Source organism: Nelumbo nucifera, chromosome 4 (genome assembly GCF_055504915.1).
Source record: "Nelumbo nucifera cultivar China Antique chromosome 4, China Antique-T2T, whole genome shotgun sequence".
Lineage (NCBI taxonomy): Eukaryota > Viridiplantae > Streptophyta > Magnoliopsida > Proteales > Nelumbonaceae > Nelumbo > Nelumbo nucifera.
In genome coordinates this window covers 37,975,753-38,114,617 of record NC_142652.1, presented here as the reverse complement: position 1 = coordinate 38,114,617, position 138,865 = coordinate 37,975,753, and the positions used below count along the sequence as shown (strand labels likewise).

Below are 138,865 nucleotides of genomic sequence, written 5' to 3'. Positions count from 1 at the left end.
AAATTTTGCAAATCACATAATTAATAACAATATTTATTTTCTGATAATTTGAGAAACTATTATAAGTAATATTCGGTAATAATAATTATAACTTATTTCTTAAAATTGTTAAATAGTAATATTTTATAATAATTATTCAGATAATTACTAACAAAGTAATAAACAGTAATATTCAGATAAACTAACAACAACAAGAATAATAATAATAATAATAATAATAATAATAATAATAATAATAATAATAATAATAATAATAATAATAATAATAATAATAATAATAATAATAATAGTGAAAAGAATAAAGCAAAGAGTAAAAATCCTTCCATGTCTCAACATTCCTCACATGAAAATCCCTAAAATAGTAGAAACCATGCCAGTGAATTAGGATATGGAGGGATCCTAAAATAGAAAAGATATGGGAAAGATGAAATTGCTTGATTTACTTCTGGAACCTGGAATGACACCCAAAGAAAATATTATACTGTTAAAAAAGAAATGCTCAGCATAGTTCTTTGCATCACTAAATTTCAAAGAGATTTGACAAATCAACGTTTTACTCTATAAATCGATTGAAAATCCGCCAAGGAAATTTTGGAAAAGGATAACAACAACAACAACAATTGTTATTATTATTATTATTTGATTATTTTGAGAAATTATTACCAATAATTGGTCAATAATTAAATTATTATGACAATTAAAGTAATATTAAATAATTGTTAATTGTTAACTTATTTCTAAATATTACTTAATAATTATTCAGATAATTGTCAAGAAATTAATAAACAATAATATTCATATAATTTAATAATTATTGAATGATTAATTAAAAATAAATAATTTAATAGTAATAACATTTTATTTGTTAAATTATTAAATAATTATTATTTGTTTAATGTTGTAACAGTAATAACAATAATTTGTTAATTGAGTGAATAATTATTCCAATTATTACTAAGATTCAAATTATCAATGTTGTTTCAGTAACTACTGAAAACAAAAATTTAAATAACGAAAGAAAATAACAATTGCTGGTAAATAAGTTTCTCTTGGATAAATCAAGTGGACTTTTTTGTTAATATTCTAATTTAACATCCCAAGCTTATTGTTTCTATCACTTCTTTTCTTAATGGATTTATTTTTCTTTTTATTGATTTTTTTGCCTAGCTTTTTTTATTGAAACATAAAATGTAAAATGCTTATAATTGTTTGATGATTAATTATTAATTTATTTAATGCTTAAAAGTAAATTATTGCTTATAAATTGCTATTTTATGGATATTTGTACCTTCCATCATTCTAACTTGGTATATTACATGTTATTTTTATTTTTTATAAATTTTAATTATTTTTTCTTAATTTTTTGAGGCTTACGCCTCACAACGCCTTGATGCTTATGCCTTTGGGCTACTACGGCTCGACTACTCCTTTAGTCCTTTAAAATCTTGGTTGCAGCAAGGTGCCAACCAGCTGGTAAGGTCTCCTATCGGTCGTAATGGAGACTTGGGATCGAATCCTACCTGGGTTAGGGGATGGACTACTTGGGGTCGAATCCCCATTGTGAATGACATTGGATTCCTATTATGCAATGATTCAGAATCGTGAAAGATTTTGTTGCCCAAAGAGGAGAGTTGGCAAGCTGACATGGCAATCTTGAAGGCTTTGAAAGGGAATAAGTTACCCCTCTAGAATTGCTCGGTTGAGGAAATCAAGGAGAGGGCTGCTTAACATAGACATGTGGACATGTGGCCCAAATTAGCATGAACATAGACATTCTATGGATGATGCTAATTTGGGCTTTGCAAATGTGAAATTTGTTCATCTTTATAAATGGGGCCAAAATAAATCAAATTTACTGGGCTGAACTGGATCCAAACATGGCCCGAACCCATTGTACATAAATTGGTATTGCCTTGGGCCTTGAACAAGTCCAATCTGATGTCGATCCTCGATCCACATCTCTCTTCCACTTACAGCACCTAGTTGAAGAATGGATTAACATATATAATTTGTTAATTTTAGTGAAGAAAAACCTATGTTGGTCTCTTTAACTTGAAAGCACTAGCCACATGTCCAAAACTAAGGAGGGTAGGGTTGACATTTGACAACTTGACATGGACTGGAGAAAGTGGCCAATCCAAGGATCCCCCAATTCAATAGATGGTTTGTTTTGGCGACATAGCCTACATCATCTCTCCACGTGGCAAAAATGGTGTATCCCTAATTAAGGAGGCCTTTTCCCCTTTTCATTTGTATAATCATAATCCAGAGAATAAAAGTTCAGCTAGCTAGAATGACTTTTCAAAATTTCCCTATAAAACCCTTGTTTCTACTTTCTATGCGTCTTTACCCTGTGCTTTTCTGACAAATACTTGAACCTCCCCTGCGTTTTGACCATTACAAAAATTTCCTTTCATGTAATATGCAAATGATGATAAAAAAAAAGTAATATGCAAACACACCCCTTTCATTATTTAATTTGCATTGAAGATGTTGAAATTATGAGTATACTCTTGTTATGAATGTACACAGTGAATTATTTCTTCATTGCCTAAATCATGGTATTTTTTGCTAATAGGGGAGGTTTAAATTGAATCCCAACTTCGCCTTTGTTGTTCAATCAATGAATCGAACAATGAAAATGCAAGTGAATCACCTTCCCTTTTGGGATAATTTGATCAATTTTCATTCCAATCTAGTTTTTCATGGGCAAGAATTAAAATTTTAAAACTTTAAAAGTTTAAAGCATTACATCAACGTTATCCATAGAAATAATTAAAAGAAGGGGTGTATTTGCATATTTATTTGAAATGTGAAGGGAGGTTTTTGCAGAGGTAAAAGACAGGAGAGGTTTGCTTCTACAGATGCCAAGGTTGTGGTGTTTATGTGGACCAAGAGAAAAATAACATGTCTGATCCAAAAGATGTATCTGATTAGACAGCCATGGACAGAGATTGGTGGGTTCATCTTGGGAGCTTCTCTACCTGAAAATTAGAAACCCAAGAGCAAGAGTATTGGCCATTCTTCCTAATCACTAGAAAGGGAATCGAGGGTGGTTGTGAAAAGAGCAGCACAACTAACTTAAAACTTTATCTTTGATTTGTTCAAGGGTCAATCAGATCTTACTCTTACCCACTAAATTTGAACAAATCCCATGCTAGTAACATAGATCATCATCGTCATCTAAGCCTTTGGGGTCAGCTACATGAATCCTATCTTATGCTATTGTTTAACTCTAGGTACTTTGACCCATACCCTTTTTAGTCTACCCCTAACTAGGGGTGTCAATTGGACTGGATTTGGTCTCATCCGATCCAGTCCAATGTGAGTCCATTACAAATGGACCCGGTTCAATCCAGTCCAATGAATATTTTGGGTTATTTTGGACCAATCCAGTACAATGTCTGGACCGTCCAATCTGTTCAAATTCATGTTACTTTAAATTGGTTCCACTCAAACCTGATCCATTCACACCTGTATTATTATCTTTTATTAATGGACCAGATATTGGTCCAATCCAATATAAATTCATTACAAACAGACCAGGTCCAATCCAATATGTCTTATTAGTCCATCCAATCCGTCCAAATTCAATATGTCTTATTGGTCCGTTTAATCTATCCAAATTGATTTCATCTTGACTGGAGTCCAACCCAAAACCGGTCCATTCATACCCCTACCCCTAACCTTTCTAGCCCTTTCAATTTGCAATAGTCACTTCTTCTTAGTGGTTAGGCCAAACCAAAACCATTGTCCGTAAGCCTTGGTTGAAAACTTGACATTACAAATAAGCAGCCTGAGCTCAATTTTGCCTCAGCAGCTAACGCAGAGCCCATTTTCATCTAGCCATTGAAACTTCACCCAACCAGATCGAAACTTGGGTTAAGCCTGAATTTCAATGGGCTGGACACTTAGGTCAATGCTGGTAGGACTTGGCCCAGCCAACCACTAGTAACCGGGTAACTTATAATCCAAAATCTAATACATGAGAAAGCCATTGACTAGTTATGTACAAAGAGATGTCAAAATAAAATGATGTTGCCTTTCTAGAAAAACCATGTACTTTAAAATGAGGCCCATTTAGAACCAGGCCCTGTAGAACCATATCCATAAGAAACTCAGGCTAAGGCCCCATTTGGGATGGTTTCTGCAATGGGGGCGAGATGTGTTAACTGAGCTGCTTTGGTTAAGCATCTATCCTCTAGATAAGTTACTCAAAGTAGCTTCATGTTACAGTCACGATTCTAGCATTCAGAACGTTCCATATTAACTTTCAAATGGGGCCGAAGCCATGTCCCGGAAGCTTTCTCAAATGGGCACTAAAACCAGTCACTTTCGAGACTATGAGTAGTACGTAGGCCTAAAAGAATGAGTCCGGATTTGCTCCTCACACAGCGTGCCTCACACCGACCTCACAGCGTGTTTTGGCCACACATCGGAAACATTTCTCATACTCGTATTTATTATTTATGGGGAGATCTCTCAATATATGATGGGATGTGGTTGTGAAGAACAGATCCTAATTCTGCAAGAATAATATATGGCCGGGTTATCCATTGGATGGGATAATATTGGATTTATTATCTATCCATTTCTATACCATCAAAAGAGTTCAGACCCTCTGCCCTTACCTACTAACCCCACCCCCTCACTCCAGGCCACTCCAAAATGAGCCTGGCCTTTTTATCAGATGGTCTTTAAGATGGGCCTGCACCAAATGTAGCTTTCCAATTGTTGGGCCAGTCGGCAGGCATCCGCTTTTGAAGTCCAGAAAGGGCACAAATAATTCAGCTAGGGTCTGAGAGAAGTTAAACTTAAGGAAGATAGAGGCAGTATTATCCACTGATGTGTGGCCACAAAGTAAAAAAGAGAGAAAAATAAAAGGAAGATCCATAGAATCGTTGGATGTACAATCCCTTAATCCATCTGATTCATGAATTCATGTTTATTGCTCTCAACTCTCAAATAAGACCAAATACCCACTTGACCACAACCACCGAATGTCGGTTCTTTAGCTAATTCTAGTACAAATTGCCTTTATCAAAGGGCTGCATATCCTTGGCCCAACTGTCAATCTGCCGGAATAGTTCTTTCTGTGTAGTTGTGTACGACTGCCAAAGAATAATTCAGTCAGTTGAGGGAAGACATTCCAACCTCCCTTCCTCTACCACTTAATTTCATCAAACACTTTCAATTATTAGTTGTTGATATCCTTAGAATGAGGTCCATTGAGAATGATGCCAACCCTTGCTGTACAGTGGGTGTCATTAATTGGCCAATTTAATAGTTGTTTGATATTTAAACAATTTGCAATTTAGTAGGTAAGGACCAGAATAATGTAGGCCGTTTTTGGTTTTTGGTAGAAAATAACTTGAATAAGAGAGAAACAGAAAGTTGAGGAAAAAACCACACAACCTAAATCACAATCATATACATTGGCGAACATCCTCTTAATTATTTAGGCTCAGTTTGAAAGGAGTACAAATACAAATATATAGAGTGCAAATTATGTATTTATATTTGTACTCTTTCCAAACTGAGCCTTAGGATTGGAATTACACTCACTAGATTTGAATCAATTTTCATTTAACCTACCTAAGTTCAGGTTGGGAAGGGGAATAATGTGTGTGGTCTACCTTAGGAAAATAAAATTCTGTATATCTCTAAGGCTATAGTCTCTGTCCCCCCCATATGTAGATGTAAGCTTTTACCCTCTATTAGTGAAAATTTAGGTTTTCCCTTTTAGATATAACCTTCTTTTACTTTATACTAATACAAATTTACAGTGGTTACCCCTCCACTGAAGAGTTCATTTTGGGGAGTTTGCATAAAGTATAAACCATGAAGATGCTGTGGCTATGGTTGCAGCATTTTCTTGTGACTAGGGGTGCAACTCGGGTTGGCTTGACTTAGCATTTGGCATTACTTTTGAATTGGGCTTTGGGTCAGGTCCATTTAAATTTTGACAAAATCCCATTAAAAAATGCAGAGAAATTAGCAACCCAACCAAAAAGCAGACCACCTGGTGTTTTGAATTTAAAACAAATGGCGTTGTGCCTATATTATTATTGGTGGTTACAAGAAAATGCTATGGTCGTGGTCGCATCAAATGCATGCTCTATTATGTGATGTAGAAAATTGGAGGTGTTTGTGTTTATCAATCTGACCATTTGCATCCACATATCAAGATTATGGAGAGAAAAAAAGAGAGTTTATTATTTGGTGATAAAGGCTCCGGGTCCCATAGCCAGCCAAAAGACTATCACTTGAATAAAGTCACGGATGAAGTTAAAAGCCTAAGCCACAGTTCTATACTTTCAATTGAGAGCCCACATTAGAGATATAAATTTTCCTTTTGGGTCTTTGAACACAGTTTTGAACCCCCACAGGGTACGCCCTATCGACCTAGGGTGGATGTGGAACCTACTTGCAATGACGCCGGGAGCCTGCAATCTGCTGCTCCCTTGGCTGTGTATCACTTGCTTTATAACCAACCATTAACAAGTAAACATGCTAGTGTTCCATACACATTAGACCGATATAAAACACTGTCATATTCACTTGTGATTTGATTATATAGCAAGTGATACACAGCAATAGATGTTTCCATCTAAAGTAATCATCTCTTAACAAATCAAGGTACATTCACAAACTTGACTGCAGTGAAAGAACCATGTTTTTTTATACACAGAATAAGAGGAGTCAAGTTCCTATTCTAAAATCATGATACACCAGATCTCAAAAGGGTTTTCAGTCCAGGATTCAATCTCTCTTTCAATGAGATGAACTTTTCTGAATAGTCATCCAAAGGTCAGTAGTCTAGAGTAAGCTCAAAACAAGTTATCCACAGATGACATATTATTATAAGCATTGACCTGTCTTGATCAGGTGCTGATTCTAGCAGCTGGATCACTGGCTAACCCATTGTCTACTCAAATCATCCAAAGATTCTAATCTGTGTTGAGGGGTTTAATAGTTGTTAACGGTCGTTATTATGGAGTTCTGATTGCTTGTTATTTTATATAATAGTTGTAAATATTTAAATCAAGATCTTTCTGTGGGTATTGCTTAGATTTATAGAAAGTCGAGGCCTTCAATGGCCAACATCACTTAGGAAAAGGCCCAACAGATGCTGCATTATGGAGTTTAATTGGACCAAAAAAGAGATTAAAGATATGACCAGTCCAGATTCCATAGGGCCCACCAATCAGATTGATTGCCTAGATTGACCACATCACTCTCTACTTAACTAATAATATTAGAAAAAAAGGCCCCAAGTCATCAAATCAAATTGTCAAATGCCAAAAAAATTTCATATACATCTATATGCTATGATACCCAGATTGTCTCAATGTGCTCTGCCCTTGAAGTTGATCCAATGATCCAATCAAGCTTGGGCTGGTCCATCTTCTGATTAAGACATCACATTAGAGGGAATAGGGATGTTGTTCTTTCTCTGAGTTGGCCCGAGTTGCACTCTAACCCGATTGAACATGCAAAAAATTATTCTGCTCAGAATTTAGGCAAAAACGGGCTTGTTATTTTATTGCAAAAAGTGGTTCCTTCATGTGGAAGGCTAGGCAGCTTATCCAATCCATAAATCTGATAGGGGAGCATCTTCTCTTGGCAATATCTTAGCTGTGGGGCCACATCATGGTCTTGAGTTGGAAATGGGGCCCATAATAGAGATTAACCATGGCAAGCCAGCTTTAGGCCTTTAGCTATCTATCACAGCTACCCCATTTTGTTGTTGTCCTGACATAAAATATGAAAAATAATCAAAATAATGCATAAAAAAATTTCTTGATCTTGGGGTTTCTTTACTAGTACTAGAGAAAAGTAAAAAAAAAAAAAATCTTGGGTTGGATTGAACAATTGGTGGGTCCCAATGACAAGGGCCTAGATTGCAAGCAACCCAAACCCAAATGATGACAGTAGCTATGGTTTGGAAAGGTTAATAGATATCTCCAATCAACTTTCTTCTTGTAACAGGTACTGGAAGTCCAACTCCAATCGTTTGAATTTGAAAGGAAAGAAAGGTTTCCAAGATGGGACATCAGGATCTCTTTCTATATAGAAAGAATGACTTTAACCAATCCAGGCCATCAATCTGGTGCTGCTACCAGCTAAATGACCCAATCACCTTCACCTCTGGGAAAGGAAGGAAGTTGAATGCTGACACAAGGGTCCTACTCAATAATAACAAGGTTGAAATCAAAGCCTCTATTGCAAGCTTAGTGGGGGTAGGTGGGTGGGTTCTTTTGGTGAATGATATCTGATGAGAAGGCCTTATGTGTTATCTCCCCATGACTCAAAGACAAGCCCCCTCCATTGAATCCAGAAGGGGGTTTCAATGACCTAAATCCTTCTACAATCTACACCACTGAATGTGGTTTTTTTAATTGTTGGATGATTAGAAGACTAGGGCAATACAGAGCCCTCCACTGGAGGGTCATTTGCAACTCATAGATAGCGCCAAAAAAAAGGGTCAGTTTCTTAAGATTTTAAATGCAGTTGGTGGATTGATCCAGTAATGTTTCAGCTTCAATTCATGCTTTCCCCTTTTGGGTGCTTTTGCTAATTTATTCGTTCAACACGGCTTGTTTATGACTTGACCATCTACTAACAAGCTTTGGTTCTTTACTAATACATATAGATAGATATTGTTTCTCAGACTGACAAGCATGAAAACGGGGATTTGAGTAAAAGAATAAAAGCCAAAGTTTTATTTCTTTTTTTGGTGAATTGCCAAAGGTTAAGCCCATGTCCAATGAATCCATCTCAAGATCCCAGATAGACAGGAGACTAACATTGGGTGATGGCTATTTTTCAGTTGATGGGTTTTTATGCCTGTCTTGATCTATAATTATATATCTCTTAGATAATAAGTTAAAATTGTTGCTTAATTTGTTGGGGGGAGGGGGGGGGGGGGCGTTTGTCAATGTGAATGATTTTATTTTGTAAAACAAAAACAACTGTCATGTCAATAAAAACAATACATTTTTTATGCTGATGTAGTATTTGTTTGCCATTATGATATAGAAAAGATATAACATCTAAAAAACAACTGACCAATAAAATGGAATTATAAACGTGGTAGCACGTACAAGTTTTTTTTTTCTTTTTTTATCAAAATTTATGAATAGGTTTTAATTGGTCAAAACTCTTTCCATACCATATCTTTCCCGCATCATGGATTTACCCTTGTTTTTGTTTTAATTAGAAAACAAAACCATTCACAATGACAGACACCCCATTAATGAACATTAAGTAACCCATAGTTCCATACATCCAATTAACTATATTCAAACTTTAAGAGAGGCATTCCATCACATTATCTGTACCATTTAATTAATACCATGAAATTATTAGAATGAAGCACGTGAAATCAATTATGAATCATAAGTGTTTAAATCATGTAAGCAGTTTTGTAATAAATAATGTTCAATAAAACCAATTAATTAAACACAAATGAGTGTTATAAACAGCAATCGTTTTATTGTTTTCTATATTTTTCTTATTATCAACCAATAACTAATTACTTTGTAATTCATTACCCAATCAAACACAACAGAATACATATTTTAAAGAGAGATGAATCCTAACCAGATTCAATTCATTCTGATTACTTATGGCACTGGACCCATTGATCTCATATTTACTAGAGAATGCTTTCATTTGAGCCATGGATTGTTGGGTTTAGAGAGTTTTTTCCCTGTTTGGTCCCTCCATGTGCCAAGGCTCTCTGTACTTATTCCATGTTTCAACTGGCCTGATTTATTTGTTCTTACAAAATTACCCATGTTGCTTATTAATTATTTAAATAAAGGTTCAAAATATCCATATTGGTGGATCCCAAAATGCATAGAAACACTGTTATAGAAAAGTTTATGGGGTTTTAAAACTTTGGGGGGCTTTACTAGCACCCCTCTAATACCTGTAAAATAAAAAAATATCAAAAATAAAATAAGAAATAGCGCCACATTAGTATACACTTAAAGATATCGGATGTATTGATATTTTAATCCTGATTTAAATTAAAATAAATACAATATAACATGAAAAAATAAGCTAACAAACTCTTGTACATATCCATACACTAATTCTAGGGTTTTAATATTAAACATAAAATAATACATATTATCCAAGGGAAGATGAAGAGTCATATCCATTTAACTTTTGTTAATGGTCAAACCAAAATTGTAAGAGATTAGGTGCAGGAACAAAACTTTAAAAATTCAGAAAGCTCAAGTAGAATATCTTGTGGCCATGATTCAATTGCAATATCTTTCATGGGTTCCACCACCATGTCTGTGAGGCGAAGCTTATAGGAATTGCATAAACTCGTTGCACCAGAAATTAGGGTATGGATAGAAACAAATGTGTCATGCATTGACCGACCCATTTTTGATTTGAATGCACTAACCAATGAAACATTGACTAGCCAGCTGTTCTCATGGCGTTTCAAAAGATTCTTGATAGTGTTAATGCCTTAATGGGGCTGTTCTTTTCTTGACATGACACCAGAAATATGAACAGAGATCAACACCCCCACTTGGTCTCTATTGCTTGTGGTTTTCTTTAGGTCATTCATGTCTTCCTAGTGGTTTTCTTTTAACTAAAAAAAGTTGAAGCTTTCATTGGCTAGCCTCACCTGATCACTCCATCTCTCTATTCGGCTGAAACCAGACATTGGATGTGAAACCCTAATTTGTTCAACACTTACCGAATCAGATATTGGACAGTACACAAAAGTTGCTTTAACTTTAATTTGGAGCCAATGGGTGTTGAACAAGTTATAGCTTGTGTGTACTGTGTTCAATCAAAAGTTCTATAAAGCTTGAGCACTACCCATATAGTAAAAAGGCTCTAAGGTGGCTGAGTGGTTTATTTTTGATAAATGCTAGCTCCACTCACAAGAGGACTAAAGATCCACTCTCTCACTTTCTGGGATTGTTTGGTTGAGGTTGACCTTCAGCTATGTGAGTTGCAATTCTGTTCACGTTTTGTTAAGGTTGGTATTATTAATTCAAATCCATTGAGCAATTTTACCTTTAAGTTTAGAGGACAGTGATCGTATTTCTGCGACCATCGTCTGGCAGGACAATTGGAGACCCCTCGATAAAATGCAAATACGTCAATATTTACAATAAATTCAAGGTATCATATCAACTGTTTTTTAATTTCAAGTAATGCTGGTGTATTTGCATTTCATTGAGGGTCGCATGTGACATGATTGCAGAAAATGTTTTCTCTAGAGGACATAGCCTGTGGGCCGATAATCTGCCATGCATGTCTCTGATCCTTATCAAGACCCACTTGAGTGAGTCCCACTCTAAAAAAAATAATAATAATGGAGTTTTTACCGTTTAGTCTACCTCAGAAATCCTAACTCACCGTACAGTTCAGGATAGATGCCAATTCATTGGTGAGTATGGGTGTTATAGATAGAGCTGCTTATAAAATTAAATTGTTGTAAATTTGCAGTTTAAATCAGAATTCTGAGGGAGAGTGTAGTCTAAAAATCTCAAAAATAATTTGGTTAAAAGTTAAATGGAAGCCATGATTATAGATTTAATCACCTTCCCTATTGGTTAAAATTAAATTGTTGTAAACCGCTTCCCTATGGGTTAATGGGTTAATGGTTCACCTGTTTGGTTCAATCAGTAATGTCATATTATAAAAATTTAGAAAAAAAAATCAGAAATCCATAGAATGAAGGCTAAGAAGCAAATGGATCAACAGTTCAACCGTTTGATTCAATGGATTATTGACCAGTCAATATTTTAAATTTTTTTGTAATAAGTGGGATAGAGGTTGACTCATACCGGTACTGTACTGACTGAGTCACCAGGTCACTGATCTGAACGGCCAGGTCAACAACATATGTGATAGCACCAAATCACAAAATAAACAACTCTTCTCTAAGTCAAGCATGCATCTTACGTTTCGTCTTCTACCAGTCAAATTACTTTAAAAGGGAATTAATTAAATTCTGTACTCCTTTGAGTAAAACGTGGAAAATTCACAAGGAGTTAGAGAGTTGGTAACTCAGATTTATATCTATAATATATACAAAAAGCGTGAATATAGTGTAAAAGTTTTTTTAGATTAAAATTATCTTTTATTTTTTTATCCTATAAAGCATATAAAAATCATTTTATTCTATCTTTAATGTCTACTAAAATATCCACATTTGTATATTTAATCCACTTATAATTGTGAGGGTTAAAAATATAACTTCAATTACTATATTCCACTTCATTTGATGTCTTCTAATTAATTCTTATACTTAAGGTATTAAATCCAATTTTCTCTTATTAAATCCTGTAGTTTTAAGTTGTTTTTCACTAATAAATGTTACTAGTGAAATCTATGTTAATATTTTTAACATTATAAATTCATATATTTTAAAATAGACTTGAAAACAAAACATTATTTATCCAAGTGGTGGTTAAGCAATTCAACCATCCAAATCAAATTGATCAATCTACAAAGTCATAGTTAGGTAATAAAATTTTTAAAATAGAAATAAGTATAGAAAATTATAAAAAATGTAAAAAAGTTAGACACATTTATGTAATCAAATTAAAAAAAATTAAGTGTAACAGACAACAATTATTTTTATTGATAATGAAAATGGAATACATAATTTAAAACATGCCAAAAATGAAATATAAAAATTAATAACAAATAGTTTAAATTTTGTGTTAAATGTATTAAATTTTAATGTCATAAATAAATAATACAAATTAATAAAATATAAAAATAAAAAAAATAATACATACATTTTATAAAAAAAAAGCATTAAGACACTTGTATAATATCATATATTTATCATATTAAACAAAAAGTAAGTGTACAATATCAAAATTAGTTTTACAAACAAAAATACAAGAAATTATAGTAAAAATTGAACACATTTATAATTCTATATTTACACTACTATTAAAAATATGAATAAGATTGTGGAATTTTCCTTTAGCTAAAATACTCATTTTTAATTTAGTCCCTATTTAACTGTGAAGTTTAAATTGTATGAATTACTACTTTTCACCGCATTCAATTCACTCTATTTAAATCTTACATTTTTTTTTTTATAAATGAACCAAAAAATGATACACCAAAAAAATAAAACATTACAAAATGAAGAATCTAGTCAAGTCGTAGGGGTGTAAATGGATCGGATCATGATCCAATCTAATCCTTTTGTCGAATTCGGATATCCCCAGTTGAGATCTTCTGACTGGGTCGGGTTAGATAATAAGGTTCGATCAGAAACTGGATCAAATTCAGATCACTCCCTACCCGATCCTATATATATATATATTATTTATATTACATTTTTGTAAATTTGTTTTATTATTTATTTTTTATAAAAATGTATATATATGATGAAAATGGTTGAAGAGATACTTGTATTTTTTTGTTTTTCTTTATTTAAATTATTATATTTTAATTTTCTTTTAATATTTTAATAAATTTTAAATTAAATTAGAACAAATCAGATCCAAATATTTGACTTCCTAACCGGATTCATATTCAAATCCATGTTTATTAGATGTGATCGGATTTGCTATTAATAGTATTGGATAAGATTTGGATATACCTTGATTCGAATTCGATCCAATCCGTTTGCACCCCTACCAAGCAGGTAGGCTTGTTAATGATAGTTGAAACTTTATAACTCAATCCGATTATCACATATTTGGATGGGGTGTTTATGTAATTAGATTTGGATTTTGCAATTTACATTAGATTAATAGTAAAAAATATATATACATAAAAGTTTATAGAAAATTTTGGATGTATTATTACTATTATTTAACTTCATCTAGAATTGCCACATGCAAAGCATGTGCATGGTTACTACTAAGTATAAATAACCTAATATTCTATGACTGTGTAAAATGATTTGAGGCTCAAATAGGCCCAACATGTTTGTGTGGAGTTTGGGAGTGATTAATTGAAAAATAAGTTGTTTATTTTAATATAATATAAAAAAGTTTTTATTCTAATAAACACTCATGAGAGTTTGGCGAAAAAAGCAATTATTTAAAATGGGGATAATATAGGTATTTTTAAAATAAATTGGCGGGCCAAGTACAGGTAAGAAAGGAAATAAACACTTATTTGAGAATCTAAAGTAAACACTTATTCAGGTTTATTTCCCAAATACAAATAAATAATTATTGGTGCGGTTTCAGTATAAGCAGTTATTTTTAAGAACTCCCAAACGTAGCCTTACTATTTTCTATTGGTGGGGTAAATTTAGCCCATAATTCCTGTCATGTGTCTAGGATAAATTTATTTTATGATTAAGCTAAAAAGTAGAAGGGTTGGAAAGCTAATGATACTTGAGTAAACTCCAATCTTGATGAAAATTTTGAAGTTTAAAAAATTTCATCCATTTTGAACCCAAAATCTGAAATGGAAATTTTAAAATTTTGAACATTTATTTTATTTTATTAATATTTTTATATTTTACAATATATTCTTTATTTATCTAAATTTATGTTTGCAGGACTTATAGATAAATCCAAAATCTAGGAGGAATATGATGGAATCTCAAAATATCAGGAGTGATTTTGAAATCGATCCAGTCCAAAACGAAATCCCCATATATATTTTGGAAAATTCTGGAACTGAAAATGAAATTTCTCAAAATTTTGTCAAATTTTAAAATCATGATATGAGTTGGGGTTACGATAGTGGGGAGCAAAGACTCAACAATCTAAGGTCTCTTTTCCAATTTAAGGAATGGGATCTGCTCCTCACACATGGGCGCCTCACAGGTACATCCACCGTGTATGAGAAACATCTCCAGTGAATAATAATTTATAAGTATGGGAGATGTTCCCAATACATGATAGGATGTGCGTATGGGATCGGTGTGAGGCACCCTGTATGAGGAGCAGATCTGGTCTCCCATTTTAGTGATTTATGATTTCTCCACAATGCAAAAGTGGCTGGGTTTGCTAGAAAGAAGCTTTATTGACATAATTATGCTACTGTTTTTTTCTTTGTCATATATGGGGAAATGTTTTGTCTATATTGTTACTTTTAATTTATTTTAATTTTATTATTATTATTATTATTTTTAATTTTCTAAAAAATTCGTGCCGCCCATCATCCGGCCCGTAACCTAACCTGCCATGGACCTGCTTGGGCTCGTGTTGTGGGCCGTACTGGACTTGCAAGCGACCTGCAAAGGTGGGCTGGATGACCCAGCATGACTCACATCAAGGTTCAAAGTATCGTTACTTATTGACCAGTATTGGCCGATACATATTATATCGAGAGCACCCCGATATGCCCCTACAGAGGGGGTATCAGAGTTTTAACCGGTTCAAGGGGTGGAGGAACTTTAAACTGCCCCCCTGAACCGAATTTGAAAAAAAAAAGTACTGATACTACCTGATACGTCCATACCAGCATATCGGTATTTAGAACCGTGGCCCACATTGCACTTCTTTGTTAATTATATATCATTGAGCAGAATTACAAATTACAGTGAGAGTGCTCCCATCAGAAGGTTACAGAGTTACAGATCTACCAATACCTTGATCAAACAAATTTTACAGATGTTTGTTGTTAAGTTGTTCTGGAACCTTATTAATGTCTTCTTCACACACGACTGTTTGATTGAATCTTATTTATAAATTAAGTGGGGCATATACACTTAACACCTGCAGTAGGAGCAGAGATTCAGATGCTCTAGACCATTGGCATAGTAGTGAATTAAGCATTTTTCTGATTTACTCTTGTATAAATGCTTATGAATCCTTGTGGCAGTATTTATACAAAAACATCCCCAACAAAACCCTAGGTGTTGCTACTTTGGTCAATGGTCCAAAGAGTCCAAATTGAGGAGAATAAGGACAGATAAAAAAATAAAGGAAAGGTTAAAGAGTGTAGTAAAAACAAAACTGGAGAGTGGAGAGTCCATAGCAAGAGTAAAGGATGCCACTGCAAGTACAAATTTGTGCAACTCTTGCATTATTCCTTGCCTTAAAAAGACATTGGGAGGGGACCTATGAGAAGACACATGCCTCTTTCATGGATCCCTTATTTGTAGGACAGATAAGGAGTTGCACAAACTCATCTTTTACTAAAGGACAGTTTATGCAACTCTTCTATCTCTTGCACTGTATGTGGGACCCATATAAAGACAGTACTGCTAATACAAAGTTGAACATGCCTTTTCATGGATCCCCATATTGCTTTTATCATGAAGACAGAGGTGCATAAGCTCATCCTTTACTAAGCTTTCTTCAACACAAACATGATTGGGATCATCCAACCATGTTGACATTTGGTTTTACCACTTGTTCATGCAATTTGCCCTCAGATGCTTTGTACACGTGGCTACTTATGTGGGGACTTTTTGGCACTCATGATGAGGGCACCCTCATAGGCTTTTATTTGACTCAAAACTCAAAAGGTTCCTCTTCAAGTAGGAACTAGAAGACTTATTTTGACAGGTGGCACATGCAACTGGCGAAAACCGAACCCTACCCATTCAATGCGCAATGAAGCAACGACACTTGGTGGCTGCATAAGCTGCCACGTGGAAGATTCCTTGTACTGGCCTAGAAAAACATGTCTCCTTAGGGATGGAGAAATCTCCAAAAGGGGACCAACAGAATGGTAATGGTGATTCCCTATCATCTCCAATGTACCCACACGAACCACCACCACAAATAAGGTGGATTTTGTCCACCTACAAGGATTTGTGGGGCTTTACCTCTGCAGGCCCACCACACGTTCAAATTGCAATAATATTGGCACAAGAAAACGTTGACACAAGAACAGTACAAATCATTAATGTGGTGGGTGCATCTGCAACCATTGGATCACTAACACAGCCCCTGAGATGTGAGAATATATAGCTACTGGTTGAAGATGATGAATGCAGAGAAGAGAAGAGAGTACTAGGACACTGCCATGAGCCGTGACCTCATGTGCAAATGGCAGATGATGCGATCATTTATTGAACATAACACCACATGACTTTCTTTGGAAAGTGATGGAGGCCTTGACAAGCAAACACATGGCCGACACATATTTGTTTTTTGAAAGAGCTTTGGAAGGGGGTACATGCACTTAGTGACAAAAGAGGGTACCTAAGCTAATGGTCCCCAAATGTAACATCTCTCTTATTCTTCCAATGGAAACTAGGAAGTAGCCCTTTATGGTCATTTCATTTCTCTATCTCCACATCTTTTTTTATTTTTCTTCCAAGTAAAAGTAATTTTATGGAATTAATTAGGCTCTTGATCTAGATCATCCTGCCCCATTTCTGCATAAAAACCAAACCATCTAGGCAATTGATTCCGTTTCACCTTTAACCTGGTATTTGGTAAAAAATTATTGATTTAGTTGGTGATTGTTGACTCAGATGGTCGAACTGTTGGCCCCTTTCAACCGTTCAACAGTTTTTGGCCATTTTTTATTTTTTTTTATTTTTATTTTTAAATTAAAATGAACCATCCATTTGGTCGGACGATTAAACTGCTGACCCGAAAACCGGTGGCCAAAATAATTCCAATTTTAGTTTGGTTTTTAAAACCTTGCTTTTTATTGCTCATGCTTTCACTTGTCCAATCCATTCTTGTCCTAGTCTCTACCCCTTAACAGATTTCCCCTAAATGGTGAACCCCTCCCAATGGAAAATTTTCCATTACTTCTAATTTTGTATTTATTTTATCAATTTAAGAATGGGAAATAAACCCATACCCACTTACACGTCATTCTCCCAACAAAGGAAAAAAATGGAAAAGAAAGATCTGCATCAATTGTTCTATTTGAGGCACCTCCATTCCAATCTCAAAGGAAAGAGAGTAAAAAAACCTGAGAATCATGGTAAAGACGACATAGTACTTTTAACGTTTGGTTTATTTTTTACTCTAAGGTTCAGCCTGTTTGCAGTTTGAATTTTATCTGCATTGGTGTAGGAGTAAATGCATGGGACTGCAAATTGATTGAGTGTAAATTCTGGTTTAATTTTATTTCAGATTTGACCTTGCCTTTTTATTTATGAGAATAAAAAATGATGTGCCCCCACCTCTTATGAAAGAGAATGGAGGTAGGAAGGTTATTTTTTTGGGATGATGTGGTCCCGGCCTGTTTTATATGAGAGAGGATTGACGTAAGAGGGAGGTGGAGAAAATTTTACATCAGTTTTTGATGTGCAAAAGTTGCACTGTCAATGAGTGCAAATGAAACAAAAGTATAAATTTTGCATCAGTTAGGACTTCAAATTATAATTACAAACAAGCACATGTAAAACTGAATTGGATGCAAAATTTGTATTTGTTTCAGATTTGCACCACAAACTAACAGAGTCTAAGCAGCAAATTATACCATTCAGGAAGGTATAATTCTTCTTCTGAAATAGATTCTTTCAATTGCAACTTGCAAACAAGTTCATATAGTAATTCAAATAGATTACACAAAAGTTGATGTGGAAAAGAGAAAAATGTCCAAACTCACCAACTGATGCAAGCAAAAGAATTCCAAAATATTGATAATTATTGAAGATAGTTCAACAAAAAGCTTAACATACACAAGTAGAAGCTAGAGAAAACGTAAAAAAAAAAAAAAAATTGTAATGTTCCAAGGCAAAGTGGTGTGGCTCTATTTTGTGTTGGCTAATGTAATTTACTCCTCTTTTAATAGACTTCAAAGAGCACCCCACCTACTAGGAATAGTCCAAATCTTTAAAGAACAATTTGGATTTTCCAATTTTCTTCTAGGGCTTCTTTTCTCCCTCTTTGTCCACTTTTCATCTTGTTTGTGTTCTACTGAAAAGAGGATACTTTTTCTTTCCTTTTAATATTTAATTTACCTTTCTTCTTCTTTTCCTCTTCTATTTTTTTTTTCTTATTAAAAGATAAAATTTGACAAATATCTTTATTATTTTCTTTTTCTTTTTGCTCAATGAAAGGCAACAATTAACAAAGATCTTTATTAATTGTTTTGTAGCCAAACACGAAATATGTGTCTAACATATTTAAAACAAAGAGTTCTTTCTTTTTTTTTTCTTGGGTAAGAAACAAAGGGTACTAAGGGGCCGTTTGATAATGGCTGAAGTTGCTGAATTGAAAAACTTATGGCTTTGTCATTTAATCATTAAAATAATTAAATAATAAATTTTTCATGGGTATAGTGATCTATGCAACTCCAATTTCAGCTATTAAGAACTCACAACCTACTTAAAAACTTATTCACTAAAAGACAAAGCAATAAGTTTTTCAATTCAGCATTTTCAACTGTTATCAATCGGCCCCTAAGTAGTCATATTTTGTTATTGGACCATTTACTAAAACATCCCTATAGTTTATTGGATTTACTAAAACGTACCCTATGGTTTGTGTTTTACTAAAACATCCTCTAAAGTTTTCAATCGATTTACTTAATTGACCTTATATTAGATGAAAGTGGAAAATGATGACCCTAACATCCATTCAAATAAATTTAATCAAAAGAAAATAAAAATAAAATACTATTTTTGCCCCTAATAAGACATGGGCAACCAATCTATTTTGTTCTATTTGGTCAATTTTGTTTTCTATATGATAAAGTGTTCAGGATATTTTTGGAATAAACAACCATGCGTCCATGCCCTTAAACATTTTCTACTCAGTTTAGCTGATCATGTACTATTTTTAGATGGAAAAACAAACAGTTCTTAATGAAAGATCTATTAAATAAATAGGTTGCAAACTATAAGGAGTGTTATAATAAAATGAAAATTATAGGATATATTTAAATAAATCTATGAAACTTTAGGGGGTGTTCTATTGGATGATCCTTTGTTGTTTTTACTTTATTTAATAAATTTAGCCTCTCCTCTGCTTTAAAGAATAATCTATTATCCACATTTTTCACCCCTTCAACAATCAACCAAACACCTTCCAAGGTATGGCCAGTGTTGTATAGACATAGACATAGGAGTTGGAATCTGACATAGTGTTCAAGAGTCAAACTCGACAAGGTGAGAAAACAAAGACTCGTCAAGACATCTATGGGATGGCATATATTATTAAAATAGTTGTTTTTTTTTTTAAATTCTAACATTATATATCTTCAAAAAATGTTGCCTCCATTACTAAGCAATTTTTGATACGAAAGTAACATTCATTTTGTACTTTAGTTGCTCTTTTATGTCAAATAAACTAAGAGACAAAAAGTAAATGTTAGGTAGAAGTGTCTTCAATAAATGTCTAGGTGACGAGAATCTCTCTCTCTTTCTCTATACCTTGTATTTTTCCCTTTGTATGGTTCTCAGTTTGTGCAAGGGATTTATAGGCTTCTTTCTTTTTTGTTGCCTAAGATTTTTTTTTTTATGAAATTTCAATTAAAATCCTTTAATGTTGTAAACTAATTCATGTGAGATAATTGTTTCCTATTGGTGAAATAGTTGGTAATTTAGATGATTTTGAGGTTCGATAGACAACTTAAATTATTTCCTTCGGTACTTGTTTGATCCTTTGATGGGAAGGTGATGACTTCTCTCTTCATTATAGAAGATTGGCAGATTCCCATCTCCTGTCACTGTTGGGAGATTAAGAAGGTTTTAATATTGATCCTAAAATAGACATCAGAGGTTGAAATTAGATCAAAAATTGCAAGGCCTAACTAAAGGATGTTAGGATAATAAGATTGAAGAAGAGGCATGACAAAAGCACAAATAATAGCTAATATGGATTTATGACATACTGGGCGGAAGATAAGTTACCGACTAGTATTCTGATACATTTGTTTATTTATGTATGTTTATTATTTTTGTTTAATACCCATTTTTTATTATTTAATTTAAGAAATTAAATTAATTTTTAAAAGATAAGAGATTGTTATTTAGTTGTTTTTTGTTTAACTACCCTCACTTTTGAAAGAGTGGTTTCACACGTTGCAAAGCTTGAAGCCTTCTAATTGAAAGGGAGTTAACCACTCTTAACTTTTTTAGAGTGATTTGAATTCTATTTAAAAATGGGAATAAACCATTTCAGTCTGAAATGCTATTTCTTGAATTAATAGGAAGTATGTGTTTGAAGAGGGGGCTCTAGTCTGACCACATGTAGGTACACAAAGAGATTGTTTCTAAGATTTGAACCTTGGTCACCCAAATCGTAATGGAGCAATCCAACTATTGTAACATAAAAGTAAATGTATATTTTAAATATTATGAAAAGGGATGGCAACTATTTCGTAAAACTGGGGCCTCACTTTGAATTAGGTGGGTTTTTCCTGATCTTAAATAGGGATGGGGAAAATATTTTTGCCACGAACTAAGGACCAGGGGGACGGAGTTTGCATATAAACCCAGTGGTTAATTACTAAAATATGCCTAGGTTTAATATTAATTTTTAAAATATCGTTAAATTTCCCTAAAATTCCTAAAACCTTTAAGATCCCATACTCAAATGTTTAAAATACCTCTAAATTCCCATAATTTAGTTTCTAAAATACTCCCATGCAAATATGATAATGTTTTTAGGTGGTTGACTTAAGGCAGAAAAAATCAGTGCAACCAAAGGGTAACCAACCCCAGTTGGAGGACACTGGTAACATGCATCATACAAGTATAAGCGGTTTCTCCCATCCAAACATGTTCCAAGTATTGTGAAGCAGTATGAGGTATAAACCCAAGGCAGCTATGCAATCAAGCATCTCTGTACAGAGGAAATCTATTGATGATCCGATGGTTAGAAAATTTAAATAGGTGGGCATTAACCATGAAGAAAATTAGGCGTCGCAGGTGCAAACCATCGACGTTGAGCAATTTCGATCTAATCTCTCATTAAGTGAAGAGACACCTACATTAAGGTGGCTTTCTCAGCCACCACCGGAGGATACGAGGAATAAACAAGGTGCTGAAGGTGTCAATAATTCTCTGCAAGAATATCAATCCGATGTGGCTCAATCTACACATGCAAAGGTGCTTACAGACACGTCAGCTATAATCTCTAATGATCAAGATATGGAGCAGAACGGTAGGCATAGAGCTTTTATTTAAATTTTGGCCCTCAAGAACAATGAAAACATATGGGTTCAAGATGTTATTCAACTAATTAAAAATAATTTCAGGAATCTTTATTTTGAACCTGACTTGGACTATGCCCAAAATGTTGAGACGTGTATCCAACCTATAGGGGATGAATATCACTAGTGCTTTAGACCAATCACTTGTGATGAAATAAAACAAACCATTTGGAACATGTCAAAAAATAAATGCCCTAGACCAGATGGTTTAACCATTGAGTTTTTTATTCAATACTGGGATATTGTGGGGAACACAGTTATTTCGGCTGTGATGGAGACATTTGAACATTGGGAGTTTCCTCAACAAATCAATATAATTCTTATTGTCCTAATCCCTACAAAGAAAAAGAAAAATCCTGAAAGCATAACTCAATTTCGCCCCATTAGTTTATTTATGTGATACGATTTATAAAGTAGTAACTAGGATAATGGTCAACCGATTTGAGTTGTTCCTACCCACTATAATAATCTCCTACTCTGATGGCTTTTATTTTTATTCCAAGGCGTAACATACATAATAGCATTAATCTAATGCATGAAACAAACCATTCTTTTAAGAAGAAACGAGGGAAAATGGGTTTCTTAGGCATCAAAATTGACCTTGAAAAATAGATGGGATTTCATCCGGGAAACCCTTGATAAAGTAGGAATTCCTCCTAAAACTGGTGTAGGTCGATTATGTCATGTGTTACTACTGCTACCTTTTAGATCATTGTTAATGGAGAGATGTTGGATGGATCCTTTTTCAATCCGAAAGAGGTATTTGTTTGCCCTTTGTCTTGAGTCTCTCTCAGGTTGGTTAAATGAAGCTATCTATCTCCCAAAAGCGATTGGTTCCTTGTAAACTGTCCAGATTTGGTCCTCCTATTTCACACTTGTTCTATGCAGATGATGTTTTCATCTTGTGCAAGGCTACACCTAGGTTTCTTACAAGAACCTTATCCATTATACAACATTTTTGCAAATAAGCAGGTGAAACCATAAGCCTAGAAAAATCATTAATGGTAAGCTCCTCTAATGTTTCCAGAGATATGAGACAACATTTGTCAAACATTAGTGGACTTACCATTTTCAGGCTTTTCAGCAAGAATTGACAAAGTACCTTGGCTTACCTGTCGTAAATGATTGAGTTGGCCATCAGACTTTTTTCCTTATTGATGGAAAAAATTAAATCTTAATTGAATGGTTGAACAAGTGCAACATCATCTATTGCAATTTGCAGGTAGACAAATATTAATAACTAGTGTCATGGATACCCTTCCTAATTCTTTGAAATTCCTCTATCGCTTAAGAGGAATTTCTTATGGGGATGTAACTCAAATGCCCTCCTTACAAAAAGTGCCTAGAGGCTAATGAAAAATCAAAATTCTCTGTGGGCCACCAATACTCTTATGGGGAAATATGGGAGAGGAAGGTCATTTCTGGATGGAAGAGGTACAAACCTTTGGGAAAATAGATAGGTCAATACCACACCTCTTTCTCAGTTGTGCCTGTTAGGCCCTTTAATACCAAAGGCACCTTGAAGAACAATACTAGACATCTTAAACCATCTAAAATATTTATAAAAAGATTTGAATAGTATGATAAAATCAATTGCAAATGGTAGAAGTTTAAGGATTTTTTTGGCTAGCTTGAAGCTTCATGTCTGTTCAATGCCTTAACAACCATTATAAAGAAGAATGGAGAAAGCAGATTAATTTTGTGTCTCCTCTCAAAGCTTCCAAAGTGTAGACTTCGGAGGATAATTAACTAGGACTGAAAATAACTATGAAGAAGTAGTGCAAACCCATGTCTGATTCTACCATTTAAGTTCAAACCCATTCTTTACATCAAGTATGGGCATATGCCTGCTCCATGCAATATACCCACTGATTTGGTTACAACATTTATAGGGAAAAGTGCAGGTCTGGTTTCCAACTCAAAAAAAGAAAAAAAAAAAAGGTGCAGATTTGGTTGAATAAAAAACCATTCAAACCATACTCAACCCTCTGATCAGTTTCTTTTTTGCCCGTTTTAAACCCACCTACCCCAAAAAGAAAAAAAAAAAAAGAGTTATTATAATCAGGTTGAAAATAATCACACCTGAATTTGCCAATCAGAATAGATTTTCAGATGGGCTAACCAAATTCACAATCTATAGATGGCCAGACTGAGCCCATCTTGATAATCAACGGGCTGGATCAAGCTAACTGACAAGGGAAAGTGGGGTGAATTTTCTTTTCCTTTTTTCCCTTTTTTTAGGGGGTGGGGGAGATCCTGTTCCTGCCCTTTAAAAATGAAACACGTGGCAACTCATTAAGGCCTAGACCAATTCCTCAATTCACGGACTGGTCCAAAGCTCAAACAAGTGAATACAAGCTTCTATGTATAAGAAATGTTTCACACCGTCTAGGGTCACCTCTTTCAACACCATGAAGGCGTACCCCACTAGACAGCTAGCTATCTGGCATGCGCTTGTCCAACAGTTTGGCTGCCTATAAAGAATTATTTTTTTTAGGTGGGTGTACTGTTATTCCTTTGAGACCAGGGGAGTACAATCTTTTAGTATTCAATAGAAAAATGATCTCTCACAAATCAGAGGGAAGAAAATAATGGTTAGGTAGACTATCTTCCAAACCCCAAACTATGTTGTGAAAACACATGATGCATACTTGGGGCAATAAATTAATAAAGAGACCCTAAACTAGCTTGTTTTGACCACATTCTAGCTATCTGCATGCATTCCCCTTGCTCAGCTATATGCCCAAACCCTCAATTTTTTAATGCCCCATCTACCTAAATAAAAGACTCTCTTGTCTTCGTGTTTGATAAGGAAGGAGAGAGAGAGAGAGTCTTGCATTTCATATTTTCAACTTGTGCCAAGAAGAGAAAGATGGACCCTTTTGAGTCCTGGCTCATAGAGAGAGAAAGGCCCCCCTTGTGTTTGATATTTTCATCTTGATCCAAGAAGAGAGAGAAAGACCCTCTTGGGTAGATCTTGGCTCAGAGAGAGAGAGACTCTTGTGTTTGCATATGATATTTTCTACTTGACCCAAGAAGAGAGAGAAAGACCCCTTGTGTTTGATATTTTCATCTTGATCCAAGAAGAGAGAGAAAAACCCTCTTGAGTCTTGGCCCTAAGAGAGAGAAAGAGAGAGAGAGAGAGAGAGCGCTTTGTATCATGAATGTGGACCTGATGCTTTTGCTCCTTTACTCAAAACTAGCTCAAACGGATTGATTACACCTTGGATGAGTCTTAAGTGTCAATGGGCCAGAATGCATGATGTGGGATTAGACCGATACATGTCAATTTTGCAATCCTAGATTCCTAGGCAGAGATAAGAGACAATGAAGACTGGATTAAAAAAGGGAGAGAGGAATTAACGGGCTCTTCTTCTGAGCTCCACGAGTAATTTATATATTGCCCGGATGGTAAGTTGGCAGTGGGGTTGTCAATGACTTCATTTAGCAGACAATCATGCCATGGAAACCTCCTATTGGACCAGATAAGTGCTATATGCAATTGGTGATTTTGATGGTGTTTCAAGTATGGTTTTCGAACCGCTGTTGATCCGGATGGTTGGATTGTTCGGCCTGGGAATCGTTTAGATAGTTGGTTTTGTTTTATCTCAAATTCGGTTTTTGGTCAAAAATCATTAAATTGATCAACGATTTGTTGATTTGGGCGGTTGAACTGTTGATTCATTCAATAATTTTTGACCGTTTTTATAAATTATTTTTTAATTTTTATTGCTAGAACGGACTATCCATTCAAACCGGATGATTAAACCATCATCCCAGAAACCAATGACTAGAACAGATTAATAGTTTCGTTTTCGGATCATCTTTTAAAACCATGATTTCAAGCCGAAAAGTTTCAATTTGAATCATCATATTTCAAGTGAACGAAAATAGAGAGACATTTCGGCACGAAATACAAAGTAAAATTTGTAAATCCGATGCAAAATGTGGCTTGTGGAAGTGTTTTAACTTGAAGGGGAACACTACCAAACAATCCCTTCCATCTCCAGTGACAAAACCAACTTTACGGGCTAATATATTTGATGGAATATTGGAATCTCAATCAAATCAAATTGTGATGAATTTAGGTTTGACTGGAGGACAGATGAATCTAATATTTGATCAGATTCACATCACTTGAACCAATTCCTCTTGCCCTTTCGTTTTCATTTTTCTATTGGAGTTGATTATTGGCTGGTCCTGGCATCCCCATCAAAGCATGGTTAGGGATGCTTTCAATGGTTTTTGGGACTAGAACAAAATGATGATTCACTAGAACAAGCATTATTACAAACACATGGCCTAGGGTTTTGTGGGGAATTGATTCGGGTGCTTAATTCACTATACCAGTTGCTTGGTTGTAAGTATTTCCAATATCATAGTCTAACCCTTTCTTTTATCTCACCGGATAATAGACCATCCGGTTGAACCATTCAATATTTTAACCCATAACCTTGACAATATTTGCTATAAAGGTTCAGAGACTTCGGATCAAATCCCGCTGCCATTAGGGTTGGGGGGTTAAGAGGATGAGCTATCCCGTTGGCCCGTTGTTGTATAGTAACATGAAACCAAAAAAAAATAAAAGAAAAAAAAATCAAAACCACCCCTTCATTTCCATACTTATCAAAAAGAAAAAAAAAACACATTTACCACAAAATGGTGTCAAAACACTATACTAAAACAATTAAATCAAAACCTTTGATGTATTGCCATGACCCCACCTTGAATTAGATGAAATGACTTTTTTATGTGATTAATGCAATATAACTAGCGTCATGATTTCCAGTTTGAGAGTGTCATAGCAAAAACAAATTAAAAATTTACCTTTTATTTCCAAATTTTCAAACACCCGAATCTCCTAAAGAGGCCGATGAGTCGTTAAGCATTATATTAATAACCCTCTTTCCAAAGTCGGTGATAGCGAGAATCAGATTTATGTCTCTATTAGAAGAAATCAACTAATGTATCAACCGAACCACCCCTCAATTGGCTTCATGTCCAAATTTTCATTTCATGAAATTATCGCAAAAAAAAAAAAATCAAGTTTCAAATTGAGTCCCCAATGAAACCCTAATCTCATTATTGTGGAGGGTGATTTTGTTTTTTTGTTAATTAGGGCTAGAGGATTAGAATATGAAAACATTAGAGTCTCATTCAACTTCCCAACGATGTAAACCGCAGACCAACCAGGTATCATCATTAGTAACAGACCCTTTTCAGGTTTTCTTGTCGCCTAATACGTTTTATTTTATCATTAACTTAAGAAAAAGACCTTCAGGGTACATACACAAGAATTTCTCCCAGACAGACAGTGAAGGGGAGAAGTATTTTCCTTTCCCACTTCCCATCCCCACCTTCTCCCAAAAAGACGAACCAGTCCCAACCCTCCCTAAACAACATGACAAGGACATCCCATCATACATGGACATATTTCTGCACACAAATGACGTCAAGGATCAAGTATTCAAGTGAGGAGCAGCAGCCCATCACCCCATCATCTTCCTATATGTAATTGTAAAAGGGGTCGGGGTATATCTGTCCTTGTAAAGCAGTCTGAGAAAAGCAACCCTAAAAAAGCCTACCTGACCCCTATAGGGTATTGTATGTACGTTAAAAGGAACAAGATCTTCAAGCACTAAATATATACCTCCTCTCAAGTTGCACATAAAATTTTGAGAGAAAAGGGTATTCTTGGAATATACCCAGGGTCTACCACCGTGGCTGTGGACCCATGTAAAAAGGCCACTGATTTTTTAACAATTTTAATTTTCTTGAGAATTTTATAGAATTGGTGAAACTGTTATGTTAGTCTTAGATGCATGCACACCACCCCCACTCAAAGATCAGCATTCAATTCAAACAGTTCCTACACTCATATTATGGATTCATATGTAGATGAGTATCACCAAAGCAAAGGTCATGGTATGCTTGATGACACTGTGCAGAGTGGAGCCATGTAAGAAAAGATGAATTGATGAGCTCACATTGGCTGTGCCTGTTTCCATGTAAAAAGGAGTGGAAAATGGAATTAGGGTTTTGAATTTTGAAGACAAAAAGTAAAAAAAAAGGGTCATTTACATAGACATCCCTATATTTTCACATATTTTACTAAACCTGTTATACAGCTTGTAATCGCTTTTCTTTTATCACTGTTCTTAGTTTGTAGTAGGAAATGACATTTTTGACCCTAACATCCGGAGTAGAAAATGCCAATTCTGCCCCTGAATCTGTTTCTAAAATGCTGATATGAGAGCTTTTACTTTTAGGGGTACTTTTGAAATTAAAACCTTAAGGCCATGTTCTTTCGCATTTGTTTACTCGTTTTAAGGAATCATGTGACCTTTGTCAAATGAAAATACAAACAGTTACTAATAAAAAGTCAATTAACTAAATTGTGACGTTTTAGAAATACACAAACTATACGGTAAGTTTTAGGGAAAATTCCACTCTAATACCCTGAACTTTTGGGATAGTATCAAGTTAGTATCCAAACTTTCAAATGTGTCATTGTAGCACCCAAACTTTCAAAAAGTGTCAGGTTGGTCCCTATCGTTAACTGATCATCAATTATTTGTTAAAAATATCAAAATTACCTTTCAAAAGAATACACTGTTCATTGTCTTCTACCTTGAAACTGAATTGATTATCTTCAAAGAAAAAGAGAAAAAAAAAACATGAAATATGATAGAGGGAAACAATAACTGAAAGCAAAGGAATAACTAGACAATAATGTGTTTCAAATCTAAAGGTAGAAAACAATGACTTTATTAGTCTAGAATCTCACACACCTCAACCGGTTCAGTCTCAATTTTCAATGTAAAAGACAATGAACAATGTCTTATTTTGAAGGATAATTTTTACATTTTAACAGATAACTGCAGTTGGTTAATGGTAGAAACCAACTTAACATTTTTTTGAAAGTTTAGGTACTGCAATGACACGTTTAAAAATTTGGGTACAAACATGACACTATCCCCCAAAGTTTAGGGTACTAAAGTGTAATTTTCTTAAATTTTAATAAATGCATGAAAATATGGGAGGTGTTTAAGTAAATGACCCTATAAAAATAAGGGCAAACATATACTAAAAAAAAGTTGAAAATTTTATAATTGAAAAGGTAGCTTTTTCTTTTTCTTTTTGTTTTTTAAGGAGCTCATTTTAACTCTTTTCTTTTAAGACCTCAACAGCGCCTTAGAACTAAGATGGTATTATCGGTTCAACTGTCATGAGGAACTAAAATGAAGTGACTTTATTTCGCATGGTAGTTGTGTAGGGTTGTTTAACTTGTAGAAAAACCATTCGATTTGGACTTTTTTGAACACTTGAATATTTTGTTTAATTTTGTAAAAATGTTACTTCAATCCATGTCCTTTGTTTTGTTTGCTTCTAAGTGTTTTACACCTTCAATTCATTTTTTTTTTAATTTTCCATATTCATTAATTATTTTTAATAAATCAATTATTGTTTTATTTAAATGTATGTATGCATGTATCATTAGGTTCCTTTTGGAATTGTACATATCGAACTGGGGCCCTCTGCATTGCCCATATGACCAACTCCCCAATCCACATAAGCAATACTCCACTTTCTAATTTCTATTGATCTTTTCCATAAGCAATTACATTTAGTAAAAAAAAAAAATCTAAAAAGCTATGAACAAAAAGATGGGCTTAAGGGAACAAGGGTTTCAAGCTGAAAATTCAATTAGCTAGGGTTGACAAGTGCAGAAGTGGGGCCCATATGTTGCCATGTGGAATATTCTTTGGGCCATTTACACTTCTTTTATACGACTTGATTATTAAGCTGATGCCTATTTTGGACTCAAAGAATTTACACCTCAGACCCTTGTGAGTACTCTCATTTCAACCCCAACTTTCTGCAGCTTCCACTCAGGATGCCCCGTTGATATATAATTCTTTCAGCTCCAAGACAAAAGCAAAAAAGTAAAAATTCAAATCCAGTAAATAAGCCAAGTGCCAAGAGAGAAGAAAGAAAACACTTAACCAACAAGCAAGAAAACAAAACGGGCGTGCTCATCAAGACAAGAAAAGAGTAGTGCTGGGGTTGCGGGCCAGCTGAAAACGAGAACTGATTTGTTCTTTGTTCCATAAGTTCACTTTCTCTCATAAGGCTTGCTTCTATTCTAAGGCCGTTGCTGGGGCTTTTTCCTACACAGATGGATACATAAAGCATGTCAGGCCTAAAGCTTGTTACCGAAAAATACAGATCTCCAATGAGGAGATAACTAAACGACTGCAATGAGACCCTCTTTTGGCATTTTTCCAAGGGTGAAGAGTGTTGTGGGTGGAGCTTTCCATAAAGAAAACCCAGATGGTTTTTTAGTTGTTTTTGCTTTTTTAGGGTGTGGGGGGGGGGGCTGTTTGATAATGGTTACCTGAACTGGCTGAAAGCAATAAGTCGTTCAATTCAGCCACCCTCTTTTTTGGCACTTTTTCATTCTAAGGGTGAAGAGTGTTGTGAGTGGAGCTAGATTTGTTGGAAAATGAGATCACTGTAGCTTTGGAGAAGAAGCTCTGAGGTGCGTCTGAAGATATTGTCTTTAGAACGTTATTTGCCCCCACTCAGTTTCACTGAGTTTGCTGTTATGTTATAAGCAAATCCGTTCTCAGGATGTAAGTACTGGCTCAGAGAAGTGCAAGCAAAGTGCGCATCTAAAGCACCTCATTGCATAGCACACACGCGTGCACGCACGTTGCGCGGTATCAAACCCCCATACTCTCCTCTACTATTTCTAAGGAGTGTAAATCAGTTCCTATTAAAATACTGAAAACAAAGCTTATAATTTTCCAATGTAGGACAAATTTAAAACTGGGTTTTGTAAGAGGAAAGTTAATTTTTCAATCAATTGTGCAGGTGCAATTTTTCATGTAATTGATCAATCAAACCCATTAGATTTAATCTCTTATGAGATTAAAATCCAACAAGCTTTCCAACAGCAAATTAAAGACATCTAGATGGATTTTTGAGTTGCTTTTGGTTTTACAAGTTAGAGGTTAATTGTTTTGATAATGCTTACCAGAAGTGGCCTGAAAGCAACAAGTCATTCAGTTCAGCCACCCTCTTTTTGGCATTTTTCATTCCAAGGGTGAAGAGTGTTGTGAGTGGAGCTAGCTTTCCAGCAGCAAATTAAAGACATCTAGCTGATTTTTGAATTGTTTTTGGCTTTACAACTTAGGGGCTGTTTGATAATGGTTACCTGACTAAAGCAATAAGTCATTCAGTTCAAATGGTTTTTGGCATTTTTCCAAGGATGAAGAGTGTTGTGGGTGGAGCTTTCCAGCAAAGAGACCCAGATGGTTTAGGGGATATTTGATAATGGCTACCTGAAGTGGCTGAACTGAATGACTTATTAAAGCAATAACTCATTCAGTTCAGCCACTTGAGCCATTTTCAAGCAGCCCCCTAGAAGGAAAAGCTCTGCTTCTTCCATCATCAATGGCTGTCCATACTAATTTCACAGTCACAGTGCAATGAACCCTTCTCATGTCCTACCTCCACTAGATAATTGGGAGCTTGAGTAGCTCTCTATCTAGTACACTACTAGCAGAATTCAGACCTCATGCCACTACTTATGGATGTCCTTTGTCATCTGGGTGGTGTTCCATGGGGCTTGGCCTCATGGCCTGTACCTATACAATAGTGGTATTTCTCGCTGGATCTCCAATAACCTAATAAGCTAATTAGCTGATTCAGAGTGCAAATTGCTCTAATTTCCTTTCACCTGCAACAGTGCCTACTAAGAGTTGACATGAGCTTTATTGACTTAACAATGGCTACTCAAAGGTGCTTGTTCCTTTCTTTTTCTTTTCCTTTTCTATTTTTAAGACCGTGATACAAATTTATTTATGTACCCTTTAACAATCTTACTATGTTCTTGAGTTCATATACAATTGGCCCAAGTTTTTAAGTAATTAGTACTTGAATAGAAAAAATAAAGAGTTATGGACATGATTTGCTTTATTTTTGCTATGTGGATGGCAGATGTGGCAAATCTAAACCACCCACTGAAAAGGGGAATCTTATGACTAGTCAAATGTTTTAAAAAAAGGCTCATAAATAAAACCACTTTTCTCTCAAGGTGGCAAGTGTGTGATTCAATCATCTGGGTCAAATGGGTAAAGTTGTGATATCATAAATTGTATAATAAAATATAAATTAAAAATAATTTGCAGAAAAAGTTGAACATGTCCCTAATATTATATTTTCACTATATTAAGGAAAAATAAATTCAATAAACAAGGTTCAAAATATGGCAAATGTATATCATCTGATTTGTAATTGGCTTTTAGCTAGGTTAATTTATAGATTGATTATGCACTAGTTTAAAGGAAAGTAATCATGATGAAGTTCAAGTCTGTCAAACCAAAAATTACTTAAAACAATACTCACTTTTTTTTTTACTATCTAGCATGCTGACCTTGGCAATAAATGGAAATTATTGCTGTTAAGTCATATATTTAAGTTTGACCTATGACCTGCCAATCATATTCAAAAAGTTTGATGGTTTGAACTTTGAACAACTGGTTACTAGGTCACTAAGGTGGTGTTTGGCATCAATGCCATTTTTGAGGAAACAGTGCCATGTAGGCATCACATTAGAAAACAGTCTCTTATTGATATCGTTTTTTTATAAAAAGTGTTACTTCAAACCATGCCTTAGAAGTCGGAAAAGTGTGGTCTGAAGTAATATCAAATTCGAGGTCTTCTCAGAAAACAGTTCATTACTGTCAACGGTGCAATGATGTAGCATCATCTTGGATGTTGGATAATATGGCCAATGCTGAAAACGATTCTACATAACCGATACCAAATAGAACCAGTGCTGTTTTCCAGAAAATAGCCTAAGTGGCAGCACTACTTTCAAACAAAATATAAGCCCCATTTTTTGAAAAAACGATGCTTACAACCCAAACATGCCCAACACTGTTTTTATGAGAAAACGATGCTGTATTCCCAGCACCGATGCCAAACACCTACTAACTAAACATTTTTTCTCTGATTGAATTAAAGGGTTGAAGGACTAAATGAACCCAAAATCCTGATTCAATTGGTCTCATTGGCTGGATCAACGAATAACATAACAAAGAAACAAGAAAACAGAAAAGGGGAGACCAAAGAAAATGCAGGATGTGTTTTTTTTATTTTGTAAAACAAAATCATACATATTTTCCCTGATTAGGATTAAATGAACCCAAAATCCTAAAAAGGTAATGAATCAACTGGTCTGACTGGCCAGTCAACGATGAACCACATCACCCCTAATTAATGTGGACGGCTAAATAGAAGGGGAGATTAAGTGGATGTTTGGTATGAATTTTGTTTATTTGAAAAACACTTGTACTTGATTTATTTTCAAGATCAAGAAAAAGGGGCTAATAAATGTTTTCTTAGTTTTGGTTGACAGTTAAGTGCCATTAGACACCATTATCCCATGTATGACTTCCTTTTATTTGATAAACGATGCCATGTCATTGCCAAATCAGCATTTATCCCATTATGTTAATTCATATGTATAGGTATTTACAAAAGTAGATATTGATTTATGTGCGCACCAATCGTTAGGGGAAGAAGGTTCACTTAATACTCCTCCCAATGGTTAAGCATTTATTCACAGTTCCACTGATGTTGCACTTAATGGTGACTAATTGCCAATAAATGGTTTATCAAGTATTTTTTTCTAGGTTTTGAAGACAAATCGAGTGTCAAATACACAAAGATCTTGGTTTTGGGGAAATGTTAAAATGAAACTTCCCCCAAAAGATGGTTTACACATAAACCGAGACAAATAATTATTAAATAAGCAGTCTTACCAAATAGCATTTTGGAAGGAATGCCTACATGAAGTGGCACCATTTTTTGAATAAATGGAAATCATACCAAACACCATCCAAAGAAAATGTTAGATGAAACAGTAATAAGAATGATTTGAGGTCTCACAATTTGATCTAACATAAAATCATAAATAATTGCCCCCAAACTATTCAATAAATTACTTTAACAATAAAAAATAGTACTTTATTCTATAAAACAAGAAAATAGAAACGAAAAAAGACTTCTTCCCACATATTCACTTTGAGAGAACCAGACTTCATCTTCAGGATTCTTTTTTAGATCATCCCAGCAATGATATGGTGTACAACTTCTATGATAACTAATGTTCTAAAAATCAGGCCTGCAACTGTAAGGGATAGATGTGGAAGTGTGAGTGTTTCAAACCCATTTGACAATGATTTTACTTTGCACCAAACAGTGGAAATGACCCACAAAATTAATCAAAAAAAGATTCAAACTAAATAGTGTTCTGAAGATTAGTGGGCATTGAGCAAAAAGGTAAAAACTCCGGTTTAGTGGGTCCACTCGGTTTTTACAGCCTTTTGATTAAAAAATCAACCAATCAAACCGGTAAACTGAGCCTGGTTCAAATATGGGTCTCCACTAGGTATTCTTCTGTTTCACTACCAAAAATAAAAAAAAAGGGTATCCTTCCTTTGAGGGATGCCAGGGATGGGTTAAATGATAAATTCGCATTGGCCCAACCCTATGGGTTTAAATCGGGTCAGCTTTGATCAGGTGTTAGGTTGGACTGATTTGAAGGCCAGTGTTAAATCTGATCTTTTGACATTGCAACATTAAAATATTTGTAACTATGTACAAGCTTGGTTGAGTATTAGTGTACTTGGAGTTGCTTTGGATCAGATTCCGGTCAAACCAAACCTGCACTGAATACAACCGGCCCATTGACATACCAACTTCTATTCTTTTTAACTGTGGAATTAAAACAGTATTGTTTGATTCAACTGGACCAGATAATTGAACCGATGCCACAGTAAAATGCCATATTGCATGGTCCAAAGAACCAAAACTCTTCTCTTCTTTTATATATAATTTTTTGGCCAGAGGTCAGATGGACATCTTAGGACGGGTCTAATGTTTAAAGTTTAAACATAAGGAAACCCCCCTAATTGATACATTGCAAAATTTTGAACTTGGATATAATTGGTTAGGTTCTAAGAATATCCGAAGAAAAAAGTTCTAATTGGTCTGGTTTGCAGTCGAAATTAGAATCAAAATTGGTTAGAATTGGAATGATTTATTCTATAGTTTACTTGGTTCAAACAGGTATTGGAATGGGAATTGAAATCAGCTTATGGAAAGAACGAATGGGGAGGAAATAAACATTCCCTCAAACAGAGAAATGTCATTCTCCCAGGAATGAGAATGAAATTCCAATTTTATCCAATCAAACAATTAGAATCAGAATGGTTTATTTTGACTCCCATTCTAAACCCCTATTGCTGCAGACCAAACGAGTTCCTTTTCCATGGAGAGAACAACAAACCAATCCACCCTTGCCACCTGGAAAATATGATGTAAAAAAACATTTGGAATAAAAATAAATTTTTCTGTGTTATCCCATCCCATCTCATCCCATTTCTCCGCATCCAAATGCACTATTAAAAAACTCATCTTAACAGGGGCTGTTCCCACGTCTCTACCCACAACATATTACAGTTGTGCAATGAAAATATCTCCCTCGTTATGGGAAGATATTCCAACACACGGTGATGATGCTCTATAGGTAGGGATGTGGGAACAATGGATAGCAGATCCCTGAGGCATCCGACCTGCCTCCCTCACGTTCTCTCATTGTATTATGTACCCTTTATATTGTCCAAGTATTTAATAGTTAATACAACGGAAAAAAATACAAAATCCATGTCTAGAGGTGACATCCGGAGGTCGGAGCCCGTCTCCTGAGTCCTGACCGTTAAAAGACGGCCGTTACGACAGTTATCACGACGGTTACAAAAGCCATTCCACAAATAAGGGACCGTTTGGCAATACCATCCAGCCAACAAGACAAGCCATAAGGCAACAACTAAAAAAACAATTTTATCTGATACAATCTCGATTCTCATCGTTTATTTTATATTACTCAATAAGCTTACTTAAAAAAGGCTAAAACAGGGTTAGCTCTTAGTTAATTATAGCAAGTATGGCCCACGAGACACGAGTTATTATCGTACGTTATGATGCACTATATCGAAACCACATAATTGAGGTGGCAGTTTCGTGATTTTGTCCAAAAGTAAGGGGCTTTTAGTAAAATTGGATGAGAAGATCCGCTCCTTGTCGGGAGTCATTATCCAGGAGATCTTTGAAAACGATATTTTATTTTTAGATTTTATTTTTAATTTTTATTTTATGCGAGCTTGCAAAGCGAATCCTCTGCTCTATCCCCACTCTACGACTCTACTCTGCAATTAAAGCAGACTTGGAGCGACAACGAGAGAGAGAGAGAGAGGGGGAAAGCTCAGTTTCTGCTCTCTCTTACTTCATTGGCTCCTTCCTGATTCAACCCATTTTTTTTTTCTCCTGATATTTTTTGGCCATCTGGGTTCACAGAAAAAGTCATCTGGAGTGGTGATTTAAGTTCTGGTTGATCAGAGGAAACAGGCAGTTTCATGGTCTTCAAATTAATGAAGACCCAGTTGGGTTCTTGATTCAGAGGTCTCTGTTCTGGGTGCCACTTGGGGAGGTTGAAGAATCAGTTGTGCTGTGGAGATCTGAGCTTGCTTTTTCAGCTTGGGTTTGAAGATTCAACCAAGTTGCCCGATTCGAAGAAGGGTTGGAAATAAAAAAGGGAAGGAAATGAACAGTTTGAGTAGTTGGGTACCACGAGCCCACGACTTGATCTGATTGACACCCACTAATAAATGCAAGTTGGGAGTTCCGATTCTCGTCCGAGAGCGAATTTTCAGCTCCGATGTTTATTTTTTTTTTCCTTTCCGTTTTTGAGAATTTAGACGGGAGGTTTTGAGCTTGGTTGACTAGAGCTGGATAAGGTGTGGAGTATGGAAAGATGGAAAAGAGAGGAGATGGTGAGAAATAGAAAATTGTGAGAGAGAAGAAGAGAAATTTGAGAGAGAGAGAGAGAACAGAGGAGGATGACAAGAATAAGTAAATTATAGAAAGGAGATTAGATTAGAATATTAGAAATAGAAAATTTTAAAAAAGAAAAGCGTAGAAGGCGAGGCAAACTTGTTTATAGTTTCTGGGGGACAATCGCGTATCTACAAATATCCAGAAATTCGATTCAGTTGCTTTGGAAAAGGGTGATAAAGCGAATACCACATTAGAATAGAGGGTCCGATCAAGATTTTGCGTGATACAGACGAACCACCCCATACAATGCACCTCACAACAGGTAGATTTCTGCATACTCTAATGTTTCACTCTCTCTCTAACACACACACAAGCTTAAGTTTCTCTCTCTAACTCTCGCTACTGTGCTTCGCTGGTTTTCGAGCTTAAAGAAATCAATTTAGGTCAATCTCTATTTTGATTTGCTTTAAAAAAAAGAAAAACAGAGAACGTGCTCTTTCTTTGTCCGGATGCCTCAACTAAAACCCCACGCTTGAAGAGGACATGATAGGGGGTTCTGGGGCTTTTTTAATTCATTGGAACCCAGAAACCAGAGGCACACCAGGGGGAGGGGGGAGACCCATTTGCTACTTCTTTGGGATTTGAAATTTTTTCTTCTTTTCAGAAGAGCAGTCGGCCATGCTTGTTCTGTAAAGCTCTCTTTCCTTCTCTCTCCAATTCTGTGATTAAAATAGAGGGAGAGAAAGAAAGAGAGAGAAGTCTTTAGCTCAGTTTTCTTGGGTTTATCAGCTGGGATTCTCGTTTTGAGTTTTAATTTCCATGCTTCAACTTGAAGCACGCAGAACGATGCTAGTGTAGACTATATTTAGAATATCCTTTTCCTTCAATTGCAGAAAAAAATGTCTTTTTGAAACTTCTGGTCTCCTGAGGGAAGTTAGTTTTTGAGTATTGTTTAGATGAGAGATGAACTGGGGAGAAGGAGAGAAAGAGGAGGAAGGAAAAACCAGAGGACTTGAGTTTTTCTGGTGATGGGTCTGAAGGCGCAGAGCCACCACACGGTGGCCGTGAGGCTGAACGAGCAATTGGCGGCGACACATGCGATCTCATTCTATCGGGAGAAAAGAGCTTGGTTCCCGAGGGTGCTCTTTTGCTGGATCATTTTCATGGCCGGCGTTAGCAGTCTTATCTTCAGGAACATGGATGCAGATAACATGGTGAGAAGGAAGGAGGTTCTGGAAAGCTCTTGCGAGCAGCGGGCGAGGATGCTGCAGGACCAATTCAGTGTCAGCGTCAACCACGTTCACGCCCTTGCAATCCTTGTGTCTACGTTCCATTACTACAAGAACCCGTCAGCCATCGACCAGGTATTCTACTCCGTTTTTTTGTTACTTTTCTTCTTTTTCTCTGTTGTTATCGTTTAGTCCTTCAATGTTGAGTTTGGTGTGTGTTTTACCTGATTTGGGCGATTCTCTTGTTCTGGGTTATGGTGGTAAATGCAGGAGACCTTTGCTGAGTATACTGCCAGGACTGCTTTTGAGCGGCCATTGCTGAGTGGAGTGGCGTATGCACAGAGGGTGGTTCATTCCGAGAGGGAGAAGTTTGAGAAGCAGCAGGGTTGGACGATTAAAACAATGGAAAAAGAACCATCACCTGTTCGGGATGAATATGCGCCAGTGATATTCTCGCAGGAGACTGTGTCCCACATCGAATCACTTGATATGATGTCTGGAGAGGTAGATTTTGATGTTCTGTTTTCAAATAACTCATCTTGATTCAGTTTATTTCTCAAGATGTCATGTGTTTCATTTTAACGGGATTCTTCTGCGGTTCTACCCTGATTGTTACAGGAGGACCGGGAAAACATTTTGAGGGCTAGGGCTACTGGAAAAGCTGTTCTCACAAGGCCATTTAGCCTGCTGAAGTCTCACCATCTGGGTGTTGTTTTGACCTTTCCTGTTTATCGCACCAATCTCCCTCCTCATGCAACTGCAGAGGAGCGTATTGAAGCAACTACAGGGTGAGTCCTCGTGTTTATTTTTCTTATTGGATGTTCTGTTGCAGTCATGCTTCTCTTAAGCATTCTATTTCTGGCTTAAAAATTACCATAGTGAGTTCTGTAGAAATCAAATTTTAAGCCACAGGGATTTGTAGATCTTTTTTTTTTTAAATAAAGATTTGTTGGTCAGGCATATGGCAAGCCTAATCCAAAACAAGAAATATCAGGGATTGAAACAACATTGCATTCAGCATTCTGTCACCTATTCCCATTTGTAATTCCCTCTTGGTTCCTTCTTTCCCTTATGTAGTTCCTTCTCACTGAATTTTGCTTTTCTAGAACATGGATATGGTCTTTTGGTGTTTGGTTTTGGTGAACTTATTTTCTGATATTTTGATTCTCTTATATATATATATATTTGCTCACCAATTCCACGGGGACATACAATTTGGGCTTTTACTATTGCTTCTAATATCAAAGATTATGCCTTGGGCATTGAAAAATCATTTCCATTAAATAACTTTTAAGTTTTCAGTTTTATCAAGGGAAATCTACTTGCTTATTTTCACCATTGCCTCTCTGCATCTATAGGTTTCTGTGGCATTGTGAGGTTATTGCTTGGAGTGGAGATAAAAATGTTTCCCCATCCTATCTCATCTGTTAGGCTCATTTCGAGATTAGGTTGTTTTTCCTATTAATTGGCACAACTATTGTTGGGCCCCAAATAGGTATTAGATTTCAACCAGGTCAATTCTCATAGATATACCTGTTTGGAAGATCTTGACTTTACCATAATGAGTAATTGGAATGTTTACTAAAGTGGCAGAGGCTTGACAATGCCTTTTATGGATAGTGCCAGATGAATAAAAATCAGCATTTTCCCCCTTGAGAAAGTACTTTTCCCTTTAAAGGCATGGCTAGGTTCTTCACTTAGAATGAAGCTCTAGCTTGAATAAGAAAATAATAGAAGTATAGAATGAAAAGAAAATTTGAAATGTCCTTAGAAACTTCTCTCTCTCTTTCTCTCTCTCTCTTCCTTTGACCGATAAGAAACTTGTGTCTCATGCTTGCTATTCATGTCTACAGTCAGTTACTCTCTCCAAAAATTGGGCATGCTGAAATATGCCTTATTCATGGGACCTTGAAGCAATAAGAAGACTCTTTGGGCCCAAGCTTAGAAGCACCTGGGTGAGCCCAAACAGGTTGCATCAGGTGGGCTCTGGATTTCCTCTAAAGCAATCATCAAAATTTAGCTTTATAACATTAAGGTCTGTATGGTGCTAATTAGACCATATTGATTGATTAATGGAGTAAAATGAGCAACGTAATAATAGCCTACAATGGCCAACATGTGCTGACACAACCTCCAAGTCATCATCCATGATACAAAATCATGAATGTGCTTCCAAAGTTATTTTCCTTGCACAGGTGTACTATTGTAGTTTAGTTGAGACTTGATGGACCTTTAGGGAACACAACTAGTACAGTTTATGGTTGTGGAATTTATCAGGCAGGTCCAGTCGTCCAGATTCTGCTTCCCCACATTTACCAGCCAACTATGTTACCCAGGTGTGGCAAGGACACGGCTGAACATGATATCAGATATGGAATTTAAACTAAAAATTGAATTTATATGGCACTGTTGTACAGTTTTCTGGATATCTTAGCTAGCCAATTATTGAGCTTTGTTCAGCATGTCAACCTGGACACGAGTAAATTGTAAGAGTTACGATCAGTAATCAGGAATAGGTGAATTTAAAAATCAAAGCAAGGTGAAATGCTCTAGACAACAATGTCTTCTTGGTAGAATGGATTGTTTTGGAGATCCCAATGTTCTTTGCAAAATTCTCCAGTATTGGCAGATTATTGCTGAGGGAGAGAGCCCTTGTTTTCACAACATGAGCTTGTTGAAATGAGGTTGGAGTTATATCTTAATTTTCCCCAAAGATATCAAATAGAATTCTCCTCTGATGCCATATATTGAACCAAAATTAAGTTTCCCTACCATCTCCAAGTAAATGAAGTATGATATTCTTTGCAACTATTTTTGCTTTTGGGGCTCTCAAGGATCACTGAAACTTTGAAGAGGCAGGGAAGTGTCAATAGACCATATTCTTGATTGTGTTAACAGAATCTATGCTGGGCTTAATGGTCCCATGCAAGAAGGGGACTTTCTATGCAATAGGCCTGAGCATACAGTGGAAGACATTACTATCCCTAGAAAATTTTCAGGAAGGATTTATATGGAGCAAAAGTTAATGGTTTGGGATTCTCTATTTAGGGATGTTCTAATAAATACCTCTCTTCCATACTACTTTTAGTAATTGATGACACTATTACATCTTTTGGGATTCTCAGAGATTTTTTATCGTGTCTTTTTTCTTGGGCAGTCTTAATGGTTTAAAGCTGCTAACATGGGGTTCCTAAATTACATAATTTGACAGTTTACTCTGGCAATATTTTATTTTTGATACTCGGGAAAATGTCATAAAAATTGAGAATGTATTGTAAAGTTACCGAGTTGGGATGAATGGGAAATATGTTGACCAAAATCATGACTATAGAATTTTTTTCAATGTCAATGCGCCATAATCCATAATACCATTAATTTGTACTTTGCTTCCTTAAGCTTGTCATATTATTTATATATATTGTTATTTTTCAAGTTTTATGGTTTTAAAATATTATTAATATCTATAAGTATCTTTTTTGAAGTTCTACAGAATGATGCCACTTTTTAATGCTTTCCTTGAACTAGCAATTTTAATGCAATTTCAAAAATTTTCATGAAATGTCTCATTCTTTTTATTTTTTGAGTACCAATGTTTCCCTTGAAAATAGAATTGAATAATAGTTATGAGGTGGATTCTTATTTTGGAATGGCTTGCCAGTTATGAGATGGAGTTTTATTTTGGAATTACTCCTCTGCCTGTCCTGGTTATGTAGATGCTATATGATTTTGAGATGAATATAAGAAGAAAAATAGTTTAAATTAACAAAGCATTTTGAGGTGGGCTTTCCCATCTCTTTTTTCTATTTTATTTTATTTTTATAATTAATTATATGGTGAAATTGAATATGTTTCAAGTCTTTTTTGTTAGCTACTCTAGTTTCTTTGAACCTGAATATTTCTATGAAAATCTGGTCCTGGAATTGTTTATTGTGAGTGTTGCTTTTGATAAAAAATCTTCTAAAAATCATCAACATCCTTTGCTTGATTCTTTTGCTTTCCTTATAGTTCAACGGTTCCATTAGATTCCTAATTATATTGTGCATGCAATATATGAAGCTAGTAATTTGTTATTCCATGGTGTTGGTTTTTTAGGAGTATTTGTAATTGGCCCTGATCTGTAATATTTTTGTTCTTCCATATCTCATTAATGTTCAGGGACACCTGAGCATGCTAATCTTGTAACCAGCCTTAGTTTTGTGATTATCATTTGACTTTGGACAGCTCTAAAGTTGTCAACATTTTGAATTTTGTTTTCTTTATTTTGGTTTCAACAGGGAGCCACGTTGATCTTCTAAGTTAAAACTGAATCCTAAGTCGTTCTGGCTAGGTCTATATATGGTTCATATAAAAAAAAAGAAAGAGCGCAATAAAAGCATTAACCACTTCCAGCTTTTTGCTCCCCCTACTTTTATTCATATGCAAGTTACTTCTTTATCCATGAGAGGGCTAATTAACTGATGAAAAACAGATATCTTGGTGGAGCTTTTGATGTTGAATCACTGGTAGAGAACCTGCTAGGGCAACTCGCGGGGAAGCAGGCAATTTTGGTAAATGTATATGATGTTACCAACTCATCTGATCATCTGATCATGTATGGACCTCGATACCCTGATGGTGACATGTCCCTTGCACATGAGAGCAAGCTTGATTTTGGAGATCCATTTAGGAAGCACTTAATGATATGTAGGTAAGTGCCTCCAGTACTTATTTTTTATTAGAAAGGGTTTATCTGGCAACTGCAGAGGATTATATGCTCTTTTGGATACTAATTCATTCTGTCTTAAGCAGATATCATCAGAAGGCCCCTACTTCATGGACAGCTCTAACTACTGCGTTCCTATGGTTTGTGATCGGTGTGTTAGTAGGATACATTTTCTATGGTGCAGTGATGCACATTCTTAAAGTTGAGGATGATTTCCATGAAATGCAGGAACTGAAAGTCCGAGCCGAAGCAGCTGATGTTGCCAAATCTCAGGTCCCATCCGAAACCCATCCCAGAACATATTTAAGTCATGCTTTTATCTCTTTTGATGCTGCTAAGTTTCATGCTTCATGACCTAAATTTTATTTGTTTTGTTGATAACAGTTTCTAGCTACTGTTTCCCATGAGATAAGAACACCCATGAATGGTGTCCTTGGTAAGTTGAAGGCTTTTATTGCTTAGTTGTTTGCATATGTATATAGGGAAAACTGAAAGGAAATATTGTTATTATTTTTCATTATTTAACCAGGAAATTTGATAATTGTAGTACTTTGCAATTGCAGGAATGCTAGGTCTGCTTCTGGATACAGATCTGGACTCAACTCAAAGGGATTATGCTCAAACCGCTCAAGCCTGTGGGAATGCACTGATAGCTTTAATAAATGAAGTACTTGACCGTGCAAAAATTGAGGCTGGCAAGTTAGAGCTAGAGGCAGTCCCCTTTGACCTACGATCCATACTAGATGATGTTCTCTCATTATTTTCTGGGAAGTCTAGGCAAAAGGGTACTGAGGTAAGTCTATCTACAGTAAAGATGTTTATCTTCTGGTCATTGACCATTTTTTTACTTCATAGGGCCCCATAATTGCTTCTCTTCAGTTTTTGTTGTTGACATTTCTCATTTTTTTATCTCGTCTTTCATTGTCTTACTAAATTTCTTCTTCATTTTGGGGCTAACATCTATGTCTGTGCTGATTTCCATGGTTCACTATCATGATGCTACATGATGAATTGTCTAAGTGAAGCTTGCTGCATTTGTCTCTGATAAAGTTCCCAAAGTCCTTATTGGTGATCCTGGGAGATTCCGGCAGATTATTACAAATCTTGTTGGCAATGCTGTTAAAGTGAGTATTCATTAAAGCTTGGGGTGCCAGTTGAAGCTTTTGTGTGTGTGTGTGTGTGTGTGCATGCGTGTGTTCCCCCCATGCAAACGTGATTTCAGCCCAAGTTAGCAACAGTAAGTTAATATCACCATCAAATATTCATCCATATAACATATTTATTTCTTTTGCATTTTGGCAGTTTACTGAACAGGGCCATATATTTGTCCAAGTCCATCTAGCTGAACATACCAAGTCTGTGATGGCTGCAAAAGCTAATGCGTGCTTGAAGAGAGGATCAGATGAAGTGGAAGTTATAGCAAGTCAAACCCAGTTTAATACTTTAAGTGGTTTTCAAGCAGCTGATGACCAGAATAGTTGGGAAAATTTTAAGCTTCTAATTGCAGATGAGGAATTTTGCTCTGATGCCTCAGATAACTGGATTCCAACTGGTGAAGATTCTGAAAGTGTGACTTTGATGGTATCTGTGGAGGATACGGGAATTGGGATTCCTTTCCAAGCCCAAGATCGGGTTTTCATGCCATTTATGCAGGCAGACAGTTCAACATCCAGGAACTATGGTGGAACTGGTATTGGCTTGAGCATCAGTAAGTGTTTGGTTGAACTGATGGGTGGCAAGATCAACTTCATAAGTCGGCCTAAACTTGGAAGCACATTTACATTTACTGCTGTTTTGAGATGTCAAAAAAATGCATCTAGTGATCTAAAGAAATCTCCTTTGGAGGCCATTCCTACTGGTTTCAATGGGATGAAAGCAATTCTAGTTGATGGAAAACCAGTTAGAGCTGCTGTAACAAAATACCACCTAAAGCGACTTGGTATTATTGTAGAAGATGCCAGTAGTATCAAGATGGCAATTGGTGCACTATGTGGACAAAATGGTCACTTGAGATCCGGGTGAGTCTCTCCCCTTCAAGTTGACTCGAATGGGAGTCTTTTGGTTGATGAAATTTCAAAAGTTACTGCCTGCTGATGTGTGAACAGTTACTGAAGTTTTTATTTCCATTAAAATCTTCCACATAAATGAACCAAATGGACTATTTGCATATTTCTTTTTTCTGTCTTCATGTATTGTGTCTTCTAAACAGGGAGAGGAGGCTGGGTTCTATGTGTAGAACCATAACTTACATGCAATTCGTCTAATAAAAATATCTTACATGCAATTCTTATAATTAAGATTTTATGCCATGTTATTGAAACATATAATTATTTTGCTAATTTTGTACAACTTGGACTAACTCTGTTTTTGCAAAGACTTGAGTTGCTCATAAACAGTTAACTGATTCCCCCAACCCCACCCAAATTGTATGATGTACCAAGTTTTTTTCTTTCTACCCCATTTCATTTGAAGATAATTTTGATGTTACTGAAACTAAACTACATTGTCTTTTTTTGTCAGAAATGGAAAAAGGCCAGATATGATTCTGGTTGAGAAGGATTCCTGGATTTCCAGTGAGGATGGGGTTTTGCCTATACGGTTCATTGACTGGAAGCAGAATGGTTGCATGTTATTGCCAAAGGTGATCCTTCTTGCAACCTCTATCAGTACTACAGAATCTGATAAAGCAAAGGCTGCAGGTTTTGCCAATACTGTGATCATGAAACCTCTGAGAGTAAGTATGCTTGCAGCATGCCTTCAAGAGGTGCTGGGAATGGGGAAGAGGAGGCCACAAGGGAAAGAAATGATGAAGGGATCTGCTTTGCATCATAGCCTGCTACATGGGAAGAATATATTAGTCGTTGATGACAATATGGTAAACCGTAAAGTTGCTGCTCGTGTGCTGGAGAAATTTGGGGCTAACGTGGAGTGTGCTGATAGCGGGAAAGCTGCACTCATGTTGCTTAGTTTGCCACATAAGTTTGATGCTTGCTTCATGGACATTCAGATGCCAGAAATGGATGGGTATGTCTTAGAAGTTCTTCATATTGACTTATTAAATGCAATTTAAGGTTTCCCCTTAAGAACATGGAAATTTTCCTCATTGTGTGGAGCTGCTGAGTATGCATTAACTTTGCTGCTTAGACCAAGTTCTTTTCTGCTTTGTTGTATGTAAAACTTAGAGGCTTTATGAAATTTAAGCAATTAAATTTAGGCCTTTAGGGACATTTTGCAATACAAGGTCTGTTATGATAATCATTAGGACTATCTATTTGTGCAAGAGAGTGAAACACAATATTAAAGACACTGTAATTTCCATGTTTAGTATGGTTTGGATAAAAGAAAGAGGCATAGGCATGTATAATCTATCTATCTTGACTATTTTCCCCCAAACCTTTCAGTGTTCTCTAGGTTCTGCACTCCCCTTTGCTTTTCTTCTCAGTAACGAATCTAAGAAGCCAATTTGGTACAAAGGCAGACTAGATAAGATCACTGACAGTTGCACAGCAACATTACTCATGTGATTATGATGTCTGGGTGAAATCAGCACCTGTACGGATATGAGCTGTTGGATCTGATGGATCCTATTGATAGAAGATTGATTGTAGATTCATGGAAACATTTTTTTTTCTAGATTTTATAAGGTATTTATATGATTTTTTGGTGTTTTTTTGAAGTAAATAATGAAAAATCAGGAATTAGAATTTTTGTTTGTGTGATTTATTTTGATAGTTGTGGGAACTTGGGTCTGGAATTGCTTGATTCTTATCAAAATTCTGGACCTGTGGAAACTTTTTTCACCTCATCTGGAGAAATATTGAGGGTGCAGCAGTATATTTCTGCCCCCTTCATTCTTCTCTCTTGGTTCTGCATTTTCCTTTGCTTCTCTTCATCTGTAATCAACTAAGAAGCTAACTTGGTATGGAGCAGATGAGAGAAGATCATGAATATTTGCATGGAAACATCGATCAAATCATTATGATATAGGTAACATCAGAACCTGTACAGACACGAAATGTTGGACCATACTGGTTGATGGAAGATCACTTGTGGATTGACTGGATTCAAGAAAAAATTTCCAAGATTTTAGAAATTGTGCATATCAAAGTGTCTTTATCAGTCTGTGCAGATACATCCTTGATCTCTCAAAGAAACTTGGTCCAAGACTCCAAACTAGAAGATGTGCCAATGAACCAAATTTGATTTTAGATGATCAAGAAGAGGAGCCAATACAAGTTGCTGGTATGTTTCAAAGATTGGTAGGGAAGCTAATATTTCATTCACTAGACCTGTTATCTCATATGTTGTTAGGGTTGTCCGTCAGTTTATGTATTCTCCTAGGCTTACTCACCTCAATGTCGTGAACAAATTGCTGTGTTATCTCAAGGATTCACCAAGTAAGGGGGGTTGTTTAGAAAGAATGGCATATGAAGGTCAAAACTGCAATTTGGGCAACCTCAATTACTGATAGAGGATCAACTTCTTGCATACTACATTGGTAGGTTGAAATATGGTCATATGGAGAAGTAAGAAGCAATTAGTGGTAGTGTGAGATCTAGTTCTGAGGTAAGAGTACCGTGCCATGGCACATGGAGCTTGTCAGTTGCTATGGTTGAAGAAACTTCTTCATAAACTTGCTTGTGTAGTATGGAGACATTAATCTTTACTTTGAGAACAAAGCTGTAATAAGTACGGTTCAAAGTATTTATGCACCTCTGTGTATTGTTACTTTGAACAATATTCCTGTTTTTTTTTTAATTTTTTCTTCAAGTTCAGTTTTAAGTATATAAATATTATTTAAAAAATGGGTTCCCGAAAACACCTGTAAACAGGTGTATCGGGGATCAAAAGATACGATACGATATGCCCGGGGCTATACTTGGTAATAAGTATAGCCCACAATCTAGTTCAACACAATAGAATGAAGTATATTGAAGTTGATAGACATTTCATATGTGAGAAAGTTGTTAGAGAAACTTGTTTGTCTAATGCCAAGACAGAAGACCAATTAACGGATATTCTCTTACTGAGGCTGTTACAAAGTCCCAATTGTTTGGTAGACTTGGCAATCTGGGTATGTGTGACACATGTGCACCAGCTTGAGGTTGTGATGGTTAGGAAGGTTGGGATGGGTTTAAGGGTGATGTAGGAGATGAAAACAAAGATTTGTTGGAATAGAAAAGGTCTAGGGAGTTGAATGCAAAAAATTGTAGATATTCCCCAGGATGGTGGGGAATTTAAAAATATAAAACACAGGTCTAGGATAGGAAATAGGGTTAGAATGGATGGTGGTAGTGTAGAAGGCAATTGGGAGTATGGTGGCACAAAAGGATGGAAACTTCTAGTATTGGGAGAAAACTTGGAAGCTAAGGGGGAATTAGAGATGGTTTGGCACAAAAGATAAAAATGGACAGAATGGGGAACTTTTGATGAAAATTAAAGGGAAACTCATCTAGATTATTCCAGTCATTTGAGCCTGTTGAATGTATGCCTTTTGATGAAGAACTAATGGCTGTTGATGGCTGTAGTGGCTTCTTATTCTTAAAGGATTAATGAGAAAATAAAAAGATAAAACCCATAATTACTAAACCAAGCGCCTGGATTCATTTTAGCATTTAATAGATGCATTCAGGGGCTAAAACATTGTGGGGAATGGTCTCAAAACAAGCTTCAGAAAGATTGCTGGTGTCGGGACAGATCACTTAAAGACCTGTTTCCATTCCCTATATGAGCTGGCTGTGGATTTCAGGTGGCAGACTATTATCAGGTGCAGAAAAAGAAATCTGAATGGTTAGGAGGTGCCCCAACTAGTGGATTTACTGCAAAAGCTATACAGTACTCGGCTGTGCTTTTCAAGAGAAGACAAGAGATTGTGGGCGTGGGAGAACTCAGGTCAATTCTTGGTTAGATCCTTCTATAAAAGGTTGGCTGGGCAGCTGGAGTGGGATTTCCTAAGTAGGTATGGTGCAAAGTTGTTCCCTCAAAGGTGTTTTTTTTTTATTTTTTTTTATTCTGGTCTGCTACTATAGATAAAATATTAACTCAGAAAACATGGTGAAGACTGAAGAGAGGAATGCAGCCGGTGGATATAAGTTGCCCCTTATGCAGAGAAACATCTGAGGCCATCAGTTGGCTGAAACAGTCTGAAAAAGCCCCATGGTACTTATAATGAGATAAAAAAGGTTAGAAGATTGTCAAGTAACATGCAGGTGGAATTCCAATGGGTGCCAAGGTCAACTTATAGTCATTCATCAAAAAAGGTCAACTTATAGTCTGGCAGATCAACTAGCAAAGCAAGAGGTTAACAGGAAACAATGTTTTTGGGCTCAGTTGTAATGCTTAAGATCATACTTACTGGTTTGCTTTTCTTGTAATGCCTATCTTGTAATGGGGTAGTCGAGGCTGCGAATAGAAGTGAGACGGGCTATTGGGGCAAAAGTCTCCTCATAATCAATGCCATACTCCTGTGTGAACCCTTTAGCTACCAATCTAGCTTTATACCTTTCAACTGAACCATCTGCCCGAGTCTTGATTTTGTAGACCCATTTGCAACCAATCACGGATTTATCTGGAGGCAGGTCAACTAAATCCCAAGTATGAGTGCTTGTAAGAGCTTGAATTTCTTCTGCCATTGCTTTCTGCCATAAGGGTCAGTACTAGCCTCGTGATAGGTACAAGGCTCATATAAAGATACAATGGTAGAATAACAATGAAAATCACGAAGAAGAATGGAAGGTTTAGTGACCCTACCAGAGCAACGGAGTGAAACATCAGAATGAGTAGGGTCGAATTCATCAGGAGGAATCAAGGGCTTAGAAGAAGGCAGAGCTGGAGGATCCATAGCCAAGGTAGATGCATCAGGAGAGGTTAGAGCTATCAGATGAAGTAGTCGGACCTGCAGGTAAATCACCAGGAAAAAACGAGATAGTAGGATCAGTAAAAAAATGTGAAGATGTCGTGGTAACTCGAAATGGGGAGAGACTGGAGAACATTTTGTGTTCCCAAAAGGTAACATGACGAGATATGCGAAGTCGTTGGGAAAGAGGATCCCAACACCGATATCCTTTATGTTCAATACTATACCCGAGAAAACAACATAGACGTGCTTTTGGTTCCAATTTGGTATGTTCATGAGGTTGTAATAGAACAAAACAAATACACAAAGAGACTGGTAATCAGGGCAATGGCCATACAATCGTTCATAAGGAGAAATGTTACCAATAACAGGAGAAGGAATGCGATTGATGGTATAAACAACAGTGAGGGCTGCTTCCCCCAAAAAACGTTCAAGACAAGAGGAAGAGATTAAAAGAGCTCGAACAGTATCAAGAATATGCCTATGTTTTCGTTCTGCATGCCCATTTTGTTGAGAGGTACCGGGACAAGATCTATGAATGATAGTTCCATTTTGTGAAAGAAATTAGGTAAGGATAGAATCTCTGTATTCCATGGCATTATCAGTGCGAAAAATCTTGATGATGAGGAAAACTGAGTTTTGATCATGGTGGCAAATTGAATATAAATTGCAAGTAATTCAGATCTATTACGCATGAGATAAATCCATGTATATCGAAAGAAATCATCAACGAAGATCACAAAATAATGCGAACCACCCATGGTATTATGAGGCGAAGGGCTCCAAATATCAGAATGAATAAGATCAAAAGGTGCAGAAGAAACATAATCACTTATATTAAAAGGCAAAGCATGATGTTTTGAAAGAGGACATGAAACACAATCAAAGTATGTTGTTTTAACAGGACCCAAACATCCATTAGAAATTAAAGATCCTAATTTAGAGGTAGTAATGTGACCAAGGCGAGAATGCCAGACACTAGAGGTGATAGCAGCAGCAAGAGATGGTAATTGAAGAGATGATAGCTCAAACAGTCTCCCAACCTTACGGCCTGTCCCAATGATCTTCTCTGTCCGTGGATCCTGCACAGTATAACCACGACTTGAGAAAGGTATTTCAAAACCAAGTTCACATAATTGTCCAACAGATATAAGATTTAGAGATAATTGAGGTACCAAAAAAGTGTTAGGAAGTGACAAACGAGATGTTGAAACAGTGCCTACACTTTTGACAGTTAAGGTGGAACTATCGACAGTATGAACAATTGGTACAATAGAAGGATGTGACTTGGAAGTGAACAGTGATGAATTTGGATGTCATATGATTGCAACAGGCAGAATCAAAATATCATGATGAGGTAGTACCTGGAGTGGCGGACAAGACTGAATTAGAAGGCATACTAGAATCAGGTTGGAGCTGGTGAAGAAGAGCTTGGAGTTCTCTAAGAGAAAATTTTGGAGAGGTGTTATCAGAAGAATTCTCTGTGGCAGCAGCTGCAGTAGAACTCGAAGCCTGAGAACCCATGGATGAGGACTTCTGTTCAGACGCCTTTTTGGCTTGCAAGCGGCGGCACTCAGAAATAGTGTGACCAGTCTTCTTGCAGTAATTGCAGAAAGTCCATTTTGAAGATTTAGTTGAAGAAGTAGCAGACGTACCCGGAGTAGCAAGAACAACATCAGTAGATAATAAAGATCGCTTATCTCGAAGTATTTTTAGACGAGTTTCTTCAGAAAGCAAATCTTTGATCACAACTTCAAGAGAAGGCAATGGGCTACGATGAAGTAGAGTACCACTAATAGGTTCATACTCATCCCTAAGAGTCATCAGAAGATGCCAAACACATTGGTGATCGCAAAACTTGGAATAAGTATGCAAAGGTACTATCCCATTCAGGTTCACACTGTACTAATTGATCCCAAAGAACTTGTAATTCAGAGACATAACTGTGAATGGTCTGTTCAAGTTGCTGCTTCATACGGTGAAGACGCCTATAGAGCTGAAACTGATGCACATCATCAGAAATAGAATAACGAACTTGTAAGAAATCCCATACCTCTTTAGGAGAGTCGTATCTGCGAAATTCCAACTTGATGCTTGCAATACAAGTATTGCGAAACCAGGTCAATATTTGATGATTATTCCCGTCCCATTTTTCTACTCGTTCAGCAAATTTATCTTTTGTTTCATCAGCAATTTTAGTAGGTTTGGGAATCTCACCCGTCACATATTTGCCATAGAAGGCGTCCCTTGAGAAAACTGCACATCTCCTGGGACCATAAATCATAATTTGAGCCATCGAAGGTAACAATGATGGGATGAGAGATATGTTGAGCAGCTTCAGATGAATCCATGAGGAGAAACGCAAAACTTTGGAGCAACACAGATCACGGGAAAATATTAATACTGACTTTAAGAAACAAGGTAGACCCGGGGCTCTCGCTTAGGCTCAGGCTCAGACCCGTATTCCTTTCTTGCTTTCTTCAGTCAATTTTGTTTCTGTCTTCCCCCAACTAAGCCTTAGCGACCAACTCAGACAGCAGCAATGGTGAGTCAAGCGATTGAGAATTACATAGAGAAGGTGGAGATGCTCTCTGCAAGGAGAAATCGCTGTAGATTCTGGAGGAGATATTGCTGCCCAAGAGTCTGTTGCCGTTGGACGGCACGGAGGTGGGCTACAACAGGGAAGCCGGGTTCGTCTGACTTAAGGAGGAAGAACGCAACACACCTTCAAGTGCATCGGGAAGCAGGTCTCGTACGCGAATGAGATTACTGCCTTCGTGGAGAACCACCGGATGAAGAAGCTGATCGGGGTCAAGAGTAAGGAGCTCCTGATTCGGGTTGGGTCACCCTCTGGGATATCTACCTCGACCCTGCTTCCGGTAAGATCTCGTTCAAAACGCCGGCCGGAATCTCTCATTCGTTCCTCGTTTCTTCTTTCGGGCTTGAAGAAGAAGAAGCAAATAAGAATTGAACTCAGTGTTTCTGCGTGCACCGGAAGTCGTGTACCGGACGACGATCATGACGGGAGGTTATGCGAGGGTGCTAGCTTTCAACCCAAGGTGCTACGATAACCGGTGCAACGACAGTGTGCACTCATGAGAGGGCGCCGACGAAGCTCAAGTGGAGGGATGGATCCGGTAAAGTATCACACGCTCTAATACCATGATACAAAACCAAGAAAGATGGATGGAGAAGATAATAATTTCTCTTGATATTGCTAATTCAATAGGCTACAGCTCTATTTATAATAGAGCTAATTATAATAGGGATACAATAGGGAGACAAGGTCGGCGACCTAAAGTAGGATACAATAAGGAAAGAAAAAGAGATAAGAAGATAAGATATGTACAGCTATCTCCTAGAAGGAAGGAGATAATGATACTAATTTTGATAGAAAACGCTAACACTATTAATAAAATCTATTCTTGTACTGATAAAAAAACATCTGAGGTCAGCTTACCACTTCACTGTAGTTTCTCTTTAATGTTTGGGCAAGGATGATGAGCTTGTTTGCGGTGAGGGGTTGTTTTCTAAAGACACTTAATGAGATGTTAACAGGCTGGCAAGTGAGAGGATTAAGCAAACAAGGGACGTAGCATGGGGTGTTATTTCTGCAGCTGTTCTGTGGTCAATATGGAACCATAGAATTTTAAGAAAATGAGGCAAGCTCTATTGAGGAGGTTACAAGCGAATCATGGGGAAGGTGCTATCTTGGCTGACAACTAACAAGCTGTTTAAAAGCAAATCAATTAACTTTTTTTTAATTTTTTTTATTCCAGTTTCCCTTTTGTAAATAGTTAGGGATTGATCGCATATCGATAGATGTATAAACACCCGGTGAAGAGCAACCTGTTTTACAAGGGCTTTTGCCTTCTGAATACAATATAATGACATTACTTTTCAAGAAAAAAAAAAAAAAACAGAATCATGCTAGGCATGGGAATCACTCACCAATAAGCTGTAAATCTCTAATCAGCTTCATTCATACATTGTGCAAAATGCCCATAGATATTTATAGACTGTAGACCCATGAGAATCCTAGTAAACCTCAAAAACTAAAAAATTACAGAATTACCATTAACCTATTTTAGCTCAAAGATGATTTACTAACTCTTAAAATACTTATTCAATAACTTTGATACTTGAAGCATAAACCAATTATAACTAGGAAATTTGTATCCTATTATTGGATCCCACAATAATTATGAAATAACAAAAATGCCTCTGGTGTCACTTGTCAAAATAACCCTCTGCTGTCCAGTTCAGCCCAAATCCCTATCCCTAGTTGTGTCATATCAGGACCTACTGCAAGGTCGTCTTCTTAACTCTTCAAAGGTGGTGATTGATCTGCATTAACATCTGATCCTTCACACGTGTCTTAAAATTTTGTTTTATGTAATTCAGACCAAAAAGAATAGAAGGTGGTGATTGATATGAGTGTCATCATATTGTGGGTCACATAAAGAATAGAAGATGGAAAAAATATGAATTCAGATATATGACTTCCTTTTTTATGTGAACTAGGTGATATATAATTATCCAAGTAGAACCTGTGGATGAATTGCTCATTGTAGAATAATAAATTCTTATTTTCCATGATGTGTTATCTTTCTCAAAAAAAAAAAAAAACCCATGATGTGTTACCTCATTCTGTTGAGCTTTTAAAACTAGGTGGAAATTCAGGAATGAGGACATTGAAAAAGATTATTGATTGGTAAATATGCTTGGAAAACATCATTTTGGTCTATCAGTAAACAGAAAGTTCATAATCATGTTGTGTTCTTATGCTACAATCTGATTGCTTTTGGAGGGATGACTTATGCCTTCCTCACTGCAGGTTTGAGGCAACCAGGCAGATTCGGTTAATGGAGAGGAAGGAGAATGAGAAAATAAAGACCAGAGAAGTAACCTATGAGGGGGGAAGCAAAACTGAGTGGCATGTGCCAATATTAGCCATGACAGCTGATGTTATACATGCGACATATGAAGAGTGCGTCAAGTGTGGAATGGATGGTTATGTCTCCAAGCCCTTTGAGGAGGAGAATCTTTACCAGGCAGTTTCCAAGTTCTTTGAATCCAAACCAATTTGAGACTCATAACACAACTCATTTCTTTTGAGCCAGGCATATTCAATACTGATAGAAAACCCAGTCATATCCAATTGGCAATCTTTGGGGGTGGGGGAAGCCATGGGTTCACACCCTTAGAATTGCAGCAAATTTTTTGAACTCCTTCGGTGTTGTTTAGTGATCTTTGGCCTGAGTCATCCAGCTAGTGTTCAGGTTTTCCTTTTATTTTTCTTTGGGTGAGGGGGGTGCTGGTGGGCTGGGAGGTTCTTTGTTTGCCGGCATTGTACAACGGATTGGCAAAAAAAATTATTTGAACTGAATTGCAATTGATCACCGTCTTTGAGTGTATGTATACGATAATTAGACCTCCACCCCATCATGTATAGGTCTCTAGTAGGAGAGAGGCCAAGAGATCTTCCTGTTCTTTAGAAAAAAAAAAGGTTGTAAATTGATTTTCATATATATATGATCGTGTTGTTTCTCATTCTTTCGAGAAGCTATTCGAGTGGTATCTTGAATCATGTAATTCTATTGCTATCAAACGCTTGTTCACCATCTGTACCTATGTGTTTTCTCCACTTGTTTTTACGTCCCACAACTGATTCTTGTTCTGACGATGCATGAACGCCTTCTGGGCTTCTTCTGTCCAAGGACTGTATCTAAGGTACTTGTAGTATCAAGATCTTTCATATCAAAACTCATTGACTTAGCATAGCACTTAGGAGGTGCTGAATTTCTGGCTCAATTACCTGTGATTGTTTCAGAGCTAACAAATGCCTGATATTGGCATGGACTTTTGGCCTGCTTGTGTAGTTGGGAAAGTGGGTTGGTTCTCCATTTCCCTGGTTAGAGGGCTTGTTGATCATTGTTCTGCTAGATGTATAGGAGATGATGAATTGCTTATGCACTCAGGAGTGCTTAAGAGTTATGTCTCCCAAGTCCCGACCAAAAAAAAAAAAAAACTGGTGCCCAAGCCCTTTCTAAGTAACTTAAACTGAAGGGCAACTCAATTCAAAAACTTGGACAAAAGCTAGAGAATCATAGGCCCATAAATATTGAGGGTGGATACTCAAAGTCCACATTTAATAGATGTGAAGTGGGTCAGAAAATAAAAAAAAAATCCAGCAGCCTGGCCAATGCATGGAGACCACATTGGCGCCCCACATGGCACATGCACATCTCAGTGTGCATTGGGAAAATTTCCCGTACTTCTCATGGGGAGATGCTCTAATACACAAGTGGGAGGTGCTGTGGGGCGCCAATCTCATCTCCAATACATAAGGCTCCTGCCAATGCAGGGTCTGGGTGGGATAGATGTACGCAGCATTGACCCTTGCAGTTGTGCCAAGGCCCACGGTCAGAAAGCTGCTTTAAATATGATTTCAACCCTAATTTTAAACTGGACATATTTGGAGGCTGAAAGTAATTTCTGCAAATCTATGAAACGTTAAATCAGATTGTATATGGTATGGTCACTCTTCCAGTTCCAGGTGGGACCCCTAGTCCTAATTCTTTAGATATGTAATGCCCACAAGGGACCTAAAACCCAAGACATTCCTTTAGTAGTATTCTACCCACTTTATTAATCATTCTGGGGCTACCAATATGACATCAACCAACTGGTACCACTCTAATAACTACTTAGATAAAACAAAACAAAAGGAAAGCCTAAAAGCTCCATATATTCTCATTCTCATCTTCTATGTTAAATACTTTAAGAAATAAATATAGCTTCCGCTTGCATCTAGGGCCTGAGAACCCATGAAAATTATTTTCTTTTTGGGCTGTATCATGTTCACTCTCCAACTGGTTTCAATCAATATATGCATGGTCCCCTCTTATTTACAAAAACACTGCTTTCGACCATAATGAACCCCTTTACAAGTTTCCGCTGGCAACTGGCAAGCACATCTTACTAATAAAATGTTAGTGATATTTACAAAAACCCTTGTCAGGCCTGGTAATCCACTATTCTTATTGCAAGTTGTTAGACACCTAGAAGCTCAAGCTTTTAAGTTGGATGGTTCTTTGAGATGGTATTAGAGCCAGATTAACTAAATAGTCTAATATTTAATCATTTCCTTGATTCTCGTCACCTCTATTATAATTAATTAAATTTTAGCACAAGGATTGGATGGACCTGTGCTCGTTCACACTACAAGCCCAATGGGCTTTTGCATGAGGGGGTGTGTAGAGAATAAGGAACCCATTCAATAATCTATAACAGCTAAAATTTTTAGGTTGATTGGTTCTTTGAAACAAATAAGTTTACATCATGGTTTTTAAAACCAATCCGGTGACCGAACCGATCAGGGGTCCGGTTACCGAGTTGAACGGTCTGACCATTCGAACCGAATGCTCGACCCGTTCTGACAAGATAATAATAATAAAAAAAAATGGCCAAAACATTCGAATGGTTCAAACGGTTAACCGCCTGGTTCAGTGGTTCTCTGACCAAAATCAACGGTTTGGGGGGAAAATCCATTTTTTGGGGAAAACGGAACCAGTCACCTGACTGTTTCCCGGTTTTCCGGTCCGACCGTCCGGTCCGGTCCGGTTTTGAAAACCATGGTTTACGTCATCCATTAGATTGTTCTCTGTACAACTGTCTTGACTGTTACCACCCATTCCCCAGTTATGAGTTAACCTCGCAGAAGATATTACCAACAGTTCAGTTCATTTAAGCTTGGTGCTGTTTTGGCTGAAAGACAATTTCATTTCTACCCATCCAAACAATCTATAGTGATGAGAGATACAAGACTATCCAAAGTCAAATTTGTTAATTTGACAAGTAAATTTATAAGTTTGCAAAATATAGGTCTTAAATCATCTGTCAGATCGAACTGCAGATCCAAAACCATCAAGCCCTGTTATAAATGCAAAGATTAATATCAGTAGTCTCCTTTTCTTGAGGAGACTCTTGTTGAAACCAAGTAATTCAAACCTCTCCAGACAAATAGCTGGTACTTGTTTGTCTTGAATTTCCAAATCAACTTTCAAATAAGCAACTACCCCACATACAAATTAAAATATTGTGCTACAAATTACGAAGTGATATAGTAGGAACCTAACATGAATTTTCTCGGATTGAGTGATGGTTATCTGAAGAATACAAGGTATACAATATTACCCATATCCTAAAAAAGTAAGATCATGATCAATTAGGCCAGGCAGACCTTCTGTTTTTCTAATAAAATATGAAGCTAGTCTAACTACCAGATTAGGGCCTCTACATTTCAATGCTAGGAAAGAAATTCTTCACTGGATTTGATGGGTCTGGAATGTGGCTATGGAATTTCTGTTTCTATTAAAAAATGTGAACTTATCGGTTATATTTGCAGCGATTAGGCATTTTTAATGGAAAAAGAACGACAACAAGATGGGGTTATATCTAATTTAACATGCTCTTGATCCTCTAGAGGAAATTTGTGCTCAGCCACTCTAATATTAAATCAGATAGTGTACTAGCTCAGCTACAAGTTATTAGTATAATATGTGTCTTATTCACTTTGTGTCGTCTGTACTTTTATTTGAATATTGATGTAAAATTGTTTATATATACATAAATAGTACAGAGGTACTGGGGAGTCACTAGTGTTCCACATTGAGAATAAGCATATTTGTTTTCACTACTTTCAAGGCTTTTGTTGTAAAAAGGAGATGCAAATGTGAGGATCCAGTTGTTGATAAACCATTTTGAGTCTCTCAAAAGTTGTTTTCAACCTGGGTGGGTTACACTTACAGTGTATGAGAGTATTGTATAGTACAAGGCAAAGGGTAATTAGCTTTTTAATACAGCATTTGAAGACTGAGCAATTCTAAGCATGGTCACTTTGTGTGAAAAATGCCAAGGTTGGGTGATCAGTATCCAGTCCATCCCTCCCAGGACCCGGACCAACATTGGGTAATGGCCCCTATAATTTGAAGCCTGAGTGATTAATTCCCAAATCCAAATGCACTACAGAAGATTGTATATCTAGAACCCTGCATTATTTATTCTCAATAAATTTCTTGTGTCCCTTCATTCAATTTCTTGTCTCATTTATGAGAGCAAATGCATAGCATTCTGTAATGTTGAAAATATATATGGGCAAGTTCCAGAGATATCTAGAACAAATGCTTACCCATATTATGTATAAAAAAATGCTCCACCCAAATTTCTGCAATAGATAATATAACCAAAAGCTGATTCAAATTGTCTGTTCATAACCACTAATGCAATCTCAATGAATTCAAAGTGTTGATGTATTCACAGTTAGTTAGATATCATTAATCATGTTTATGACTCAGGTGTACACCCAATTCAAATGCTAATCATCATGATCCCATAACACAAAACCTGCCATTTTATTTATAATGTTAATATGCATTAGATTCTTGTACGTTGGGCAAATAATTTTATATAAGTTTTATATTGTCTACCATATGACAGCACTAGCAAAGCCTGTAAATAATTGTTGAAAATAGTAAAGTGAAGGTGGAGAGAGAGAGAGAGAGAATTCTTTTATGCCTCTTAAGCTTTTAACAAAGGAGAAGACAACGCAGCACTAAAACCAAATACCCATAAAAACAAAAGAGAAAATAGATACAATGATATTCCTTTGCTTGGTTAAAGTAGAAACAACGTAGAGACATCAAACGGTTTAGGACCAAATGCATGTTTTCTGCTATGCTTGTCAGCCATGGGGAGGCAAACTCCATCCATATATTTGGTGCACTTGTCTCCATATCAAGCTTTACAGCGGAGAGTGCTTTAAAGTTTAAAACCAGGTTAGGTTAAACAAATAAACTAGGGAATGATATCCAATTTCATAACTTTATTGTCATTAATTATTAGCTATAGCTGTTGTACAGGAGAGTAGTGGTTCAACTAAAAGCACAAAGTATCTTATCAATCTCTCTGTCTATGTGAGTTGATGTGAAGGTTAGAGGAATTAGGGTTACATTGGACCCTTGTGAAATAAACAAAGGAGGAAGCTAATGGGAGTTTATAACAAATTAACATTAATAAAAGGACAAAGTATCTCATCAAATTGCTGACACCCATTTGGCCATTACAACTGGTCTCAAGAAAAAGCACAAAGTATCTCATCAATCTCTGTCTGTGTGGATTGATTCGAAGGTTAGAGGAATTAGGGTTTTACATTGGATCATTGTGAATTAAACAAAGAAGGAAGCTGCTAATGGGAGTTTATAACAAACATTAATAAAAGGACTCATCATTTACACACTTGGTAATCCCACCTCCATTTGGTCTCAAATTGTTGACACCCATGCCAGTTAGTTCTGAAACAACTAGACCTAATCATAAACCAGCCTGCCTAATCATAGCCCACTCTACGACAGATGACTTCGTCTGCCTGACTTCATTATGCTTTTACAGTAATTTGCTAATTAAGTTTCCGCCATGATTTACTATAAATCACAGAAAAGTATATAAATTGTTAGTCTTTGTATCATGGTAGTAATTTTCATTTCAGAAGCTCTAATTGGCTCTTCTCTCTTTTTGGCTGGTGGATACCGTAGCCCACTACAACTTCCCACAAACAAACAGTATTATGGCCTAGATTTTTCTCAATTGTGCCTATGAAACTAACTAGGGTTTCTTTTTGTTGAGCCCCTACATTATTTTCAGCTTGAATTGATAGTTTTTGAGGATATATAAAACTAGGGCTTTGCTCATTCTGGATGAACGTGCGCCAGAAGTTTCTTGAATTCTGCAGAATTCATTACAGTTCTCAATCATTACCCCAGCAATGGAACTAAACGTTTGCTTGAAAGAGTCCATGATTCTGAAACCATGTCAACAGTCCAAAAGGCAAACTATCCAACTTTCTGGCCTGGACAGGATTTCTCCTGCAATTCTTTACACTCTTTTCTTCTATAACGCTCCTTTGACCGATCAGACGTCTTCTGAGGAAGATGATCACGTCGAGAGGGCAAAGAAGGCTCTGGAGAAGGTTTTGGTTTCATGGTTCCCAGCTGCAGGAAGGTTCAGAATCAACGAAGACACTGGAAAGCTGGAGATTGATTGCAACGACGAAGGTGTAACCTTGATAACTGCAGCGACAGACTTCAAGCTTGAAAAACTTGGGAAACTGCATGAATACAAAGCATGCTACGAGAAGCTGGTTCCTAAACTTCCAGCAGAAGGAGATATATCAGAAAACCCACTTGTGGTTGTGCAGGTATAATTTTGTTCATAGAAGTGGAAACCCTAGTTTCCATTCTTTTCTTCTGTGACCTGCTTAATTAGTGGCTTAGTTTCTATTGGTTTCTTGGGTTGCTTTGGTTTTTGTGTAATTCTTAATCACCTAATAATCATGAAGAAACCTCGCAATAATCCCGGGTGACTTCTTGTCTTGATCATAATTACACCAAGAAAAAAATAAAACTGTTGATGAAAGAGAAATTTATAGCTTAATTAACTGTTCAGACATCATCTTTACCAAGATTTCTTGCATGGGTGGTTGTGGATTTGCGCCACCCAAAAGTCTCAGAGAAAGAAAGAAACAAAACTGGAGTCCCCATTTTTTCTTTCATGCATCAGATTTTACTAAGCATAAAGAAAAGTGATTTTTAAGGTGGAACCAGTAACAATTTCAAAAGGAAGAAAGGAAGGAGAAAACAAGGTATATATATACACCTCTCTCTCTCTCTCTCTGCATGTGTGTGTGTTTCATGATCTGTTTGTGTTTGTAGCCAAGTGTTTCCATATATTTCTCTTAAGAGAAAGCCCTAGCTACCATTTCATGGCCACTATAAGCTTGACTCTGTATGCAGATGACAAGGTTTTCTTGTGGAGGATATTGTGTCGGTGTTGGAGGTAGCCATGCTTTGTTTGATGGCTTTGGAGCATTCAACTTCTTGTCATCCTGGGCTCACATTTCAAGTGGAAAAGATGAATCAGAGCTTGTTGTACCTAATCATTCAAGAGACGTCCTTCTGGCTACTTCATTTTCTCCTAATTCAGGTGCAGACATTGCTTCCATCTTCAAACAAGGCCATATAGCTGCTATTCAGGACCTGTATGGAATACCCATGCAGGCCTTAGCATCTAATGACAGATGTTGGGAAACTACATTGTCTAAGTTTGGCCAACTTGATGACCCTCAAGGTGGAATTCAGCTTATAACTGTGTGCAAGAAGAAGGAAGCAGTAGAGAAATGGAAAGAAATAGCAATTGAAAACGGCAAGCTTTCAAAGTGTTCTACCTTTGATGTCCTCTGTGCCCATGTGTGGAAGGTAAGTTCACTAAAGATTCAATTTGGTATCTCCTTTCAGTATTTTATTAAACTAAAAGTTCCCACTTCGAGGCACTTGTCTTGCCCATGGAGTTTCTAATTAACTCAATAATTAATACTGCTTTGAATCACTAGGTGGATCAATTTGTAATGTACCAAAGTAAAAAAAAAATGCATTTTTTTCAAATATTTTTTAAAGCGAATTTTGGAAATTTATTTAGGGAATAAAAATACTTAAAAATTTTATTCGAAATGGTTGGGGAAGTAAAATTTTAATATTTGAATCAACTGGAATGTATAAAACTATAAATTGATTTCACTGTATATTTCCATTGAATTTGAGAGCAGAAATTCAGCATCTAAAATGGTTTCATTTCTAGTACTAAAGGAGTAATTAATAGAAGTGAATTGAAATTATTTCAAATTTCAAGAAATGAAAACATTTCCATTTTTAAACTTGAAATGATCAAATTTTGGATTATGACACTATGTTGCTAAATGCCATAATAAAAGCTAAAACGAAATGAGTGGCATCAGAATATGTTATATGTCATTTCAATCTAATGTGCATGTATGAGGGAAATTCCAAGGGCAGTAGATTTGTTAATGAGTACAAATGTAAAACATTTAAATAATATAGATACTTATGTGTCATTAAATATTTTTTTGTTGCATATGTGACCCGATATTTTGTTATGTTTGTTGTTGTTACGGTCCCGCGCGTAGGATCCTGTCACGAGTCGGTCCATGATGCGAAAGCCCTGCTTCCCCTGGCGTGCAGACCCTATTGCGGAAACTGAATGGGTGATTTGTCCAAGAGACCACCCAAACTCTCCTCACTCTTTTCTTGGCTGGAAAACTGAATGCTTTATTTCAATTCGTGGCTCCTTAAATAGGAGCTTACAGAAGGAAATTCCTAATTAAACTCAAACTCCAATTTGAACTCAAACTCCTAATTACCTATTCCAAATGGTAACTCACTCTTACTTAAGATAAGGATAAAGATAAGATTAGATAAAGATAAGGGATAAGGGATAAGATAAGGATAAGGTAAGCTGGCGGCGAGTTGGCTTGATGTGTCCAGATAAGGGTGGGCCCACCCCCATGAGCTGTCGTGTGGGCCCCGCTCTACTGCTGCTGCCGGGTGCGTGCGCGCGGCTCATGGTGCCACTGCCGCGCGGTGCGTGCGCGCCGTGTTGCTGCCGCGCAGTGCGTGCGCACGCCTCAGGGTGCCGCTGCCGTGCACGCACCTCATGGTGCTGCTACCGTGCTGCTGCTTGGCGGTGCATGCTGCGCCATGGTGCCGCTGCCGTGCGGTGCCGTGTGTGTGCGCGGTGCGTGCTGGCGTGCAGTGCGTGCGGTGCGCGCTGCTGCCTGGCGGTGCGTGCTGCGCGCCATGGTGCTGCTGCCGTGCGGTGCCGGGCGTGTGCATGGTGCGTGCTGCCGTGCGGTGTGCGCTGCTGCCTGGCGATGCGTCCTGCGCACTATCGGCGGTGCATGCTGCAGTGCTGCCAGGCGGTGCCCACTGTTGTGCGGCCTGTTGTGTGGACTGCTGCCTATGACTGCGCCGCGGTGCCTTGCCGGATGGTGTGACCATAACAGTTGTATTAGCTCCATGTTTTCTAATTTCTTTTTAAGTTATTTTTATCTATAACCCCAATGAAAATAAACCCAAGTATTCCTCAAAGGCTCAAACTATTTCATCTTAAACTAAGAAGAAAATTGTTTTAGTAGTTTGCAATTATAAAACTTTGAAGTTTATGTATCGGTTTATCTCAGGGGATGGGTATATATTCATATTAGGTGGAGTTTCTATATTAGGTTGGGCTGTATAAGCTTGCTATATACAGAGAATTCATGAGAGATAGAGTGTCAAACTTAATTTAGGCATAAGATTTTCTACAGCATGCATTCTCCATTGAGATCTCACAAGGGAATGCAGCATTTGCTATATTCATGCTGAGAAACAATAACATAAAACAATTTTTGAAAAGCAACATGTTCCATAATTTTTGTGTATGGTTGAAAGAAAAACTTGATAGACAAAAGAGATGTTGTCATCCTATTAATTATTATTACTTTTTACATTTTGGACTCTTGTATTCAAATTTTAATTCAAACCATTGTTTTAAAAAGCTTAAGTCCTGGGGTAAGGCACACCAATTTTGCTTCAAGGCTTAAACCTCACAACTTTATTAGAATGAGGCGTAAGCCTCAAGCTCCAAGGCATGAAATGTAGTTTATTTGAGGCATAAAAGCCTCAAGTATCAATGGTTATAGGAAGAAGCACTTCAATAATTATTGGCTAAATAAATAAAAAGAGTAAAAATGAAAAACCAATAGGGGAAATCAAGTTCTTAGTTGTTGTTTTCTTTTTTCTAAACTATTGAATGGTTGTAAATCTAATATCCAATTATATGGATAACTCTTCATATTTTCCTTTCTTCTAAATTGGCCATTTGAATTATGTGAGAACTTTGCATTTTGAAACATAAAATGTAAAATGTTTATAATTGTTAGTTGATTAGTTATTATTTTATTTAATGCTTAAATGCCGAAACTTATGACTTACAAACTTTTATATTATGAATATTTATACCTTTATTATTCTAACTTGATGTATTATATGTTATTTTATCAATTTGTAAACGTTAATTAATTTTATTCTTAAGGTTCGAGGCTTACACCTCACTTTTTTGGCCATTATGCCTCAAAGTACACCTTTAGCCTTTTAAAATCTTACTCCAAACTTGCCTACAGTTATATTTGTGTGTGGAGTTATAGAAAGAGGAGTATGTTGAGGCCAAAGGTCTCTCACACGGGCCTCACAGGAAGTCTCCTTTTCTCTCATTCACACATGTGAAAAATTAAAATATAGAATTCATTACAATGAAAAAGATCTTTAAAATTGGGTCTTCATATCCTATCATAAAGTTTCATACATCTCATTAATGTACAAACATGCTTCCTCTTAAAAACCCTTTAATATCTTAATTTTCTCTATTAAAATCTATCATTACTTCTCTAATAAAGCCATATATTCTTAAATCTTCCTCTCCCTCTTCAATATATAGTCAATTTTTGTATCATCTCTCCTCCCCTATTAAATCCCATATTGTTTTGAGTCAAAATAATTCCTGGTTTACTCTCAAATGTCTTTGAATCCCTTTTGATCCTCTCTAAAAAATATGGGTTTGATTATGGGATTAGGCCAACCCAAGACCAACCCTAAACATGGACTTTGGTCTGGAACCAAACCAATGTCAGAAGTGAAATTTGCGAACCCTAACCTAACCAAATTTCTATTCAATCTCTTGCATTTGTATGGGTTCACTTGCTATTATATACATCTACAATATATATTTACAGAATGCTCCAAGAAAGGAATATAGGTTGATGAAATCACTTCTAGGGCCAGATCTTTTATATGTGCAAGGGCATCCACATATGTATGCATTTATGTAACAGATTGCTCTAGCATTTTTTTATATAAAAAAATGGTTGAAATTATCTTGGTACTGTACATTTGTCATCTTTCAGGCAAGAGTGAAGACTCTTGTTCTACCTCCAAACACAAATATTTGTTTGCAATTCCCTGTGGATTCCCGAAACAGATTCCAACCACCACTGGGCAAGAATTTCACTGGCAATGCTTTTGTTCTGGCTTCGGTTTCCTGCATGGTGAAGGATCTATTAGAAGAACCTCTTCACAGCACAGTCAAGAGAATTCAAGTGGCAAAAGATGAAATCACAGGTGAGTACTCAAAGTTGTATGTGAAGGCTCTTGAGTCATCAGAGAAATTCTTTCCCTCAATGAGAGAACTGACAATCGTAACAGACTGGCTCAAGTTTCCCTTCCAAGCACTTGATTTTGGTTGGGGAAAGGTTGCTGGTGCATCTCTTCTAGCAACTCCAGTTCCAGAAACTGCTTTCCTAATGCCAAACCTTGAAGAGTCAGACAGTCTCCTACTGAGAATGGGGCTTGGAGTGCAATATATACCCAGTTTCATTGGCAACTTCAACAACTGCAACTACTGAGAGATAGGAAATGTCACCTCCATGTATGAGTAGTATATGTGTAGTGCTTTTTTGCTGTCATAAGACTTCTTTGTAGCTACTTTGTTGTAAGGGTAAAATCAACCAACCTGGTTAATGGACTATGTATAATTGCCCAAGATCTAGGGTTATTATAATAGTAAGTGAGGAACTAGTTCTAGTACTGGTTGAGGTAAGTAAATCCTGATCCAATCGATGATTTGAGTAGAAAAGTATAACTCTTTAAATAATATATAATGATTAAGAAATCTCATTTTCTAATCTTAAACTAAAACAACTAATTAAACAAATAATTAGCATAGGATTCATTTGTATTATATTCATGACCCGTATTGGGTTAGTAGTTTGACCGTTTGGGTTCATGCATGACATGAGAAATAATATAACAAAAATGTAAAAATAGATAAAATTGCAAAAAAAGAAACAAGAAAAACTTGGTTCAACCAGATGGAAGTAGTCGAGAATTGTTGTTATCAATGATGGAAATGGCTGAGAATTCAAAAAAAAAAAAAAAAAAAAGGAATTATATATTTAACATGTGACCTGACCCAGTCAAAATTCAACTGGATGGTTAATGGATCACTAGGTTGTTGACTGGATCAATGTTTTCTCGCAAGTAAATGGTTCAAAGCCTAAATGGACCTAGAAACTTGATTGGGTGATGTATCATCTCATAGATATAACAACAGGTTGAAAGCATTGATATTTAAGCCTCATTTGCGTCTTGGTAAATGATTTATCTAAAAAAAAGATCTACCAATGTTCTTTTATTCCTCAGGTAAAGATGTACAATGACTGCTTTATCCAAAAAAAAAAAGTGTCATTATTGAAGGGATAATATTATCCCATCATATATTAGCGATTTTTAGTACATATGGGTAAACAATTTATCCAAGTCTGGAGAGAGCATTACTATGCCAAGTAAATGAATGGCTCGGAAATCATTCTTTTTCATAGGACCTACCAACTTACCCACTACTACTTGAAAAAAATGAATGAGGCCATTCTAATTATAATTTATAAATTAAGTCTTTTGTTGGTGCGTTCTTTTGAACCACCATGGTGTATCAGTTCCATTTATTACGCCTTCCTTTTGTCTCAATTTCAAGTGTCTGGTGAACTGCAAACAAGAAAAGCCCTTAGTCTTAAACGCCCTTGTAGCTAGTCCTTTTGCCTGGCCGGACTTTATTGTCAACATTGTATCATCTGATCTTTCTACACCAAAATGAATGAAATTTTTTGTGTTTGCATGCACTCAGAAAAAGAGAGCAAAACTGGATTTGTTTATATATGGATGTAACCCCGGCCATATAAATGCATTAACAGGATAAGAGACTTATATTTGGTTTGGGGTGTATTAAAATGGACTTGATATTTCTACTTACGAATCTATAACTTTTTAGACCTGGACTAAGATTTTGTTGGATGTTATAATTCCTCTCTATGACTCCTCTAGATTCTGTTTTATTTTTAAAAATTTTTAAAACAATGAAATTAAAGATCAAATATAGTTCTCTGGTAACAATGTCATCTTCTCGGGCAACATTTTTCCATATAGCTTCTTTGATGGGAAGCACTGGTTCTTCAGCATTAAGGTTAACCCCAAAGTACAGGGTATTAATCTACAATTTACCCTTAATTCTAATTTGGGCTTAAAATGACAAAATTCTCAGGCTTTTTTACAACATATTTTTGTAACAAGTCACTTATATTAAATAAATAGGTTCCATGACCTAACAAAATTCAAGGCTAAAAAGAAGAAAATTGTTAGATCCACCAATTAATTAAGTAGTGGAAAATGATTGGATGTGAATCTTCTAATATAGCTTAACCTTTTTGGCTTTTTTGAAAGGCCATGATGCAAATGCAGTTGGGTTAATATAATTTTTCTTCGGATTAATTGCTTATATATAACCTCTGGTTTCACTAAACTACGTACTTAAATATACCCCCTGGCCCCTACTTTCCATAACTACTTAAATATACTGGTTAATGCATTCAGAGGTTAAGGTTAATGGAAAAATTAAAGGACAAACATGCCCGTGACTGTTCCATGAATTTTCAAAGCATGCTCTTTGAGAACAGGAACAGCGATGACTACTGAAGGCTTTGGAAACTTGAAGAGTTCTATCTTGTGGTGTTTAACAGGAAAAACATTGGAAAGACCACCCATAACAGGAAAAACCAAAGTTCTATCACCACAGACCATAGCTAGGGTATATTTAAGTAATTTAGTCAAACTATAGGTGTTTGATGGAGGGCCGAGGAGAGGAAATCTCAAATAGAGCATTTATAACTTCTAACACATCCCCTTTGAAGATTACTCTATCGAAGTGCAGATCAACTACGAAGTACAAACTTCAAAGCGTCTAACAAAGCTCCAGCTTCCGCTTCCACCGCAGAACAAGAGGGTCCTTTTGTGACTCTGGCAAAGACAAACTCCATTAGTTATGGTCCCTGATGATGCTGACAGTAGAGTATCAGATGCAGTAGTACCTGTTCCCCCATCAAAGTTAACTTTATTCTTCAAAGCAGATTTACACCGACCCCAGCTTTCCACATATGCCATAGAATAATACTGCATTTTGCACAGAGAGAGAGAGAGAGAGAGACTGCATTGAACAAAGAGATGGTCCAAAGTTTAGTTACAATCGCCCCACCACTGGTCAAAATGCTGGTTAATTGAATCGAAGAAGATACAGGCTCAAGGTTCTTCAAAGGATTTATAGCTTCCAGCCGTGGCCCGTGGTCAAAAAACCATGCTTCAAGTTCATCCTCTCCAGTCTCCACCAACTGACCAACACAAGTTTCTGATATCTTAATGCCCAAAATGGCTCTACTTTGAATCGGATCGAAGCATCTATTGACCTCTTCTTCCTTCCAGTTCCAGGCTCCCAGCAAAGGTTAGCCGTATCAATTAAACTAGAAGATTTGGCAGAAAGTTATGGAGTATCTCAAAATTTTCAGAACATTTCAAATAACTGAATTAATTTAATTATTACTAGGTTTTTAACCTTTTCTACTAACATTTAGGACATTAAATATTTAATAGCATATTTTTCGGTGATTCAAACAATGAAGTTTTGGTTTATTTCATTTTGGAACGAGAGACCAAAACAACCAAAACTTCAGTTTTTGAAAACCTTCATTAATAACAAAACCATGTGTGAGAATTATAATTGCCTTTAATTTGAGTAATTGCGAGATACACAGCCCCTTGACATAATTAGGGGCCCCAAATGGGCTAGTCTTCTAGTAGTCCATAACGCATGGCCCATCCCCTAGTGAAAGAGGACGAGAACATATCATAATCTTTTGATGTTAAAACTATGAATTCAACTGCGGTGTATTATTCACTAATATTGGCTGTACGTTAAATCCAAATATTAGTTGAATACTCATTAATATTCACTAATATTACTTACTTTTCATTAATTCAAGTTTCATAAAATATACATTCACATTCATTTAACGTCTTTTGATGCACTTTGCAGCAGATTCACCATAAATTCTCTCTAAAACTACATGTAAAGTGATTAAACCTAGGGATTTAGGTTGCAAGACAACAAATTCACTACTACACCTGTACACCATGCTTCAGATATTTGGTATACTTACATGGATTTAAAATCTTAGCTTTAAGACATTTTCTATTCTTGGTGTATGTCCATCAATAAATGTTAAAAAATTGATTATTGAAAATAATATATTTAAAAACTACACATGCATATTTTTTATTCTTTATTTGAGCTTTCCTAACGTATCCATGAGTCTCTTAATTTTCCCACCATATCCCAAAGCGTATCTTGATGCATCTTAACATTGCCCTTCTAAATACTCTTTGAACCTTCTCTACCAAGGTTTACAAGGTCACCTTACTATAAACCAAGGTTTTAAAAGGCTAAATTTGGGGGTGAGGCAATTGGATCTCATAGGGGAGAGGCACAAGCCTCAAGTTGTTTTGAGGCGTAATTCTCAAGAAAAAAATATATAATCCATAAACAAAAAATGCATGAAAAACATAAAATTAAGATCTTATATGGTTTGTTTGTATATTAGACATGGGTTCATTGTTCAAATTATCGATGCACCCCAATATGCTGAAATGGGTGTATCGAGTATCAACACTTTGGCCCATATAGTCATATACATCTTGATACTAGGCGTATTGTATCGAGTATCAACACTTGATACTAGGTGTATTGTATCAAGTATCAACACTTTGACCCATATTCCCCAGGATGGTGGTGTATCGAGTATCAACACTTGATACTAGGTGTATTGTATTAATATTTTAAACCTTGCATGGGTTAGAATCTTACCAAAATAGTTTTTTCCCTAAATTCTAAACACTAGAAGAATAAAATCACATAAGTCAAACTTTACAATTTAGGGAAATGAACCAACATTGTTTTAAAAGCAAGGATTCCTATTTTATTTCTTGCATTTGTATACATTAGTGAATAGTGACTAGACCATCTATGTGATGCATGTACTTCAGAAGAAATAGATTTTCAAGTATAGGGTAAATGGTCAAGTGGGTAAGAATAAAGTACAAACATTAATTATATGCATTTATTTGTTATTTCTATGTTTATTTATTTGTTCAATACTCCAATATATACAAAATAAGGCATTCTTTTTTTTTGTCTTGAATTTCTGTTTTACCCTATATAAACCTTTATATTCAAGATTAACATGCCAATAATTGAGGTCCAAGCCTTGGACATTTTGATGCCAAAGGCCCAAAGGCGTGTAAGCCTCAAACAATTCAAGGCCTAGGCCTTGCTGATGAGGTTTGAGGCATTTGAGGCCAGGCCTTTTTTTTCTTAGCCTCGCCTTGAGGTTTAGTAGGCCTTTGGCCTTGCCTCAAGAGCCTTTTAATTATTTGGGTAAATTATAAAGACCCTCTTGTACTTTGTTTTGCGATAAAGACTCCCCTGTACTATGATTGAGACAAAGACCCCCTTCGTTAGTCTTCTATTGAAATCTGCCGTTACAATATGGCCCGACCTCGCAATCACTCCACATGGCAAAAACAAATAGCTCGGCACTTAACAGCGTACCCAGGGCACAAGCACCAAAGGGAAGAAACCAGCAGTCCAAACTCCCTACGAGGAGCCCGAACTCTCCCTTGGGCCCCGAACCACACAAGGCAGTGACCCGAACTGGCCCGCCTCATAGCAGTTCGGGACACTCCCCTATCCGAACTCAAGATTTCACCTCGTTCGCCACTCCAGCACTTCGCCTCCAAGACGCTGAACTGAACAAACGTACCATACCTGATACCGAGGAGGTCCGTATCCAAGGGGCGGCGCACTTCAACGGTCACCTACCACCGCCACCTGCCACCATCATTGCCAGTCGCAGAGACGGCTCCGACAAAAGGAAGCAGTGGTGGTTCTGACCAGCAACGGGGATGACACCCGAACTGGTAGGAGACCAGAGGTAACCATACCCGACCTGACAGAAGCTTAGGAGTGAGTGCGCGAGGTGGCTATAAAAGGCCCCCTACCTCCAAGAACAAGGTATGCAAAACTTTGCGCTATCTGGTTTTATCTTGCCTTTGAAGGATTCTAACTTGAGCTTCGGAGCCTCCACACCGGGTTTCCCCCGGAGCTTTCTCATCTTCTCCGTTTCAGGTTCCCCGCCATTCCGTTCAGAGGCAAGGTCGTTGACAGTTAAGACCGGCCGGATTGCGCACCATCAATTGGCGCCGTCTGTGGGAATCGCTTAAAAAAGCCTCCCTCCAAACTCTCATAACCTCTTTTCTTCAAAAAACCCAACACTCATGGGTTCTTCCAGCAACGTCGGACGTGGCACGGAGACAAACACCACCGGGGAACAACTTCAAGTCCCCGTGGTGTGAGTCTGACAGTTCACCATCCCCCTTTCGGTGGATGGGATCCCCAGCTTGAATGCGCCACAAGCAGTGGTGCCCGTAAACCTTCCTGCCATGAGCATCCCCTTTCCTCCCCCTATCGAGACAACCTTTACTGAACCAACTGCCGTCCCCCTGGCAGCCAGCCAAAACTAGTTGGACGACCTGATGCAGTGCATGCGGGCAATGCAAGCCCAAATGCAATAGTTCCAGCAACACCAGCTCCATCAGCACCAAGTACTACACAGCATCTCCCAGTATCACTATCAACAGCAATTCCCCCAACTGCCGCTGAACTAACCACTGCTTCCACCTCGGCACCCTACTCCGAGGCCGGTTAAGGCCTCCCCACAGGATGGACGCCCCCACCAGGGAAAGGCCTCCCGGCCCCAGAACCCCCCTAACAGCCAAGCCTCGTCCCCAGGCCGAAGAGAGAGAAAAATCATCCCCGCCTCGTAGCTCGCAGGCGGGTCAGGAACTTTGCCCGCAAGGTCGGCACCTCGGCGCTCCAGGCCCGAGTTCCCACACGGAAAACCAATTCGGCGCCCTGGCAGCAGACTACCAGCATTCCGAGCCCATCGAGCTTGGCAACACAGAGGCCAACAGCGCCAGTACTAGGCCCACTCAACAACGAAGGCGACGACGAAGTCGCCAAACTGCCACCCGTTTCCTGCCAGAGCTCAGAGGCAAGGAAGAGACGAGCTCGGACAAGGTAGGAGTTGCCTTGATTCTCTCAGTTCCTTCCCCCCTCGCATCAGAACTCCTGGCAGTCCCCTTGCCCAGAGATTTCAAGCTCCCACCTTTGGACAAGTATGATGGGTCCTTCGACCCCAACGACCACGTTGACGCTTTTCAGTCCCAAATGCACCTCGCTAGGGCCAGTGAATCGTGCATGTGCGTGGCCTTCACCACCACCCTTAGGGGGGTAGACCGCACTTGGTACAGGAACCTGGCCCCCGGGTCGATAAAATGTTGGGCCCAGTTCGTGCAAGTCTTCACCGCACACTTTGTCACCAGCAAGCGGTTCCCCAGAATAGAGGAAAGCATCTTCGGAGTAGTCCAGAGGGAAGGAGAATCCATCTGGGGCTACATCAAGCGGTTCAATGAAGCTTGCTTACAGATACCGTGGTTAGACCCCGCGGTGCAGCTCGCGGCAGCCAAGAGAGGAGTAACGCACAAAGAGTTCAAATGGCACATGGTAGCTAACCAGCCCGCAACCGTAGCCGAATTCCTCAAGCTCGCGGATAAGTTCATGAGAACAGAGGAAGAAATCAACCAACGAACCGAAAGCGGGAACGAGAAAAGAAAGAGGGAAGGCGAGCCCTCCAACCCAGTCGACAAGAAAAACCCAGCCCGAGAGCCAAAGCCGAACCAGTCGTTCCGAGCTCCCCTAGCAGTTCGGACGGATTACACGCCGCTAAACACGAGGCAGACCGAGATCTTAATGACGATCAAGGACGCCCCATACGTAAAGTGGCCACCTCGCCTAAAGGGAAATCCGAACGAGAGAAATAAGAATTTGTATTGTAGTTTCCATAGAGACCACGGTCATAATACCGAACAGTGTAATAATCTCTGGGACGAGATAGAGGGATTCACCCGTCGCGGATACTTAAGAAATTTTGTACAGCATGACAATAATAACAATAAGGCAGGTCGGCAAGGGGAGCACGGAAAGGATGCCCCCGAATCTAGTAGCAAACTAGCCGAACCGTTACAGCGACAGCCTCCGGAAGAGAGGCCAGTTCGGGGAACCATCCATGTAATTGTGGGAGTTTCGGTGGTAGCAGGGTGTACCTCGGCAACAGCCCGGACGTCAGTTCGCGAAGCGATTCTCGAGGAACAGAACCCCCTAAAAAGACCAAAGACTGAAGAACCGATCTTCTTCACGGAAGACGATGTGCGAGGGGTCCACTACCCCCACGATGACGCGCTTGTCATTAAACTAAGGATCAACGACTTCGAGGTCAGACGCGTACTCGTAGATTTGGGCAGCTTAGTGGACATCCTCTTCAAGTCAGCATTTGACCAGCTACAGTTACAAAGGAGCAAGCTGAATCCCACGAACACTCCTCTGGTGGGTTTCAGCAGAGAGGAAGTCAAGCCCCTCGGAAAAATAACAGTACCTGTGGAAGTCGGCACATGGCCTTGTGCAGTCAGACTCAACCATGATTTCCTGGTGGTCGCGACCCCCTCCCCATACAATGCCTTAATAGGGCGGCCAATCATGCATATCCTGCGGGCAGTGGTCTCCACCTACTATTTGGCAATGAAGTTCCCTACAAACTTCGGTGTGGGGGTAGCGCGGGGCAACCAGCTCGAGTCCCGCAAGTGTTATGTTGCTGCCCTGAAGGGAAAAACCAAGGTGGCCGACGACCTTGAACTGGAGCGGCCTGCGGAGCAAGGCGAGGAATGAGCTTCGCTCACAGAGGAAACGGTCGCAGTCCCGACTTCGGCTATAGATCCAGCTCGCACACTACAGATCGGTGCTTCCGTCAAGGAACCACTACGAACTGAACTGGTGAGTTTTTTACTTCAAAATTTAGATATTTTTGCCTGGTCCACAGTTGACATGCCCGGTATTAGCCCCAGCCTGATAACTCACAAATTTAATACTAACCCTATAGTCAGACCCGTTAGATAGAAGAAACACAACTTAGCCCCAGAGCGCTGGAGGGCGGTTGACGAGGAGGTCGAGAAGCTCCTCGCAGCAGATTTCATAAGGGAAGTCCATTACCCGAGCTGGGTAGCCAACCCAGTGCCGGTGAAAAAGGCAAACGGCAAGTGGCGCATGTGCGTCGATTACACCGACCTGAACCGAGCTTGCCCGAAAGATTGCTTCCCCCTCCCCAGAATTGACCGCCTAGTGGACGCGACCTCGTGACATGAGTTGCTAAGCTTCCTGGACGCCTACTCGGGCTACAACCAAATTAGGATGGACCAGTCTGATGAGGAAAAAACCAGCTTCATAACCGAGTTCGGCCTGTATTGCTACAAGGTCATGCCCTTCGGATTAAAAAATGCCGGGGCAACCTTCCAAAGACTTGTAAATAGCTGTTTCGGCCCTTGATTGGCACGAAGATAGAATGTTATGTAGACGACATGGTCGTCAAGATACAGTTTTCACAAGAATTAATACAAGACTTAGATTTTGTCTTCCAAATCCTGCGTCAATTTAGCATGAAACTGAACCCTAACAAATGTGTCTTCGGTGTCACCTCGGGCAAGTTCCTAGGGTACATTGTCAACCGGCGCGGTATTGAGGCCAACCCGGACAAGATAAAAGCCATCCTAGATATGAGACCACCCCGAAAAGTGAAAGAAGTTCAGAGGCTAAACGGCCGCATAGCTGCTCTAAGCCGCTTCATGTCCAAATCAGCAGACCGTTGCCTGCCCTTCTTCAAAGCAATCAAAGGCAAAGGGTTCGAATGGACCCAAGGCTGCCAACTCGCGTTTGACTTGCTAAAAAGTTACCTCGCTAGTGTGCCAACCTTAGCCCGGCCCGAGGAGGGCGAGGTCTTAGAACTGTACCTCTCGGCAAGCAACGAGGTGGTCAGTTCGGTCCTAATAAAAGAAGCAGACCGGGTCCAGCGACCCATCTATTATGTTAGTAAAATTTTGCAGGGAGCAGAGACAAGGTACCCGCAGATTGAAAAGCTAGCATACGCACTGATGATAGCAGCTCGGAAACTCCGCTCGTACTTCTAGGCTCACACCGTCATCGTCTTGACTGACAAACCTCTGAGGCAAGTTTTACTCAAGCCCGAGGTTTCCGGTCGACTGACGAAATGGGCCATCGAACTCAGCGAGTATGACCTCCAGTACAAGCCAAGAACTGCTATTAAGGCCCAAGCCTTAGCAGATTTTATCGCCGAGTGCACGTTTAGCCTCGAAGCCCCTGAGCCAGTCGAGCCCGAGATCCCCAGTTCGGGCGAGCTCAGAGCTCCCAAGCCAATAGAGTCCGAACCCCGTGAAGTAGCAGCCAGTGTAGCATCTCTCCTGGTTAGGCCAAACGCAAACTGGGATGAGGAGCCCTGGATCCTTCACGTAGATGGCTCCTCAACCAGCAGGGCAGCGGGGCTGGAATAGTGCTATGCGGCCCGAGCGGAACGAAATTGGAATATGCACTACGCTTTGAGTTCGCGGCATCCAACAACGAGGCGGAGTACGAGGCACTGATAGCCAGGCTAAACCTAGCGCACAAGGTCGGAGCAAAGCACGTAGTTATCTGCAGTGACTCCCAGCTCGTGGTCAACCAAGTTACAGGCGAGTACGAAGCACGCGAGCTCACTATGATTGCATACTTGGCAAAAGTAAAGGAGGCTCTGCTCAACTTCCAATCAAACTTCATCAGGCAAATCCCGAGGTCAGAGAACACTGAGGCCGACGTCCTGTCCCGGTTAGCCAGCACGAGTCACAATGCCATGAGAACCGTGTACGTAGAGGACTTACCTCGGCCTAGCATTCTCGATGGGGCAGAAGAGGTCGCTCCCATTCTTGAAGCAGAGTCGAGCTGGATCGACCCACTCGCGAGCTTCCTGCTAGATGGAACCCTCCCCGCGGACCGCAATACAGCCAAGAGAGTGCAGCGCCAGGCAGCCAAATACATCATAATAGACGAACGGTTGTACCGACGATCCTACACGCTCCCCTACCTACGTTGCTTGCGACCTACCGAAGCTGAGCTCGTACTCCGCGACACTCATGAAGGTCTGTGCGGCGGATACCTGGGGGGCAGAGCCCTCGCTCAAAAGGCACTTCGACAAGGATACTACTGGCCAACGATGAAGGTAGAAGCCGTCGAGCTCGTCAGAAAATGCGACAAGTGTCAGAAGCATGCCAATATCCACCATCAGCCTGCTGCCGACCTCAAGTACCTCACCAGTCCATGGCCCTTTGCACAATGAGGCATCGACCTTCTGGGGCCATTCCCGCCAGCAACAAGTGGGAGAAAGTTCCTAGTGGTGGCAGTAGATTACTTCACAAAGTGGATAGAAGTTGAACCTCTGGCAACAATTACAGCCCGAAACATACAGAACTTCTTTTGGAAGAACATAGTATGTCGCTTCGGGCTACCTCAGGTACTGATCTCCGACAACGGCAAACAGTTCGAGGATATCAAGTTCCAAGAATGGTGCCAAAATATGGGAATTTGTCAGAACTTCACGTCGGTCGCATACCCGCAGGCAAACGGTCAGATAAAAGTAATGAATAGAGCCATCCTCCGCGGACTGAAAGCACAACTAGACCGAGCTAAAAGGTTGTGGGCGGACGAGCTACCAAGTGTCCGGTGGGCTCACCGAACCACGGAAAAAACCGCTACGGGAGAGACCCCCTTTAACCTCACCTACGGCACCGAAGCGGTAATCCCGACAGAAATCGAAATACTCACACTGCGACTAGAAGCATACGACGACCAGAAAAACGGGGACGAGTTACGCACCAACCTCGACCTATTGAATGAGGTAAGAGACCTCGCGCTCATCCAAACAGCGGCCTACCAGCAAAAAGTAGCTCGGTACTATAACGCCAGAGTAAAGAAGATGAGCTTCTGCGTCGGCGACCTGGTTCTCCGTAAGATCATGGTACCCGAACCCGGCATGGGCAAACTCGGACCAAATTGGGAAGGACCCTACAGAGTAAAGAAAGCACTTAGGGGGCATACGAACTCGAAACCTTAGAGGGTAAGCAAGTACCCCGAGCATGGAACATCGTCAACCTAAGGCGATACTACCTATAGACCACCAAGCAAAGTGGATAAAATCACCACCAAAACAGGCCGCGCGAGTGCGGTAGCCCGGGCATAAAACAGATCGGACGTATGATTAGTTCGGCAAATATGCTCAGTTCGGGAGAAAGAACAACCAACACTTAACCAAAAGAAAGTCATTCCATTTCAAAAGTAAGGTAGTACATTTAAAAAAAAATTACAAGCTCGGAGCTACTTCTTCATTATCGGAAGGCACTTCAACAATACCCGAAGGTCCCGCATCGCCCTCGGAGTCTGGCTCACCATCAGCAGCATTAGCCATCTCCTGAGTTATGCGCGAAGTGGATATGGCGCTAATATCGAGCTCGGGTACGTATTTCGGATCATCCACCGGCTTAGTTTAAAACCCCTCCTATATGAATCCACCATCAGATCATCAAAGCCTGGCGAAGCAATGTACTCATCGACAACCTTCTTCTTGGCATCTTTGATACCTTGAGAAAAGATTTGCGTCCTCTCCCTGATATCCTCCTGAAGGTACTCAACCTGATGTTGCAGATCCAGCCTCAAGTCCGCCATGTGCTTCACCACCACTCCCATGGCCTCGGCATCTCTCTGAGACCTCGCCTGCCTGATCCGTGAAAAACGAGCAGCCTCCTCGGCAGCACGAGCAGCCGCTTCAGCAGCTCGCGAAGTCGTCTCAACAGCGCGAAGAGCCTCTTCGGCAGCTCGTGCCTGCCTCGAGCTCCTCTCCACCTGAGCCGCCAAGGCGTGAATAGAAGAATTCACCTACCAAAAAGAACCGAGTGATCAAAAGAACCAACAAAACGAAAGCCAAAGAGCTCTAAAAAAGGGAGAACACTTACCACCATGGCATGGGTAACGGCACGACAGGCCACTTGATGTAGAGGGAGATCAGTCCACGCCGCGACCTCCTCGGGGAAAATGGCCTCCTTACTCTTTTGAAGAGAATGGGTCGGCGACAGCACACTCCTGAAGTCCCCCGGGGCCCCCAAGCCTGAGGGACCAGCTCGCGTATGAGCAGACCCGGAGTTAGAAGGAGCACCGGTGTATGTAGGAGCCCCTGTGTAAGTAGTCTCAGCATAAGGGACCCCTGCCAGCTCCTGCATTGGAGGAACCATCTCAGGCTCCCTGGGCAGATCTTCTGACGGATAGTCTGGCACCTCAGGCTCCGCATCCCGGGGCATCTCGGCACGAGTTCGCTTGGCAACCCGCTTTCTCCTCTTCATGCCTTGGAACAAGTGCCCACCACGGGTCCCTCGAGAGTCCATCACACCTGCGAAAAGAAGTTCGCCATCAGTAAAAAGCAAGAAAGACAGCAAGACAGAATCTCTAAGTGAAGAACCTACCCGAGCTCAGGCCGGCCGCAATGAGCTTGGCCTCCATCAGATACTGTTGACACTTCAGCCCAAGCCACACCCATTGCCAGAGGCCCTTCGCTGTCTCTTTGTCAAGCGTGACCCCGGAGTCAGGAGCGGTCATCCCCCACCCGGTCTGAAACGGCCACCCCAGCACACTTCGCACCCCGAAATAGTCCCGCTTCCATGCTGGGACCTTGTTGGGGAGTTCATGTAAAAGCTTAAAGCCCGGGCGAGGAGACAAGTAATATGCCCGCCTACGCCTGGGGAGGGGACCCGCTTGCTTCTTAAGCATCAAGATTGAAGAAAAAATCTCCAAGTCCAAAGGAAAGCTCTCTTCGCAAAATAAGGAGATTGTCCCTACAAAATTTCGAATAGAGTTCAGGTGAAGCTGGCTGACCGTCACGCCGAAGTGGTTCAAGACTTCGACAAGGAGGGGATGGAAAGGCAATCGCAGCCCCGCGGCGAGCTGCTCCCGGAATATCACGATCTCATCAGGACCGTGTTCCCAAGGAAAGCTACCCGAAGGTATGAAATAAGCGTACTCCCCGGGCAAGTTATAATAGGTAATGAGGGATTGGAGCCCCTCGAGCGTCATGGTCGAAGGGCCAAACTTGTCTAACATCCGACCCCGACGAGAGGTGGACGCCAAACTACCCGAAGCGCCTTGGCCTACGGGTTCGAACTCTTCCTCGAGCTCTACCTCCGACTCGCTAGGGCTATCAGGGGATGCAACTCGGTTCGTAAAACCTGCATCAGACCCGCTGGAAGGACTATCTGAGCTATCCAAGCTAGACATCGGGGAGTAAGATGGATTCCAGGAAAGTACTCACCTGGAAAAAGGCTGTAGACCACAGGAGCTTGGACGAGCAAAAAACCTTGAACGCGAACTGAAAAAAACCTGGACGCGAGCTGAAAAAACCTAGATGCGAGCTGAAACTCGGACGCGAGCTCGAGGGAAATACAGAAGTGACAGCGACTGGGGTCCCTCGCCCCCCCAATTTATACTCACAGTGATCGAAAAGCAACAGCTTAGATCAAAGCCAATCCGACGGCCCACAGTCGCACTGACCGCACGTCCCCTGAGACCGAGACGTGATTGGCGCACGTCTTTCTGAAATTGACAGAGCGCCGACGGACGTCTTCCTGAAACTGACAGAGCGCCGACGCACGTTTTTTCGAAACTAACGGAACGCCAGTGCACGTCTCCTCACAATAAAAGCGGCAGCGGCACGTTTTTTCAAATTTGAAAAGACGCCTGCTATTGCGCCTCCCAAGTGGCGCGCTTTTTTGAAATTTCGAAATAAAGCGCGCGTCGTCGCATCTATCAGTGTTTAGGCGGGTCGGCACGTTTCCCGCCTTTTGGGCGCTCGAAGAAACCCAAGGAACCCTGACAACGCACCTCGCGCCATCAGAACCAAGATTCAAAGTACAGGGCAAATCCACCTGACATCTTGCGAACTCCCCGCGCCAGGGCAAGACCCTTAGCGCGAGGAGTGGGGGGCAATTGATGAAGGAAGATTTGGCCCGACCTCGCAATCACTCCACATGGCAAAAACAAATAGCTCGGCACTTAACAGCGTACCCAGGGCACAAGCACCAAAGGGAAGAAACCAGCAGTCCGAACTCCCTACGATGAGCCCGAACTCTCCCTTGGGCCCCGAACCACACAAGGCAGTGACTCGAACTGGCCCGCCTCATGGCAGTTCGGGACACTCCCCTATCCGAACTCAAGACCACCTCGTTCGCCACTCCAGCACTTCGCCTCCGAGACGCCGAACTGAACAAACGTACCATACCTGACACCGAGGAGGTCCGTATCCAAGGTGTGGCGCATCTGACTGACTTGGGATCTGACGCTTGACAGCCGCACTTCAACGGTCACCTACCACCGCCACCTGCCATCGTCATCGCCAGTCGCAGAGACGGCTCCGACAAAAGGAAGCAGTGGCGGTTCTGACCAGCAACGGGGATGACACCCGAACTGGCAGGAGATCAGAGGTAACCGTACCCGACCTGACAGAAGTTTAGGAGTGAGTGCGCGAGGTGGCTATAAAAGGCCCCCTACCCCCAAGAACAAGGTATGCAAAACTTTGCGCTATCTGATTTTATCTTGCCTTTGAAGGATTCTAACTTGAGCTTCGGAGCCTCCACACCGGGTTCCCCCTGGAGCTTTCTCATCTTCTCCGTTTTAGGTTCCCCGCCATTCCGTTCAGAGGCAAGGTCATTGACAGTTAAGACTGGCCGGATTGCGCACCATCAATTACAAATACAAATATGTAGAGTGCAAAACCTTGTATTCTATATTATTTTAATATTTTGTATATACATGTACTGTACATATTTACATTTTTACTCTTTCCAAACCAACCCCCAACCACAAATACTTGTAACTTTTGGACATACGACTACTCTATTTTCATCCATCCATAATTAACTTGCTGTACCTTGGATGAATCCAACTTCTGATACATGAAAAATTTATTTTTAATTGACTTAGAAAGGGTTTGAGGAGAAGAATTGGTGATGGGCGAAATGCAAAATTTTGGTGTGATAACTAGGCGGATGGAAAATCACTGAATGAATACAGATTACAGGGCCCTTCATGCTTTAATAACCCTATTTATGTAGCTGATTGTATCCATCAGAATGATTGGGATTTATCAGTTCCTTACTTCCTTTTCTTCTTCCCAATGATATTATAGAAAGAATACAAGCTATTCCCGTCCCACATCCCAAGAAATATTCAAATATTTAAGTGAATGAGTATTGGTCCTGGCCCCTGCGGATAAAGGACGGAAACCCGGCGGTCGTAGAGGTTTTTGCTTGAGTAGTTTGGGAACTTCCATGTCAGTATCGAGTTAAATTTTTTGTATGGATGCTTCTCTTAGGAAAACTTCCTACTTTATAACATCTGTACTGTAAACATATTATAGGAATCAGTGGATAGTCTTCTTTTTTTGAGAGGGAATCAATGGATATAGTCTGATAGACGCCCAAAACTGAAAAATCAGTGACGTTTAGAAGCTGGTTAGACAAAAACTACGCGTCTGTTTTGCATCGATGCTGTTGCTCCAAAAAATAACAACACATCAGCACCGTGTCAGAAAAAATCATGCTTCAGGAAACGCCTGTTTATTTGAAACCATTTTTCCATAAAAAACGGCGCTTCAAAGTCCAAGGTACACCTTAGAAATCGGGAAGGCATGATTTGGAGCAATACCAAATTTGGCGTTTTCTGAAGCTATGGCTCGTTGCTGCCAACAGAAACGTGAGGTGACAGTGACGTGGCGCTAGATAATGTGTACCAGTGCTGAAAACTTTTCCTGAACCATTGGTACCAAACAGAAAATGTTGTTGTTGCTCCAGAAAACGTCCTACCTAGCAGCAACGATTCCAAACAAAAAAAAACACCGTTTTGTGAAAAAATGGTGCTTCCAACCCATACATCAGTAGAAAAAACGGTGTTGTATCTACAACATCGATGCCAAACATATACTAAAATATTCCAATAGGTTGGCTGTAAAACAGATGCTGACACAAAATTTGGTGGCTAGTAGATCTGTGATTGAGTTCATTTGCTTAAGGTGTAAATTCGCATTGCGAAAGAATAAATGAATCCAAGATCCCGTCTTTTGACTCCTTTCTGTTCTATAAATAATTTATGAATTCAATGACAATACAAATACTACTTAGGAAACCAATCCAAAAAGCTATTCACAGACTGGATTAAATAAAATAACTGGAAAATCCTTACCATCCATGGAAGATGACTTCAGGAGACTTCTGCATAATTTGAAATCCATAGTCAACTTAACTCTACAGTCCAGCCCAGCTTATCCTCTGCAAGCCCCATCTGTAAACTTGTCAGTGAGGAAAAGAGTTGCTGCGATACAGCACCAACTCCGGTCTTTCCATAGGATACCCTGACAAATACAGAAAACCATACAATGTCAGTCAATTGTCTATCCATCATAATTAAATCTGGTTTTGATAGAGGTCTGTTGGTCCTAACACAAATTTTAGAACTTATGTCTTTAACTTCACATGGCATTGGAATTTATTTTCCCTTGCAGGTCATTTGATGCTCGTGGTACTTGAAGGGGCTTGGGAAGAAAGGAACAATTCTCTGGTGGTGGTTTTTCTCTTGCAATATTTTGGCTTGTGTAGGAAAAGATAATACCAGAATATTTAACTGCCACTTACCTCAGAAAGCAGTTTAAGTCCATTTGGCATGATTCATAGATAGAAACGTGAAATTCAGAGAATTGTTCCCATTTTTTGAGTCTCAAACAACCAATATGTAGCATAAGTAGCTAAAGTGTTTCCTTTTCAGTTCTGTTGAGTTCTATTGTATAGAAAGTAGTTATACATGAGTCATACTTTCACTTCATACTTATTTGGATTAATACAATATACTTCAAAACAAAAAAGTAAATCAACATTGCAAAACTTCCTCATTATAAAAAAAAAAATTGCAAAAATTCCTCATTATAAAAAAAAAATTGCAAAAATTCCTCATTCAGTACTTTTAGGTTGTATTTGGATTGGGGAAGACTTGACAGTGTTGATACCGTGTCTCAGGATTACTCTGTTATGTGGGTCTATTATTGCAGACAAGTGGAATCTGGAAGACCATGGTTTTTTGGCCTTCAGGTTCTTGATTTTGCAGAAGTAGATCATTAGGTGAGTAGTCATTTGATGCAGGAATCAAATTCAATTCCAAATCTTATAATCTAAACACAAAACTTGGAAGAATTTTCAAGTTTGACAGGAAGGTTTCATAATAAGCTGAAATCAAGATAATAAAATTCTTTACTCGGTGATAATATGAAGTTCTAATCTCTCGCTTAACAATTCATGGTTCTCCAAAATATAAATGGTTCATTTATTATAAAGTACTGCTGTAAAAGAAAAGGTTCCAATGAAACGAGTTACCATCAGTTACCATCAGCTTAAGTAAGGCAAAAACAAAAAACAATATTTAAACCAACAGAGCCAGAAGAAGATTACCTTTCACCTAGGTAAGTTATACTTCCAACAGGTGACACAACCACTGCTGTTCCAGTACAGAAAACTTCATCAGCATCAAGCAACTCGTCCACTGATACAAGTCTCTCTTCAACCTGCATATTACTCTAAGTTTCAATAGAAAAGCAAGTGCCAAATCCTTTTTCTCTTCTATCCTGAAAACAACTACAAATCTGATAATACAATAGATGGCAAAAGTTTTGTTCAAAAATGAGAGAAAAAATGGAAGGAAAAAAGGAAAAGAAACTAAAATAGATCCACCAGCAAGACAGAAACATAAAAGAAATATGCAAGAAGACAGATAATTACAGCTCTACATGCCAGGCATCAAGTTGTCCAACAACTTGATGGACTAGATACAGACCTAATCTTCAGCATATTTTGGCACACAGTGGCCGTTCTCAGACTCGAACCCATTTTCTCAAGCTTGCCAGCCTGAGATTTTACTATTGCACCAAGCAATGGCTCTTAGGTTCCAAAGAAGCCATTCTCATAGACTTGAAAAAATGGTGTATGCGGCCTTCCTCCCTTGGTAATCGTGCACAAGCTCCCACGTGAGCGGAGTTATTGCTTTTCAGATCTGCCGCACCCCCGGATAGATGCAATATTATCGCGGGGCCCACAATGCACGACGAATGCCAAAAGCCCGGTTCTTGCACCGTTCCCATTCAGTAATGACGATCGTGCCGCAAGTGGTCCGAGTATCCGGCAAGTTGTTTCCAGTTGTCTCGCCGAAACGACAAATGGAATTTGCAAATAGGATATCAAAAAACATAAAATATTAATAAAATTGGGGTGCAACACGAGGACTTCCCAGGAGGTCACCCATCCTAGTACTACTCTTGCCCAAGCACGCTTAACTTCAGAGTTCTGATGGGATCCGGTGCATTAGTGCTGGTATGATCGCACCCGTTTGCTTCTTGCTCGCTTAGATCTTTATGCACTATCTTGCTCCCCTCCATTAATTCTCTTAGACTTGAAAAAATGGTGTATGCGGCCTTCCTCCCTTGGTAACCGTGCCCAAGCTCCCACGTGAGCGGAGTTATTGCTTTTCAGATCTGCCGCACCCCCGGATAGATGCAATACTATCGTGGGGCCCACAATGCACGACGAATGCCAAAAGCCCGGTTCTTGCACCGTTCCCATTCAGTAATGACGATCGTGCCACAAGTGGTCCGAGTATCCGGCGCGTTGTTTCCAAATGGTAGTTTTTCTTGCAAAGTTACAAAAGTGATCCTTTCTTAGTTGAACTAAATAATGGCATAGTTGTGGAAACAAAAATAAAATAGCCACTTAATGGGGAAGGGTAAGGTCAATTTGATACATCAAAAGAACTTGGCCATCAACGAATGTAGTTACTTTTCTGTGCACATGGCACAAAGATTAAGGCCAGGGAAAAAGTGTTTGTACTGCACCAAGGAAATCAAAGGCATAAAATGGACCCGATTGAAGGACCCAAAGCTCCAAACCATCTGTAGTGATATCTTTTTTATCAAAAAGAGACTTTTATTTAAGAATACTTCTCAGAAATATATAGTAAATTGCCTAGTACCCCAAGGTAGGTAGATAACCTCAGCTAGCCACCCATAATAGTCCTCTGTTTAGTGTTTACAAGCTCCTATTCTGTAGGACCAGATTCCAATATATTTGACTTCTGTTAATCCCTCATTTGTCAAGTTATCAGCTACACTGTTGGCTGATCTTTCAATCCACCTGAAGGTTATTATTCACTTCGTACTTCTGCAGTAAGCATTTTAATTTTCCTTGGGTTGTGTCTATATTTCCACAAACCTGCACCGTTCCTTCTTATCCAACCCACAATTATTGAATCACAATACCCAGCTGACTCTAAATAGAGAGCTAGGCAATTTCCTTCCCAATTTCTCAAAACTCCTCCAACTCTAGAATGAACTAGATTTCCCAAATTACATCCACCAAAATTAATTTCTATCAGATCCAATGCTCAAGGGTACTCTTAGACCCTTGACATTCTGGCATGGCAGTGGTGTGGTCAGACCACTGCAGGTGCATGACTAAAGGCCAAGGCATACACAAACATGGTCTAAACCCGACCTGAAGCTTAATTGTTTTCCACTCCAGGTGGTGGGTCAATGGTTTAGCCATCCAGGTTAATTGGGTCAGCCTGTGGTGCCATAGATAAAATAATAAATTACAATAAAATACAAATAATAGTTATATATGCAGAAAATTTGCAAAAGATGGAAAAACCCCAATTCTCTCACATCAATTACCCCTGTTCTGATAACAGATTAAGGGGGTATTCTTTCCGTGGTTGTGTTTGTGTTTCATTTGATTCACAAACAGAACCAGCTTTCCAGAAGGCATTTTCATTTTGTTGCTGATTCTAAAACCAGTAAACCATGGTTCCAGAACCTGAAAAATCCCTATTTACTGAACACTATGAAAGAAATTTTTGAACACAACCACATGTTCAAAAAGAAGGCTGATGTGGCCAATTGATTCTGTGTATCTCAGGCCATATTCCTAGCTGACTCTAAATAGAGAGCTAGGCAATTTCCTTCCCAATTTCTCAAAACTCCTCCAACTCTAGAATGAACTAGATTTCCCAAATTACATCCACCAAAATTAATTTCTATCAGATCCAATGCTCAAGGGTACTCTTAGACCCTTGACATTCTGGCATGGCAGTGGTGTGGTCAGACCACTGCAGGTGCATGACTCTAAATAGAGAGCTAGGCAATTTCCTTCCCAATTTCTCAAAACTCCTCCAACTCTAGAATGAACTAGATTTCCCAAATTACATCCACCAAAATTAATTTCTATCAGATCCAATGCTCAAGGGTACTCTTAGACCCTTGACATTCTGGCATGGCAGTGGTGTGGTCAGACCACTGCAGGTGCATGACTAAATCTAGAATGAACTAGATTTCCCAAATACCCAGCTGACTCTAAATAGAGAGCTAGGCAATTTCCTTCCCAATTTCTCAAAACTCCTCCAACTCTAGAATGAACTAGATTTCCCAAATTACATCCACCAAAATTAATTTCTATCAGATCCAATGCTCAAGGGTACTCTTAGACCCTTGACATTCTGGCATGGCAGTGGTGTGGTCAGACCACTGCAGGTGCATGACTAAAGGCCAAGGCATACACAAACATGGTCTAAACCCGACCTGAAGCTTAATTGTTTTCCACTCCAGGTGGTGGGTCAATGGTTTAGCCATCCAGGTTAATTGGGTCAGCCTGTGGTGCCATAGATAAAATAATAAATTACAATAAAATACAAATAATAGTTATATATGCAGAAAATTTGCAAAAGATGGAAAAACCCCAATTCTCTCACATCAATTACCCCTGTTCTGATAACAGATTAAGGGGGTATTCTTTCCGTGGTTGTGTTTGTGTTTCATTTGATTCACAAACAGAACCAGCTTTCCAGAAGGCATTTTCATTTTGTTGCTGATTCTAAAACCAGTAAACCATGGTTCCAGAACCTGAAAAATCCCTATTTACTGAACACTATGAAAGAAATTTTTGAACACAACCACATGTTCAAAAAGAAGGCTGATGTGGCCAATTGATTCTGTGTATCTCAGGCCATATTCCTATATTGTATAAATTGCAATATATATTTTATACACATGAAAAAATAAATAATTGTATATAATTGTTAACATATTATATGTACTTTCACATATTATATTACATTTTTAACATACTATATCTTGTTGTTCACATATGATAAACAAATAGCCATACAATGAAAGTTAAATGGCGGTAGATGAATTTCTTCTATACATGTGAGTCACTTAGAAAGCTATCAATGTGTTGAGTCCAAAAAATGAACCACAAACAGAACAACGGTTGTGGTTCTGTAATTCAAAACACAACCACAACCATACATAGCCAAACACCTATGATGTTTCAAAACCAATATTTTCATTTTCAAAAAGAGGTGGCATGGCTTTGAAACACAACCACACCCTTTTTTGAACCACAAAAATAATACCCCCCTAAATGTCCTTGAAGCCCTACAATGCAGACTCAGTACACGTCTTCCATAGCCTAGAAATAGCAGCAGTTACACAGTTCAGGTCATCAAGCTTCTCAGCAAGAGAGATCTCATGAAGGTAAAAATTATGGAAGGACACCAGCTTTTATAATCCCCTCAGACTTCAAGGTCTCATTTTTTGAGCTTGGAATCTCGGAGTCAGTTAGGGATTGTGGAGGTGAACAGTTTTAGACAGGACATTTGTGGCTACAAAGCAAAGAATGCCAACAGCCCCTTTTGGTTCTGATTTTTTTTTGTGCCCTTTTTCTTGGAACATAAAGCAAAAGAGTATGCTTGAGACTAACTTTCATGATTCCCCATCTTTAAACCCAAGGTTCTGTACCTATTCCTACTTTATCTTAAACTCCCAAATTTTCACTGACATAGAATTGCGTGTATCCAACAAAACCTGGCGCTAATAGTACTGGCAGATCTAGGTTCTACTCACCAACATCTTTACCAACTCAAAAAAAAAAAAAAACAAAAATGGTCACTTTACCAGTAGATTTTGTTGACTCATTGGCATTAAAAACAGAGGCTTAAGTTTTGATGATAATGAAGGTTAGTGGTGGAAAAAAAAGAACAATTTTTTTATTGATAATTGAAAGAATCTTATTAATCACAAGGATAAGAAAGTACAAGCTCCCCAAGGAGAGGCACAAGATGCGACCTCTCCATACTAGTAAAGAACAGCTTTCCAAATCACTAAAACAAGTTACAAGGTAGCACAAAAAAGATCTTCCCTGGAGACCCCAAGTTTGGCCAAAGAATCAGCCATAGTATTTGCCGACCTGCTCACCTAAATTAACATCCACTCTCATATTACTAGTTAGCCACTTCACTTTTTTGATGAGGTCTCTGTATCCCCAAATGACAGCATCCAGGTTTGAGAGCCAGCCTATTACCACCTGAGAATCCCCTTCAATTTTTTAAAAAAAAAGAACAGTTTCAATAACGAAGTTGAGCCTATTTGAAACCCTAAGGCACAAATGAAAGAGGAAGGTTGAAAATGGGTAAATACATATGGGATGCGGACGCCAGTAATTTTTTTGGTCAAAGTGTCAATAAAAAAATATAAACCTAAATATGAGATCAAGTTGCTTGATTTACTTGAAAATGATCAACACTGTTCCCATTGTCCTAGTCAACTGAGTCAATGGTTCACCAGTCCAGCCCACCAGGTCCTAGATCAAGCCAATAGTTATTTTGTTTTAGCGGGTCACGGGTTAACCCAAACCAGTATTATAACTGGGCGACAAGTTGAACAGTCCAACAGACAGATCAACAATAGGTTGATAACATTGGTGCAGGCTACAGGCCTAAACTGGAAGGTTAGCATGCTGGCTTGGACAAGGAAGAGCACAGGGTGCTCAACTCTAGCACATGGTGCATGGACTGTTGTGCAGATGAAATGCACTTGATTCAAGCAAAGACAAGGCAATGTCAGACTTAATGGCTGGGTAAGAAGCACCTTACTTAGCAATGGCACAAGGTGTATGCACATGCTGGCATGTGAACATGCCACATGACAGGCGTTTTGCACATCCAAAAGACTTAGGTGAGTGTTGTGCAAGGATAGGGATTTGATTTTTAGGGTGTAGTGTCAGGTTAGGGTTTTGATTTTTCAACCCGAGTCGGGTTTGGGTTTGGCTGACCGCCCTGCTGAGTCATGATACCCTAGACATATAAAAAATATTATTGTAATTTGGTCAACTTCTAACTTCTAGCCTTAAGTTTAAGATTGTTTTTCAGGTTTGTTTTGGTTTTTCTTCTTTCACTATGGAGAAAGTGATACCTTGCAACCCATAAAACAAATTCCAACTTAAATGACTCTTGGGTTTTCAAAATGTGTCGTAAAAAATACAATTCAAACATAGCGAGTAAGATAGGTTGATCCCTATAGGGTCAACCTGAGTTGGGAAATTACATGTTATTGAGTTGGGTCAGGTCAGGTTTGGGTGGAAGCATGGGAGGGTTGGGTTAGGGTTGAGGCAAACCCATTTCTAGAGGTGTAAAGTGGGTCATGTTGTGCTAGTACGGCACAATTTTGCGGGCTGCCCGTGCCGTGCTAGCAACAGGCTTGGGTGGGCTATACCTGCCTAGCCTAGAACTCTTCAAAGGTCAAGCCCAGCACAGCCCACGGACGAGCCCAAGCAGGCCTAGGTTGGGCCACGGGCCAGGCCATGAGAGGCATGATTTAAAAAAAAAAAAAAAAATGAAAAAAATAATGAAAATGATAAAAAACTTAAAATAAATTAACAAAATGAGCAAGGAATTGAAAAAAAAAATCTTAAAAGTGTATTCTATATGAATTTTGCTGTATATAATTGTTTATATATGAAATAATAAAATGAAATTAAAAAATTACAATACAATTAGAATAAAATAGTATAATAAAATTGAAAATATATATGTATATATATATATTAAATATATTATTTTATATAATAATTATTATATATGGGTTGTGTCGTTTTGGTCCATAGGCCTCAAAACCCAAGCCCAAAACAACCCTGGGGTATGGGCCAGGCCGGCCGGCCCACTTACAGCTCTACCCATGCCAAACCCGACCTGTTGACATCCCTATGCAAGGGTGCACAATGACTTGGGTGGTTTGGGTGACAAAATCATAAATAACTCAAATATGATCATTTGGATATACTGATATTATCTTTTGGAAAATTTTCAAACTCTTTGAGGAGGTGGTGAGTGGGGACTCTCTAGGACAGTAGCATCAAGCAGGTTGGGTGCCCAAGCGTTGGGTTGGGTAAGGCAAGGTACAAGTGCAGAGGGTAGATAGCAGCACCACACAGAAGCAGCTGTGGCAGTTAAGCTCGGCACTCTATGGGAGCTCGGATAGACTTGATTGCATGGCAAACACTTATAGTTAGCAACAAATCATACATGCATGCAGCTTAACAACAACAGGCATGCATGTGGCACACAACAAATGCTCAGCAGGTCAAGCTAGGAGCATGGTTGGGTGCTTGGGTTAGACACCAGTACTGCACAATTGTGCCCATGGACAAAGGTCAAAGCCACATGACACCTGTACTGCACTTGTATCATGATGTAAGCTGATGCAAGCATTGTTTTAAAAGGCTTAAGCCTTGAGGCGTGAGGCATACGCCTTGAGGCTAGGCGCACAGGTTTTGCCTCACGACTTTGATGTGAGGCTTAAGCCTTTGTCAAAATGAGGCGTAAGCCTCAAGCCTCGGGGTGTGAGGCGTAAAAAGGTGTAAGCCTCAAATATCAATGATTAATTAGTGATTTAATGAAAAAATATGTATTTTTATAATTTAAAACATATAGAAAAAACACTTCAATAATTATGGACCAAATAAAAAAAAGTAAAATTGAAAAACTAATAAGACAATTCAAATTTTATTAGTTTTTCTTAGTGTCTTAAGAAAGTTGAATAAAGGACTAATCAAGTTCTTAGTTTCTTTTGAATAAATCAATTCTTTGTTATTTTTCTCATTTCTTCTCCTAATTGATTTTCTTCTTAATAACAACAATAAAAATAATAATATTATTATTATTATTTACATAGATCAAATCAACTAAGCTGTTTCCTTTCTTCTAAATTATTTTTTACATGAAATATAAAATGTTTATAATTGTTAGTTGATTAATTATTATTATATTTAATGCTTAAATGCCAAAGCTTATTGCTTATAAGCTTCGTTTATGTTATTTTAATTTAGTATATTAAATGTTATTTTCATCAATTTACAAACTTTAATTAATTTTTTCCTTAAACTTTGAGGCATACGCCTCAACTACGCCTTTAGCCTTTTAAAACCTTGGATGCAAGGGCATTGGACAAGTCTGTCTATAAGCCACCTCAGCTTATGTACAGCAGCCAAGCCAAGTAATAAGGCCAGGCCAATGGACCATGGGAAGGTCTGTCAGTTTAGAGTTATTCCCAAATACCATTGTGCTTAATTGTGTACCATACATAAAATAGATTTTTTTTAAAATTTATAACTTTTTTTATCGATAACAATAAGCTTTATTAATGAATAAGATTTGTGAAGCTTTAATTACAGAAAGGGGGAGGTAAACTATCTTAACTCCCCAACAACAAAAGGACAAAGAAAGAAGCTAAAAATTAGCCCAAAACAGGGATTCCTTAACCACCCCTTGCTTAGCTAACTCATCAGCCATTGAGTTAGCACTTCTCTTCACCCAGTTGCACTTCACCTCAATATCCTTACTCAGCCATTTAAATTTTTTCTTTTCATTGCTGTAGCTCCACAAACTACTGTTGTCTCCTTTCAGCCACCTAATCACCACCTTCGATTCCCCTTCAATAACTAAGCATCTGATGTTTAATTCTCTTGCTCTTTGGATTCCTTCAAGAACTGCTAGAATCTCAGCCCTAAGAGAGTCACCCTCTCCAATTGAGCCTGAGAAATGGCAGTAATAATCCCATCCTCATTCCTGAACACACCCCCAAACCCAGAAGGCCCTGGATTCCTTAAGCTACTTCCATCAAAATTCAGTTTTATGAATCCAGAGGGCGGAGGGGACCAAGAGGGCCTAGAGGTCCTCCTACGATGGGCAGAGGTAGCTACCTCTTTCCACTTTCTCAATAAGTTAGCCAATGGAATATTCTGAGAACAGTTCCATAGATTTCAGCCAGTAAGCTACCCTTAAGTGTATCAGTTCTAGTAAGTTTTCCATGGTTCTTTCCTTGTCTGAAAATATTTGTGAGTTTCTCTCTTCCCATACGGACCAGCACACTACTGCCCCAATGCTTCTCCACATAACCTTCCCTCTTTTCTTAGGCCATCTAAAGAACGAAGGAGAGAACAAGCTTTGCACACACGGTGGGATTCCAAATACATCCAAAAAGGGAGAACACCCACTCCCAAATAGTTTTAGTAACCGGACAAGAAACCATAATGTGGTAACCCGTTTCCCCATCAACTTTGCAAAGATTAGACCTATTGGGAAGTAAACAATAATTGGGCCTCTTTCTCTGAAGCAAGTCATTTGTGTTAATTCTTTCCAAGAAAGTTTCCCAACAAAAACTACCAACCCGAGGAGGAATGGGTTTACTCCAAATCTCTTTAACAGGGAAGGACAACTCAAGAGGAATAGTAGGCTGAACTAAAATCTCAAAAAACAAAGCACAAGAAAAGGAGCCAAAGGAGGAAGGGGTCTAGACTCTAGTGCTTCCCTTTCTAGTGGAAACCTCCACAACCATTTCCCCAACAACGCCATGTTTCTTTTCCTAATATTCCCAAACCCAAGCCCCCTACCTTCTTGCTTCTAGTTACCACCTCCCAACTCACCCTATGGTCTTTCTTCTCCACTCCTGGTTCCCACAAAAAATCCTTCATTAATTTTTCCACCTATTAAAGACCTTTTTGGGAATCTTAAACACTGACAGGAAGTAAACAGGAAGGTTAGCTAGGGTAGACCTAATCAGAGTGATTCTCCCCCCTAAAGAGAAAAAATTTGGACCACTTCTCAATTTGAGCGTTTCATTCTTACGCAAGGGCCATGCTAATCTTCTCTGTATCGTTCCAATTTTATCGGATGTCTCCGAAGAGACTTTTTAAATTTATAACTTAAATGTTAGTAGCGGCTAGATGGTTAAGGCATTGTTTGTTAGCATAAATGACTAGGGTTCACATCTCGTTTTTTTTTTTTATCAATAACATCAATTTCATTAAATTAAGAGAATAGAGGGAAAGGAATACAAAGGAAGATAAAATAACTTAGCTCCCCAAAAATCAGAAAACTCAGGGAAAGCAAAGAAAATTAAAAACTAGCCCAGGAAACAGCCTCCCTATTCACTCCTTGCTTGGCCAACCCATCCGCAAATGAGTTGGCACTCCTCTTCACCCAGTTGTACTGAATCTCTATGTCCCTACCCAGCCATAAGAATTGTTTTTTCTCATTGTTAAAGTTCCACAAACCACTGTCCTCTGTCTTCAACCAATTAAGCACCACCTTCGAGTCACCTTCCAGAATCAAACGGCTAATATTTAGATCTTTTGCTCTTCGAATTCCTTCAAGCGCTACAAGGATCTCAGCCCTAAGAGATCTCATTATTAAAGTTCACATCTCGTTACTTGTGGTTTGATGTTTTGGTGCTAACACATAAAATTATGAGATCTCAGGTTCAAGTCTTTTGACTTGCATTTTAAAATATATGTGCATTTAGTGAAGTAGGCTGGTCATTAAAACCAGTTGGACCATTGAAACCCTGTTGGTTTCTAACAGTTCCACCGGGTTTTGACTGGTTCTTCTGGTTTTTCAGAAAAATGAAAACCAAGGGTTTAGAAAACTGGATTCCCTTCCAGTTTTAAAACATTTTAAATGCTTTTAAGGAAGTTAAAATCTGAAAAAAGCAGTTTTTTCTCCTGGTGGAATCTTTCCACTTTACTGGGAAACTTGAACAAAATCAAACTTTATTGGGAAACTTGGAACTACCAAGCATCAATCTAGTTTTTTCACAGAACCAGTAATTGTACTCAAATAAATCCAAGAGACAATAGAATATCTGAGATTATAGTTTCTGATTGATAACATATCCAATTTTATTAACTTTGAATTAAAGAATGAACTACAAGTAAATATATTTGTAAACACATATTTACTTGTAGGTACTGAGTCATTTTCTATAGGTACTGAGTCAATAAAATTGTAGTTCATTCTTTAATTCAAAGCTAATAAAGAATGAGTGTTACCCAGGGTCACCTCCAATCACTGTCCTATCCAAATAGGTACTGAGTCATTTTCTATAGGACCCAAACCTTTTAGATTCGAAAATATGTGGCTCACCCATCCAGATTTTGTGAAAAAAGTGAAGGAATGGTGGGGTGATGAGGTGAGGGGGGTAAGATGGAAGGGGATCAAGTTCCATAAGAAATTAAAAAGGCTGAGAGCCAAAATAAAAGAGTGGAATAGAGATCAGTTTGGTAGAATTGAGGATCAAAAACTGTGCCTAATTTCTCGCATAGAGAACTTGGATGTAAAGGAATCTCAAAATAGGCTGACCGAGGAGGACAGAGTGTTAAGGAGACAATTGAAAAAGGATTTGGAAGAGGTGTTATTGAGAGAAGAAATCAGTTGGAGACAAAAATCTAGACACAAGTGGATTAAGGAAGGCGATGGGAACACTAGATTCTTCCATGATTTGGCAAATGGGAGACGAAGAAATCTTGTGACCAAGCTAGAGATAGGAGAGGAGGTAATTACCAACCAGGATGACATAGCCAGAAAATTTGTGGACCACTTCAAATCGATTTATAGAAGACCTTTGAGTGAGAGAGCAGTCATGGAAAGGGTGGATTGGCCAAGAATTGATGATGGAGTGGCAAGGTGGCTGGAAAGGGATTTCGAGGAAGAAGAGATTAAGAAAGTTGTCTTTCTAATGGATAGATCCAAGGCTTCGGGTCCAGATGGCTTTACAATGGGCTTTTATCAAGACTGTTGGGAGGTGGTGAAAGAGGATTTAGTTGAAGTCTTTAAGGAATTTGCAGACAATCACACTATAAGCCCTGGAATTAATGCCACTTTTTTGGCCCTGATACCTAAGAAGATTGATGCCAACCACCCAAAAGATTTTAGGCCTATTAGTCTGGTGACAAGCATCTATAAAATTCTGGCTAAAGTGCTCTCATTGAGGATCAAAATAGTCCTCCCTTCTATCATTAGTGAAACACAGGGGGCTTTCATTCAAGGGTGACAAATAACAGATCAAATCTTAATTGCGAATGAGTGTGTGGAGGAAATGAAAAGGTCTAATAAGAGAGGATTCATTTGTAAATTGGATCTTGAAAAGGCCTATGATCTGGTGGACTGGAAGTTTCTATTAGAGGTTATGCAAAACTGTGGGTTTGGGGACAAGTGGTGTAATTGGATCTTTGGGTGTATCAGTACTTGTCACTACTCTATTCTGGTAAATGGTATGGTGAGGGACTTTTTTCCAGCTTGCAGGGGTGTCAGGCAAGGGGATCCACTCTCACCCTTCCTTTTTACATTAGTAGCTGATGTGATTAGTAGGATCATTACTAAGGCTGACAGCAAAGATGCCATTAGGGGTTGGAGAATAGGGAGACACCAAGTTCTCGTCACCCACCTTCAGTTTGCAGATGACCTAATGATCTTTTGTGAAGGAGGTCTTAGCGAAAAGGTAGCAAACCTAAAGGAGCTAATAAAAGGCTTTGAAAGTATCTCTAATTTGAGAATAAATCTGGAAAAGAGCTGCATAGCGGGTATAAATTTGGAGGTAGGGGAGGTCGAGGCTATTGCGGAGTGTCTTGAGTGTTCCACTTCTGCTTGGCCTATGTCATATTTAGGGCTTCCTTTAGGGGCAAATCCTAGGGAGAGTAGATTTAGGACCCCAGTGATAGAAAAGTTTGAGAAGAGATTAGCCTCATGGAAGAGGAATTATATCTCTTTAGGACGGAGAATTACCCTAATAAGAGCTACCTTGGCTAACTTACCTACCTATTATTTGTCTGTTTTTAGGATACCAGTTAGGGAAGCTAGGAAACTGGAGAAGTTGATGAGAGATTTCTTATGGGAGCCGGGACAAGAAAAAAAGGATCACTTGGTTAATTGGGAAATTGTGCAAAAGTAAAGAAGAGGGGGGTTTGGGACTTGGGAGGGTAACTAGAAAAAATCAAACTCTGTTAGGGAAATAGTTGTGGCGATGGCCTTTGGAAAGAGAGAGATTGTGGCATGAGGTGGTGGGAAGCATTCATGGGAGGTCAAAGAATGGATGGGATGCTGGTGTATCGAGGCAAGCTAACCTAGCAGCACCTTGGAAGGCTATTCACAACACCCTTCCTCAATTCCTCAATTTTATCAGGTTTGTTTGGATCCCTCCAAGCCAGATAAGAAGGTTTGGACTCCTAGACCCAATGGAACCTTCACTTGTGCTTCTTTCTTCAAGTCCATCTCTCAACTTTCTACTCACCAAAAATTATGGCATTTTGTTGGGAAGTTTTCCATGGGAAAGTGAACACTTTAGATAACCTACAAAAGAGAAGACCTTTCCTCTGTATTTTTCCTAATTGGTGTATCCTCTGTAGAGCTCACGGTGAGGATTGTTACCATCTATTAATATCTTGTCCCTTTTCTGCAGACCTTTGGGCATTTTGTTGGGATTGTTACCATCTATTAGTTCCCCCAAAAATTATGGCATTTTGTTGGGAAGTTTTCCATGGGAAAGTGAACACTTTAGATAACCTACAAAAGAGAAGACCTTTCCTCTGTATTTTTCCTAATTGGTGTATCCTCTGTAGAGCTCACGGTGAGGATTGTTACCATCTATTAATATCTTGTCCCTTTTCTGCAGACCTTTGGGCTTGAATACTTTCGTTGTTTGGGGGTAGTTGGAGTCTACCAGCAGAATTTCACATGCTCTTCAACCATTCTACCTTTTATTGGCCTACAAAAATAGGGAGAATTATGTGGAGATGTGCTCGTGCTGCTTTGATTTGGACTCTTTGGGAAGAAAGAAAATCTTAGAATCTTTCAAGAAAAGGAAAGGAGCAGCCAGGATTTGAAAGACTATGTGTTGAATAGGGCAATACCTTGGCTGAAGACCTTGGAAATCTTTCATCAATTCTCCTTTAATGACCTTTGGAGAAATTGGTCAGCAGTAGTGAGGTGTTCATCTCTAAAGGACAAATCAATTACAAGTTGGTCTCCTCCATCCGAAGGCTCACTAAAGTTGAACTTTGATGGAAATAGCATGGGTAATCCAGGTTTATCCGGAATGGGGGGTGCTTTGAGAAATGCGAAGGGAGAGATTTTGTTGCTTTACTCAGGTCCCTTGAGATTTGGGAACTCCATCAGGGCTGAACTTTTAGTTGTTGTACAAGGGGTGCAATTTGCAAACCAGCTGGGGGTACAACAACTAATAATCGAGGGGGACTCCAAAGTGGTGGTGGGTTGGTTGAAAAATTCTGAAGAGGCTATGTGGCGATACAAGAATGAAATGATGAAATTCAATTGGTTGATAAGGAATATGTTGGTCACTGTATAGTGGGTGGGGAGATCAGCAAATACTTTGTCAGATATGTTAGCTAAGCAAGGGGTAAATAGGGAAGAATTATTTTGGGCTCAGTTGTGATTCTTGCTTTTCTTTCCTAGTTTACTTGTAAGATTCAAGGAGGGGCTGCAGCTCGTGCCTCTCGCTGGGATGATGTATGAACTCACTCTAAATTTGCTTCTGAATCAATAAACTTATTATTATTCATCAAAAAAAAACAGTGATTTTAGAGTTGAAAGATAAATACCTGGAACCCTAGGTTACAAGCAACATCAATTATACTTTTTCGCGTAATGCCAGGAAGAATGGTCCCCTTTATTGCTGGAGTAGAGATTGTTGTACCCTAGGACAACACAGACCATGAAAATATCTTAGTAATAGTAGGCAGCAACAATGCTGATAATGCACATTCCATCATGACACCATGACAGATTTAAGAACCAGATAAGCTCACAAGGCTTAGAGAATAGCTTACTATAAGCTTAAGCATCTACAATGGCAACATAAAGAAACTTCTCACATATCTTTGCACATCATGACCTTTTGCTGTAATTCCCTCTTTGGTTGTCTAAAGCCTTATATACTGCCGATTAGGAAATCCCTCCCCACTCAGCTTTATTTTATATTAATGAAAATTTTACCATCTTTCAATAAAAATATTCACACTAAACAAATAATAAATTGGTCATCTGGTTTCTACAGCAGCAATAATATCAGTCATTTCATTTAACATACTTCTGATAACTAAAACAGGATCAAAATAAAACCATAGTGGAAATTGTGTCCTGCCTTGTACATTGAGAAATGATAAGAACATGAAAGGAATAAATGATCTGTCTAACAACCATCTTGGTTCAAACTTCCAATGATCAAAGCCTAATGTACAGAAAGAAAAAGTATAGAGAACACCCTTGTTATAAGTTGCCTCAAGAGCATGAGTGATAAGCTGAGGGGGACGGAAGATAAGGTTGTGGATGGGTTTTGATAAACTTGATGAGGAAGACCACTTTGATTGAACCACTTGAAGCAATAAGGAAGATCTGCTTCAAAAGAACAGTTGGATTCTTTTCTTTTTTTTTTTTTTGTGTGTGTGTGGGGGGGGGGGGGGGGGGGGGGTGGATTGTGATATGCCTCTTTTTTTGTTGTTTGGTATGCCTCCAATTATTACAAAGAAGATAAGGAAAAGAGGCAGGGTAAGGTTATCTTCTAGGGAGATTCAGAATCTTGTCAAGTGGAATGTGCAGGGAGGTATCAGAAAGATTGAGAGGGGTTCTTTAAAGCACACCATAGGGGGAAAACAGGGTAGATGCTAAAAGGAGGAGGGTCCTGTTGATCAGCAGTCATTTTGGCCTCTCTAGTTGATGAAAACAAATGAAGAGACACTAGATATAAACAGATTGTTGACTATTTGTTGAGCATCCCCTCTGTCAATAATATGGATATAAACGGCTTCCTTGATGCATGTAACTTGCCTGAAGTTTTCCTTTTTGTTGTGTGTCCCTGCATGCCCTATCTGAGGTGGATAAACTAAATGAACTCTTCTACATTTTTAAGTCATCACATTGGAGGTGTGTGGGATAATTCAATCCCCTCCAGAATTGAAGCTTTTGCATGGCAATGAACAGCATCCTTACCTAAAATCATTTGAAGAAAAGAGGTTTTTTTTTGGCTAATAGGTGCATCATCTGTGAAATGGATTCAGAAGATGTGATGCATTTGATTGATGGTCAACTGTCTTTATGTGAGCTGTACATGGTTATTCTATTTTTGCCTCTTCAACATGGACGGGTGGGATCCCAAGTCACCTAAGGAGATCTTTGGAAAGTGGCCAAGAATCAATGGGGGGAAGAAAGCTAAAATTATGTGGAGTTGTGTTCCTTTTGCAGAATACTATGAGGTGTGGAAAGAAAGAAATTGAAGAATCTTTAACAACAAAGCAAGAAACAAGGATTGACCACATGCCGTAATTGGTTCAAGACTGGTGGAGTGGTGTTGATTCTTCCAGAATTCAGGGACTCTAAGAGAGAAGATTTTGGTTCTGATTTCAGGACTTCTTTCAGTCTTTGCTAATTGAGGCAAGCAAAAGTATATGCATCTATCTGTTCATTTGTTCTTCTTTATGTTTTATGCCCTGTTAGCTGATTTAGTGGGTGATGCCTTGTCACCTGCTGCATTGTACCTTCTTTTCATTTAATGAATTTTGTTTTTTATTTATCGTCAAAAAAATTAAGGAATATGATTCACTACATTTTTCTAGCTAATCAATCACTACGTTCACTTGATCATATGCTTTGCTTTTATGGGTAATCATTTTTTTGTTCAGCTAGTAACATTCCCTCTTGAGAGGCATAAGGCCTGCATGACTGCATCCTTAAGTTTCCAGTTTAAAGGCAATTGCACATTATTAAAAAGTTCTTCTTTCATGCTCCTTCCACATTCCCCATGATACAGCAAAAGGAAAGTCGTCTAAAATATGCCTCCGCTAGGATGCTCGAGGTTCTACTTCTTTCTCTACCCTCTAAGCTTAGCTTATTGCTTACATTGGAATCTCTTATTTGCAGAACCCAGAATGCTCTTTTTTTTTTTGATAAATGAGAGTAGTTTTATTAAATCAAATAACAAAAATACAATCAGCCTAGGAGGAGGCACGAGATGTTACCCCCCCTAGGACTGAACCATATACATCAAAACTGCCCAAGCCTGAGACACAATTACAAAGTAACCCAAAATAGATCTCCCCTTGACACTCCTTGCTTGACCAGAGAATCAACCATTGCATTTGCTGATCTTCTGGCCCACTGAAACCTGACAGTCATATTCCTTGTCATACATTTAACTTTCTTTAACAGATCCCTGTAGCCCCAACAAGCTGTTTCTGGGCTAATTAGCCAGCCTACTACTACCTTGGAATCCCCTTCTACTAACAATAGGTCACTCCAATTTGACTAGCCATCTGTATACCTTGTACCGCTGCTAGTATCTCTGCCCTTACTGAATCACCTTCACCCACTGGTCCTGAAAATAGAGACAACATATTGCTGTCTTTGTCTCTCAGAATCCCACCGATTCCCGATGGCCCTGGGTTACCTTGGCAGCTTCCATCAAAATTCAATTTTACCACACCATCCGGTGGGGAAATCCATTCAGCTTGTGATTTGATATTGATGGAGACTGTAGCAGCCACTGCAGACCAATTTCTCCTTAAGTCATCAAAGGAGTAATCTGCCAACAAGTGTGAAGATTTTAACCATGAGATAGTCCTTGTCAATATGCATTCCTTGATTTCAGCAAGACTTCTTTACTGTTCTTGAAATATTCTAGCATTTCTCTCCTCCCATGGATACTTTTCACTACTTCATGCCACAACCTCTCCCTCTCCAGGGGCCATCTCCAAAGCCACTTACCTAAAAGAGCCTCATTCTTGCTCACCATGTTCCCTAATCCTACGGATCCTTCTTCGTTACTCCGACACACCACCTCCCACCTAATCAAGTGATCTTTTCTCTCTTTACCAGATTCCCATAAGAAATTCCTCATTAGTTTTTCCAACCTCTTTGGCTCCCTTTTAGGAATTCTAAAGACTGACAGGAAGTATAAAGGCAAGTTGTATAAAGTTGCCAATCTTGTTTAGGAATTCCAAGCTACCAATCTTTTTTTCGAATTTTTCCACCACCAGGTTCCGGAACCTACTTTCCTTTGGATTTGCACCTAATGGAAGTCCTAGGTAGGATAGAGGCCACTAAGAGCACGTTCATTCTAGCAAGTCTGCTATAGACTCCAACTCCTCTCTGTTCAAGTGAACTGCACAACTCTTCTCAAAATTTACCTTTAAACGAGGCCCTCTCAAAGTGAGATATTAAATCCTTCAGATTCCTTACCTCCATCAAATCACAACCTTCACAAAAGATTATTATGTCATCTGCAAATTGGAGATGAGTTACTGAAACTCTGTCTCTACCTATTCTCCACCCTCTTAGAGATCTAGCTCTATCTGCTTCTGAGAGGAGTCTACTAAAAGCATCGGCGACTAAAGTGAAAAGGAACGATGACATGGGATCACCTTGTCTTAAACACCTACTAGCTGGGAAAAAATCATTAACTTCCCCGTTGACTAGGATGGAATAATGGCAATTGGATAGGCAACCATTTATCTATTTGCACCATTTATCCCCAAACCCACACTTCCTTAGCACAAGTAGTAAGAATTCCCAATCCACCAAGTCATAGGCCTTTTCAAGATCAAGTTTGCAAACAAAACCTTGACGCCCCGATCTCCTCATCTCCTCCACACATTCATTTGCTATTAGAATCTGATCTACAATTTGTCTCCCCTGAACAAAAGCTCCTTGCGCTTGCTTGATAAGACAAGGAAGCACCTTTTTTATGCTAAGATGCAATCACATTTTTCTTTTGGCCTAATTTCCAAGGGTCAAAATTTCTCCTTTTTGTTTGATTTTGATGCCATTAGATGGGTAATTAGGTATCTATCCAAAAACACCAAGATCTTGTAAACCCAATGAGTTACAAGAGAGTTTTTGCCATTTTAGTGATAGGGTGTCGGTCTGTTATAGGATTTGTGTATTTCCAAATTTTTGGGTCTATCTTAGAGTTGTTGATGATTTGATTAGTTGTAGTAGGATTCGCAAAGTGTTATGACAGTTATTTAAGGAGTCTAATAGTCACGAGTATTATTACCTGCTTTAAGGGGTGTTTGATAACAGCTGAAGTAGATGAACTGAATGGCTCATTGTTTTGTCTATAGTGGATAAAATATTTGAAGGTATAGTAAGCATCTCAACATCAGTTTCAACCATTAAGGCGCCAACAACCTCCTTAATAACTTATTCACTAAGAGACAAAGCAATAATCCATTTAGTTCAGCTACTTCAGCTGTTATCAAACGGCCCCTTAGTCCTAAAGCAAACATGACAAAACTAGTCAGTTTTGGGGGTCTAAATTGTCATAAAGAGAAATCTGAATCCTTATTTTAAATCTATGTAGAATCATTACAATTGAATTTTTGGGTGAGAATTAATGGAACAAAAATTTTTTAAAGTTACTTGCAAGCAAGTGTTCTCTTTCCAAATCTGAGACCCTCCTCAAATGGCAATGTACAAACACCCAGAGATGCCCAAGATGAAAAGCAGGATGAAGTCCTCTATTCCAAAGCCTGCAATAGGCACCTAAGGTGCAATCTTTCTTTTCTTCCATTTAGATGTGAGATCTCTTCTTTCATTATTCAGATCCTTAGCTCCCTTCCTCCTTTTCATCCTACATCACAATTCTGCATCTTGAGATGGACCACTACCAACACGCCTCAAGAAATACTAAATCAAACAAAAGACTCCACTGTTGAGAGAATCAGATTTCCCCAAACCTTCCCAACTTGTGAGATAGGCAATTCAATACCAAAGAATCATAAAGGGACCTAACAAACAAGGCATTTACTGTTCTTTTTCCAAATACAAGAATCCTCCTCAAATGACAATGTGCAAACACCCAAAGATTCCCACGATGAAGAGCAGGATGCACTCTATTCCAAATCCTACAATGAACACCTAAAAATCAAACATAAAATAACCAATAGTCAATGATGTTAGAGCTAATGACCATAAAGATTTGGGGCAATGCACCGATGGAATATTCAAAACCTCTCCTACCTATGTCTCCTACCAAACCCTCCAACAAAATGTAAATGGCCTGATGCTCCATAAAAATCTACCTTTCCATATCAAAAGCAATTGCTGGCCCTCTGTGTTAAAAAAGATATGCCAGGAGTCTCAGTCTCCAATTCACCAGTTAAGCACTTCTTTTCTGCAAATACACAAAGATATTTCTTCTCTCTGGAATAAGGTCAAAACAAATGGTACACAGTGAATAGATAAAGGTAGACTTGTTGTTAGTGGTGAGAAGTATGCAACTTAGTGAGACTTACAGCTCTATTCTATCTACAATGCCTCTACCAATGCTTTGCTAAGATGTCACCCTTCAAAAAGGTTTATTTGAAAAAATAATGGCAACCAACAGTTCACTCACTACTGCACATGTTGTTTCTCATAATGTTTGAATAAATTTCTGAGTAAAGTAGATTAATAATGGATATGTGGCATGAACCATTATGGTCAAATTATAAACAATATATTCCCATTCCAGTTGATGCATCAATCAACAAATAAATACATTAATCAACAGATACAACACCAAAATGCTGCATTGCATGATAAATAAAAAACAGTAACCGATTCTTTCAGTTGTACTGTAGCATGGTTCTTGTCTACTAACAGGCCTTGGATTATCTTCCAAATCACTACTAACAGGCTTTAAGACTTTAAGGGAACATACAAGGCCTGAGAACAGGATTCTCAATGTAGAAAAGTTGATTGCACATGGTTCCAGAAGATCATCAACATCACAGATTTGTTAACATCTAAACAATAAGAAAAGAAATGAATAGTTTGCCCATAATCTAGATACCTTCACAACAAAGACATTACAAGAGGAAACCTCCTCCAGATACTTCTTGTGCACAGAATCAAGATATAGAACATCAGAATATCCTTTAGCTTTAGCTGCACTCTGTGCTTTCAAAACCTGCATACAACCAGGAAAAAAAGAATTAGAAACAGTATTCATTATTGAATCAAGAGATACATACATGGCTTTCTTTTTTTTCTCTATATTTATTTATTGAATGGTAACTGTAGAGTACATTCATTATAAAATGGAAAATATGTACAATTATAATTGCATAAGTTAGACTAGCCTCAGCTACCTAACCCTTGTGCAATTCTAAATACATCATGTTTCCCAAAAATAAACCATCCCTGTTGACTCCTTGCATTGCAATTGCAAGTGAAACAGAAACATTGTTTGCAAATCTCTAAGTCCAATTTGATGTCACATCTAATTCTTTAGCCAGCTGTTTCGTATGCCTTAATGTCTCTGCCAAGTGCCTTGAGCATCCTTGAGCCATTCAGTTACAGTCCGAGAATCCCCCTCAACCAATACTGCACAAATTAAGACTCTTGCATAAAAGTAGGCCTTGAAGTTATGCTTTCAATTCTGCTGTTGTTGAATTACCAATTCCTATCCCAAGAAGATAGCAATGAAGTCACCATTTGGACTTCTTACTCCCCCCCCCCCAATCCAACTTCAATTCCTAGAAGGTCCAGGATTTCCTGATGATACAAAAATCAAAGTTTATTTTTTTTATGAATAATGAGTGGTTTTATTAAAAATTAGAATTATAAGAGAAACACAGAGAAGATTCCCAAAAAGAGGTGCAAGATGTAGCCTCAGATCGAAACAAAGAAATACAGCTTAGCCCAAAACATCTGATTCCTATGCACCCCTTGTTTAGCTAGTGAGTCTGCTAACCCATTTGCAGATCTTCTTTCCCATTGGAAATGGACTGACATGGTTGTAGTTAGCCATCTGAATCTTTGTAGAACCCTCTTATAGGACCAGACAGATGTTTCTGGCTCTTTTAACCACTGGATCACCAGCTTGGAATCACCTTCAATTAGGAGCTGTTCACAATTCAGTTCATTGGCAAATTCAGCTCCTTGTAACACTGCCTGAATTTCTGCATTAACTGAATCCCCTACTCCTATAGGACAAGAAAATAGAGCGATAATTAACCATCAAAGTTTAATTTCTATAGATGAGCTGTTGGAGGAGCCCAATCTTTTAACATGATTGATCTAGTGACAGAAGTTCCTGCCACAATCTAATACCAATCACTCCAGATTTGTCACCTTCCACATTATAGTTTCAAAGATTTCCTTTGTCTTCTACTACCATTAAATATTCTACTCTCTCTCTTCCCAAATGGTCCAAAGTGTAGTTGCCCTTGCACTTCTCTACATAATCTTGCCCCTTGTAGTCGTAGGATTGAAGAAATCCCTCTTGAATAAAATCTCTATATTTTTTTTTTTTGATCGATAGCACAATTCATTAATTCATTGATTATCACAATAATTACAGAGAGGAAGACAAATTTCTCATCTACCAGCTACATCAAGAGCCCCAAAAGAGGAAACAAGAGAGCAAGAGAGAACAGAAAAAGAAGAAAAGTAAATCACATCTTTGCCCAGAACATGACATCCCTGTCCATCCCTTGTTTAGCTAGCCCATCAGCAAAAGAACTAGCTGACGTATTTACCCAAGTGATTTTAACTTCCATTTCTCAAACCAGCCATCTGAATTTTCTCTTCAAATTACTATAACTCCATAAGCTGTTGTCTTCTTTGTTCAGCCACCCAACTACCACCTCCAAGTCCCCTTCAATTATAAGTTTTCTAATTTTCATCTCCCTAGCTTTCTGGACACCTTCCAAAACTGTGTGGATCTCAGCTCTGAGAGAGTCACCCACACCAATTGGGCCTGAAAACATGGCAAAAACAACCCCTTTCTCATCCCTAAAGACACCCCCAATCCCTAATTGTTAGGAGTTCCCTTTGCTACTTCCATCAAAGTTTAGTTTCATGAAACCCACAAGTGGGGGAGTCCAAGACACACTCCTCCCTACTTTAATCTGGGTATAGCTAGCAATCTCGCCCCACTTAGCAAGTCATCTACTGAATATTCTGTGAACAGCTCTAGGGACTTCATCCACCGAATAACCCTTATGTGGATCAGGGCCCTCAACTCCTCAGCCCCTCTCTTTACATCAGAGAAGATTCTGGAATTTCTTTCTTCCCACAAAGACCAACATACTACTGCCCTCAGTCCTCTCCACATAGCCCTTCCCCTTTTTGTATGCCACCTGAAAAAAAGAGCAAAAAGGCCTTGCAAAATTGATGGCGGGATCCAAGTACACCCAAAAAGAGATAAAGCCCACTCCCAAATAGACTTTGCAAATTGGCAAGACACCAGAAGATGAAAACTGGTCTCCCCATCAACATTACAAAGAACACACCAATGAGGGGACAAACAAGCATTGGGTCTCTTCTTTTGGACCAGATCACCAGTGTTGAATCTTTCCAAAAAGGCTTCCCAACAAAAACTACCAACCTTAGGAGGAATTGGTCTACACCAAACCTCATTAACAGGGAAGGGGGGTTCAGGATTTGAGGGCTGGCAAAGCACTTTAAAGAAAGAGGCACAGGAGAAAAAGCTAGTAGGGGTGGGGGTCTAGATTCTAGAGTCATCCTTAGAAGGGTCCAAGAAAACATTATCAAGAAGGAGGAGACTCGAAAATACTGTCTAGGTCCAGGAGGGAAAAGCAACAAATATAAGGTGAGAGTAAAAAAGCAGCATAGAATAAAAATTGTATAAAAAAGAGAAAACAAAAGAGTTTGTGGGAGAAGAAGAAGAAGAAGAAGAGAAAGATGAGAGAAAGAGAAGAAAAGCCAAAAGATAATGCTGGCTACCCTCTCCCATTAGACTTTATACTTAAGAAAAATAAAATGTACAATTTTTAGCATGCCCTTAATAGAGTAGATGCTGTCAACAACTTTAAAAAATAACCAACTACAACTCAAAACACTTCTAAAACGAAGGGGTTGTGGTCCCAACCAAGCTAACTAATAAAATAAACAAATAAAAGACAGTAAATCCTCAACAATCCCCCTCATATTGGGAGTAAATGTCACATGTTCCCAATTTGCGTACATCATGTTCAAGCTTGCTCTTTGTAACTCCCTTGGTGAAGACATTAGCTAGTTGTGAATCAGAAGAAACATATGGTAGGCAAACTTCTCTTGTTGTTACCCTCTCTCTTATGAAGTGTCTATCAACCTTGATATGCTTTGTCCTATCATGCTGAACTGGATTATGGGCAATGTTGATTGCAGCTTGATTATCACAATACAACATCATAGGCTCCTCAACAACAATCCCAAGCTCACTCAATAAGGATCTGATCCAAAGGCCCTTAGTCTATTTAGGTTTACCCCTAGGTGGAAACCCAAAATCTGAATTTTTTTGGAAACCAATTTTGGAGAAGTTTGGAAAGAAGCTTGCAATTTGGAAGATAAATTATATTTCATTAAGGGGAAGGGTTACTTTGATTAAATTGACTCTAAAATCTTCCACCCTATTGTCTCTCCACTTGTCATATTCCAGTCAAAGTAGCAAGAAAGGTAGAGAAAATCATGAGAGATTTCCTTTGGGAACCAGGGGAGGAAAGGAAAGATCATTTGGTGAAGTGGGAGATAGTGTGTAGACCAAAGAGACAAGGGGGATTAGGTTTTGGAAACTTGATACATAGAAAACATTACTTTACTTGGGAAATGGTTGTGGCACTTGCCTCAAGAGAAGGAGAGTTTATGGCACAAAGTCCTAGTAAGCATTCATGGTGCTTCAGAAAATGGATGGGATGTAAAGGTCTCACCTCTTGCTTCAGCGCCTTCTCCTTGGAAAGCCATTCATGAGGTACTTCCTACTTTCTTAAATTTCACAAAATTTGAAGGGAAATGATAATAAAGTCCTTTTTTAGGAAGACGTTTGATTCGGTGATACCCCCTTAAAATCTAAATTCCCTTTGCCCCATTTACTTTCTAGTCTTCAAAAGAAGCCCATTGCTTGTTTCTAGAACCTTTCCTCTTTAGGTTTAAACTAGGATTTTGGTTTTAGAAGGGGATTAAGGGATAAAGAATGTGAGCTTGTGATAGATTTGCTAAATAAGCTAGGGTCAGTTTTCCTTGATTCAAGGGTGGATAACAATAAAATCTGGAAACCTACTCCAATCAGTTTGTTCTCCTGTGCTTCTTTCTTTATTCCCTAGTTTTCTTAAGTCAAGTAGAATAATTTTCCTAGTGAAAGAGTTATGGCGCAAGTCTATTCCTCCATAAGTTCAAGCCTTATGTTGGGACGTTCTCCTTAGAAAGATAAATACATGTGATGTGCTTCAAAGAAGGCCAAACAAATGTTTGTCCCCTCATATGTGTGTCTTATGCAAGGCAAATGGTGAAACAAAATCACCCCTAGTTTGCTAATTTCTTGCCCCTTTGCAAATTGTGTTTGGACGTGTGTCTCTTCTCTCTTTGGTTGCAAGTGGGACCCCCACAAGACTTCACTATGTTATTCAGCCCAAATTTCTTTAGTCAAGTGAAAAAGAGAGGTAGATTACTTTGGAAGACAACCAGGGCAGAAATATTTGGACAATCTGGGAAGAAAAAAATTAAAGACAATTCAAAATAAAAGTCTAGAGGACTGGAGGACATTGTTGTAGGAACAAGACCAAAAACAGCAAACTAGGTGAAAACTATGGAAACTTTCCAATTGGTGGAAGTGAGGGATATTATAAGAACTTGGTATGAAGTAGCAAATTCAGCAAATAGGAAAGACATAGTGTTGGATAGAAGCCTCTTCAGCCTAACAGAATAAAATTTAACTTTGATGGAAGCTCTCAAGGAAATCCAGGGCTGTCAGGAATTGGAGGTATGTTCAGGGATGGTATAGGGAAAGTGGTAACTCTATTCTCAGGGCCGATTGGAGTAGGGGACTCTGCAAGAGCAGAAATAACAGCTTTACTTCAAGGTCTGAAACTAGGAAAGCAGCAGGGGTTTAAGAATTTGGAGAAAGAAGGTGATTCAAAATTAGTAATTTCTTGGATGGCTGACAGCAGTCCAAGTGTGTGGAAGTTCAGACATCTAATCAGAGAAATCAAGAGCTTAGTAAAGGATCTTGAGGCAAGTTTCAAGTGGGTTAAGAAACAGCAAATGGGATGGATGATACTTTGGCAAAACAAAGGGTGCATAGGGATCAACTTTTTTGGGCAGATTTGGGTTAAAAATGTAACTTTTGATAAGCTGTGTTTTTCATGTGATTTAAAGCTGTACTATAATTTCTCCTTCATTTCTAATGAAGTACCTTTTTGATTACTGATCAAAGCAAAAGAAAAAAAAAAGGAGAAAGTATATAAGAAATACATGAGCTTTGCATCCCAAGTACCTCAAAGCAAAATTCTCCTCACCTCACCAAAGAGCATATTCTCACAATTGTTATTACCAACCAAAAATACCATACTCATCTAAACACCCTTCCATCTGACCCTATTATGAATCACACCCTCCCTTAAATTTCTAACTTAACAAAGCATCCCTCATCTCACCACCCCCTTCTAATCTCAATAACCCAAGAAACAGGAAGTGGTTTTCTGTCCTATTGAATAAGGACAAGGAATCACTGCAACAAAAAAATGAACAATAAGAACATTACTAAGTTGTTCTGATGAGCAAGTCACACCAATACCATTTATATTAATGAAAATATATTATATGACTAAGAAAAGAATATCAAATTAATAATCAATGTTTTAAAACACGGAGGCGTGACGCGAGGCGTTCCACTACCTAGAGGTGCGAGGTGTAGTTCAGAACGCAAGAGGCGTAAGCCTCCCAAACACAAGGAGGCATAAGCCTCCTTAAGAGGAGGGGGGTTAGGAGGAGGATGAAGAGGAAGGGGGGATCTCATTTTTCCTATATTTTTAATAAAAATCTTTTATATTAAGAAGAATAAAATCTTTCCCCTTATCTTTTCTTCCCTTCCCTTCCCTTCCCTTTCCTTTTCTTTCCTTTTCTCTTTTTCTCTTCTCTTTCTTTCTCTTTCCCTTCCCTTTCTTTTCTTTTCCTTTCTTTTCCTTTTATTTCTTTTTTCTTTTTTTTCTGTCTTTTTATATATGATGTGCATGAGGCGCATGAGGCGTACGCCTCTAGCACACCTCATGAAAAAAGCACAAGAGGCATACGCCTCTTACACCTGAGGCGTACACCTCAGAGGTGTCAGTGCCTCTAGCATACGCCTCAGGGCGTTTTGGGAGCGCCTCGCCTAGAGGCACGTCTCCAGGCGTACACCTCCCACGCCTTTTAAAACACTGTTATTAATATATATTATGGTCAAGTTATAAGAATATATCCATAGAAAGGTTTCATTGCATGTCCAGCTTACCGAAGCATAATTTCCTATAGTCTTTATGCCTCCAGTTCCACCAGGAGTTGCACGGTGAAATTCATTCTCAACAACCAAATTTATCGGTGCCAAACCTTCCTGTCAGCAATTAAATAGACATATAATTCTTAATGACTAGGTGATGGGAACACCAGAAAGCATATATATAATGAAAATGAAAATAAAACAAAGAAAACAGCTTCTGAGTACAGCAATATTAACAAAATGCAAAAAGAATGTAGTACACAAATAACAAAGCATTCTTAACAAGAGACCTTATCATCATAGTATAAAAACAACAGAATATCTCACTATCACATCAAAAACATATAGTTTAAATGGCTAGCAGTATTAGCAAAAGAAGAAGATGATGATGAAATGAACTTTGAGCCAGCGGCAATAGCGAAAGGTGATCTAAATGGCTGGCGGCAATAAGGACTTTTTCAAATCTAATCGTCATCGACAACCTTCAAATTTCCTGAAGAAACCTCCAGTGGTTTTTTATTGGAAATGGTAAGTTCATTAAACAGATTTTAAAATACAACTGCCACCCCTAGTGGGTTTGAAATACAATCACCGAGTTACAACACTGGCCAGGACATATTCCCCCTAACAACCCCCTGTTTTGCTAAGGCATCTGCTAATCCATTAGCTGATCTTCTTGTCCACTTGAAACAAGCACCAACCTCCCTTGTGAGGCTGATAATTTCCCTTATCAATTATCTATGTATCCATGCATCCAAACTACCTGACTGCAGCCATCCCATTACCAGCTTCGAATTCCCTTCTATTTCTATTTGTTGTAGTCCCAACTGCTTTGCTACACCTTGTAGTAATGCCATGATTTCCGCTCTCAAGGAGTCACCCACTCCTATTGGGCCCAAGAATAATGTTAAAATTCTGATTTCTCCATCTCTGATAACACCCCCTATACCTGAGGGTCCTGGGTTGCCTATAGAACTGCCTTCGAAGTTCAGATTTACCCTGCTTTGTATTGGTGGAGACCAAAATTCCAATATCACAGGTTTAGGAGAGCTTGTGCTTGCCACAATACCCCAATTTCTATAAATATCTTCAGTTGAGAAGTCTTTAAATTCATCAATTGTTTTCAGCCAGCGGATAGTTTTTAGTCACTCCAACAATTTCCTCCTTGGCATGCTTTTAAAATTCCCTTTATTTCTTTCTTCCCAAATTGACCACAGCACTGTTGCTCTTGTATCTCTCCACATAATTCTTCCTCGCTTCTTCGGTTGCCAGCTCCCAAGCAGAGGAAGGAAAGGCTGAGAGATAGGGGAGGAAGCTTTGGGCTGATTACTTGGTTGGAAAAAAAAGGAAGATGGCATGGCGGTAGACCTGGAAACACCTGTGATGGTAAACAAGGAAGAGAAAGGAATTTATCTTATGCAAAGAAGGCCCAACTGTTGTCTTGGTCAAAAGAGGGGAGGGTAAGTCTAAAAGTTGGCTTGAGTGTTTCTACCTAGTTCCAAATGGAGAAGGGGAATCAAAAAGGTTGAAGTTCCTGGAGGCCTGCTTTGTTGGGCTAGTGGAGTTGAATTTCTCAATGGAAGATTTGCAACGCTGGGTTGTAAGATGTTGGGGTGTCACACTATGGGTTAGGGTTAGGAAAATGGCTAAAAACAAGTTCCTTTTCATTCTGCTGTCATCGTAGGAAGCAAGAAGAATTCTTAGGTCGGGTGCTAGAAATGGTGGGGGAGCTTTATTACACTTGTACCCTTGGGAGAAATCAGAAGGTTGCTGGCAGAGAGAAAATGGTTTTCCCAACCCATACTGGTTCAGAGTTTTCAGCCTTCCACTTCACTTGTGGAGTGAAGAGATGGTGAGGAAGATCAGGAACTCGTGAGGAGGTTATTTGGAATTGGACAATACAGAAGAGGCTAGAGAAACAGTGGAGTGGATTAGGGTGAAATCACACTGGAGAGGTTTCCCACCAATAGCAGTAAATGTTGTTGACGGGGAAAAGGTATTTGTGATTACCATTTGGCCTGAAGTACTGGCCCTGGCTTCAATTATGGGGAAGTGATAGAGACAGAAGAACATTGGATCCACAAATCTCTAGCAACGGAAAGCATTTTGGCTAAGGTAAAGAGATGAATCAAAGGAAAAGAAATAATGACAGAAAACTCTTCTTTGGACGAGGAAGGTGCAATTCCAGCACTGGAGTTAGTCATTGGTGTGGGAGAAGATGAAAGGGGGGAAGGGTGCAACTGAGGCTAGGTTGCCACATGGCAACTAGGGAAGAGGTTGTGGCAGAAGTTGTAGAGTAGGGCAGAAAAGAATTCGAATCCAATCGCTGATTGTTTAAGAAGCACCTGACTAGTTCTGATGATTGTTGGCGGAAAAGTAGTCCCGTTCAAATATTGAACCTGGAACAAGAAAAAATGATTGACAGTGTGAATGAATGGTGGTTGGACAGGTTAGAAGCTATGGGGAGTCTGACGAGGAGGGAAGGCAGAAGTAGGATGAGGAAAATTTGATGCCACATATCAAGCAGCTCTATCAGTTGGGCACGTAGGAGTGAGACATGGTTGAGAGATAGTTCTAGGTAAGTTGTGGGCCTGTGGAAATAGAAGGACACAGATGAACTCTTGCAGTTGGTTTGCTCAAAGGGAAGCAATGCCGGATTTGGGCAGTCCAACTGAGCCACCTCTTTCTGACCTCGCTTGAACCGGCCAATAGTGTTTGTCTCAAGCCTTGGTTTTGGCCTGTGAGACTAACACGTCGACACAACAGTCAAGAACCCACCTAACAAAGACCAAGGAAACCCAAAGCCCTTGCTTCTGAACAAGTCCACCTCACCAGGCGTCACTTGGACAAAATGATTTGAGAGATGGCCTCTCTGTGCAAGAGAAGATGACAGGAGGGAGATCGAGCCCTTGCGCATTGGGTCAAGAGGTAGCAGCAAACGACAACGTTCTAGATGTAAGTCCAACTGCACTGCTTTTTGTTGGATAGATGGAGAAAAGGCAAGCCACTTGCTCTAACAACAGAGATTTGGTGGAGGTTCATCAAGACAAAAATGAAGAATTCTCTCCCTAGGTCTTGCCGAAGCTCTTGGCTTTTAGGGAGTTTCTCAGTGTCTCTTACAAGGGTTTGGAATAAAAAACGAATCTACTTTATCTACAATTGAAAGAAGAGTGTTAGAAGAAAAAGGCAGAAGAGGTAGGAAAACAGGCAGAGAGCTTTATAGGCTCTCTTGGGGCTTGAACAACAAGGTGGGGAGCTCGATACCCTCAAGAGAGGGAGGAAGAAAAGGGAATTGAACAAAGTTCAAGGAATAGAAAAGAAAAGAGAAATATGTTATTTTTCTTTCTTTATTACAAAAAAAGAAAAGAAAAAGAGAAAAAGGAAAGATAGAAAGCAAAGACAGAGAGAGAGAGAGAAGAAGAAGAAGAAAAAATAAATAAAAAGAAAGGAGTCTCCTTGTTTTAGAAAAATGGATCAGCTGAAACTCATATCCTGGAACATTAGAGGTCTCAATTCAGGTCAGAGAAGAGCGATAGCTGGTTTTTTTTTTTTTGAAAAAGTGGAATCCTACAATATTATGTATTCAAGAGACAAAGATGAAAGAAATGAACCCTGGGGTGTATAGAAATCTGTGGAAAGAGAGGGGATTGTGTTTGGTAGGGGCACTCATAAAAAACCGGAAAATGTGGTTAACCGAACCAATTAGTTCGGTTTCGATTCAGTATTTCAGAAAACCGAACCGACCGGTATATATATTTATATGTATATTATATATTCTTAATATATGTCACATATTATCAATATATTATATATATATATATAAATATATATACATATTATATTTATAATTATCTATTTATATATATAATATATAAATATCTATATAATATATAAATATATATACAAATATATTATATATATTATATATATCATATATATTTATAGTATTTATAATGTAATGAACATATTTGTAATTTATTATAAATCATTTATTATATATCAGATAACTGAACATTTCCCTTTCAAGACAGTCTGGTGCACACACATTCCCTCCAGAGTTTGCTTTTTTGTGTGGGAAGCTAGTCTGAAGAAGATCAACACTTTGGATCTTCTCCAGAAAAAGAACCAAGGAAGGTCTTATATATCCCCACATGTATGCTGTTTGTGCTTAAAATCCGGGGAATCAGCCAAATCAAATTCTGATCCACTGTGAGGAAACAAGAAAATTCTGGATTTTCTTTCTCAATCTTTTCAATTTTAGTTGGACTTTCCCTGAACATGTGATAGACTGTCTCAGACAATGGACAGCAAGAAGGTTAAGCAAAAGAGGAAGGACTTTGGATTTCTGTAGCGCATGCCATCCTTTGGAGCATCTGGGAAGAGAAAAATAACCGAATTTTCAACAAAAGAAAAGGAAACTTTGAGGAGCTTTTGTCTATTATTTCTTATAGAATTTTCCTCTGGACTTCCAACTCAAGAGGTTTTTTAAAGGAGTATCCTTTTCTGATCTCCAAAGAAATGCTGCAGATTTTCTGTTTTCTAAACACCAATCCTTAATCACCCCTCTCCCCCACTCTTCTGTGGTGGAAGGGGAGATAACCTTGTACTTTGATGGAAGTGTGTTTGGAAACCAAGGTGCAGCAGGAATTGGTGGAATTTTTAGAAGAAGAGATGGCACAGTTATTTGGGCTTCCAGTGGTCCATTAGGTATAGCCTCTTCAACAAAGGCTAAAATTATGGCAGCACTAACTGGAATCAGGATTCCAAGAGATCTGGGCTATCAGAACATTACCATAAAAGGAGATTCAGCAAATACCATCAAGTGGCTAGCTGACTATGGCAGTGGTCCATGGGCTTTAACTCATCTCTTGGCTGAAGCTAGAGATATCCTTTTTAACCTAAATGCACAGCTGGGTTGGATCCCTAGGGAGCTAAACACTGATATGGATGGTCTAGCAAAAGCTGGTGCTTACAGGGATGTCTTGTTTAGTGATAGTTTTCTTCCTACTTGACACTTGAGTTGTAATTTCTGTGTACATCTTCTTATGTACCCTCTATTTTATTAATAAAGTTACCATCTTTTTCAAAAAAAAATTATAATATATATTACAAATATAAAAAACCGAAGGACCGAACTGGTCAAAAACCGAAACCGATCGACCGGTTATCCAGTGGGACTGATTTGGTTTCAGTTCGGAGAAATGTAAAAACCGGTAGGATCGATTCGTTTTTAGAAAAGTGTCCATGGTTCGGTTAACCAAACTGTGAGCACCCCTAGTGTTTGGGAGGCTATTGAAGCTAAGGGGACAGCGGAAGGTTTGTTGATCATCTGGGGTCCAAATTATGTAACTGCTGGAGAGATAGTCTCCATTTCAATTCATTTCTAGTTGGTGGAGGGGAGGTTTAATTGGGTTTTCATGGGTAGGGGCTGTATGGTCCCAATGAAGATAGCAGAAGGCTTGCCCATGAAAAGAAGGGAGGGAGGTAATTGAGGATGTGGAGGATGGGAGGTTTTTCTTATTTTATAAGAAGATGGGAGATGATAGACTTACCTCAACAGTACCCGATTCACCTGGACAAACAATCAAGAGGACCCTATTTTGGAGAAATTGGACAGATTGATAGTTTCAGCAAATTGGAAGGTGAGCTTTCCAAACTTACCACACAAAGAACTCCCCAGACTTCTATCAGATATTCAGATCACTCTCTGATTCTGTTGGACTGCAAAGAGACCGTTGTGGTGAAAAACCCACCCTTTAGATTTGAACACGTGTGATTTGAAGAGGTGGGTTTGTTAGATCTATTAAAGGGTTGGTGAGAAGATTTTAATTAAGGGATTGCCAGTCATTTCTTCAGCAAAATTTTTTTTCATTTGAAAGTAAAATTAAAGAATGGAGTAAACAACATTTGGAGGAAGGGAAGAAAAGAAAAATGAATGGCTGTTGTTGATAGACAGGGTGGATAGAGCAGAAGAGATAAGAGAATTAACTGAGGAAAATTTGGAAAGAGTTAAGGCAAAATTGGAATTTGACAAGTTATGTTTTCAGGAAGAAGTAAAATGGAGGCAGAGGTCAAGGTGTTTTGAGGCTGAAACAAGGGGACAAAAACACTTCCTTTTTTCACAGAATGGCAAATGGAGGAGACAAACTTTATCAAAAGATTGGAAGAGGGGGAATTGATTGAGGGAGACAGGAGGGTTCAAGATGCAGTAGTTAATTCTATGAAAATTTATACAAGGAGAGATGGGTTCAGAGACCAAGACTGGATGGTTAAAAGTTTAAGAGATTGTCAAGTGAGGAAGCAACTAGTTTGAAGTAGCCTTCTTAGAAGAAGAAGTTCTTGAAGCAATTAGTGAGATGGAAGGAGATAAGGCACCAGGCCCGGATGGCTTCACTTTGGAGTTCTACAAAAGGTTTTCGAATTTTATCAAGACTGATTTAATGAAGGTCTTTGAGGGGTTTCATGAAAGGGGGACCTCAAGCAGTTTTGTGCACTGGGTTATAAAATACTTTTATATTTTTTATTTTTTACATTATAATTATAAAATAGACATTATTAAACTATAATATTCATTTTATGTGTTTATATACTAATTTCCTTTTATTATTTTCTTATTTTGTTAGAGTTTAATCAACTCAAGCATTGCTAACTGCTGTATTAAACCCATGGTTCAAAGTATCGATACACCTCTATGTATTGGCAGAGGTGTATCGGTACTTGTAACGATACTCCCCGTATTTTTTTATTTTTTTGGTTTTCAATTTCATTTTTAAATACATATATATATTATTTAAAAAAGGGTCCCCGAAAACACCTGTAAACAGGTATTGGGACCCCAAAGATACAATACGATGCGCCCGATACCATAGTTTTCAAGGCGCCAAGGCGAGGCTAGGCGAGTGGGGGGTGCCATGTCGCTTAGTCGCCTAGGCAATGGATTTTTTTATGTTAAAAACATAGATCCTAGGGTAGTTCCCTAGGTACCATAACCATATTTCGTTAATATTGATTTTCATAAGAAAAGTATAAATTTCATATTAAAGTATAGAAAATCAACATATTCATGAGAACAAAAGGAAGAAGGAAAATAAAACTCAAAAAATATAGGGGCTGAACCCTTATTTTTGTTATAGGAAAAAAAATAAAATAGTAGTAGTAGTAGTAAGAAATAGAAAAAGAATATATGGAAGAGGAAAATGTGCTGATTAGATAAACGTTTAAGTTCTTCCTTACTTATTGGTTCAGGTTTTTAAGTCTTTGAGGGTTGAATACAGCATTTAGCAATGTTTGTGTTGATTAAACCCTAATAAATAAGAAAATAATAAAAAGAAATTAGTAAATAAACACACAAAATGATTATTTTAGTTTAATAATGTCTTTTTTATAATTATAATCTCAAACAAGAATGAATAAAAAAGTATTTTATAATAGGAAGTAGAAAACTGCTTGGCGATTAGGCGAGGCAAGGCTCAAAGGGTGCCTTGTCACCTAGGCGCGCCTTGACAACTATTCTCGATACGAGGCGTATCGTATCGAAATTTTGATCCTTGATTGAACCCTCCAAAATTTCAAAACCTGAACCAATGAGCAAGGAAAGAACTTAAAATTTTGTCTAACCAACATATTTTCTTCTTCCACCTTTTCTTTTCTTCTTTCCTATAACAAAAGTAGGGGTTCAGCCCCTATATTTTTTTAATTTTCTTTTTTTTGTTCTTTTTCTTCTCATAAAATGTTGATTTTCTAGACTTAAACATGAAATTTATACTTCTCTTATGAAAATTATGAATAATTATTAAGGAAAGATGGTCATGGAACCTAGGGAACTACCCTAGGATATATGGTTTTACTTAAAAAAATCCATCGCCTAGGTGTTGCCTAGGCGACTAGGCGGCAAGGCGCCCCCTGTCACCTAGCCTCGCCTTGGCGCCTTGAAAGCTATGCTTTAAACCCATTAGTTTGATTAGTAATGTGTACAAGGTGATTATAAAAGTGCAAATGAGTAAATAGACTCAAGGAGGAGTGGGGAAGGAGTGCTCTTAAAAGTTGATTTGGAGAAAGCCTATGATCATGTTAATTGGGGCTTTTTGGACTACATGCTCAAGAGGCTCAATTTTGGTAGGAAGTGGAGAAACTGGATAAAGGTGTGTCACAACAACAAGCTTCTTAGTTTTATTAAATGATAGCCCAACAGGTAGATTCTTCAGTTTTAGGGGAATCAGACAAGGAGACCCTTTGTCTCCCTCTCTTCACCTGCATTACCAAAACCTTGAGTTCTATGGTGAATTGAACAGTGGAGGGATGTCTCTTGGAGGAATTTAAGGTGGGGGAGGAAGTAGAGGTGCCTTTACTCCTTCACTTCAGTATGCAGATGATATGCTTTTCTTTGCTAATATTCACAAAAGTGATCTGATTGCGGTGGGAATGAAGAGATCTACAACTTCTAGCAGGCTATGTTGGGTGCAAAACCAGCAAGTTGCCCTCAAAGTACTTGGGAATGCCATTAGGAGAAAGATATACTTCAAAGAAAATCTGGGAGCCAATGGTGGAGAGGCCAGAGGGTACAGAGGAAGTTGGCTTTGTTGAAAACAAGACACAATACCTTTCAAAAGGAGGGAAGTTGACTCTAATTAAAAGTGAGCTATCTTCACCACCAACATACTTGCTTTCTTTATTCCCAGTTCCAGATGAAGCAGCGAGAACAATTGAGAAGATGATGAGAGATTTCTTGTGGAAGGGGTGGAAGGATGAGTCTAAAGGTCCCTTAGTCAATTGGAATAAGGTGTGCAAACCAAGGAAAGCTGGATGATCAGGAATGAGGAAGTTAAGAAAGTTCAATATGGCTTGCTTGGGCAAGTGGTTCTGGAGGTGGAATGAGCAAACTAACAGCTTGTGGAGAAGAGTTATTTTGGCTAAGTACTGTTCTACCAACTTTAACTGGGATCCAGGTGAATCCAATATCTCCTATGGGTGCTCAGTGTGGAAAGGCACTTAGAAATCAGTTCCAGATTTTAAAACGGGATCAAATTTGAAATTGGTGACGACTCAAAGGTGAATTTCTGGAGGGATTGGTGGTGTGGTGAGTGTCCTTTGAAGGAGAGATTTCCAGCTCTGTTTGAGTTAGTTCAAAATAAAGACTGCTTGGTGGCAGAGGTTTACTCTCATGATAGGTCCACAGGCAACTGGTGTCCCACTTTCAGAAGAAACTTGAATGATTGGGACATAGCTCAATGGATGGAGCTGATGCAAGCTCTTAGTCCCATCAGCTCTGTTTGAGTTAGTTCAAAATAAAGACTGCTTGGTGGCAGAGGTTTACTCTCATGATAGGTCCACAGGCAACTGGTGTCCCACTTTCAGAAGAAACTTGAATGATTGGGACATAGCTCAATGGATGGAGCTGATGCAAGCTCTTAGTCCCATCAGACCAGACTTCTATCTAGGCCAGATAGAAGATTTTGGTGGGAGAACACTCGGGGGTTTTCTCTGTTGACTCCAATAAAATCCTAAGCAGTAAGGGTGAAGAGAATTTCCCAGAGCAGAGAGTTTGGAAATCAGTTTTGCCTCTTAATGTAGCCTTCCTGTTATGGACAGCCACTCTTGGAAAATGCCTGACAGCAAATTTGCTTGCAAAAAGGGGAATGGTGGTGGAGCCAAGCAAATGTAGCTTGTGTGGGAAAGCTTCAGAAGATACAAAGCATTTATTCATCCACTAAAAGCTTGCAAGAATGGTCTGGCGGAAAGCTTTGGGGCTGTTTGATGTTAGCTTCTGTTTCCCAAAAGACCTGAAATCTCTTTTGTGGTGCTGGCAGCTAAAGGGTCTGTCCAAGAGAGGGTAAGTCTTATGGGAAGTAATTCCAGCAGCAGTGATTTGGTCTCTATGAGCAGGGAGAAATAGGAGAATTTTTGAAAATAAACACAATACAATAGATACAATATTAAAAGGCTTATAGGGCAGAATCTACTCATGGGCTGCAGTTCGCAGACAGCGAAAAGGATATATTTTCAACTTTTTTTTTTACTCTAGGAATCTTTTTTGTATCTAGATATGCAGTGTAATCAGCTTCTCAGTTTTTTCCCCTGTTTCAAACTCTTTTTGAGCAGGGCATTGTGTATTTTGTTTTTTCTTTTTTAATACATTACCTTTCTCTCAAAAAAAATATCAAGAACATTCGACTCTTCCACCAGGTCACTAAAGGAATGAATATGGATCCTTAGAAACAGCCAATGAAGGAGAATTTATGTTTCATAAATCACATGATTTAAACAATGATAACTCGTGAGCAATTCACCGCAACTGTAGCCATATGTACCAAAAATGGCACAATGACACAAGTCTAAAATGTCACATGCTTAAGTGAAATTCAAAGACTGGTTCAAATGAACTTCTACAAACTGCAAAGGGATGCTAAAAGTGTTGGTTAGATGGGTCATGTAGCCTCTCAAGAAAGGATTGTTGAAGATCTAAAGGACTATTGAGTGTAGCATATTCTTGCTGGCAGAAAAAAATGGGGAATTTGCATAAAGTTGTAAGAACATCCTTGGATATAAACAAATTGCAGCAACGTGGACAAAAGCAGAAAAATCCAGTGCAGAACATGTGGTGAAATTGGCAGAATTTTCCTTGCCAAACAAGAAAATTGCAGTACAAGTTTGAATATCTCCCGTTAAAAGAAATGAGGTGCATGATCACGAATTTACATCATCAACATCTAACTAAACCTTGTGCCAACCATATGGAGTTGGCTACATGCTTGTGTTTTAATCAACAGAAATATTGTTTTATTATCACTCAGGAATATTTGCCTCATATCAAAGTCAAAGATGAATATATGCTATAATAGGAAGAAACAACTCAACCCCCTCCACAAAACTTCAAAAAGAAAGAAATTAAAAGCTTAAAAGAAACCATAATTTAATGAAAATCATATCATTTAACATTGAGAATATAGTATTATAGTGCCTCCAGATCCTTCAAATGGAAATGCAGACGTATATTAAGTTATTAAAAGATTAGTGTATATCATCCATTTAAGTAAACTGGACCAATATAAGGAAAGGAAACCCCTACTTTGAGAACATGCATTTAAATTGAAGCAAGTTAATCAGCAAACCTTGAAATAGTTCCCAACAGGAGAAACGTAAATTAGAAAGGTATATTCAGGAGCTGGTGCCAGACCAAGAACAGCCCCACTTCCCATAAGCAATGGTCGGATGTATAAAGAACCTTTACCTGGAGGAGGAACCTGCAGTGAGGTATTTGGGGCTTGTCAGAGACCAGTTTAATACATATAGAAATAAATATCTTCAACTATTGAAACAAAATAGCACATTACCCAACGTTTGTTTGCCAACACAGTCATCTTTACAGCTTCCACAAACTGTTCAACTGTTGGGGCAGGCATGCACATACGCTCTGCACCTGTTCTCATTCGCAATGCATTTTCTTCTGGGCGAAATAGTAAAATAGAACCATCTTGTTTCCTGTATGCCTTCAAACCTTCAAATAATCCCTAAAGACAAACCAAAAATTAAGATTGTCAGAGAGTTCATTGAAACAACGCTTCTATATAAGGATGATGCTAATGTAGAAATCACTTTTTTTGGTAGTAAATAAAAAAGAAAATTTATTAAGGAAAAAAGTACAACAAGAAATAGATGAAGGTGATGAGAGAGAGATCACCAATAACAGGGCGGGGGAGAGACTCTCCAACTATTTAAACAAAACAAACATGCTAACTAGAGCTCCCACCCCACTCAATTGTTTCCCAAAACTTTGCTTCAAAAGATTCTCTCAATACATCTCTGAATTCAGGTAGTATTAAAACCCAATCCATAAGCTTTGAGCCAATCCTTAAACATATCTTCAACCTATTCCAAGCTTCTCCTTCAAAGATCCTTCTATTCCTTTCTTTCCATAGTTCCCAACACACAGCAGCTCCAGAAGATTTTAGCTCAATGCAAAGTAGGCCAGCACATGATGATTTCTCTAGGTGATCTTACAAACTAGATGGCCTTATCAAAGAGATGGAAGAAGAAGCCCCAAACAAAATATGAGAATTTACATCCATAACAAAGGTGAAGAACATCCTATTCCTTGGACTCACAGAGAGCACACCTGCTGGCTAGTTGGGGGCATTTTCTCTTGATATGATTTTGTGTTAGGATTCTTTCTAGAGAAACCACTGAAGCCAGACCAATTTCCAATTATGCCCTAGACTTTGGAGGTAGATGGCCAAAACTAGAAAGTTGCATTTAACCCCAGACTTGATTATGATACTTCACTAGGTTTTGAGTTGTCTTTGATATGCCAACCAATGAAATCAGTCAAGGGTCAAATACTTGGGCATGTTGGGGCAGTTTGGGGAATCACCTGAGTGGGTGATTATAGTGATAGCATCAGCCCCTTTGTCAGACAAAGTGAATATCAGGGTTTACACTCTCTCTGATGAAAACCTAAATTGTCGATAGTGGATTTCAATTGTAATTAAAATCTGATTTGCAAAGTATATTTATATATTATATTACTATTTTATGAAAAAGGTTTTAATCCCAGGATCCATCTGAGTAGAGAGTGTGACACTACATTTTCCAATCAAGGAAGAGGTCCTTCCCTGTGGCCAGTGTTTTGATGATTATGGGCTAAGAGGTTAGGTGCAAGAGACCATTACAGGACTGATTACCTAATGGGCTTTATCTTACATAAGTCCAGTATCCTTGGGTCTTCATGGGGTGACTAAATCGAATGATCATTTATGTGTAAATGTTGGGCCCAAACTGAGCCCAAGCTGATAGGGCTAAGGGTTCACTGCCCCTTAGCAATGAATTCGGCCTAACCACTACCAAAGGTGGGGTTGAACCCTTATGGACTTGTATGAGACCTTTATGGGTCCCATGCCATACAATATTCTGGCCCAAAGTGGCCATGCAACACCTTGGGACATGAACCATTAGAGAAAATGGGCCTAAGGCCCACTACTAATATGATTAGTTAAGTGATCACATGAAAACTTCATATGATTTGGGTTGAAAATGGGCATGGATCTAGGTACGGAGCATCCATTCTCTTAAGAAAAGAGTTATCATCAATTATAGATAAAACCCTAATCAAAATTTGATTTGGATCGGCTCCTAAATCCTAATTAGGTTAAGAGAGTGCTCTATAAAAGGGACTAAGAGGGGAGGGGTGAATTCACCAATTCTCTCCACCCTCTTGCTTTCTTCTCATCTCCCTTTGCCTCCTAGAAACCCTAATTTAACCCAGCTGTGATAGGGGCTGATTTCCATCAATCCTCTACTGTGTTTTTGCAAGAAAAACATTAGAGCATATCAGGTTCACATACCCACTTCAATCTAAGCAAGTTCGAGACCGGTTTTTGCTATAATGGTGTTGTTGAATCGATTTCACGTACACACTGTGCCATTTTCAGTTGGAGGCCGATTTTGGGACTGATATTGAGCGCGAACTCACTCTGAGAGCTGCATATTGTGGACTTCATATCAGGTATAATCAATTTTAATTTAGTTCCAAATATGGTCAGGTTCAATGCAAGATCGATCCCGAAATTTCAGATTTCAAAATTAACAAGAAATCAGTTCCCGAGTGGGGTTAGAAAAAATTTTTAAAATTCAACCAGCCACTAAACTTGGTTCAGCCATGTTTAATCTGATTTCTAATCCTTCAAACATGGACTAGCAATTTCTGTAAGTTTTTGAGAGACTCATCATAAAGGAAGACCCTGATATTGTGATAAATTGGCCAAGGGACAGATATAGTTGTTTCCCTTTTTTATGAGGTCTTATCTATAACTGCTTTTTAGTTTTGAGTTCTGTTTTGCCTTCCTGTTTCCTAGTTTTAGGCTTGTGTTCTTGACATCATTTGGTGCTTGTAATCTCCTCCTTTAATCCTTCCATTTCAAAAAGGTTTGAAACAAGGAGATTTGTTTTCTCACCATATGATTAATAAAAGTTTGCATTTTGCTACTGATCAAAAAAATATTAACAAATAGCTGATAAAAAGTATTAACAAATAAAAGGAAAAATAGAAGAATCATGTATACAAGTAGGTATGAACCAAAGGCTAATTTCCTTAAGTTGGGTATTTTCCATGTTAGGAGATTTTGGAAATAAAATCTGGCACCTACCAAAATTTCATAAAAGTGTAAAAATTCTAAAGATATGTATTATAGAACCTTGTGGCATTTTAGATCAAACCAAGATCCTTAATTTAAAGATTCATAAGTTTGATCATAGAGCAAAACTATAATCAAGGACCCTGTAACAGCAAGAGGGCTTATAAAGATATGTACTATAGTTAAGCAAAACTACTATAATCAAGGACCCTGTAACTAGCCAATCGTAGTCTTTTATTTCTCTTTATTATCCTTATTACTTTTTTATAGACTTATTATCCCTTATTTATTATTTTTCTGTTATTGGAGAGGACACTTTTGTCACTGTAATTTTATGACTAAACAGGGGTATTTCTGTAATAGCTCATCCTTAGCAGAAGGGAGAAAAAACTTCTCCTTTCTCTACTTCAGCTGGTGTTTTTTCCCTTTAACAGATCTGATTTCTTCTATCTCTTCTCCTTCTTTATATGATTCAAACAGAAATTTTTTCATGTTATTGTAGAAAATTTCTTAATCAATCAAATCCAAACATCCTTCTTTTTCCTTTCAGTTCCTGAGAAATTTTGGGGGAGATTCAGTATCTGCCATGCTGACCATGTTTTAATTCTTTTTGCTTTTTCTTTTACTTTTTCGAGAAAAAGTAGCAGAGTTTCATTAATAAAGAAAACAGAGATACATGAGATGATGTACAAACAAAAAACCTAGAGGGAGCCCCCTAGGAGCTACACAGGAAGAGAATCAAGAGACCTATCACTATATAAATCATCCAAATGAACACCAAATTTTTCTAGGCCATCTGCTATTGAGATATTCAAATTCTTTTTTCTGGAAGTGATGGTGCATTGGAGATATTCTCTACTTTCAAAATTTCAAATACAAAGAAAGTTAGAACAAGTGGCATATGCATTTCAAGAGAAGCGGTGGGGCTGGTTGATTGGCTCAAGAGGTGTCCTTAAGACCTATGACCAAGGTTCAAAATTTCACAATGTATCAGACCATATCAGCCAATACATATCGTTCTGGTACAAGTCCGATACACGGAACGTATAGAAATTATCTGTAGCGTTCCTTTTCGTATGTATCGGTCTGTATCGGACTGTTTCGGGTCTGTATCGGCCAATATGTTCCAAAACAGTCCGATACAGCCTGATACAAGTGCCCTTCTCTCTCACTAATTTCATTAAATTACATTTAGGGCCGAATTACCTCTCATTAATTTTATATTTACTCCTATATTTAAGTGCAATTTCTCTCTCATTAATTAGTTAATTACTCTTGTAATCAATGCATAATTTTAAATTTCAATTTCAATTTTAGCGCCTAATTGGAATTCTCTTCTCATTAATTTCGTTAATTAATAACCCTCTTTCTCATTAAATTCGTTTTGTTAGTATCAAACTACAAACTTAGCAATAGCACGATTCAAACCTTAGCCATTAGGCTTTAACAACTAGAGGTTCACCACTAAGCCACGCCCATTTGCTTGCTATAGGCTTATGCATTTTTATTTTTAAGTAAATTCTCTTTTTCTTAGTGTATGCTTATCAATAAATGTTAGAATTAATTATTAAAATTTATGTATTAATAAATATCAAGATAAATTATATTGATTATTTTAAAACTAATGTATATCAATATACATTTTAGTTTTTTTTCACATTTTAGTTAATCCATCATTTGTCCATAGTTACTAAGTGTGTCCCAATATCTCGAAATTTTATATAGACCATTAAATTACAGTTTTTTTACTTTTACATAACTTATTTACAATCATATAAAACTTGTAACTGTCATTATTAATATATTTTTTAGGATTTATTTGAGTTTTTTAGCATATTTATGCGTATCTTGATTTTTCGTGCATATCCATACATATCCAAAGTGTATCCCAATATGTCTCTTAAAATTATCTTTTTGATACTTTAAACCTTGCCTATGGCTAGCGAGAATACCTTATTAAAATGGTATTGTTGAGCATAAAAATTGACATCTTCTAGAGGTCACCAAGGCTCTTCTTTTTCAAATAGAAGTTCTTAAATCTTATTAGAGTGATATTGTCCTCACTACTGTTATCTTTTAAGTCATATGACTCCAATATTAGGTGACAAAACTCCTCACTCCATTTTTTTATGAGTAAAACTCCTCACTCCTTTGTGTTCCCTTATGGTCCATCATTTTCTCTTCAGCCACACATCATAAAAACCAATAAGGCCTATAAGTGTTATAGTCCTATTTCAAATAAATGATAATGTCACCTTTTCTGAGTCTATTCTTGATGCATTTCCTTTATTTATTGTGCTCCTAAGCCACCTATGAAGGTTTACTCTTGATGATGCTCTAACCAGACAACCATTGCTGTATTACATCAGAATGGTACCTGGGAATTGATTCCTCTTCCTCCTGGAAAGAAAGTGGTTAGGTGTCAATTAGTTTACACAGTAGAATTTCTTCACAACCAATCTACTGAACATCTTAAAACTAGATTGGTAGCCAAGGCATTTACACAAGCTTATGGTGCCGATTATGCTGAAACCTTCATACCTATAACTAAAATTTCATCTAGTTGTGTTGATTGGATGTAAAAAACAAATGTATATTCAGATGACCATTTACATGAATTTTACACTGAGAAACCACCTAGATTTGTTGTTTGAGGAGACTGTATAAGGATCACCTATAAACTAAGAAAGGTTATATATCAACCTAAGCAATTAACACATTCCTAGTTTGGCAAGTTGAATATGGTTGTTCTTATTTTGGCATGTAAAGGTGTCAATTTGATTATTCAATTTTTTGTCAGAATTCAGCAACTCGTAAGGTCATTCTAGCAGTCTATGTGGATGATATTGTGATTAGAGGAAGTGACACCAAGGCTATTGGGGAACTTAAATTGTTTCTAAAGCAGTGTTTTCATATTATAGCCTTATAGGAACTGGATAAGTTATGATTCATCCTAGCTATCAGAGTTACTCAGTCCAGAAGAGGTTTGCCTCTCACAATGAAAAATATGTACTTTACATGCTTGAAGAGGTAGGTAAATTAGGTTCTAAACCTATCACTACTCCCATGGGTTTGAATACTAAATTTGCATCAAATATGGAAAGGTGAGTTGATAATCCAGGTCAGTATCATAGGTTGGTAGGAAAATTGAATTTTCTAACTACAACTCAACCATACATCTAATTTATTGTTAGTGTCTTCAATTAGTTTATGGATTCTTCAAGAGTTCCTCACCTTCATGTAGTTTTCCAAATATTATAGTATCTGAAGGGATCCCAGCCCCCATATTCATGTAAATATATCTGACTTTACTGATGCAGACTAGGCTGGTTCACCATTTGATCACAGGTCCAATATTGGTTATTGTACATTTCTTAGAGGAAATAGAAAAGTAAGAAGCAAAAGTGTTGTTGTTAAATCAAGTGCCCAGGAAAATATCTAGCTATGAGTCACATTACATGTGAGCTGATGTGGCTGAAGAATCTTCTTCAATAAGCGGGTTATGTTGTATCACTTTCCACACATCTTCATTGTGATAATCAAGCTTCCATACACATGTTTCATGAGAGAATAGAATACATTGAGGTTGACTGTCATTTTGTTAATGAAAAAGTCCACAGCAATGATACCGTTTCCAATTAAAAAAAAAAAAAAGGTCCACAGCAACGATGTTGCCACTCCTTACATTGAGTCAAGAATCAACTTACAGATCTCTTTCTTAAAGTGTTGATTGTTGAGGTGTCCTAGAGTAGACTCCATTGTGTCTGAGCTAGGGTTAGATGATATATACTCACCAGCTTGAGGGGGAGAGTTAGAAGTATAGACCAGTCGACTGCATCCTTTTATTTCTTTTATTATTACACTTTGTTTATTTTTCTGCTCCTTGAGCTGAGACACTCTTGTTGTTGTAGTTTTAACTATTCAACTGCATTTTTGTAATAGCCCATTCTTACTTCTTAATGGAAATGGAGAGAACTTTTCTCTATTGTTTCCCTTTTTATATGGTTAAAAGTTAAAAACAGAAATCTGTTCACCACCAATTTAAATATGTATTTTTAGTTTTGGATGCTGCAATAAAAATGCATTAATGCATGATACAAATTGATCAAGAAAAGGCTGTGACATACAAGATCTAAAGTCTATACATTGAAAATAAAGAAATAAAATGCCTACCAGTGCAATGGTTCAGATAACTAACCTGCCCATAGTTTAAGACACCAGATGATGGGCTCAACTCAATGTTCCCAAAACGCTGCAAATCACCTTTTGAAAATTTCCCATTCTTGGAGCATTTGGTGACATACATATAATCAGTTGGCACAAGACCAAATCCAAGATCATCCCAATTTATATCAGCCAATTCATATGTTTCAGTGCTGTTGTTAACCAATAAATGTCAATATTTGCTACAGGTCAACAAGCATAAAAATCCAATATTTAGAAACTAATAAATGCTTCCATGCTTGAACTCATATAACTGCTCAAATGCTTTTGACTAAATAGTCAATTTGATCTATATTCCCAATGTCTTTGCATTCCAAGTATTGAAGACACCCAGCACTGGAAGGGTGTTTCATGAATGAGATCATTCATTCCACCCACAAAGAAGTCGGATACTGGTCAAGATTCACATGGAAATGAGATGATTTTTTTTTGATAAATATGGAAATGAGATGATTAATAAAAACATTTTTGGATACCATATTAATAAGTGGATAAAACGATTAATCTTGCCAATCCAAAAGATGTCTCTCCCACTTTGAACTTCACCTAATGAATTTAGTGGTTGTTTCCAGTATTAACTTTGAATTACAACCACTGGGGACCAATAGGCATTTTTAAGACTCATGTGCATTTGAGCTAAAAACAAGTTCCACTGGTTTAGCATAGCTGTCCGGCCCTAATACAAAGCCTGAAGCCCGGTGTACGTTACACAATTTCTTAATTCTATCTTCTAATTCCATATTTTTTTTTTACTTATTCCTATCCAATCACACATTTGGCACCTCAAAAATATGGAATTAAAAGAGCAAGTAACCTTCAATATATAATATATATATATATATAGAGAGAGAGAGAGAGAGATTACCTAATACCCATTTCTAAATGCAACATTGCAAGAATCTGAGTTCGTGAATGCACATAATATTTGCAGAATGGAGGAAATCAAAATAGACGTTAATCTCTAATACGCAATTGTAAAATCATGTTTTCCTGATTTTGGCATGCCTATTCTTGTTTGAATGAGAAGATCAACCACCCGACCAACCTTCCACCCAAATTTTCCTACCGCCTAAAACTCTGCCAAGAAAGCGCTGCTTTACGTTTGATCCTATGTGCCCGGAGAATGCTATGCGTTCTCCACTTTCGGACCTCGCAAAGAGAGAACGTGTTTTTTCCTTTTAGTTTCTCTCTCATTCGCGGAGCGAAGAAAGCGGGCTTTACCCCTGCTACCGCTATCCTTGGGAAACCAAAGGAGCTACCGAAGGAAAGGGATGCAGTCTCAGAGAAAAAAAGGACGCAGGTTTCATGAAAAATCTCTACCATGAAATGTTTTTTCGGAGCTAGCTAAACATGGTATTATTGTGAGAGCTAAACAATGAAATCCACTTCATCCGTTCATCGGAATGCTCGCAACATTTATGCACATGGAATATTTTCTTGAAGCCAACCAGGAAAATCCATTCCACCATAATGTTTTCTTGAAACAAATATATACAAAAACACCCACATAAAGAATTTATTTGATCTTTGAATAATAGCGAGAAAGAATGACTTCTAAATTGTGTACGATTACATACCTACAAATATCAGATAATGCTGTTCCTTGAGATACGGTGGAATTCACTTGAACACAAGAAGAAATGAGAGACGGTTGATTCTGTAGCTGCAAAATATACAAATCAATAAGCCAATGTCACAGAGAGAGAAAAGCAAGACCAAATCAAGACTCCCCTCCACGAACACGGTCTTTTATCAACGACCAACGTCATTAATCGCGATAAATAATCAGAAAAGTGAGAAACAGATTGAACAAAAAAGAGAAACCTTGAGGAGGGGCAGGTGTCGGCTGTTTGTGAAGGAAGCAGGGAGAAGAGTGGTGAAGTTGCGCGACGAGAAGAGAAGATGGTTCGGTTGAAGCTGAAGTCCTGAAAGGGCGAAGCCGCTCCCCATTGGAGATTGATCGTCTCTGAGCTTCCGTGAGAGCGCGAATCGAGCAAGCGAGAGCGAAACACAGAGAGGGTGGGGGAGATGGGCCGCTGGACTGGACTACCGTGTTTTGTTGGTGAGAGAGAACTTAAACTGACGGGGGGATCTACAGTCAAACAACTGCAGAATATACGAGAGAAATTTTGCCTACAACACAATGATGCAAACAATCTACTTAGGATTGTAGTTCGATAATAACGGTTGGATTGGAATAATTGCCGTACTCTATATTGTCGAGTCTCGAGTCGGGTATCATACCCTCCGGCAGCGTAGATAGAAATTTCCTTCATGTGCATGGATGATGGCGAAATGACGTGGCATGTCACGAGTGAAAAATGGTATTTCAGTTTTAGGCATAGAGTCCAATCAACCCTAAATGTTTTTGAATCGTACGGCTCAGAAAAGTCCGAGGACAGCTGGACAGGACTTCAGACATAACACGTGCAACATACGTGTCTTAATTTTTAATTGATAACAAGGACTTCAGATCTGCTACGAACAAAACGCGCCAAACGTTTCCCAAGCGACCACACTGAAGCCGCAAATTAAAAACACTCTGTATATGCTACTCAACTATTCCGATTTCCGAGTTCACATCTGCCACAGAATGTGCCTTTCCCCCAAGGCCCCAATAATGTCCCAGCACACCCCCGCCATGTATCGGTAACATCTCGCGATGATGACATTATTGATTCTGGTACTAATCGGGAGATATTTTCAATGCACGGCCGGGATATGTTATGTAACGTTGTGGGGAGGAGATGTGAATTCTCCCTAAAACGCTCTAAGTGCACATCTCAGCGTGTATTGAGAACATATTCCATAAAAATTATCATTAGAAAATGTTCTCAATGCACGACTGGGATGTGTTATAGACGTTTTTGGGGCGTATTCTATGGGGTAGATTTGAACTCAATTGTTTCTACATTCTTGCCTATATAATAGGGGTGAGCAAAAAAAGTTGAACGGAAAAATTGGTTAATTAATCGGTCGGCATATAATATATATATATATATGATATATTATTTATTATTTAAAATATAATATTTTATATATATTTATAATTTTTTGTTATATATTTATATAATATATTATAAAAAAAACCGATGAACTGAATTGGTCAACCTGTGAATCGAATGGTTTCAGTTCAATTTCAGTTACCGATTTTCCAAAAATTGATAATACCAGTTCAATTACAAAAAAAAAACATAATTCAATTAACCAAACCATGAATACCCCCTACCATATAATACTAATTGCCATGTATTGAAAAGAATTACGCCCCACAAAATACACCTCACAAGCACCTACTCATCCCAATGTGCATGAGCAACATGGGCTCCCATTGAGAACCACGAGAGATGTTCCGCTAAGATATGTATGTGGAGACCAGATCTGTGCCTCACACCTGGCACCTCACAAACGCCTCACACGCACATCCTCTCATCCATTGGGAGCATCTCATCTATTGGGAGATGTTTCCAATGCACGGTGGATGTGCCTGTGAGGCGCCCATTTATGAGGAACAGATCCCATCACATGTATGTGGGGCTCTATGATTGTGAGGCGCCAATGTCGACTCTATTGGGAATATCCCTCGGTTGGAAACATCTTTTATGATGATTTCCAACGTGAGACGGTTGGGAGCGTTTCAAAGGGTAGTAAGGAAAAAATTATCATCGATAGAGGTGGTTGGAAAAGTTGATTTCCAAAAGTCTTTTTAAGACAAAAAAAAGGAGTAGGGAGTAGGGCACTGAGATTCCTGTATTCTGTTGACAAGACATATCTTACATCCCGTATCCCATATATGATTCCTAATCAATGAGATTCATTCCATTGTCGTGACTCGTGAGATTCAATCCAAAGCTCAATAAAGCATAATATTTTCAGAACAAAGCAGACTCCGATTTGGATATGCTTTTGCTTTGTAGCTTTGGCACGTGGGGAGCAAAAATGAGACCCAAAACTGTTTTGACCGTCGCCCGTCGGTAAGAGTTGCTTTTAAAAATATAAGGATATAAAGTTAAAACACTTTTTAAACTCAACGCAAAAGCTTATAGGAAGTTTGGTTGAGCTGCTTTTAATAAACTGCTTTGGAGAATCCATTGAGTGCCCGTTTGGGAAGGCTTTCTTGCAGCGGGGACTTCTGGTTCTGCAAGGTAGGTCTCATCTCATCACATGGAAAGTTTACAAGTTATGTTTTGTGACAAACCCAAAATGCCCCAATATGTTTTTGTTTAATTATAAAATTGATTTTCCATGAAGCTAGTTTTAGTAGCTTCTTTAGAGTTGCTCAATAAAAGCATTTCAATCAAAGCTGAAGCCCTCTAAAACCGTTTCTGAAAGAGTTTTAAAGAAATTTTTTGGCATCCTAGATGCCTAGATAACAATAAATTTGAGCTTTTAGGCTGTCTCTGTTGGCTAGAGGACAATAAATTTTAGTGGAAATGGGTAATGTATCTTACATAATTGACAACGTTAGGGAATCAAACGGATCGGATCGGATTCGAACAAGGGTATTATCCAAATCCAGTCCAACATCGTTATGAACAGATCCGATCTGATCCAATCGGAACGGATAGACATGGATTTGAATTTGAATCAAATTAAGAAGTCGAATATTCAAATCTGATCAGATCCGATTTGTTTTCTTTAAAAAATAATAAATTATTAAAAAAAATAAAATATACCAATTTAAATAAATAAAAACAAAATATATAAGTATTTTTGAATTATTTTCATCATATATATATATATATATTTATAAAAATAAATAATATATCAAATTTACAAAATACAATATAAATAAATAAATAACATATATATGTGAATTATTTATATTTATATAAATAAATATATAACTTATGATCGGATCCAATCATGATCCGATCCATTTGCATCTCTAGACAAGACAATTGAGGCTTCATCCAAGAAAAAACAAAAATTGGGGCTTGGTTCTTTTTTTTATGGATAATTAAGTTGTTTATTTCACCCTTGGCTTAACGTATCTTCCTTTTAATGGCTTGAAGTGCTTATTATGTGATGTTTAAAGCTTTTCAAAAGTTCAATTTATTCTAGCTTTTCAAAAGTTTTTTGCATGTAATGCAAACAAAAATACTCTTGTTTGTGCTTTTTAAGAGAAAATTTTCATCTTATTAGTAATAAGGAGGAATGAAAAGTTAAAAACAAGGTTTTTTTCTTTGTATTACATAAAACACATTATAGGCGATTAAGGAGTAAAAAAAGATAAGGATGCATGTGATGGGGTTTACTTGACTTTATCCCGGAGGAGAGAGGTTTCTAAATGGGTATTTGAGAATAATGGCCCAAAAAGGTAATGTGTAAACCTCAAGGTATAATGAGTAGGGGTGCTCACGGTTCGGTTCGGTTAATCAAACTGTGAGGTTATTTTGTGAATTAAATCGACTTGATCAGTTTTTTGAGTATTCAAATCGAAAACGAATCGATGCAACCGGTCGACTGGTTAATCACGATTCGGTATTTTTGGTTTTTTATGCACTCAAAATAAAAAATAAAGGAGAGAAAGAGAGAGAGAGAGAGAAAGGTCACCGGTTGACCTAGGATTTTTTTCCCATTGGGGAAGAAGAAGAGAGATGAGAGAGAAGTGAGAGGTGAGAAACTGAACTTGAAGGCTGTTGGTCGAAGCCCAAAGGTCGTCGGTCAAAGACTCGGAGGCTGTTGGTCAGTCTGGGGAAGAAGAAGAGTAGAAAGATGAGAGACTGAGAACTAAGAGTGAGAGAGAAAGGGAAAGGCATTTACTCTGAGAGTGAGAGAGAACTGGGAAACGAGAGACTGAGATCTCGAAGGTCATCAATCGGAGCCTGGAGGTTGTCGGTCGGTCTGGGGAAGAAGAAAACTAGAGAGATGAGAGACAGAGAACTAAGAGTGAGAGAGGGTGATTCGAAGAGAGGAAGAATGGAAGATTAGAAAAGGGTATTTGCAATTTTGCAAATACTAGAAGACTAGCTAGTTGTAACTAAGTCACCAAAAAGGTGAAAACGACAGAAAGTCTGATTTAAAAGAGAAAAAAAAAAGAGAAAGTAAGAATGCCGAGAAGCCTATTCGATTTTCAAAAATATAAAATATAAAATATAATATATATTAATATACATATACTGGTCGATTCGATTAACTGCCAGTTTTTTTTTTAAGGTTAACCGAAACCAAACCGAATTTATCGATTTTTTAAGAATATCAAACCGAAACCAAATCAACCAGTTCGGTTAACCGAGTTTTTGGTTTGGTTTTGCTCACCCCTAATAATGAGATGTAAGTCTCAAAATTAAAAAAAAAAAAAAAAAACTAAAGTTTAAAAATGATAAAATAACATATGATATGCTTAAAATGTACATCTATAAAATAGAACTTTATAAGGAATTTTTTTAGAATAATAACTTCTAGGCTTTTAGTATTCAACAAGATAATAACTAATTAGCCAACAATAATCTTTTACATTTTAAAGTTTCAAAATCCAAACTTCTCAAATTATTCAAATGATCAATCGTAACATTTTAGATTATCAAACTCTCAGTCACCAAATTTGTTTCCATTGATGGAGGGCTTTTGAAATTCCCAATTATCTAGCCAAGTTAGAGCCTTCTGTTTTTTTCTTTTAACCCTTCTTTGGGATGTCCTGTATCTTAAGGAAGTGTTGCCAAGCCCACGTAATTTTGTCCACCAATTTGACTTGAAAGGCTCGTTTGTTTTTCGGATTTTGAGAAGGGGAAGTGGGTCAATCTATATTTTGTACCTCCTCAGAAGAGTAAACATCCTTAAAATAGGAAACGATATTTTCTACAATTAAACCTTGGTCACTAGTCCACCTTCCATCATCCATGTTAAGCCAATCAATATGATTCCTATTCTACTCGATGAAAAAATTGATTAATCCAATCCCCATCTTCCAATTATAGATGTCTGGAATTTTGTCTCCAATAAGATTCTTGGAAATTTAAAAGGGTATTTCTTCTAGCCTCCAATTTATAAAGATGATGCCTTATATCCACATTATTAGCCAAGGTTTCTACCACCCAAATCTCCTGCCTTATAATATCATTTTTGTATGTCTAATTTAATAAGTAGCAAAACCATTAATATGAAAAATTTTAGGCATTCTCAATAATAGAATCATAACCCTCAGCCTCAAGCCATGTATTATAGAATCTAAAAAGTTTAAGTTTCCGTCTAGACGAGAAGATCAAATCTATCATAGTCAAATGGTGATATGAGCCCTAACTAGGGGACCCAAAACAATTGAGACATTTTGAAAAAAAAAATACAGACATTCAAGAAGGGGATACGAAAACTTTATCCAAATTCCTAAAAAGATTATCCAAACCATGAACAAATTTGAACCATGAAATGCCACCTCTTCTGAGTAATAATTCCTGTAACTCAAAGTCATGAATTAAATCAATAAACTATGAGAGACATGACAATGATTATGATATCTAGCATATCTAGCAAGACGAAAAGAAATCAAACCATCCTCACTAACAACTTTGCTCATTAAAATCTCCTAGAATAATAGGATCCAAAAATCAAACCAAACCCTAGCTCCATAATACAGATGCCAAAATCTCTCCGAAGATGCTTCCCAAGCCCAAGAAATTTAACTGACCCACATAGTAGTTAGTATGAGCCAACTTCAACAAAGTAGAATTGATTCTAAATTCAAGGCTGACAACATCCATCCTTGCAAACTCATGCTTCATACGATCGAATTGATCATCAAGATTATCTACTCCTCATGACATCACCAGTTGCCCCTCATTTTTCCACCTTTGAAATGCTCAAGTATCCTTTTGTCGAGAAAGAGCCAAATTATACCCACCCCCTCTAAAGTCACTTACCAACATTGACTTCAAGGCTAACAAGAAGGCTCAGTCTCCATCCTTCTAGAACCACCCAAAAATTAACCAAACATTGGGTGGTGCCACTCTGTTCACAAAGGGGTTTCATCCTTCAACTAGGGGCTGAAATGGTTTATGGTATGCTAAGTTCAGTAAAACTCAAGATCCTAAACTTTCGGAAAACTAGTGAAGGTATCCTTTTTGCACCCATGACCTACTTGTTCATAAGCAAAACAAACACCAGGAAAATGTTCATAATGAAATATTACCCAAATAGTGGAAGAAATAAACACACCACATTTAAGCGGCTGGTTAATATCTATGAGAACCTTAACACGAATATAATGGCCTTTATTTTGAATCCCCTAAACAATACCAAACTCCTCACCAACCAATAGACCAATATCATTATCCAACATATTAAATGATAGATCATGCACCTAAACTCACACCTCAACTTCATTCAAAGGAATGGAAAAAGGAACCTATCCTTCATGCCATTCCTTTTAACCACACCCATTGTTCAAACACCATCCACGAATCATACATAGTAACCTTATCAAAATAATAACTATCTGTAGGTATATGTTGATTGCCATGACCATGGGGACACAAAAGGTGCTAAACCAATGCCACAAGAATGCCCGTGACGAGTTCATAACTCGGCACACATCTGCAATGAGCTTAGAACCCGCATAGACTTGCAATGAGATCAAAGCCCGAAATGAGCTACGATAAGCTCAAAACCCACATAGACTTGTGATGAGATCAAAGCCATCGCACACCTACGATGAGCTCAAGTTCATCGCAGGTCAGAAACAAGTAAAGAAACAAGTGCTTCACTAATAACGCTTGTGACAAAATGCCCAATAGGATTACAAAAGACACGTAAGACAAACATTAGCGTCACCCGCGCCACTTCAGTCTAAGAGGCTTGCAAAAGGAAGTAGCACACGTGTATTATGAGAATCCTCAAACGAAAGGAAAACTCGTACTTGAGATATCTCATAGAACACACGGCAAAACCCTAGTGGTGTTCCTTGACAATTGACACCAAATCACTAAATCGAATATTCCCTTCCCTAGTGGGAATCAAACACTTTTAGCTCATTCCCTTTGGGACCTCGGGATCTCTCCCTATAAAAGGTGGTTTATCTCATAACAAGAACATCATTCTATTTGCCCTAACCTTTAGCCTATCCCCTACTCTAGCCTTCCTTCATCTTTCAAAGAGACCCCAGTATGTAGCCTTACCTCCCTACTCACACTATCTCTAAAAGAGCCTTAAAGTAACCCCATTGTAAAGGTTTCAACCTTACCTTAGCTGCAAGGATTTTCCATAAACCATATAGAGCCTTCAACAACTCATCAAAGGAAATAAACTATCTCGAAAACACCCTACTAAAGAAACATAATCTCCATTCTTCAAATTGGACAAGGTAAGGTCGCCCTCTAACATCAAGAACTTCAACTCCTACTTCATGGACTTCATTAACGGCTCGAATGAAAGCTTCATGCAAATCCTAAAAGTTCTCCATGGAACCACACTAAAAATTTAAACAACAAAAAACAAACAAGAGTAAATGATGAACAAGAACCAAGCAAA

General features: G+C 38.2%; 4 protein-coding genes and 2 non-coding genes across 7 annotated transcripts; 2 read left to right on the top strand and 4 right to left on the bottom strand.

Moving 5' to 3' along the window:
• The first annotated feature begins 36,333 nt into the window (after window positions 1-36,333).
• On the top strand, window positions 36,334-55,313 carry WOL (CHASE domain containing histidine kinase protein). Of its 2 annotated transcripts, none has more exons than XM_010272893.3 (12): window positions 36,334-37,279; window positions 37,914-38,321; window positions 38,457-38,690; window positions 38,805-38,974; window positions 42,655-42,873; window positions 42,975-43,161; window positions 43,273-43,324; window positions 43,452-43,681; window positions 43,914-44,012; window positions 44,191-44,906; window positions 45,409-45,912; window positions 54,582-55,313. In XM_010272893.3, the coding sequence occupies exons 2-12, from the start codon at window positions 37,986-37,988 to the stop codon at window positions 54,832-54,834; spliced, it is 3,000 nt and encodes a 999-aa protein (XP_010271195.1). In that variant the 5' UTR covers window positions 36,334-37,279; window positions 37,914-37,985; the 3' UTR covers window positions 54,835-55,313. The 2 variants fall into 2 exon arrangements, with proteins under 2 accessions (XP_010271195.1, XP_088759986.1); XM_088903860.1 differs by having other exon boundaries at window positions 36,368-37,279; window positions 37,851-38,321.
• A 5,112-nt stretch (window positions 55,314-60,425) lies between these two features.
• On the top strand, window positions 60,426-66,276 carry LOC104607280 (brassinosteroid-related acyltransferase 1-like). The gene is made up of 3 exons (XM_010272896.2): window positions 60,426-61,001; window positions 61,597-62,058; window positions 65,598-66,276. Exons 1-3 carry the CDS (start codon window positions 60,570-60,572, stop codon window positions 66,093-66,095), a joined length of 1,392 nt encoding a protein of 463 aa, XP_010271198.1. The 5' UTR covers window positions 60,426-60,569; the 3' UTR covers window positions 66,096-66,276.
• Window positions 66,277-77,906: 11,630 nt separating this feature from the next.
• On the bottom strand, window positions 77,907-80,017 carry LOC148792202 (uncharacterized). Its single transcript, XM_088903247.1, has 3 exons — window positions 79,075-80,017; window positions 78,571-79,001; window positions 77,907-78,493 (listed from the first exon to the last, which is right to left on the bottom strand). Exons 1-3 carry the CDS (start codon window positions 79,880-79,882, stop codon window positions 78,035-78,037), a joined length of 1,698 nt encoding a protein of 565 aa, XP_088759373.1. The 5' UTR covers window positions 79,883-80,017; the 3' UTR covers window positions 77,907-78,034.
• Window positions 80,018-82,646: 2,629 nt separating this feature from the next.
• LOC104607281 (branched-chain amino acid aminotransferase 2, chloroplastic-like) lies at window positions 82,647-131,628 on the bottom strand. The gene is made up of 10 exons (XM_010272897.3): window positions 131,225-131,628; window positions 130,978-131,063; window positions 129,375-129,552; window positions 122,381-122,557; window positions 122,159-122,290; window positions 111,066-111,164; window positions 104,646-104,762; window positions 98,419-98,514; window positions 84,097-84,209; window positions 82,647-83,009 (listed from the first exon to the last, which is right to left on the bottom strand). The coding sequence occupies exons 1-10, from the start codon at window positions 131,348-131,350 to the stop codon at window positions 82,892-82,894; spliced, it is 1,242 nt and encodes a 413-aa protein (XP_010271199.1). The 5' UTR covers window positions 131,351-131,628; the 3' UTR covers window positions 82,647-82,891.
• On the bottom strand, window positions 84,907-85,025 carry LOC148792201 (5S ribosomal RNA). The gene has a single exon (XR_016073648.1). It is a non-coding gene; the product is annotated as a 5S ribosomal RNA (ribosomal RNA).
• LOC148792200 (U6 spliceosomal RNA) lies at window positions 93,611-93,713 on the bottom strand. Its single transcript, XR_016071930.1, has one exon. It is a non-coding gene; the product is annotated as a U6 spliceosomal RNA (small nuclear RNA).
• Window positions 131,629-138,865: the final 7,237 nt, after the last annotated feature.

What these genes read in the sequence shown, in the direction of transcription:
- WOL (XM_010272893.3), top strand. Translation starts at nt 37,986, where the DNA reads ATGGGTCTGAAGGCGCAGAGCCACCACACGGTGGCCGTGAGGCTGAAC. An exon ending in CTGATGTTGCCAAATCTCAG is followed by an intron (nt 43,162 to 43,272) that starts GTCCCATCCGAA and finishes TGTTGATAACAG; the next exon opens with TTTCTAGCTACTGTTTCCCA. An exon ending in CAGATGCCAGAAATGGATGG is followed by an intron (nt 45,913 to 54,581) that starts GTATGTCTTAGA and finishes TCCTCACTGCAG; the next exon opens with GTTTGAGGCAACCAGGCAGA.
- LOC104607280 (XM_010272896.2), top strand. Translation starts at nt 60,570, where the DNA reads ATGGAACTAAACGTTTGCTTGAAAGAGTCCATGATTCTGAAACCATGT. An exon ending in ACCCACTTGTGGTTGTGCAG is followed by an intron (nt 61,002 to 61,596) that starts GTATAATTTTGT and finishes CTCTGTATGCAG; the next exon opens with ATGACAAGGTTTTCTTGTGG. An exon ending in TCTGTGCCCATGTGTGGAAG is followed by an intron (nt 62,059 to 65,597) that starts GTAAGTTCACTA and finishes GTCATCTTTCAG; the next exon opens with GCAAGAGTGAAGACTCTTGT.
- LOC148792202 (XM_088903247.1), bottom strand. Translation starts at nt 79,882, where the DNA reads ATGTCTAGCTTGGATAGCTCAGATAGTCCTTCCAGCGGGTCTGATGCA. An exon ending in TGCGGCCGGCCTGAGCTCGG is followed by an intron (nt 79,002 to 79,074) that starts GTAGGTTCTTCA and finishes TTCTTTTCGCAG; the next exon opens with GTGTGATGGACTCTCGAGGG. An exon ending in CCGTTACCCATGCCATGGTG is followed by an intron (nt 78,494 to 78,570) that starts GTAAGTGTTCTC and finishes TCTTTTTGGTAG; the next exon opens with GTGAATTCTTCTATTCACGC.
- LOC104607281 (XM_010272897.3), bottom strand. Translation starts at nt 131,350, where the DNA reads ATGGGGAGCGGCTTCGCCCTTTCAGGACTTCAGCTTCAACCGAACCAT. An exon ending in GACACCTGCCCCTCCTCAAG is followed by an intron (nt 131,064 to 131,224) that starts GTTTCTCTTTTT and finishes TATATTTTGCAG; the next exon opens with CTACAGAATCAACCGTCTCT. An exon ending in TGTTGGCAAACAAACGTTGG is followed by an intron (nt 122,291 to 122,380) that starts GTAATGTGCTAT and finishes ACCTCACTGCAG; the next exon opens with GTTCCTCCTCCAGGTAAAGG.